The sequence below is a fragment of the Bos taurus genome, chromosome 6, assembly GCF_002263795.3.
Source record: "Bos taurus isolate L1 Dominette 01449 registration number 42190680 breed Hereford chromosome 6, ARS-UCD2.0, whole genome shotgun sequence".
Classification (NCBI taxonomy): domain Eukaryota; kingdom Metazoa; phylum Chordata; class Mammalia; order Artiodactyla; family Bovidae; genus Bos; species Bos taurus.
This window is the reverse complement of record NC_037333.1, coordinates 93,743,202-93,887,380: the sequence shown is the minus strand read 5'-3', so window position 1 is coordinate 93,887,380 and position 144,179 is coordinate 93,743,202. Positions and strand designations below refer to the sequence as shown.

At 38.3% G+C, this 144,179-nt stretch overlaps 1 long non-coding RNA gene across 1 annotated transcript; it reads right to left on the bottom strand.

Moving 5' to 3' along the window:
• Nucleotides 1-67,227: 67,227 nt before the first annotated feature.
• On the bottom strand, nt 67,228-143,619 carry LOC132345535 (uncharacterized). Its single transcript, XR_009494935.1, has 3 exons — nt 143,473-143,619; nt 80,311-80,378; nt 67,228-69,155 (listed from the first exon to the last, which is right to left on the bottom strand). It is a non-coding gene; the product is annotated as an uncharacterized lncRNA (long non-coding RNA).
• Nucleotides 143,620-144,179: the final 560 nt, after the last annotated feature.

The following is a 144,179-nucleotide window of genomic DNA, read 5'->3' as shown; positions in this document are numbered from 1 at the left end:
AAAAGATTGGACAGAAAGGAGATCAAACTTATTAATCCTAAAGGAAATCAACCCTGAACATTCATTGGAAGGACTGATGCTGAAGTTGAAGCTCCAATACTTTGGCCACCTGAGGCAAAGAACCAACTCATTGGAAAAGACCCTGATGCTGGGAAAGATTGAAGATAAAAGGGGAAGAGGTCGACAGAGGATGAGATGGTTGGATGGCATCACTGACTCAATGGATATGAGTTTGAGCAAGCTCTAGGAAAGAGGAAACCTGGCATACTGTAGTTCCTGGAGTCACAGAGTTGGATACAACTTAGCGACTGAACAACAAAAAGAGATAAAATGCGGGTGATTCTCAAAGTATTATGAGCTGAGGAAAAAGTTTATTCCAATTATAGACACTCAATGAAATGACTTGGTAAAAAAATGAAAATTCATGCACATACACACACATACCATGTTCATATTTTGTAATTCAAAAATTTAAAATAAACTCTCTCTTTGATACAACAGCTTAATTTATTACTCAAAGATAGAGATTGAAATTACTATTCACTGGACTATATAATGGGCCTTACAGATTCCATTAATAGAGGAAGACTCCCTCCAAAGTACAATAGAATACTAGGTACCACAACCTAGGGTAACTCAGCAGAGAACTTCCTGACTGTACAAACTTCCTGATCTTATAGGTATAGTAACAGTCTATAACCAAAATAAAAATGTAAACTCTTGACCTTGGGATATTTATGGGAAATAAAATAACTGTCTGGTTCAGATGACTTTCTGAGCTTTTGTAAATGTTCCAAGTGATATCTAATTAAAAATGATGTTTATATAATATTAATACAAGTGCTACGATGCTATGTATCAACTACAACAACTCCAGTGTTATGGATCAACTTCTCTGGGCCATAGTACCCAGATATCCAGTCAAACATTATTCAGATATTTCTGTGAAGTTGCTTTTGGATGAGATGAACATTTAAAATGGTGATTTTGGGGTCAAGTAGATTACTCCTTGTTATGCATGTGGGCTTCATCCAAGCAGTTGAAGGCCTGAATAGAAGAAAGATGGACCTTTTCATAGAAAGAAGGAATTCTGCAATCAGACTGCCTTTGGACTCAAACTACAGCTCTTTCCTGAATCTCCAGCCTTCCAGCCTCCCTCATCAGATCTGGGATTCTACAGTCACATGTGCTGGGGCTTCCCAGGTGGCACAGTGGTAGAGAATCTGTCTGCCAATGCAGGAGACTCAGGAGATGCAGGTTTGATCCCTGAGTCAGGAAGATACCCTGGAGTAGGAAATAGCAGCCCATTCTAGTATTCTTGCCTGGAATAATCCATGGACAGAGGAGCCTGGTGGGATGCAGTCCATGAGGGTCACAAAAGAATCGGACATGACTGAGCACACATGCATAATCTCATGTGCCAATTACTTAAACTAAATCTCTCTATATGCACACATATTACTGGTTCTGTTTCTCCAGAGAATCCTGCATAATACACACACCAACACAAAAAGTGATCTATTAACTTTAGAATTACTTTTATGACTTAGTTTTAGACATTCCCACCATATTACCATTTAATATCACTTCAGCTTCACAAAGATTTGAAGTCAAAACCAGAAGGCTCTGGAGAACTACTTGGGCTTGTTTATTTACGAAACCAGTTGGGGGAGGCAAGACTTTTTCATCTAATTCCTTTTCATTTCCGTTAAAATCATTTTATTTGTGAAAATTTGTTCAAAAGGCAGGGTTTCCCTGGTGGCTCAGGGGTAAAGAATCCACCTGCCAATGCACAAGACCTAGGTTCAATCTCTGAGTTGGGAAGATCCCCTGGAGAAGGAAATGGCAACCCATTCCAGCATTCTTGCCTAGGAAATCCCATGGACAGAAGAGCCTGACAGGCTACAGTCCATAGGGTCGCAAAGAGCTGGACGCAACTTAGTGACTAAAAAACAACAATGACAACAATCCAAAAGGCAGAGGGCTCCTGCACCTTAAAGGATGGACAAAGCAGTTCTATAGTGAGAACATTTTCCTTCCAGCTCCTTAATTAAATATAATAGCAAAAGCAGCTGGAATTATGTGAAAGGATAACTCTGGCACCCAGTAAAGAGCCTTAGATGTGGTTTCTGTTGTCAGGCAAAATGCCCTTGGCTGAATTCTTGTGGACTCGCATTACATTTGAAGTATAAAAAGGAACAAGAAAAAAATCCTAACAGAGAGGAATAACAGCAGAGCTGATTTTCTACAGCAGTTACCTCTGAAAAAGCTGCAGGCACAGTCTATTGAGCATTGTGGCCACAACTCCCAGCTCCAAGGTCTCCATGTCACAGATGGTTTATCAGGAGAAAAATGATAATGGCTGAAAACTGCATGGGTATTTTATTGTTAATGGGGACAAGGAAAGGAACAGACTGATATATCACGAATAATGAAAACATCATTCTCATTGTTATACAGCACAAATTACAGACAAAACAAACTGCTAACTTCAGGTACGTTGGCCATTGAAATAAGAAGTTTTACGATTGTAAGGACAAACGAAGGAAAAGACCTGCCTCTTATCCCGACAGCTCCACAGCCATGCTTTCTAAGTCTCCTTGATTAATGTCAGGTGTCATTACCAAGGGAAAAGGAAAGAGCAGGATAACTTGAGAATTTCTCCTAATGCCTCTTGATGTGCACAGTCAACCATCTTTGGTTCTTTTTTCTTCCTATAGAAATGCATCAGTTGAGAACACTATGTAATTGGCTGGGTAAGTTATTTGATGCCAAAAGTTATTGATGATGACCATAAGAATGAGATAAGTATGTGCATGTATTTTTGTTATGGGGTATTCAGGACTCACCTTTCTTCAAAACTGATTATAGCTAATAATTTTAAAGGCAGAATCTGTGTCCAGAATTAAGCAGCAGACTGTCCCAGCAAACTCTAACAAGCAGTGCATAAGTTCTTAATACCAGGAAGATTGTTTGCCAGCAATTGTATGCTTCAATAAGAAATTATTTTCCCTTTCTTTCAAGAAGAATCTATTTGTCTTAATTTAAAGAAACTGAGTCATTCTATCTGTTTAAATGGGCTTTCCTAGTGACTCAGATGGTAAAGAATCTGCCTGCAGTGGAGGGGACCTGGGTTCAATCCCTGGGTCAGGAAGATCCCCTAGAGCAGAGAATGGTTATCCATTCCAGCAAATACTCCTTACATCCTGGGGCAAAGCAGGGGGGAGACAACATCAAGTTCCTTTGCTATACTGTTTGCATTGGGATAAGAGGTTTATTTCAGCTCTTTTGTCTGTTGAGTTCCTGGATACCTTCTGTTTTTATAGAAATTATAACACACATTGTTAGCATGGTGACTAATGTAATTTTCCCTTTTATAGAATCCACAGATTTTTTATACCATCTTTGTTAATGTACATTTTGATTTATGTCATACTTGATGTTTCAAAGCTAAGGAGGCAACAGCTAAATGAGCTGATGTATCAGTTGTAACTCAGTCATGGCAATTTTGCTCCTAAAGGAGTCTGGACTCTTAAAATACAAACATTTCCATAGCTTCCTCTGGTCTTTATGTAGCATTGGCTGACATATTGCAAGGAAAGGAATCACAGCAGCGACCAACCTTCAGACTCTCTACCTAAAACTTCTGTTCCCAGTAATCTACACATAGGATCCTTATATAGGTCCTCAAAGATGTAGAGACCCAGGGAGTGTATTAATAACATTGTTGTTGCTGTCATTGTTCAGTCGCTAAATTGTGTCTGACTCTTTGTGACCCCATAGGCTATAGGACGCCAGACTTCCCTGTCCACTATCCCTGAGAGTTTGCTCAAAGTCATGTCCACTGAGTAGATGATGCCATCCAACCATCTCATCTTCTGTTGTCCCCTTCTCCTGTTCTCAGTCTTTCCCATTATCAGTGTCTTTTCCAATGATTCAGCTCTTTGCATTAAGTGGCCAAAGTATTACTAGCACTAGAAAACTCTTTTCCATCCTTGAAACAAACACTTAGCATCAGGAACATGTTGCATTTAAGGAATGTGTAAGTAGATAGCAATAGATAGTTTCAGAATGTCTCATTCTCAGAGAAATAGTCCCAATTCATTTTCTTTGGAAAAATTTCAACTTTTTAAAACACCTGATGATTTTATTTCAAAATCATACCTATCTAATTGATAGTAACCATCAGAGATTCTCTCAATTTGTAAAGAATCTGTTCTTCACACAGTGCCCAGGAGTTAGTAAGAAAGATCAGGGGGTGGGGAGCTTTCTCCTCCTGCATATCCTGGGTCTGCCTACCCTTCTATTTCCTGTAAGTGCTGTGACCCTAGGAGACCAGCTCCAGCGTAGCTCAAGGGCATTATTGTCGTTTCCAACTTCCTAAACTTCAAGAACTCTTTCTAGCTTCAGGGCCAGCCTAGACATCAATCACAGAAACCACACTTGATCATATAAATAACACAGTTCTTTGTATTCCAAGTAACATAAAGAAACTTAAGCTTATCTTCTCATTGTCCTCAAAGCAGTCTTACTAATGCCCACCTCTTGCCTTTTTCCCTGCTCGCTTCCCTCCTCCACTTGGATTCCTTTTCCTTTTTCCTACATATTCTCAGTTGTCTCCTTCCCCTTGATGATTTCAAGTTCTCATTTTCTGTGATGTTTTCCTGAATGATTGCAGCCAACTGTGATTCTTCCCTTTCCAAACTCCTAGACACTTTATTTTCAGTTCTACTCATCTGTGTTCTTAATCATATATGCAGTAATTTGTTAGATAAATATTTCCTGAATATCTACTATAGAGTAGTGGGGTTTCCAGTCGGCTCAGTGATAAAGAATCTGCATGCCAATGCAGGAAACATAGGAGATATGGGCTTGATCCCTGGTCAGGAAGATCCCCTGGAGAAGGAAATGGCAACCCACTCCAGTACGTTTACCTGGAGAATCCAATGGACAGAGGAGCCTGTCAGGCTACAGTCCATAGGGTCACAAAGAGTCAGACACAACTGAGTGACTATGCACAAACACGCAGACACACGTTTTAGGTCTTAGAGATGAAATTGTGAACAAAACAGACAAACTTACCTAGTTCCAATAAACCTCACATGCATTTATAATTCTCCCAGTGATATTATAAAATGTAAGACTGGCCAAGGAGTATCACGTGACCCTTGTATTAGCCCAGATGGAGTGCAGTTAAATTCATGGTTGACTGAAGTGTGGGAGACGGGCACTGCAGCAGACCAATTATGTCTGTACTCCTCACACTTCTTGTCCTATTCTTCTTAGAACTCTTTGACTTTGCCTTCTCATCTACCCCTTAGGCTCACTTAATTACACCAACCAAAAATACAATACCTTGTTCTACCTCTTACTGGGGAAAAAAAAGCCAACTGTCTTCAAAATGGAGAATGGATAGCCATTCTCTTGTTTTCACCCACGAAAGTATATCCACCTAAAGTCTCCATACTGGTGTAGCTTGCACATCTAATGGGAACTAAGAGAGCAAGAAGTTTGGTCCTGTGGATGAAGAAGAATGGAATGTGGAATCAGGAATATCTGAGAAGTAGCCACATAGAGACATTTCTAGTCTTTCATCCTGAGGTTAAATAAACAGTCTTTGGGTGGAGGCCAGAAGGGCCAGGGGTCATTGTTCACTAGTGCTTCTAAGTTTAGGGTAGGGCAAAGGACTTGCATGCCACAGGTAACTGGACAAGCTTTGTCCCCCATCAGAGCTGAGATTCTCTTGTATAGATGAGCGAGAATTTGTCAAGGGAACATTCTGGAAATAAGCTTTGGATGTTGTTGGTTTTAGTCATATGTTAAAATCATCTGCCATCTGTGTGGACAACTAACACTTGGGGAAAAAAATCCACAAAATAAGTAGCTCCTTGGCCTGTGTTGTTGTTGTCCAATTGTTAAGTCATGTCTGACTCTCTTACAACCCCATGGACTGTAGCTCACCAGGCTCTTCTGTCCATGGGACTTCCCAGGCAAGCATACTTGAGTGGGTTGCCATTTCCTTCTCCAGGGGATCTTCTTGACTCAGGGATCAAACCCACATCTCCTGAATTGGTAGGAAGATTCTTTACCATTTAGCCACCTGAGAAACCCTTGGCCTCTGTAGGAAAGTGTTTAAACATTTAATTAAACTCCAAATGTATTCGAAGATAAAACTACTTTTTTCCCTAAAATAGTTTAATATATAGCTTTACAACATAACAAGGGGTCTTATTAATTTATATATATATATATATATATGTAGTTTCAAGAGTGATTCAATGAGTCTACAAGAAACCCACTTCAGACCTAAAGACACATATAGAATGAAAATGAGAGGATGGAAAAAAATACATCCCATGCAAATGGAAGCAAAAGAAAGCTGGAGTAGCAATCCTCATATCAGACAAAATAGATCTTAAAGAATATTACAAGAGATAAGAAAGGACACTACATAATGATCAAGGGATCAATCCAAGAGGAAAACATAACAATTGTAAATAGCTATGCACCCAACACAGGAGCACCTCAATACATAAGACAAACACTAACAGACATAAAAGGAGAAACTGACAATAATGCAATAATAGTAGGAGACTTTAATGCCAGAGTCCAGCTCCAGCAGCAAGGGATTCAACCTGAAGGGGTGAGTGGTGTCGGCAAGAAACTGAGGCAGCCTTCTCATTTTTCTTGCCTGTTTATTTCAAGCTTATGATTCTCTTTTATACTTCTACAAAAGTATTAGGTCAGAGGTTTGATATTTTTAGTTCCCATTGACCCAGATTTATTTTTCTCCAAAACTCATTGTTGCCCCTCAAAAGGAGTTCCTTCCTCAGTGATTCTCTTATCTACTTTTACTTATGTGTCCTTGTAAATACACTGTAACTCATGCTAATGTCTGGGCTGCATACCACATTCCTCAGTTTAATTCTTATCTGTCTAAGTCCTGTTTGCCCCTAGTATCCTAAACTCATTATTTCTTAGAAAGGGCTTCTAGCTAATAATATTTATAAAGTCCCTAATTTCTATAAGCTATAGTAGAATATGCTAACATTACAGCAATCCTTAAATCTTTAGCTTCTAACTATTTTAATTATTCCTAAGCCCTAAATTCAGCAAACTCCTTTGCCATAAACACTTTTCTCACAAATGGGCTTCAGATAGCAATCCATCCTATGGCCTCAAGCTGTGGCCTGTGTGCTCACCCTGGAACACTTTTTTGTAAAAGTCCTTGAACAAATGTCAGTGATTAACTTTATGAATTATTCTTTGAGTACAGCTGCAGAAGGCTTTATGCCTTCTCATGCTCCTCTCAAAAAAAATAAGCACCTCAATATTCTCTTCAGTCAACTCAGCCAAGGAAAGGAAAAACAAGTCAGAATAACAAAGCCTAACTCCCTCATTCCGGGTCTGTGCCTATGGAACAAAGGGACGGGGTTTAGGGCCGTGCCTCCATTTTGTCAGTAATGCCTAACGCAGCTCCCAACACTTTAACACCACCCTTAAACCAATGGACAGATCATCAAAACAGAAAATTAATAAGGAAACCCAAGTCTTAAATGATACATTAGATGAAATGGATCTCATTGATATCTTCAGAACATTCCATCCACTTGCAGAATACAACTTATTCTCAAGTGCACATGGAACATTCTCCAGGATAGACCACATCTTGGGTCACAAATCAAGCCTCAGTAAATTTAAGAAAATTGAAATCATATCAAACATCTTTTCCAACCACAGTGCTATGAGACTAGATATCAATTACCAGAAAAAAAAAAAAAAACTGTAAGAAACACAAACACATGGAGATGAAAAACATGTTTCTAAATAACCAACAAGTTACTGAAGAAATAAAAAAATTTCTAGAAACAAATGGCAATGAAAACAACTCAAAACCTATGGGATGCAGCAAAAGCAGTTATGAGGGAAGTTTATAGCAATACAGTCCTACCTCAAGAAACAAGAAAAACATCAAATAGACAACCTAATTTTACACCTAAAACAATTGGAAAAAGAAGAACAACAAAAAAAAAACCCATAATTAGTAGAGGGAAATAAATTGTAAAGATCCGAGCAGAATAAATGAAAAAGAAATGAAAGAAACAATAATAAAGATTAATAAAACTAAAAGCTGGCTCTTTAAGAAGATAAACAAAATTGACAAATCTTTAGACAGATTCATCAAGAAAAAAAGAGCGAAGAATCAAATCCACAAAATTAGAAATGAAAAAGGAACGGTTACAACAGACAATGTGGAAATACAAAGGATTATAAGAGACTATTATGAACAACTATATGGCAATAAAATGAATAACCTGGAAGAAATGGACTGATTCTTAGAAAAGTTCAATCTTCCAAGACTCAACCATGAAGAAATAGAAATTATGACCAACCCAATTACAAGCACTGAAATTGAAGCTGTGATCAAAAACCTCCCAAAAAACAAAAGCCCAGGACCAGACTGCTTCACAGGAGAATTCTATCAAACACTTAGAGAAGAGCTAATGCCTATCCTTCTAAAACTCTTTCAAAAAATTTCAAAGGAAGGAACACTTCCAAATTCATTCTACGAGGCCACCATCACCCTGATACCAAAACCAGACAAAGACAACACACAAAAAAGAAAACTATAGGCCAATATCACTGATGAACAGTGATGAACACAGATGCAAAAATCCTCAAAAATATTTTAGCAAACAGAATGCAGCAACACATCAAAAAGCTCATACACCATGATCAAGTTGGGTTTATTCCAGGAATGCAAGGATTCTTCAATATATGTAAATCAATCAATGTGATATACCAACAAATTGAAAGATAAAAATCATATGATAATCTCAATAGATGCAGAAAAAGCCTTTGACAAAGTTCAGCACCCATTTATGATCAAAATTCTTCAAAAAATGGGCATAGAAGGAACTTACCTCAACATAGTAAAGGCCATATATGATAAGCCTACAGCAAACATTATTCTCAATGGTGAAAAGCTGAAAGCATTCCCCCTAAGATAAGGAACATGACAGGGTGTTCACTTTCACCACTATTATTCAACATAGTTTTGGAAGTCCTAGCTACAGCAATCAGAGAAGAAAAAGAAATAAAAGGAATCCAGATCAGAAAAGAAGAAGCAGAGCTCTCACGGTTTGCAGATGACATGATACTGTATATAGAAAACCCTAAAGATAGTATCAGAAAATTACTAGAGCTAATCAGTGAATTTAGCAAAGTTGCAGGATACAAAATAAATACACAGAAATCACTTGCATTTCTATATACTAACAATGAAAAATCAGAAAGAGAAATTAAGGAATCAGTCACATTCACCATTGCAACAAAAATAATTAAATATCCAGGAATAAATTTACCTAAGGAGACAAAAGAACTGTACACAGAAAATTATAAGACACTGATGAAAGAAATCAAAGATGGCATAAACAGATGGAGAAATATTCTATGTTCCTGGGTAGGAAGAATCAATATTGTGAAAATGACTATACTACCAAATGCAGTCTACAGATTTCATATGATCCCTATCAAATTACCAATGGCATTTTTCAAAGAACTAGAACAAAAAAATTCACAATTCATATGGAAACACAAAAGACCCCGAATAGCCAAAGCAGTCTTGAGAAAGAAGAATGGAGCTAGACTTCATCTCCTGACTTCACCTTCCTGACTTCAAATTATACTACAAATCTACAGTCATCAAGACAGTATGGCACTGGCACAAAAACAGAAATATAGCCAATGGAACAAGATAGAAAGCCCAGAAATAAACCCATGCACCTATGGGTACCTTATTTTTGACAAAGGAGGCAAGAATATACAATGTGGCAAAGACAGCCTCTTCAATAAATGGTGCTGGGAAAATTGGACAGCCGTATGTAAAAGAATGAAATTACAACACTTCCTAACATCACACACAAAGACAAACTCAAAATGGATTAAAGACCTAAGTGTAAGACCAGAAACTATAAAACTCTTAGAGGAAAACATAGGCTGAACACTTGATGACATAAATCAAAGCAAGAGCCTCTATGACCGACCTCCTAGATTAAAGGAAATAAAACAAAAGTAAACAAGTGGGACCTGATTAAACTTAAAAGCTTTTGCACAGCAAAGGACACTATAAGCAAGGTGAAAAGACAACCTTCAGAATGGGAGAAAATAATAATAGCAAATGAAACAACAGACAAAGGATTAATTTCCAAAATATATAAGCAGCTCATTCAACTCAATATCAGAAAAGCAAAGAACCCAGTCAAAAAGTGGGAAAAAACCTAAACAGACATTTCTCCAAAGAAGACATACAGATGGCTAACAAACACATGAAAAGATGCTCAACATCACTCATTATTAGAGAAATGCAAGTCAAAACTACAATGAGATATCACCTCACATGGGTCAGAATGGGCATCATCAAAAAGTCTAAAACAATAAATGCTGGAGAGGATGTGGAGAAAAGGGAACGCTCTTGCCCTGTTGGTGGGAATGTACACTGATACAGCCACCATGGAAGATGGTATGGAGATTCCTTTAAAAGCTAGGAATAAAACCACCATATGACCCAGCAATCCCACTCACAGGCATATACCCTGAGGAAACCAAAATTGAAAAAGACACATGTATTCCAATGTTCACTGCAGCACTATTTACAATAGCTAGAACATGGAAGCAACCTAGGTGTCCATCAACAGATGAATGGTTAAAGAAGTCGTGGTACAGATACACAATGAAATATTACTCAGCCATAAAAAGGAATGCATTTGAGTCAGTTCTGATGAGGTGGATGAATCTAGAACCTATTACACAGGGTGAAGTGAGTCAGAAAGAGAAAGATAAATATTGTATTCTAACATATATATACAGAATCTAGAAGAATGGTACTGAAGAACTTATTTACAGGGCAGCACTGGAGAAACAGACATAGAGAATAGACTTATGGACATGGGGAAAGGGCAGGAGAGGGCGAGATGTATGGAAAGAATAACATGGAAACTTATATTACCATATGTAAAATAGATGGCCACTAGGAACCTGCTGTATGGCTCAGGAAACTCAAACAGGAGCTCTGTATCAACCTAGAGGTTGGGATGGGGAGGGACATGGGAGGGAGGTTCAAAAGAGAGGGGATATATGTATACCTATGGCTGATTCATACTGAGGTTTGAGAGAAAACAACAAAATTCTGTAAAGCAATTACCATTCAATAAAAAAACAAATTAAAAAAAAAGAGTGATTCAGTGAAATTGTTCCAATGTTAGACAATGGTATCCTGTGAAAAAAAAAATTGTATTATTAAGAAATAGCATTGTCCCACTAATTTACTTCATTTTATATTCTACAGGACAGTTATGAAATCATTAAAAACACTACTTTCCAAATGTTCAAATAAAACCATAGACTATGACTCTCAGAATGAAGGAATTAAAAACTCAAGACAAAACTCCCAAGGTGCTGATTTCATATCTTTTCCTGCCAATTATTGCTTTACAAGTTTTGTAGCATTCACATTTTTCTCAGTATCCTAAGTTTCTGAACCTAATCAACTTTCTACATCCATAAATGAAAAACAGAAAATAGAAACAAATAATTAACGTATACTTAAGACACTCTTGCTAGCCTGACACAGAATCTCCAAGCAGCAGATCAACCAAAAGTTATATATATTCAATTCAGTTCAGTTCAGTCGCTCAGTCCTGTCCGACTCTTTGCGACCCCATGAATCGCAGCACGCCAGGCCTCCCTGTCCATCACCAACTCCCGGAGTTCACTCAGACTCACGTCCATCGAGTCAGTGATGCCATCCAGCCATCTCATCCTCTGTCGTCCCCTTCTCCTCCTGCTCCCAATCCCTCCCAGCAGCAGGGTCTTTTCCGATGAGTCAACTCTTTGCATGAGGTGGTCGAAGTATTGGAATTTCAGCCTCAGCATCAGTCAGTCCAATGAACACACAGGACTGGTCTCCTTTAGGATGGACTTGTTGGATCTGCTTGCAGTCCAAGGGATTCACAAGAGTCTTCTCCAGCACCACAGTTCAAAAGCATCAATTCTTCAGCACTCAGCTTTCTTTATAGTCCAACTCTCACATCCATACATGACTACTGGAAAAACCATAGCCTTGACTAGATGGAACTTTGTTGGCAAAGTAATGTCTCTGCTTTTGAATATGCTATCTAGGTTGGTCATAACTTTCCTGCCAAGGAGTAAGTGTCTTTTAATTTGATGGCTGCAGTCACCATCTGCAGTGATTTTGGAGCCCAGAAAAATAAAGTCTGACACTGTTTCCACTGTTTCCCTATCTATTTCCCATGAAGTGATGGGACCGGATGCCATGATCTTCGTTTTCTGAATGTTGAGCTTTAAGCCAACTTTTTCACTCTCCATTTTCACTTTCATCAAGAGGCTTTTTAGTTCCTCTTCACTTTCTGCCATAAGGGTGGTGTCATCTGCATATCTGAGGTTATTGATACTTCTCCCGGAAATCTTGATTCCAGCTTGTGCTTCTTCCAGCCCTGTGTTTCTCATGATGTACTCTGCATAGAAGTTAAATAAGCAGGGTGACAATATACAGTCTTGATGTACTCCTTTTCCTATGTGGAACCAGTCTGTTGTTCCATGTCCAGTTCTAACTGTTGCTTCCTGATCTGCATATAGGTTTCTCAAGATGCAGGTCAGGTGGTCTGGTATTTCCATCTCTTGAAGAATTTTCCACAGTTTATTGTGATCCACACAGTCAAAGGCTTTGGCATAGTCAATAAAGCAGAAATAGATGCTTTTCTGGAGCTCTCTTGCTTTTTCCATGATCCAGCAGATGTTGGCAATTTGATCTCTGGTTCCTCTGCCTTTTCTAAAATCAGCTTGAACACCTGGAAGTTCATGGTTCACAGCCATTTTGCTTTTTTGCATTTCTTTTCCATGGGGATGATCTTGATCCCTGTCTCCCGTACAATGTCACGAACCTCCGTCCAAAGTTCATCAGGCACTTTGTCTATCAGATCTAGTCCCTTAAATCTATTTCTCACTTCCACTGTATAATCATAAGGGATTTGATTTAGGTCATACCTGAATGGTCTAGTGGTTTTCCCTACTTTCTTCAATTTAAGTCTGAATTTGGCAATAAGGAGTTCATGATCTGAGCCACAGTCAGCTCCAAGTTTTGTTTTTGCTGACTGTATAGAGCTTCTCCATCTTTGGCTGCAAAGAATATAATCAATCTGATTTCGGTGTTGACCATCTGGTAATGTCCATGTGTAGAGTCTTCTCTTGTGTTGTTGGAAGAGGGTGTTTGTTATGACCAGTGCATTTTCTTGGCAAAACTCTATTAGCCTTTGCCCTGTTTCATTCCGTATTCCAAGGCCAAATTTGCCTATTACTCCAGGTGTTTCCTGACTTTCTACTTTTGCATTCCAGTCCCCTATAGTGAAAAGGACATCCTTTTGGGGTGTTAGTTCTAAAAGGTCTTGTAGGTCTTCATAGAACCGTTCAACTTCAGCTTCTTCAGCATTACTGGTTGGGGCATAGACTTGGATTACTGTGATATTGAATGGTTTGCCTTGGAAATGAACAGAGATCATTCTGTCATTTTTGAGATTGCATCCAAGTACTGTATTCCAGACTCTCTTGTTGACCATGATGGCTACTCCATTTCTTCTAAGGGATTCCTGCCCACAGTAGTAGATATAATGGCCATCTGAGTTAAATTCACCCATTCCAGTCCATTTTAGTTCGCTGATTCCTAGAATGTAGACGTTCACTCTTGCCATCTCCTGTTTGACCACTTCCAATTTGCCTTGATTCATGGACCTGACATTCCAGGTTCCATTTGCTAAGTATTCCTAAATACACATCCCAGAACCAGAAGAGAAGCAGTCTAAGATTAATCACTGATCATGGATAAACCACAAAGTAAATAATCCATGACTGGATAGTAATATTTTCACTAAAAGTGTAAGATCTATGTTACCTCATCTAATAATGATGCTAAATGTTTGCATTAAAATAATCCTTGTTTTATCCCAAATTCATATTAGATGTCTCAGCATCTCCTCCTTTATAGACTATACTACATGATGACTATAATTACTGCTTGTCTACTTGCTCACATTTTATCTACAACCTTGATTCTAGATTGTCAATATCTAGATATTTAGATATCAAGATGTAGAGACTATTTCCAGTGCCAAGTATTACACCAGCCACATACTAAGAACACTGTAGCTATTTACTAACTGAATAAATCAATCAACTCCAGAAGAATGCTTCATAGCTTGGATTTCATTGGATGTTGTACTGTTTAAATATTACTTTATAGAACAAACTGGAATCAAGATTTCCAGGAGAAATATTAACAACCTCAGATATGCAGATAATACCACTCTAATAGCATAAAGTGAAGAGGAACCTAAAGAGCCTCTTGATAAGGGTGAAAGAGTAGATGGCTTGCAACTCAACATTAAGAAAAACTTCATGGCAAATAGAAGGGAGAAAATGGAAGCAGAGACAGATTTTCTTTTCTTGGGCTCCAAAATCACTTTAGATAGTGACTGCAGGCATGAAATTAAAAGATGCTTGCTCCTTGCAAGAAAAACTATGACAAACCTAAACAGCATATTAAAAAGCAGAGACATCACTTTGCCAACAAAGGGGCATATAATCAAAGCTAAGGCTTTTCCTGTAGTCATGTGAGAGTTGGACTATAAAGAAGGCTGAGTGCTGAAGAATGGGTGCTTTTGAACTGTGTGTGTGTCAATGGTACATGAACCGTGAACTTCCAGATATTCAAGCTGGATTTAGAAAAGGCAAGGGAACCAGAGATCAAACTGCCAACATCTACTGGATTATCGAAAAAACAAGAGAGTTCCAGAAAAACATCTACTTTTGCTTTATTGACTATGCCAAAGCTTTTGACTATGTGGATCACAACAAACTGTGGAAAATTCTTCAAGAGATTGCAATACCAGATTACCTGACCTGCCTCCTGAGGAATCTGTATGCAGGTCAAGAAACAACAGTTAGAACTAGACATGGAGCAACAGACTGGTTCAAAACCGGGAAAGGAGTACATTGAGGCTGTATATTGCCACCCTGTTTATTTAACTTATATGTCAAGTACATTTTGAGACATACTGGACTGGATGAAGTGCAAGCTGGAATCAAGATTTCTGGGAGAAATATCAATAACCTCAGATATGCAGATGACACCACCCTTGTGGCAGAAAATGAAAAAGAACTAAAGAGCCTCTTGATGAAAGTAAAAGAGAAGAGTGAAGAAGTTGGCTTAAAACTCAACATTCAGAAAACTAAGACCATGGTATCTGGTCCCATCACTTCATGGCAAATAGATGGGGAAACAGTGACAGACTATTTTGGGGGGCTCCAAAATCACTGCAGATTGTGACTGCAGCCATGAAATTAAAAGATGCTTGCTCCTTGGAAGAAGAGTTATTACCAACCTAGACAGCATATTAAAAAGCAGAGACGTTACTTTGCCAACAAAAGTCCATCTAGTCAAAGTTATGGTTTTTTCAGCAGTTGTGTACGGATGTGAAAGAAAGCTGAGCACTGAAGAATTGATGCTTTTGAGCTGTGGTGTTGGAGAAGACTCTCAAGAGTCCCTTGGACTGCAATGAGATCAAACCAGTCCATCCTAAAGGAAATCAGTATTGAATATTCAATGGAAGGACTGATGCTGAAGATGAAACTCCAATACCTTGGCCACCTGATGCGAAAAACTGACTCATTTGAAAAGACCTTGATGCTGGGAAAGATTGAAGGTGAAAGGAGAAAGGGACAACTGCGGATGAGATCGTTGCATGGCATCACCGACTCAATGGACATGAGTTTGAGTAAACTCCAGGAGTTGGTGATGGACAGGGAGGCCTGGCGTGCTGCAGTCCATGGGGTCGCAAAGAGTCAGACACGACTGAGCGATTGAGTTGAACTGAACTGAAGAAGACTCTTGAGAGTCCCTTGGACTACAAGAAGATCAGGCCAGTCAATCCTAAGAAAAGCAATCCTGAATATTCATTGGAAGGGCTGGTGCTAAAGCTGAAGCTCCAGTACTTTGGCCACCTGATTCGAAAAACCAACTCACTGGAAAAGACCCTGATGCTGGAAAAGATTGAGGGCAGGAGGAAAAGCAGGTGGCAGAGGATGAGATGTCTTGATAGACATGAATTTGAGCAAATTCCAGGAGACAGTGGAGGACAGAGGAGTTTGGCGTGCTGCAGTCCATGGGGTTGCCAAGAGTTGGACACTTAACAACTCAACAACAGCAACAAGAGAACAATCTCAATTCATCCGTGATATGCTTTTCTTGTATTTACCCAAAGCAGCAGTGAGTTTTTTTCACCTCTAGTATTTCGGGTTACTCTTTAAAACTTATAGAATTTTTTTAAAATATAGCCTTCTATTAGAAATCTCATAAATCACAGTTGTAAAATTCTGAGAGAGAACAGGAAAAGGAGAGAATGGTAATCATAAAACAAAAGTTCTCTGCATTGTTTTCTTGAAAACACAAATTGTTTCTCTAGGCCTTCACATCCAAAAGTGAAAAAAAGTGGAAGTTAACCCAGTCGGTTGTGTCCAACTCTTTGCAACCCCATGGACTGTAGGCTACCACGCTCCTCTGTCCATGGGATTTTCCAGGCCAAAGTACTGGAGTGGGTTGCCATTTCCTTTGCCATCACATCCAAACTTACCTCCAATTACAAAATGACTCCCTTCTTACAGTCAGTCCCTGGCACTGAACCAAAATGCAAAGTCCTGCACAATCCCGGGGTCTTGAACCTACTAGTCTCCAAACAGATGCTTCTCCCCCAGCTCTTCTTCATCCTTCATGTCTCAGCTTACGTGTGTCTCCTTAAAGAGGCCATTCTTCTCAGTGAGTCCAAATTGATTTTTCTTTTAATGAAACTGAAAAAGTGAAAGTGAAGATCACATAATTATGTCCAACTCTTCGTGACCCTGTGGACTATACAGTCCATGGAATTCTCCAGGCCAGAATACTAGAGTGGGTAGTCTATCCCTTCTCCAGGGGATCTTCCCAACCCAGGAATTGAATCAGGGTCTCCTGCACTGCAAGCTGATTCTTTACCAACTGAGTTATCAGGGAAGCCCTTTTCTTTGCATAGCACATGGTATTATTTGTGATTCAGTTCAGTTCAGTTGCTCAGTCATATCTGACCCATGGACCACAGCACACAAAGCCTCCCTGTCCATCACCAACTCCTGGAGTTTTCTCAAACTCATGTCCATCGAGTCAGTGATGCCATCCAACCATCTCATCCTCTGTCATCCCCTTCTCCTCCTGCCTTCAATCTTTTCCAGCATCAGGGTCTTTTCAAATGAGTCAGTTCTTCGCATCAGTTGGGGTTTGTATTTGGGATTACAAGTTCTAGTGTGTATTTGTGTTTACTATCTGTTCCTCACCCACACCTTATCTTACCTTCCATGATGATGACAGGGGCCACATTTGCCTCATTCATCTGTGGATCTCCAGCACCCAGTGAAAGACCCAGGACACTGTCAACATTCAAACAGACTGGAATCAAATCAAAAATGATAACTAAACTTAATATTATTTGTGTTACACTTATTTCTCTGGATTCTAAGCATTTTTTATCTCAGTGTTTCATATTCTATATGCCCTTGCTAGATTATACTTCCATATTTGTAGAATATAAACTAATGCCCGTAATGATAATATTGTGAGACAAAATATCCTGAAAACTTTTTAAGATGAAAATGAAAATAATGTTTCATGTTTAAATTAGTATGCAATAATTAGTGCTCTAAACTATAAACACTGAACATTCACATCCATACCACTGTTGTAACTTAAGACACTCTCAGTGTTAGGCTTTGAAAAGGTTTGGTTCCTATTACCTACAGAGAAGGCAATGGCAACCCACTCCAGTATTCTCGCCTGCGAAATCCCATGGACAGAGGAGCCTGGTGGGCTACAGTCCATGGGGTGGCAAAAGAGTCAGACACGACCCAGTAACTAAACAACAACAATCTGTGGCTATATAACAAGCCACTCCAAAGCCTAGCAGCCTAAGACAACAACACTTATTTTGCTCACAAATCTGCAATCCAAGCAGGGTTAGACTGGGACAGCTTGTCTGTGCTCCACTCAGTGTCAGCTGAGTGACTTAAAGGCTGTGTCTAAATTACCTGAGTACTGTTCATTCACTCATTTGCCACCTTGTCTGCTTGAGGCTGGAGGAATGGAGTTCCTCAATCATCTCTCTCCACAAGACCTCTCCAGGATGATATCTTCAATGCAGGTGGTCATCTTACTTGCACTTTGGTTCAGGGATACCCAGGTATGTGTCCCAAGAGACAGAGCCATGTGGAAGGAGGACCAGAAACATAGTTTTTAAGGTCCAGTACAAATGGAAAACGCAGGGCCCCTTGTTAAAAAATCACTAAGAATTTTAAGACATCACAACAGAGCATTAAACCCAGCAACTACATAGGTCACACACCCAAGATGATAGCTGTGAAGGAAGTCATATTGTATTTCATGCTCTAGCATCACTTCTGCTTCATCCTGTTCACAAGGCAGTCACAACGTCTCCACCAATTTCAAAAGGAAGAGAAATAACTCCACATCTTGTTGGGAGGGACCGTGATCTGAAAGAACACATAGGGTTGGAAAAGTCACTACGGTCATTTCTGAAAATACAGCCCACCACATGCTTGCTATAAATGACTGGCACAGCTCTGGAAAATAGAAACCTACCAAACTTGGAATACTCATACTGACACCTATGCATGTATGTGTGTGCTCAGTTGCTCTGCCATGTCTGATTCTTTGAGACGCCCATGGACTGTAGCCCATCAGGCTCCTCTCTCTGTCCATGGAATTTTCCAGGCAAGAGTATTGAAGTGGGTTGCCATTTCCTTCTCTAGGGGATCTTCCCAACCCAGCGATTGAATCTGCATCTCCTGCATTGTCAGGCGGATTTTTTTTTTTTTACCACTGAGCCACCTGGGAAGCCCTACTGACACTTATAATAGCCATATATTTAGGAAACTTTCTGTTTGGGGGGTTACTGACTGAGCACTTCAGAGACATCACTATATTTAACCCTCCTGACTCTGCACTTCGTAGGTACAGCGAGACTAGCATCCTTGTTACAGGGCTGATATCACAGAGAGGTGAAAGCATCACATAGTGAATAAGTAACAGAACAGGCTAACAGTGCTTATCACTGTTCATTGCTATGGGAGTAAATTTCCCAAGAGACAAAGGGCCGCACTCTTCCCCTTTCCTACCACCAGGTGATTTTATAAAGGTCAGCTATAGGGGGCACCTAATAGTTTCCCTTCATAGCTCACAACTTTCCTTCTTTAATGACTCTCCATCCCTCCATCTTCATAGCGCTAGTGTTCATATGACTGATTCTAATGTCCTGGATAAATGGGAAAATATCAGCCAGAGAATAACCCCTGGAAGGGAATGCAGGAAGAGAGAGACAAAGATCGGTTCACTTGGTCTGTCTTCAAAGTCTGCACCTGATATATACAAACTGGGGCACTGTATGCGGTTCTGTTTTCCATCCTGTGTTCTGAGAAAAATAAAGTAGATTTATAGAAAAAGAAAATAATTAAGTGAGTAGAGAGCAGCAAGACCTGCAAGAGAGAGAGTACCAACAACATTCATATTTGTTTTCTCAAACTATTCCTGGAGCCCAAATATATCCCTGATCCTGAGATAACTACATATCATTAGGATATAACTTCATGCCTTGCTATTGTCAGCTTAAGTAGTTCTTCATCATTCACTAGAAAAATAATGCTAACATATACAGGTAAAGTAATAGCTTATCTCAACTAATAGAGGGCAAATTCCAGAAGTAGCTGATGGGCTTCCCAAATAAAAATATACAATTTTAAGTTCATAGTTTCCCAAGGGCTCTATAAACCATGGTGGCAAATCCAAGTTACATTTAGCAAAGCTGAAAGATCCTATGTATGCACAATAAGACAAAATAGAACCCTCATGACCACTACTAGAAAAAACACACACACACACTTAAATCAATTAATCTGAGCTATGCAGGAATCCCTCAGAAGAAATGGAGTAGCCATCATGGTCAACAAAAGAGTCTGAAATGCAGTACTTGGATGCAATCTCAAAAACGACAGAATGATCTCTGTTCATTTCCAAGGCAAACCATTCAATATCACAGTAATCCAAGTCTATGCCCCAACCAGTAATGCTGAAGAAGCTGAAGTTGAACGGTTCTATGAAGACCTACAAGACCTTTTAGAACTAACACCCAAAAAAGATGTCCTTTTCATTATAGGGGACTGGAATGCAAAAGTAGGAAGTCAAGAAACACCTGGAGTAACAGGCAAATTTGGCCTTGGAATACGGAATGAAGCAGGGCAAAGACTAATAGAGTTTTGCCAAGAAAATGCACTGGTCATAACAAACACCCTCTTCCAACAACACAAGAGAAGACTCTATACATGGACATCACCAGATGGTCAACACCAAAATCAGATTGATTATGTTCTTTGCAGCCAAAGATGGAGAAGCTCTATACAGTCAACAAAAACAAGACCAGGAGCTGACTGGCTCAGACCATGAACTCCTTATTGCCAAATTCAGACTTAAATTGAAGAAAGTAGGGAAAACCACTAGACCATTCAGGTATGACCTAAATCAAATCCCTTATGATTATACAGTGGAAGTGAGAAATAGATTTAAGGGCTTGGATCTGATAGAGTGCCTGATGAACTATGGAATGAGGTTCGTGACATTGTACAGGAGACAGGGATCAAGACCATTCCCATAGAAAAGAAATGCAAAAAAGCAAAATGGCTGTCTGGGGAGGCCTTACAAATACCTGTGAAAAGAAGAGAAGCGAAAAGCAAAGGAGAAAAGGAAAGATATAAACATCTGAATGCAGAGTTCCAAAGAATAGCAAGAAGAGATAAGAAAGCCTTCTTCAGCAATCAATGCAAAGAAATAGAGTAAAACAACAGGATGGGAAAGACTAGGGATCTCTTCAAGAAAATTAGAGATACCAAGGGAACATTTCATGCAAAGATGAGCTCGATAAAGGACAGAAATGGTATGGACCTAACAGAAGCAGAAGATATTAAGAAGAGATGGCAAGAATACACAGAAGAAGTGTACAAAAAAGATCTTCACAACCCAGATAATCACGATGGTGTGATCACTGACCTAGAGCTAGACATCCTGGAATGTGAAGTCAAGTGGGTCTTGGAGAGCATCACTAAGAACAAAGCTAGTGGAGGTGATGGAATTCCAGTTGAGCTATTCCAAATCCTGAACGATGATGCTGTGAAAGTGCTGCACTCAATATGCCAGCAAATTTGGAAAACTCAGCAGTGGCCACAGGACTGGCAAAGGTCAGTTTTCATTCCAATCCCTAAGAAAGGCAATGCCAAAGAATGCTCAAACGACCACACAATTGCACTCATCTCACACGCTAGTAAAGTAATGCTCAAAATTCTCCAAGCCAGGCTTCAGCAATATGTGAACCGTGAACTTCCTGACGTTAAAGCTGGTTTTAGAATAGGCAGAGGAACCAGAGATCAAATTGCCAACATCCGCTGGATCATGGAAAAAGCAAGAGAGTTCCAGAAAAACATCTATTTCTGCTTTACTGACTATGCCAAAGCCATTGACTGTGTGGATCACAATAAACTGTGGACAATTCTGAGAGAGATGGGAATACCAGACCACCTGATCTGCCTCTTGAGAAATCTGTATGCAGGTCAGGAAGCAACAGTTAGAACTAGACATGGAACAACAGACTGGTTCCAAATAGGAAAAGGAGTTCATCAAGGCTGTATATTGTCACCCTGTTTATTTAACTTATATGCAGAGAACATCATGAGAAACGCTGGACTGGAAGAAGCACAAGCTGGAATCAAGATTTCCGGGAGAAGTATCAATAACCTCAGATATGCAGATGACACCACTCTTATGGCAGAAAGTGAAGAGGAGCTAAAAAGCCTCTTGATGAAAGTGAAAGTGGAGAGTGAAAAAGTTGGCTTAAAGCTCAACATTTAGAAAACAAAGATCATGGCATCCAGTCCCACAACTTCATGGGAAATAGATGGGGAAACAGTGGAAACAGTGTCAGACTTTATTTTTCTGGGCTCCAAAATCACTGCAGATGGTGACTGCAGCCATGAAATTAAAAGATGCTTACTCCTTGGAAGAAAAGTTATGACCAACCTAGATAGCATATTCAAAAGCAGAGACATTACTTTGCCAACAAAGGTCCATCTAGTCAAGGCTATGGTTTTTCCAGTGGTCATGTATGGATGTGAGAGTTGGACTGTGAAGAAGGCTGAGCGCCGAAGAATTGATGCTTTTGAACTGTGGTGTTGGAGAAGACTCTTGAGAGTCCCTTGGACTGCAAGGAGATCCAAACAGTCCATTCTGAAGGAGATCAGCCCTGGGATTTCTTTGGAAGGAATGATGCTAAAGCTGAAACTCCAGTACTTTGGCCACCTCATGCAAAGAGTTGATTCATTGGAAAAGACTCTGATGCTGGGAGGGATTGGGGGCAGGAGGAGAAGGGGACGACAGAGGATGAGATGGCTGGATGGCATCACTGACTCGATGGACGTGAGTCTGAGTGAACTCTGGGAGTTGGTGATGGACAGGGAGGCCTGGCGTGCTGCAATTCTTGGGATCGCAAAGTGTCAGACACGACTGAGCGACTGATCTGATCTGATCTGATTATAGTCTGCCTCCAGAATTTTAAAGAAGTAAACTTTACCTCTACAAAAGGGATTTTCCTCCAGCACTTCCAATCCATTTAGAGGTGAGATGAGGAGATGGATTACATGTATTTTAAGTTTCTCTCAGTTTTTGAAAAGAACATTTGATGAAATCCACTTCTCTGCTCTCCCCCTGCAGACTCACTTCTATTATTGATTTATTATCCAATTCTACCTATAATTCATATGGCTTTCCCAGGTGATGCCAATGTTAAAGGAATCCACCTGCCAATGTAGGAGATACAGGAGAAAGTGGGTTCCATCCCTGGGTGGGGAAGATCCCTTGGAGGAGGAAATGGCAACCCATTCCAGTATTCTTTCCTGGCAAATTCCTGGGGGCTGCAATCCATGGGGTTGCAAAGAGTGGGACATGGCTAAGCACACACACACAGACATAATTCATAGCAGCTTTGGCATTGCTGGAGAAGCATTCCGGTGTGTATCAACAGTGCTTCCTTCAAGTTTGATGCAAAGAGAGAGTAGCTGGCAAAGCCATTCTTCTGTCTGAAGAGCTTCGCTCCCCTTCTCGCATGCTTCTCCACCCACCCAGGTCTTCCACCTTCTTCACTGGGGGAGCAATTTCCCAAGCTTGCAGTTTAGGGTGGAAGGGATGGGAGGAGGGGATTCTGGTGAACAGCTGGGGCCCATCACTTCGCATTGCAAGTCTTGGGGAGATGTGGTTGACAGAGTGATGCACAGAGCCTGTCCCAGTTAATGACTTCACCATTCTCCATCATTATCCCCATCATTAGAAAATTAGGAGGACAGAAGGTATTTACTGTAAACCTGCCACCTCCCAAGGAGAGATAAATAGAAACTGATAAATGGGCTCTTCTGGTGCTGTTCGTCTATTAACCTTCTGCTTCCCAGCTCTGGCATATGCATGCCATCCTGCCATTAATATCCAGTAATTGGCATGGCAGCGGGCAATACAATCCTACCTTTCCTGTGAGCGATGCTCCGTGCAGTGTGCCTGCACAAGCACACAATTACGTTCATAATGAAGCTTTTGCTAAACAGTCCGGTTAAAAGACATTAGGCAGTTGTTCCCCAGCCATCATACCACCCTTCCACAACCATTCAGAGCTTAACTCTTCACCAGCCTGGTTACCCGCTGCCTGCTTTGCTGGTCTTTGTGCCCTCATTGCATGCATGCCAACCTATTCGTTAAAGATATACTCTGTTTCTGCTTTGTTTTGAACAGCTTCTCTTTCTTAACTCTGTGTTCCTTGGGAGCAAAGGCACAGTAAACCTATGAATGACTTGGAGTCGCCTCATTTGGTTCACTGCCTGGCATGATGGCAGGATGGTGTTTCATCCATGTTGTGGCCACTGGTGACCACCCAGGGGCAATGCCCCTCATTTGTCATCAATTGAAAGCCACACTATTAATATTTAGCACTGTTTCCCAAGGAGATTTTGTGTTTGTTAGTGCATTCCTAGGTGACAAGAGGGAAAAAGCATGTATCTAGTGAATTTTCTTCTCTGTATGATAATAGAGCAGAAAGGAACACGATAACCTTGGTGTCTGATATTAGGAAGACTTCATTCTCAGTGTTCATCTGCTTAGACTCACAGGGTTCTTGAAGGAGCATGCATCCCAGGAGAGCCTGAAAGAGTTTACAGAAAACTGAGGCCCACAAAGAGAGCCAGCTCATCTCTTCTCCATCTGCTCACACAGTGGCTGCAAAATGAACATTTGGTCTCTGCTTCCCTGACCTATTTCTTCCCAAGTTACATTCCAGTGTTTACTCTGAAGACTTTACAACAGTGACTGCAGTGGGCAGACAGTCTCACAGGATGACACATGAAAAGCAATGATGAGCAATCTCTCAGAAACACAGGGCAGATTCTATGAAATGAATCAAGCTGGTCCTAAACATGGCTCTGAGGGGAAAATAGAAAAAGAAAGAAAGAAAAAAAAAATGACAGTTGCAAGGGGGGAGGTGAGGTTGGAGAGAGGTAATATCAGCAAAGAGATAAAAAGCAATAAAAAGACCAACGAGAAGAAAATGACATGACAATCTTATTACTGGTGTTCAGGAACCATAGCCTCTCTGTCAGAAAAATACCAGATCACCCATTTGAGAACTTCATAAAACTAAATGATCAATAGATTATAGCTCTGGCCCTCCTTCCACACAGCATAAAACAAATAATAATATCTCCAATAAATATAACAAATAGGGCCATCTCTCCTGTTTCCTGCAGACCCCTGACAGAACATGCTACAGGATCTTTTCATTTCCTCTTCAGGATACTAAGCAGCTTGCCAGACTCCCAGTCAAGCACAGCCTCTCCAGCTGTCTTCTAAGCATCCACCTTTAAATACAGAATCTGGATATAGCTGGGCAGCTTTGCACTCATGGAGGCTTTCATTCCACAGAAATACCTGGGGGCAAAGCCTCTGTCAGTCAGCCTTCTATTAACTAAGCCTCTCCAGGTGCTGGCGCCAGAACACAATTCCATTATAATGATGAATAATGTTCGTCAAGATGAGCTGTAGACCGATGAAGAGACGGATGTGAATTCTGCTTCGGCTTCACCATTCCTTATTTCTATCCACCTTTATATTTTCACTAAGCCCCTTTACATTATCTTTTATGAATCACAACAAAGTCCAAGGCAGTCATCAAGAAATGAGGTCAGCTTGTAAATCAATGATGTTCAAACACTTTACATACTCCTTACAAAAATAAACTCAAAATGGCTTAGAGACTTAAAAATGTAAGACGTGACACCATAAAACTCTTAGAACAGAATATAGGCAAAACATTCTCTGACATCAATGGTAGCAATGTTTTCTTAGATAAGTCTCCCAAGTCAATAGAGATAAAAGCAAACATAAGCAAATGTGACCTACTCAAACTTACAAGCTTTTGCACAGCAAAGGAAACCATTAACAAATAGACAACCTATGGACTGGGAAAAAATATTTGCAAATGATGTGATCAACAAAGGCCAAGTGCCAAAACATATACAACAGCTCATACAACTCAATAATAACAAAAACTCAATAAAAAAAAATGGGCAGAGACCTAAATATACATATCTCCAAAGAAGACATACAGATGGGCAATAGGCACATGATAAGATGGTCAACTTTGCTAATTATTAGAGAAATGCAAATCAAAACTACAGTAAGGTATCAGCTCACACCAGTCAGAATGGCCATCATCAAAAAATCTACAAATAATATTTCCTGGAGAGGATATGGAGAAAAGGGAACCCACCTACAGTGCTGGTAGGAATATAAATTGATGCAGCCATTATGGAAAACAGTATGGAAGTTTCGCAAAACTAAAAATAGAATTGCCATATGATCCAGCAATCGCACTCCTGGGCATATATCCAGAGGAAACTTTAATTTGAAAATATACATGTAAACCCCACTGTTCATAGTAACAGTAGTCAAGACATGGAAGCAACTGAAATGTCCATGAACAGAAGAATGGATAAAGAAGATGGGGTGCATATATAAAATGGAATATTACTCAGCCATAAAAAAAAATAATGGCATTTGCCACAACATGGATGGACCTAGAGATTGTCACACTGACTGAAGTAAGCCAGACACAGAAAGAAACATATCATATGGTATCATTTATATGTGGAATGTTAAAAAAAAAGGTACAAATGAACTTATGTACAAAAATTAAGTACAGTCACAAACCACAAACTTACGGTTACCAGTGGATAAGAGTGAGGAGAGGGAAATTGGGAGATTGGTATTGGCATATACACATTCTACATATAAAATAGATAACTAATAAGAACCTAGCAGGGAACTCTACTCAATACTCAATAATGGCCTATATGGGAAAAGAATCTAAAAAAAGAGTGAATACATGTATATGCATAACTTGCTTCACTTTGCCATACACCTAAAACTAAGACAACACTGTAAATCAGCTATTGTTGCTTAGTCACTCAGTCACGTCCATTTTTTTGTGACTCCATGGACTGCAGCATGCCAGGCTTCCCTGTCCTTCGCTTCAAGAGTTCACATTCTATTTTACCAGTATAAAATCAATTCACTGGCTATGCTTCATTATAAAACATGTGCCCCCAAAAGTTTCATTTCTTTTGAAGCATGGTGAAGTACATATTATTTTAATTGATCGGATATGTTCAATAATTTTAAGAGCGCCAAGATAAAATCAAAGAGTCTTTTATGGGACAAATAATACTTCTTTTGAGTATTTATCATTTTAGCTATTTTTCTTTGTGTTTTTCTTAAAAGGCTATTAGTTGAGGGTACAGTAGAAATTGAATACAGTACAGATGGAAATTTAAAAGTTAATTGACCTTCCTATATCTAGGTTTATAATATTCTATACCCAAGGTATATTTGTTCCCCAAAATCATATTATAGCTTTATTATAGAGGCAATAAAAATACACTCCTTTTTAGATGTAACTGAAAATGTGATTATGACATTTAACAATGGCAACTTGAATAATAATTTCCATCCATTTCAGCAACTGACAGTGTCCATCAATTATAGCATTAACTGCCCAGCAATTGCAGCTGCACAAAAAAAACCAAAAAAACAAAACAGAATTAGCGTATAAGTTACTGTCACTCACCTGAAATTTTACAGTTCTAATTAGTGATCCAGTAAGTCTGTCAACAGTTAAATGCCCAATGATTGGCCTGCAAAGGCAGCATTTACCAACCCTTCCCTAGACTCATCCAGCACTGTAATATCATTTCTTCCTAGTTTAAAATTCTGTCTGAAAGAAAACTCTTTATTTTGGCTTTTGGCAACATTCCTCAACAAGAAAGGAGAACACAGGACAGATGGATCCTCTGAGCCCACCTGAAGTCTGTAGAAAAATTGTTTTATACTCCTTTTTAACTTCATTTCTATACTACTGGCTTTTGGAAATTCTGATAGTGTAGTTTTCGTTTTTTTTTTTTTTTTTCCTCGCTCATTTACTATAACATTTTTGAGTGCTTTACACGTGCCAGAGACTTGGCTAAGTATTGAGGATATACAATAGAAAAAGATTCCTGTTCTAAGAGAGCAATTCACAACACTCAAAATGGGGAGATAGACAGATTAGCAGGCAATTAATAAATCAAAGAAAACTATCATAGTGATAGATTTTAGGAAATGAATTAAAATAGAGCTATGGGGCTGAGAGTGAGTGGTAACTACTTTGGATTTGCTAGCTAGGAAAGACCACTATGATGCTATTTGACCTGAATCAACCGTGATGAGATGGAGTCAACATTCAAAGGCTACAACAAAGAGCATGTTAATAAGAGGGTACAAAAGCCCCAGGGTGAGAATGAATGCAAAAATTTGCAAGTTTGAGGAAAAGAAAAAGGCCATTGTGGAACACAATGAGCTAGGGAAAGATTAGTCCAAGAAGAGGTCATAGACATGGACAAAGGCCAAAGCATGCACAGCTTTGCAAACCATGGTAAGGAGTCTGGATTTTATTCAAAGTACAATAAGGTGTCACTGGAGGACTTTAAATTGATTTATGTTTTTAAAAGACAACTTACTCTGGTCTCTGTATAAAGAATGGATTATAATCCTTGAGAAATTCTTACACATCTGCAGCAAGAACATGAACAAGAAGGCTCATAGCAATACTGTTCAGAATAGCAAAAACTGGACATGGCCTAATTTTCTGCATTAGTAGAATAATAAATCAATTTTGTGACAGTTTAACCATAGACTACAACATGCATACTAATGGAGATGACTGGATGACAGACATACCAACACAGGTGAATTAAAAATAATTATGTATGGAAAAGCAAATTGGAGAATATTATATATAGAATGATTCCATTTATATAAAATTCAAAAGCATATACAAATTAAACAATATCTATTTTAATATACATATGCATGCTAAGTCACTTCAGTCGTGTCTGACTCTTTGTAACCCCATGCACTGTAGCCCACCAGGCTCCTCTGTCCATGGGATTCTCCAGGCAAGAATACTGGAGTGGGTAACCATTTCCTTCTCCAGGGGAGCTTCCCAACCCAGGGATCGAACCCAGGTCTCCTGAGTCTCTTGCATTGGCAGGCGGGTTCTTTATCACCAGCACCACCTTTGGGGAAGCCCAGTATACATATGATTAAAAAAAAAAATAGTCAATTGTAAACTGCAGACATACCCAAAGGGGACTCCTAATGAGTCTCACCATTGTATAATCGTCCCCTTGTAGTATGAACAAAATCTATGAGTATGGGCAAAGGTGATAAAACCTCACTCCCATGATCACACTGCATTATGTAAGACTCCATATTAACCAACTAAAGTAAGATATTCTCCTACTGGCCCTGAGGTAGGCTGGCATGCTGCTGGAGGGCCTATGACAAAGCTTGCATGGTAGGCAAGATTCAGGAGCTGAGAGAGACTCCAGTCCCACAGTCAGCAAGAAAACAAGAGCCTCAGTCCTATCACCATTAGAAGGTGAATTCTGCCAACAACCTGAGGCAGCTAGAGGTACACCTTTTCCCAGGGGAGCCTCTGATGAGAATACAGTCTGACTGACACTTTAATTCCAGCCTTGGGAGACTGAACAGAGGATACAACTAAGCCATGCCTGCACCTCTGCACCAAACAAACTGTAAGATGACAAATATGTGTTGTTTTAAGCCACTGAGCTTGATACTTTGTTGTGGAGTAATATAAAACATAGAAATAATAAACCCCAAATCTGGAGTAGTGGTTACCTGTGGGGGGAAGTAGGTAGGGGATGTAACCAATGAAGGTCACAGGGTGGACTTCAAAGATACTGTTAATACAATATGTTCTTTCCTCTTTTTATATCCACATACCCTCTGGGCTTTGCAGATAGGCCATTATTCCTTTCTTAAGTATACATTTCTTAGTCAACTATATTTTAGCCTTAAATTCTATTTGGTCGAACTTAAATTTGTTACCCAATGTTTTTCTTGGTTCATACTAACTACACATCCTTTCCCATGCTTTTATTTTCAGCATTCCCTTGACATTGTTTAAAATCAACACTCTTATAGAAAATATGTTGTTAAATATTTTATACCAAATCTTAGAGCATCCATCTTTAGTTGATCAAGTTAATCCATTTGTAGTTATTGTAATTTTTATTTTAGAATATAATACTGCTATAACTTAAAAACATTTTCTATTTTCTGTACTTTCTTTGATTTTCTTTTCTCCACTTTTGCTTTCCATCAAATGGATTCAGTGTTCTTATTCTGTTTATATTTTCTATATGTGCTGTTATGATGGATAGATTTAACATAGGACCAATCTAATTTTCTTCCTAATAAGAGCTACAGCATACTGGCATGTTCCTTTAGTCTCCTCCAGCCCATTATGTTAATTTTTCTATAATTTTAGTTCTGAGTTCTAAAATTCCCTCAGAGCTAAGGGAGGAACACAGCAGCCCATGATGGTTTGCCATTTTGTTAGGAAAATAAATGTTTCATTATAACGTTTAGACATGTCCCATTTCTTAAACTATATGGCAGGCATGTGAGTTTTGTTTTATTACCAGTCTTTAAGCTTTATCTATATGTTATATATTACTTTGTATGAATCATCTATTTCATTCTCTTTTTGATAAAGAAGAGTACCTGGCTCAAGTAGATATTTAGTATAAGTGGAATATAAAGAACTAATTGATTATTCTTTTGATCCTTGTTTCATAAATGCTCTGGTGATACTAACCACTAAGAAATTATTCCAACAGATAAGAAGGATCTTGTCTAACTTTTCCTTTTTACCTACAACCAGTGTACCTTCTATCACATCATTCATTTCATGCCGTTGTTAATTCATAAAATGTGCATGTTTATCCCAGGCACCCTTAGCTATTAATACTTCAAGCATGTTGTTTTTAATGAAGCACCTGGTATATACAAATCATTGTGGTTATTAATATGAAGGATGTGAAAAATAATTTAGCAGGCTTCCCTGGTGGCTCAGACGGTAAAGAATCTGCCTGCAATGCAGGAGACCCAGGTTCCATCCCTGGGTTGGGAAGATCCTCTGGAGAATGGAATGACTACCCACTCCAGTATTCTTGCCTGGAGAAATTTATGGCCAGAGGAGCCTGGTGGGCTACAGTCTATGGGGTCACAAAAAGTCAGACACAATTGATCAACTAACACTACAACAATGCGTTATCTGCTAGCAATGGGTGATAGATATGCTTACTAATAATTAAAATAGAAGATTGGCAGTGATCAATACAAAAAGAGGGTACTTAGTCGCTTCGGTCATGTCCGACTCTGTGCGACCCCATGGACTATAGCCTGCTAGGCTCCTCTGTACATGGGGATTCTCTAAGTAAGAATACTAGAGTGGGTTGCCATGCCCTCCTCCAGGGAACCTTCCCAACCCAGAGATTAAACCCAGGTCTTCCACATTGCAGGAAGATTCTTTACTGTCTGAGCCACCACAAAAAAGAGGGTACAAACAGATGAATAGGAAGTGAGAGGAGAAAGCTTAATAAAGATTTCCAGCTGGTCCTCTGGAGAAGGGAAGAACTGGGACTTTTAAAATAAATGTCTTCTTCTCTCTCTCTCCTCTGGGCTTTCATAAACACTATTTTAACTGCATATATACTCTCATGCATCCTCTTAGTCTAATTCTGACTCATCCTTAGATCCTCAGCTTTGTCGTCAAATCTTTCAGGGAGACTTCCGGCCCCACACCCTTACTTTCCTGAGCCTGAGTTCAGCCCCTTTCCTATGTGTGCCCCCCAAAATCTGTAAATGAACTGTTAAAATTTACCATAGTCTATTTTATAATTCGGAGAAGGCAATGGCAATCAACTCCAGTACTCTTGCCTGGCAAATCCCATGGACAGAGGAGCCTGGTAGGCTGCAGTCCATGGGGTCGCTAAAAGTCGGACACGACTGAGCGACTTCACTTTCACTTTTCTCTTTCATGCATTGGAGAAGGAAATGGGAACCCACTCCAGTGTTCTTGCCTGGAGAATCCCAGGGACGGGGGAGCCTGGTGGACTGCCGTCTATGGGGTCTCACAGAGTCGGACACGACTGAAGCAACATAGCAGCAGCAGCAGCATTTTATAATTAACTACTTATTTACAAAATAGAATACTTCTGTATACACCAAATTGTTAGCTAGAGATCTGCAGGGTCTATTCATATGAATTACTTGTACTGGGGACACAAGACCTGTGAGAATAAATTTTTTTAGCAGAAACGGGAAAGCAGGAAATGAAGAACAGAACGTGGATTTCTTTTTCAGCCTATTCCCAGGGACTGAATCCGAGAGAACTTATTGAGCCTTGGGGTATAAGCAGCATCTGGGGTATAAGCAGCATCTGGGGTTTAGGCGACGAAGTACAATGCACAGGTAGGGCTCGGGGCATGTTTCACATTCTGTTGAAGAACAGTGTGTCATGCCAGCATGATGACAACATGGTAGTAGCTAAAGGATTTTGCAGGACTGAGAATATGAGAAATTGAACAAGGAGTGAGTGCCATTTATGTGGAGGTACCTCTAACAGTGATTGCATAGGCACCAGCTGGAAGTACCTTTGCAGGGAAAACCAAAGAAGAACACAATGGGATTCTGAGAAACATATGAGGCACCCTTGGGAATTCTCAGGTAACTTAGGAGGCTTAGAAGGAGAACTGAGGTTCCCCAAGCTACTTAGGTTTTAAGCAACAAGTCTCATGCCAAATTCAGGCACTAACATTAAAGCAACTTCATTTGCTTCTAAAAAATAAGTCTGGAGATTTTTGTAGGTTTCTTTTCTTTATCCTCTACTATAACGTGATTTCTTAGGAGCAGGTACCGTGTCTTGTTCACTATGGGGTTCATAGCATTTGGCACAATATCTGACATATGCTACATGTTCATCACAAAATTATTGACTAAATGAATCACGAGTGGTATTAGAACTAAAAGTATCTCCTCTAACTGTTCCAATTGTTTTTTTCTTTACCACTGTATTGAACTGACTGTTGTATTGACTCCTAAGATTTTTCAAATGAGCCTTTGAAGAAATGTGGAATTTGTACTTCTTAAATACACAAGTTTTCCTTTTCATATTCAGGCCTTAATAAATGTTATTTTAGTTGCATATACACTCTTCTACGTCCCCCTAGCCTAGCTAATTCCCAGTTATGCTAACGGTTCACTGATATCTATTTGAATGAATTATTTGTGATGATGAAAAGAGAGAGACCTGTTTTATGTGGGTGACTAATTTCACATGGGTGAAGTTACAAGGGAATAAAAGATAGTAAGTGAAACTTTTCAAACAGCCATTAAAACAGTGTTATCTGGTAAGAACAGATAGGTTTTCAAATGAATAAGTACCCAATATTATATTAAATCTCCAATATAATCTGGTCAATTTGAAATTGTCAACAGAGTTTTCTCTGTAATATCCTCTATTTGGGAATCAGTTTCTGCTCAATGAATATTAGCTCCTTACATCTAGACTACAGGATTACCTAAAAATGTCTCTACATCTCATATACCACATTAGATGTTTTATAAATGACAAGATAAATTCAAAGTACAATATGGAAGTGAAGGCTGGTATGCATTTAGCTGCATTTTCACTTAGAAGGCAGAGTCTGTGTGTTGTAGTAAGAAGTCAGATCTAATGTCAAAACCCCCTTGTAAGAGAACACGATTTTTCATAGCAATGAGAGACAGCAACCAAACTTAGTTTTAAATTAATTTACTGGTCTCACGTGTCATTAAATAGTATGTGTAGATTGTGGAATACATGAAGGTTATACTCTTGCCCCAAAGAGGTAAATCAAACAAATGGAGAGAATTATACAGCTTTCGCAAGCTTATATGTCCCTGGAACATCAGCACTCCTGGATGGTTTAAATATATGTCTTCCCTAAGGGGTAAATTTAAAAATTTATGTAAAAAGCTGTATGGCACCAATAACAAGCTAGACTCTTGAAGCTCCACTGTCAAAAACAGCAATACACTGTGAATATAACAACAGATATTTGGCAGTGTAGTGGGAAATAAATGCCCCCAAATAAACTTTTTTTTAAGTTATCTTGGACTAAAATGAACTGAAACTTTTGCTATTAAAAAGTTTACACAATTGGGAATTCTCTGGTGATCCACAGGTTAAGACTCTGTGCTTCCAATTCAGGGGCCAAAGATTTGATCCCTGGAACCCCATATACACATGGCAAGGTCAAAAAATAAATAAAATAAAAAGGAAGAACTAATGAAAAAAGTTTTTAATTCACATAAGAACTAAAAATAGATGATGGGAATAATGGAATTCCTGACACTTTCAGCTAGAGTTGGGTGCCTGACTGTCGTATAGAAAAGATATCCTACGTGTCCTACTTGTACCTCGTCCATCCTCTCACAATCCATGAGACACGCCTCATTTTGGCAGGCTCCCAACCAGAAAGTCAAAATATTAATAAATTAGCTATAAAGGGAGGTGACTCATCTGAAAATATTTGCATTACACTTCGCACTGAGCAAGAAGCTTAAGGAAGGAATCCAGTAACTTAGAAACATACTCTTTGGAGAAAGTCAAATGAGAGTTCAAGTAGAACTCAACTTACCTGTTTGGGCAACTCCTACACAATTTGATTCTTATGGCCTGTTTAAAAAATGTATGTCCTTAATTTTACCTACAACAAGATATAATGCTTGGGTGAAAGAAACTCGCCACTTCTCTTTGTTTTCCAAATCTATATTTCCCCCCTCTCAAGTCTAATTAATCAACTGGGTGGGGGGGTACCTTTCATGTTTCTGAGATAAGAGTCATAAAAACTTTACATGTATCAAAGGAAAAGTCTCTCAGATTAACCGGTTTCATCTTTTTTTTCATATGATGATTCAATACTTGTTCAGACATTGATTTTCCAACATCCACTCACTTTGTAGTTCTGTCTGCAATGTTTCTCACATGTTTAGCTTGTTTGCTAGGACAAGAATAACTTTCAGCCTTATGTTGGCTGAAAGTTATTGATGGTAGCATCATTCTTTCCCAAAGCCCAGTGTTTGGTGATTCACTCTTCCCTGTCATCCCACAGTCATTCCCTGGCGTGGATGTCTAAGCACTTCTGAGATACTGTGTTCCAAGGGACTTGATCCACGTGCTTATCCAACAAGAAATCCACAATCGATTCTCTCATCCCTCAGGGGGAGCCAACACCTAAGCTATGTAGTATGTGAACTGCATAATAGAACCTGATTAGGTGGTATGTGGGAGAGCTGGAATCCAGCCCCGCTCCCCTGGCTAAGCACTGTGTCTTGTCTCTGGGTTGTATCTACCTAGAAAGTGAGTCTTTTTCTAATTTACAGAGAAAATTTCCATAGACCACTCACTAATGGCCCAGGTCTAAAATCATTCTGGGTTTAGGACCTCTCTCTACAACCTCCTCTAGAGTATATTCCACTCTTGAATAATGCCTTTAATTCCCTTAATGAATATGACAGAAAAAGCTATTAAAGCCTTTCCTGCCACTACTCTTCCCCTATCCCCATAAGGAGAAGCTAAACTTTACAAATAAAGATCTGGTTGCTGGAGATGGAACATGAAATGGAGCAGAGACATCCCTTCAAACAAATTAAAAGCAAAGCACTGAGAGAAAAAGAGACAAAAACAACAATTAACAACTTATGTTATCTAATTTAATCCTTAAAATATTCTCAATTTATAGGGAAGGAAACTGAGGCACAGAGAGATTATCCAATATTCTGAAAGTTACATAATTAATAAATAGTAGAATCAAGACTTGAATCCAAGCACTCTTGTTCCAAAGCCTGTGCAACTAATCACCACACTATAGTAATAATGTGGGTAAACTGTGGAAAGGATTTGTTCTCTAAAAACTGTTAAGTAGATACAGCCACTTTATAAGACATTTGGCAGCTTCTTACAAAGCTAAATAGTCTTACTACACAATCCAACAATCACTCCTAGATACTTACTCAACTGATTTCAAATTTTATGCCCACACAAAAACCTCCAGATGAATGTTTATAGCTTTAACTATAATTGCCAAAAATTAGAAATGTCCAAGACATCCTCCAATAGGCGAATAAACTGTGGCACATCCTTACAAGTGACTATTACTTTGCAGTAAAAAGAAATGAGCTATTAAGTAACAAAAAGATATGAATAAATTTTAAATGTGTATAGCTAAGTAAAAGGAGTCAGTCTGAAAAGGCCATATACTATATGATTCCAATAATAATTATATGACATTCTGGAAAAGGAAAAACTAGAGAGACAATAAAGAGGTCAGTGGTTATAGGGAGTTTTAGGGAGTATAGGCTGAAGACATAAAGTACAGGGGACTTTTTAGGGCAATGAAACTGTTGTGTATGATACTATAATGGTAGATGTATGACCATATATCAAAATCCATAAGGCAGCACAAGGAGTGACCCTTACAGAATTCAAAATTTTTTAAATAATTTTGGAGGTCAGGGGATTCCAAGAAGGAATGACAAGAGAATCTAACTATATGGCAAATGTATGAAACAGCCTCACTAAAGGGGATGGGGGAAAAGAAACTAACCTAAATGGCTTTGGAAATTAATGGAATCTGTAAAACTAAAGACAAAAAACAAACTGCACATAATCACTTTTCTCTAGTTGATAAAGTTGTTTCACACAAGTATGGGGTTAACAGTTTTAAAGTTGCTATACATATATACTAGAATTTAGTGATTAGTTAAATGAATGGCAGTTTTTCACTGTTGGAATGAGAATTTACAGATATGCAAGTGGTGGAGCCTAGAATCACCCATGTAGTAATAGATTACTGTTGGAAACAAAACTATGATCTCATGTTTACCTTAATACAGATGCATATGGTTACATATATAAATATTTATAGGTGTACATTCCTTTACTTCTTCAGCTAAGAAAGCCTAAAAGAAATGATATTAAGTAGCAACAAGCACACCTTGCACCCAGACCTTGGCTTCTAATACCATTTCATAATAAAAGAAGTCACAGCTCCTTAGAGAAATAGATAATTCTAGGACTGGGAAAGGAAATATACAAAAGGAGATGGAGCATCTTTTAGTTCCGAAAAGGAAATACAGACACACACACACACACACACACAAGTTGATGGGAATATGTCAAAGAGGAACATGAAATTCCAAAGGCCAAACTGTAACAATTTGAGCAACAAAACAGCTTTTTAAAGTGTAACCCAAAGTATAAATCCAAAGAAGAGTATGAGAAGATGGTTTTCAAGCTACCAATAGCAGCCAGTTTTTATTGCATCTTACTAAGAACTAGACAAAGAAGACTGGAAACCTTAGCTTATTCAGGAGCTGGTGAATAGACCTGAAACAGTGACTTTGTATAGAAGATTGATATTATAAAGGAAACCAAGGCCAAATTACCTTGAATCTTTATCTTACAGGCAATGAAGAGGCAGATGAATATGGTCTTCAGTGTAAATCATGAAATTAGGCACACCGAAGAGTGTATAGAAAGCTATTACAGAAGTCCAGGTGCAAGATAATAAATGCTGCTCAAGGACTGTGGCACTAGGATTGGAGAGGGTAAAATGATATTTGAAAGGAATAATTAATATATTCAGTGGTAAAGGAGATTAAAAATGAATCAGATAATTTAAGTTTTTTAATCTAAGTGATGTGGCTTTTTTAATCTGAGAAGCAAAAGGCAAAGGAAAAAAGGAAAGATATACCCATTTGAATGCAGAGTTCCAAAGAATAGCAAAAAGAGATAAGAAAGCCTTCCTCAGTTATCAATGCAAAGAAATAGAGGAATGGGAAAGACTAGAGATCTCTTCAAGAAAATTAGAGATACCAAGGGAACATTTCATGCAAAGATGGGCTCAATAAAGGACAGAAATGGTATGGACTTAACAGAAGCAGAAGATATTAAGAAGTAGTAGCAAAAATACACAGAAGAACTGTACAAAAAAAGATCTTCATGACCCAGATAATCACGATGGTGTGATCACTCACCTAGAGCCAGACATCCTGGAATGTGAAGTCAAGTGGGCCTTAGAAAGCATCACTATGAACAAAGCTAGTGGAGGTGATGGAATTCCAGTTGAGCTATTTCAAATCCTGGAAGATGCTGTGGAAGTGCTACACTCAATATGCCAGCAAATTTAGAAAACTCAACAGTGGCCACAGGACTGGAAAAGATCAGTTTTCATTCCAATCCCAAAGAAAGGCAATGCCAACGAATATTCAAACTACCACACAATTGAATTCGTCTCATACACTAGCAAAATAATGCTCAAAATTCTCCAAGCCAGGCTTCAACAGTACATGAACTGAGAACTTCCAGATGTTCAAGCTGGATTTAGAAAAGGCAGAGGAACCAGGGATCAAATTGCCAACATCTGTTGGATCATCAAAAATGCAAGAGAGTTCCAGAAAAACATCTACTTCTGTTTTATTGACTATGCCAAAGCCTTTGACTGCATGGATCACAACAAACTGTGGAAAATTCTTAAAGAGATGGGAATACTACTAGACTACCTGACATGCTTTCTGAGAAATCTGTATGCAGGTCAAGAAGCAACAGTTAAAACTGGACATGGAACAACAAACTGGTTCCAAATCGGGAAAGGAGTCTGTCAAGGCTGTATATTGTCACTATACTTATTTAACTTTTGTGCAGAGTACATCATGAGAAATGCTGGACTGGATAAGGCACCAAGTTGGAATCAAGATTGCCAGGAGAAATATCAACAATCTCAGATATGCAGATGACACCACCCCTTATGGCAGAAAGTAAAGAAGAACTAAAGAGCCTCTTGATGAAAGTGAAAGAGGAGAGTGAAAAGGTTGGCTTAAAACTCAACTTTCAGAAAACTAAGATCATGGCACCTGTCCCATCACTTCATGGCAAAGATGAGGAAACAATGGAAACAGGGACAGACTTTATTTTGGGGGGCTCCAGGAGTTGGTGATGGACAGGGAAGCCTGGCATGGTGCAGTCCATGGGGTTGCAAAGAGTGGGACACAACTGAGCGACTGAACTGAACTGAACTGATGTGGTGATGGTTTACTCTCTAAAGCCACATCTGACTCTTGTGACTCCATGGACTGTAACCCACCAGGCTCCTGTGTCCATAGGATTATCCAGGCAGGAATACTGGAATGGGTTGCCATTTCCTTCTCCAGGGGATCTTCCCAACCCCAGGATCCAACCTGGGTCTCCTGTATTGCAGGTGGTCTCCTGCATGGCAGGCAGATTCTTTACCAACTGAGCCACCAGTCAAGACCTAGGTGATATGGTAGTATCATTAACTCAAAAAAATTAATTTAGGGGAAAAATCCAATTAGAATAGAAATGTCTAACTGAAGATGCAAGTTGATACTTCAGCTGGTAGTAAAATGACCCTAGTAATCACTTACTAAATGACTGTCAACAAATGAGCAAATAAACAAAATCAGGAGATACACTTTAGAGATAAGATTATAGAATTATCTAAATACAATAAAACCTGAAGTAAGAGAATAATAGGATTTCTAAGAAATGTCAGGGAAAAAAGGGGAAAAAAAGACAATGGTAGGTTACATGCCACTAATATGGATATAACATAGGTGATATATTCTGAAAACAATGTGTACAAAATCAGATGTCAACAACAAAACCTGAGACCACTTATTTCTATATTATCAAGTCTGAGAACACTGTTCACATGACATGACTCTACTATCTGTTCTGAAAAATTGTTGACCAGGGAAATAAAGATATAAACCAAAAAACAACTCTATGGTTAACTTAAGGAAATTCCTACAAATTAAGTTATCCTGGCAAATAGCTGATCTGGGCAAATATCTTTTGTATCATTTTAGCAGAATATTTATGCAAGCAAACATTTTATCCATCAAACAATAATTTATTTATCAAGACTCTCTTCATGACTCTCACCCCATTGTATCCCCAATATTAAACCATTATGTTGTGAAGTTTGCCCAGCTCCAACAAATTTCCTACCTTAAACCACTTAAAACCAGAATTAAAAGCCCTATACAAATCTTCCACTGATTTTCCCCTTCTTTATTCAGTACAAAGGTTATCACAATGTGGTGTTCTTCTTTATTGCAGTAGGTCATATAAATTTCACTTTGCTTTATCATTAGGTTTTCTGGTAGACTTCTGGGGAGTTGACAACTGACAAATATAAAACCAGAAGTCCCACTTCTGGATCTTCAGGAAGAAGTTCTGGAAATTTTAGGAAGAAAGTTAAAAGTTTATACAAATCATGATGCAAAGAGGAAATTCACGCCTAAACTGCTAAATATATATGGACAAACAATATACAGAATACAGCTAAACCACTGAGCTGAGGAAAACACATCACCTAAAATAGTTATGTTAAAAAGTAAAAAGAACTACAAATAATCCTAGAAAAGCAAAGGGATTAATGACAATTTAAGCATAAATTAATGAATTATAAACAAAAACAGAATGAATACTATATCCCAAAGCTAATCCTTAGGGGGAAAAGTAAAATGAATATCCAGTAAGAATCACAAAAATTTACAAGGATTGTCCTAGAATAAACACCACCAAATTAAATTAAAATGATGTGGAGAAAAGGGAACCCTCTTACACTGTTGGTGGGAATGCAAACTAGTACAGCCACTATGGAGAACAGTGTGGAGATTCTTAAAAAACTGGAAATAGAACTGCCTTATGATCCAGCAATTCCACTGCTGGGCATACACACTGAGGAAACCAGAAGGGAAAGAGACACGTGTACCCCAGTGTTCATCGCAGCACTGTTTATAATAGCCAGGACATGGAAGCAACCTAGATGTCCATCAGCAGATGAATGGATAAGAAAGCTGTGGTACATATACACAATGGAGTATTACTCAGCCATTAAAAAGAATACATTTGAATCAGTTCTAATGAGGTGGATGAAACTGGAGCCTATTATACAGAGTGAAGTAAGCCAGAAGGAAAAACATAAATACAGTATACTAATGCATATATATGGAATTTAGAAAGATGGTAACAATAACCCGGTGTACGAGACAGCAAAAGAGACACTGATGTATAGAACAGTCTTATGGACTCTGTGGGAGAGGGAGAGGGTGGGAAGATTTGGGAGAATGGCATTGAAACATGTAAAATATCATGTAAGAAACGAGTTGCCAGTCCAGGTTCGATGCACGATACTGGATGCTTGGGGCTAGTGCACTGGGACGACCCAGAGGGATGGTATGGGGAGGGAGGAGGGAGGAGGGTTCAGGATGGGGAACACATGTATACCTGTGATGGATTCATTTTGATATTTGGCAAAACTAATACAATTATGTAAAGTTTAAAAATAAAATAAAATTAGGAAAAAAAAATGAACAGAAACAGTAAAAAAAAAAAAAAGCAAAGATTATGAACTTACAAACTTTTTTCTGCATAAAGCAAGCTAAGATGGATATTCAAGTTACAATCATTGGCCATTTATTATGTGAAAAGAAGAGCGACTTAGAGGGTTAAACCAACAGCTACAGAAGAAAACTCAGAGGAAGCAGGACTGGGCCCTAATCAAGGAATGGAAAAATGTGCTCACTCACAGTGGACCGAGATTTCTATGTGTATAATACCTGCCATATTTTTTTGAACGGGAGTGTCTATTACAGTCATCATATACCTATGTCACCACTGTATGTGAGATGTATGGATGGCAGATAACCTTATCTGTTTAGTTCACAAGTCTTTAGATCAAGAGGAACTTTAGTAAAGGCATTGTATCAAATGAACAATATCTGAAAAACCTGAGTTGCTTAGTCATGTCCAACTCTTTGCAACTCCATGGACTGTAGCCTCCCAGCCTCCTCTGTCCATGGGCATTCTCCAGGCAAGAATACTGGAGTGGGTTGCTATACCCTCCTCCAGGAGATCTTCCCAAACCAGGGATCGAACCCAGGTCTCCCACATTGTAGGCAGATTCTTTACCAGCTGAGCCACCAGGGAAATCCCTGCAAAACCTTATCTACACCTGAACTAGGTATAAAGCCTCCATAATTAAAACAATAGAACTGCATTTTAACACTACTAAAACTAAATAGTATCATGTATGTAACTTTTCAAAATAGCCAAAGCAAATTGTTTGGGAATACATGTATATGTAGTAAAAATATAAAACTTGGTGGCAACGATTTACACCAACATCATGCCAGTGATGTTATGTCTGAAGAGGAGAGAAAGAAATGAATGAGGGAGGGATCTTAACTATCTGGAATATTTTATGCCTTTAAAACATAGAAATCTGTGGCAATTATAGCAAAATGTTGACATCTATTTCATCAAGGTTGTGGACTTATAGACCTCTCTTACATTATTTGGAGAACTTCAAGTATTTTATAGTTTAAAGGTAACATTTTGAAAAGGAGAAAGAAGAAAAGATGAAGGAGGAGCGAAACGAAATAAATAAATGCAATCATCATCAAGAACACAAACTACTAAAGTTTTGTTTTTTAACAACTTGAGAACTACAAGTTCATTAGGTACATTTTCTTGTTTTCACATCTTCATAAACAACTTTAAATTTGCCACCACATAACACAGACTGCCATCCCTCCAGCATCTAAAAATAATTTTCTCAAGGGAAAGCTATACCAATGTCATATATTTCATACTTATGACAGTATCTCCCTTGGGTAATTCTTGTATCTGTCAGAAAAGGCTAGAATACACTGCAGTAACAAACAAAATGTATATGTCTTATCACATAGAAGTCTATTTCATGTTCAAGGAGGTGCAGCAATAGCTCTGTTCATCACAGACTCTCAAGGACCCAGAATGACAGAGATTTAAGTTTGACAGACACATTTTAGATTAAGTAACATGGCAAACCATGCACAGGTTCTTGAGATTTTCACCAGGAAATGACACATATCACTAGCCTAGAGCAAGTTATTGGTAAGCCTGTTATCAAAGGGACATTATCTTTCTATGCATGGAGAAAGAAGAGAGTTAGAAATATTTGGTGACTGGAAAAAATAATTTCCACATTATCTGAAGAGAAGGACAAAATTAAATGTTTACTTTTTTTATTATTATTGCAATTTTGTGAATGTAATACTTACAAATTATGTAAAAAGATGTGAAATGGCAAAAACAATACTGAATTTCTCCATTATAAGACACTCATTATTAACTTGAATTGTCAAATCAAATCACAAGTTCAGGGCTTCCCTGGTGGTCTAATGGTTAAGAGTCCACCTTGCAATTCAGGAGACACTGGTCTGATCCCTGGTCCGGGAAGATCCCACGTGCCGCAGAGCAACTAAGCCCATGTTCCTTAACTACTGAGACCCTACTCTAGAGCCCGAGAGCCACAATAATGAGCCCACACACTGCTACTACTGTGGACTGTGCACAACACAGGCCACAGTAGTGGACTAGAGTCTGTGCCCCACAACACAGAAGCCACTGAAACGAGAAGCCTGCACACTGAAACTAGAGAGGAGCCCCCACTCGTTGAGACTAGAGAAAGCCTGTGGACAGCAACAAAGACCCAGCATAGCCAAAAAAGACTAAATAAATAAAAATTTTTTTTAAGTTAAAGTTACAACATATTTATAAAAATTTAAAAATCACAAGTTTAGAACAATTAAAAAAAACATAATCTCAAGGGTTTTTTTTTGAATTATTAATATAGCCCCACATCTCTGCCTAAAACATAATGATAGTCAATGATGTAGAAGAATAAAATATATCAAATCATTTACTGAACAAAGATGAGGTATATTGTTTCTATATAATTCTTTCAAATACTTATTATTTAGAATACCTTCAGATAATACAATATGATTTACAAAGCATTCAATCAGTACTTGATTATAAGTATATAGGCATATTCTTTAGTGTTTACATAAATAATAAACTGTACAGGGTAGTAATTGCTTATATATCTCTTTTATCTATTTCTGTAACGGTTATAACTCACAGACAAAGTTATATGCAACTAACTAATCTCAAATTTTTGAAGGCTCCTCATTGTGTCATTTTTAATAGATATTAGTGGCAATAAATTCTTACTTGAGTTATTGGACTTTAAAACAATAGGCATACTACAGCTGCATACAGTAAACAAATACTTATTTTAAAATCTTACGTTACTATATTTTATTAACTCTTATTTGAAAAATATATATATTTTTTTGAAAAATACCTTAAAATTCTAACAAATCGAGATTAAAAAGATCAAGACATCTGTATCTTAAATTTGAAAAGATTTTATAAGAAAACATGTTTAAGCCAGGAAATATTTCAAGCAATAGTGCTTACATTTCTTCAAAAACAACAATGATAAAATATGAATATTGGTGGTAAAGAACCCACCTGTCAATGCAGGAGACATAAGAGACACAGGTTCAATCCCTGTAGAAGGGCATGGCAACCCACTCCAGTATTCTTGCCTGGAGGATCCCATGGACAGAGGAGCCTGGTGGGCTATAGTCCAGAAGGTCGCAAAGAGTCAGACATAACTGAAGAGACTTAGCATGCATGCACACATTATATATCTAACCAGCAGGTGGAGAAGAAAGAAAATATCTATACCTTTTTAAACAGTCTCTTTATAAAATTTACATCAAATGAAGTACACAGGTTTAGAAATCTTAAGTGAACTGGCCTCTTTTCATCTGTTGTAATTAAGAATAAAGTGCAGAAAGATAAACATGGACTTTTTAGTCATTATCCCCAAGGCCTTGAAGTTAGTTCTCAGGACAAGCAAATTAAAGGCCCTGCCCACAAGAACTTTATATGTAGAAGAGTAAATGAGGCTTGAAAATGCAACCAAGTATAAAAGTAAGAATAACATGCTGCTTAGAAATATATTTGATAAAAAATAGAAAAAACAAGACGATTAAAGATATTGGACTGTGTGAACCTGAGAAAACAAAGTGGGGGAAATTGGCAATTAATTTGAACTCTAAACTCTATTCTGAGTAACTAAACTCAAATAATCTTTTATTTCAATTTCTAGATTTTTACTCTAACCTCTTTTTGGAAAGAATTATAATTTAAATTTTACTGATTGCATATAATTAACTGAGTTATAAATATGAAATTTAAAAGGACACATTATATTTAAGTAATCAATTTTGAGAAGACTGGATGAATACATTGTATTTATATCTATCTCTACTGCATTACAAAGTTTATGAAATGGCAGGGAAAATAATAAATAAAAAATTTCTGGAAAACAATAAAAGATGCCAAAACAGAAATACTGAATATTTTGAAGATGGAAAAGAGACATTCCTGAATTTACAGAGAAATAGCACCATAGAACACCATCATTTATGACAATGCTGTACAAGGTAAGTGGTTATGGAGTGATACGGTCAGAAAACACTCTACATATAATATTTTAAAACTGGATAGAGAACATTTAAATATACCATACAGAATTCAAAGGCAGACAGAGAAGAAAGAGGGTTGAGCCTTTAAAAAATTTTAACTTAAAGGAAAATGAGTTTTACTTTATGACTTATTGACCCAAAAGTATCATCTACCCCAACAGCTACAGAACATGACGTAGGGAAAAACTATAGGCGCACAGATTAAAAGTGCCAGATACCAGAGTTCAGTGCAGGCAAAGCAGCTGAAAATGTAAAGGGAAAATCCAGACTCTAAGAGAATCAAAGAAATAGATCAAAATTAAGAGCAAAAGCTGTCCAAATACCTGGCTGACAGTATGGTGAAAAATACAGAAAGAAACCAAAGAAAAATAACCTCTTGAAAGGTAAAACTATACAGAATCCATGTCTAATGCTTTTCCCAGCTAAGCACATTTCCCAATTATGCATAATTTGGCCACAGAAAGCTTTAAGTGTCAGAGTACAAAGCTCAAAGATGGCAAAGCATCTTAAAAAGGAATCCATAAAATTAGCTAGATGAGTTCAATAGGAGACATTTACATGACTTAAAAAGAGAACCAGTGAACTTGAAATAGATCAATAAAAATTCTCTAAGCCAAAGAACAGAGGAAAAAAGAACAAGACCTCTGAAATAGTCTAACATGTGCATATTTGGAATTCCAGAAAGAAAGGAGAGAGACAAAGAGGCAGAAAAAATTTGAAAAAAAAAAATCAACTAGAAATTTACAAATTTTGTAGAAAATATTAATTTATAGATTCAGAAAGGTCAACAAATATTAATCAAGATAAATAAAAAGAAACATATACCTAGACACAGAGACAAACTGCTATGAGCAAAAGATAAAGAGACAGTCTGGAAAAAAAAAGTCAGAGCAAAACACTTTAGGACGTATGGATAAAGTGGGCATACCACAAAATTTGATGACTGACTTCTCATGAGAAACTATGAAAATCAGAAGACACTGGAATAGCATGTTCAAAGCACTAAAGGATAAAAAGTTATTTACAGCAAAGCTATACTTCAAAAATGAAAGCAAATTAAGAACATTTTTAAGATTAAAAATTAGAGAAGCTGTCAGGAATAGATATGTAGTATTGCTGTTGATGTTCAGTGGCTAAGTCCTGTCTGACTCTTTGTGACCCCATGGAGTGCAGCGTGCCAGTCTTCCTGTCCTTCACTATCTCCTGGAGTTTGCTCAAACCAAGTCATTGAGTCAGTGATGCCATCCAACCATCTCATTCTCTGTCACCCCCTTCTCCTCCTGCCATCAATCTTTCCTGGCATCAGGGTCTTTTCGAATGAGTCAGCACTCTGCCTCAGGTGGTCAAAGTATTGAAGCTTCAGCATTAGTCCTTCCAATGAATATTCAAGATTGATTCCCTTTTGGATTGACTGGTTTGATCTCCTTGATGTCCAAGGGATTCTCAAAAGTCTTTTCTAGCACCACAGTTTGAAAACATCAATTCCTTGGCACTCAGTCTTCTCTAAGGTCCAACTCGCACACATCCGTACATGACTGCTGGAAAAATCATAGCTTTGACAATATGGACCTTTGTTGGCAAAGCGATGCCTCTGCTTTTTTATTCACTGTCTAGGTTTGCCATAGCCTTTCTTCCAAAAAGCAAGCGGCTTTTAATTTCACGGCTGCAGTTACCATCCACAGTGATTTTGGAGCTCAAGAAAATAAAATCTGTCATTGTTTCCATTGTTTCTCCATCTATTTGCCATGAAGTGATGGAACTGGATGCCATGACCTTAATCTTTTGAATGTTGAGTTTCACTCTCCTCTTTTACCTTCATCAAGAGACTCTTTAGTTCCTCTCCATTTTCTGTCATTAAAGTGGTATCATGTGCATATCTGAGGTTGTTGATATTTCTCCAAGCAATCTTGATTCTAGCTTGTGATTCATCCAACCTAGCATTTTGAAGTAGATGTGTTCTGCATAGTAGTAAAATAAGCAGGGTGAAAATATACAGCCTTGACATACTCCTTTCCCAGTTTGGAAACACTCCATTGTTCCCTGTCCAGTTCTAACTATTGCTTCTTAACCTGCACACAGGTTTCAGAGGAGGCAGGTAAGGTGGTCTGGTATTCCCACCTCTTGAAGAATTTTTCACAGTTTGTTGCGATCCACACAGTCAAAAGCTTTAGCATGGTCAATGAATCAAAAGTAGATGTTTTTCTGGAGTTCTCTTGCTTATTCTATGATCCAGTGGATGCTGAAAATTTGATCTCTGGTTCCCAAGAAAGTGTTTTAGCTGAGGAAAACAGTAGATCCCCACTGTTTCTGCCCTGTTTGGAACTGGGGACCTTTCACATGTTAGATGAACGTGATAACCACTATAGTATGGAAACACACATGTAGTTTAGGAAATGCTAAGGAGAGTTCTTCAATCTGAAACTAAATGACACTGGATGACAACTCAGATATACAGGGAAGAATGAAGACTATTACAAATAGTAAAAGTATGGGTAAATATAAAACTATTATTTTCTCTTTAATTTTTGTAAGCTATATGAGTATATAAGGTGAAAAAGTACTACATGTTATTTGTTGCTTTATGGACTAAATAGACACATGCATGACAAGTCTTAAGAAAAGGGAGAAAATGGAAATACATACTGTTATAAGGTTCCTGTATTTTATAAGAAGTAATTTAAAATTATTTCTAAGCAGACTGACTAGGTATAAGCTATATTTTTAACATTTTAGCAACCACCAAAAAATGAAGATATGAATAACAAAGGTATGAAATAGCATTTTGAAATTGATTGATTTTAAAAGGTAAAAAAATGAAAGAAACAAAACTTCAATAAGAAAAATTTTAAATAGTAAAAAGCAGATCTAAGTGCAATTGTATCAATAATTACATTAACTATAAAAGACTTGAATCAATAGTTAAAGACTGCCACTTGGATATAAATGAACTGTCTTTTGCATATAAAATCTTAAAAAGAAAAAACAGATACTGAAAGTGAGAGCTGTCAAAATGCTTATCTGTAAACAACAAAAACAACTGAATATTGATATAATAAGAAATAAGTTTAAAGACAAGTGGTAGTTTTAGAGATAGAGAAGGATATTTCACCATTATAAAAGTCAGTGTTTATTATGCATGAAGTTATAGGATGGCTTATAGAGAGAAAATGAGGAAGTTGTTTTCCCTTTATAATGATTGGTTATTACAATGTGGGATTCCATACAAGGGACCAGTTAAAATGATTGTCTTATACCATTTTTAGGAAGATGAAGAAGATAAAATAATTATAAATATACTTGACTCAATAAAAGGGTTTCAAAATATATGAAGCAAAAACTGGAAGAAAAAATAAAAAAGACAAATCTACAATCTCAGCTAGGGACTTTAACACACATTTCCCAGAAAACAGAATAACCAGCAAAACCATCTATAATAATGTAGATCTGAACAACACTGTCAATTATCTTAACCTACATGACATTAAAGAAAACTATAATGCTACAACTTCAGAATACATAGTCTTCTCAAAGCACATGGAAAAATAACCAAAATGGAGCATATACTCAGCCATAAAACTAGTCTCAATACAGCTTAAAAGATGGAAATATTTTTTCTTTGGCTAAAGTTTAAATTTAAAAAATCAGCAAAAATAAGACATCTAGAAGTCCCAAGTATTTTCAAGTTAAATATCTTCCAAGTAATCTTCAAGGAAGAAATTACAATGGACATTAGAAAATATTTTGTAGTGGATAACACTGAATGCAACAGATCAGTATTTGAGAAATTCAGTGTAAACAGTGCTCAGAGAGAAATTTATAGTATAACATGCTGAAGTATTAGAAAAGACAAAAGGTTTAGATCAAATTTTTTATCAAACCAAAGATGCAAGTCATTGCACTAACAGTAGGGAAAAAATGAATTTAACCCAAAGTAATGAATTTGGGGAATAATTAAGAATAGAAGTGAATTATATATAAAACAAAATTAGAGAAATATCAATGAAGCTGATCCTTGAAAAGATCAATAAATTGAATAGTTGTTCACTTTTACCAAATGGATGAAAATCTGAATAAGCTTTCCACAACAAAAGCAACAGGCCCATATACCTTCTTGGCTGAATTTCACCTAACACTTAAGTAAAACAAACAAATATGTACAAACTCTTCCAGAAAATAGAAGGGAGGTAGGGAGGTACATTTTCCAATTCATTAAAAGACATTATTAAAAAGAAAAATATAAATATTCTTCATGAAAACAGACGTAGGAATTCTTTTAAAATTTTATCAAATCAAGTCTGAAATCTGAAATATATAAAATGAATAATATATCGTGACTAAGTGGGATTTATCCCAAGAAAACAGATTGGTTTAGCATTTTATGGTAACAATAACCCTGTATATGAGACAGCAAAAGAGACGCTGATGTATAGAACAGTCTTTTGGACTCTGTGGGAGAGGGAGAGGGTGGGATGATTTGGGAGTATGGCATTGAAATATGTATAATATCACATATGAAATGAGTCGCCAGTCTAGGTTCGATGCACGATACTGGATGCTTGGGGCTGGTGCACTGGGACGACCCAGAGGGATGGTATGGGGAGGGAGGAGGGAGGAGGGTTCAGGATGGGGAACACATGTATACCTGCGGCAGATTCATTTCGATATATGGCAAAACCAATACAATATTGTAAAGTTAAATACAATTAAATTAAAAAAAATAAAATCTATTAGTGTAATTTAATATATTACCAGGTTTAAAATAGGATGAATAAAAAGCATTTGGTAAAAGTGAACAACTATTCATGATTGAAAACTCTTATCCAACTACAAAAAGAAGGTATAAGGGGCATCTCCAAAAACCCACAGCCAATGCCAAAGTTATCTCTCCCAAGAATCAGGATCAAGGAAAAAATATTTGCTCTTATAAATTCTATTCAACATTGTTTTAGAGGTGCTAATTATTTCAATAAGAAAGGCATAAAATAAATACAAACTGGAAAAAAGAAAATAAAATTTTTCCCTGTTTCATCATCAACATAGAAACATGATCATCAATATAGAGAAAATCTTAAGGAGTGTACAAAAAGCTAATTACTGGTGCTAAAATTAAAAATAAAATGGATTTCAAACTTGAGAATGCCCTGAGCAGACAAAACCATTTAAGCCATGTAAGGAAAACTAAATCTTGCTTATTTCATGAATGTGGGTAAAATTAATTTAGGGTTGTTTCTTGTAAATGCCTCTGATAGTCACAAAGAAACTTAAGCCATCTTCCTAAAAATGGTATAAGACAATCATTTTAACTGGTCCCTTGTATGGAATCCCACATTGTAATAACCAATCATTATAAAGGGAAAACAACTTCCTCATTTTCTCTCTATAAGCCATCCTATAACTTCATGCCTTTGAGCTATGTGTCAATTTATACTCCCATTTCTAGAACTATGATATGCATAATAAACACTTACTAAATACTATTTGATTTGGTGGTTTTTAATTTTGCTATTTCTGGATTTTTGTCACAAATAATGTTGTAAGATACAAATTCATCATGTAAAAATCATTGTATTTACATACAGTAGCAATGAATTATTACAAGATAAAATTTTTTTCAAGTATCCATTAAGAAATATGAAATACCTTGGGATAAATTTAACAAAATATGTGCAAGACCAAGCCCCTGAAAACTCTAAGACATTGCTAAGAGAAATTTTAACAGGCCTAAATACTCTAGTTTTCAATCCAGTTTCCCAGAAGCTTGGAAGTCACTGCTTACCAAAAGGTAACATGCTAAACAACCAATCAACAGCTCTGCTTAGATCTATAAAAGAAGTGAGGTCACAGGGTAAACAACTGCCACCCACCCTGTAAAGACCAACAAGCAGATGTAGACAATCACAACTTACAGGGACAGAACCCCAAGAGCTGAAACGTCCACAGGCGCCGAGGCCAGAGCAGGAAAAGCTCAAGTATCACTGACAGATTACTGGAGGCTCAGTTTGAGAGTTAAGAACTCCAGAGGACCCAGCCATTGGGAGTGGGGCACACTTTTGTGCATTTTACCTCCAGGAGTCCTACCAAGTCCTCAAAGAAAATACTGAAGAAAAACCCCTCTTGAGCTTCCAGCAGGGAGAGAGGAAATGGGAACCATTTTGAAGTCACAGCTCTCTGCTCTTAACAAGACTTGTCTCAGGAGAAATGAGTTAACCAGAGTGTAATCAGCTGGGGCTTTAACAGAGCCTAATTAATTTGGGGGAAATGAAATACTCAACCCCAGCCCACTCTAGCCTTCCTGTCTCACTGAGGTTTGGGGTTTCTTCTGAAGTAAGCATCAGAACAAATCTTGTATATGGCAGTGGTGTTGGAGTAATCAGACTGAGATTTTTAAAAACAACTATGATTAATACTCTATGGGTTCTAATGGATAAAGTAAGCAGCATACAAGAAGAGATGGGCAATGTAAGCAGAGAGATAGAAATTCAAAATAGGAGCCAAAAGAAATGCTAGAGATCAAAAACACTCTAAGAAAATGAAAAAAGTATTTGATGGGTTCTTTTAGCAAACTAAACATGTCTAAGGAAAGAATCTCTTATCGAGAATATTTCAATAAAAACTCCAAAACTGAAAGTACAGTGAACAAAAAAGGATAGAATATCCAGGAATAGAGAACTGCAAAATGTACAACCTACACATAATGGGAATATAAGAAGGAAAAGAGGGAAAGCAATAGAAAAAAATATTTGAAGCAATAATGACTATTTCCACAAATTAATATCAGATGCCAAACCACAGATCCAGAACACCCCACAAACAAACAAAAAAGCCTACACATAGACATGTTGTTTTCAAATAAGAGAAAAATGAAAGAAAGCAGAGGAGGGAAAATATCTTTGGAGAATCAAAAGTAAGAAGCAAGAAGAGAGCTGAAATACACGCAAAAAGAGAGTTGAAATAGTTACAAGTATTGAGAGGAAAAAAAGCAACAAACTACAATTCTGTACCCTGCAAAATTATCTTTTAAAAATGGAGGGAAAAAAAGATTTTCTCAGACAAACAAAAATTGAGGAAATCTGTTGCCAGTAGAGTTACTTTGCAAAAAACTGTTATTAATAAAAGTTCTTTAGGTAAAAGAAAAATAATATAAATCAGAAACCTGGAACTACATGAAGAAAGAGCATCAGGGAAGGAATAGTGAAGGTAAAACAAAACATTTATTTTCTTATTCTTAATTTAGCTAACAGACAACAGTTCATTCAAAACAAAAATAGTAGCAATGTATTCTATTATGTACGTCTATGTAAATAGATATATGTATGTAAATGAAGTGAATGAATGGTATAAAGGATGAAAAGGAGAAAGTAAGATTATTTTATTATAAGGTATTCATAGTACCTGTGAGGTGGTAGAGTTTTATTTGAAAGTAGACTTGGATTCGGAGAAGGCAATGGCACCCCACTCCAGTACTCCTGCCTGGAAAATCCCATAGACGGAGGAGCCTGGAAGGCTGCGGTCCATGGGGTCGCTGAGGGTCGGACAAGACTGAGCGACTTCACTTTCACTTTTCACTTTCATGCATTGGAGAAGGAAATGGCAACCCACTCCAGTGTTCTTACCTGGAGAATCCCAGGGACGGGGGAGCCTGGTGGGCTTCTGTCTATGGGGTCCCACAGAGTCGGACACGACTGAAGCGACTTAGCAGCAGCAGCAGCAGCAGCAGACTTGGATTAATTATAAAAGTATATTGCCAGCATGAGTTTGCTGGATGAGAAGTCACCTGGTATATACGCTGCATTGAGACAAAGTCAGGACCAGAGAGGATTTGGCTATGGACTCCACCAGAATTTTGCAAAGGCTGATGGGGGATGGGGGTAGGGCAAGATGTACAAAGACTTGATTAGTATATTCTCTGGGGCCAGGGCTGAGAAAAAAAATCTCATTTGATTGGGGTCCATGATGTCAGGGCCAAGGAGAAATCTTATGTGTCTCTGAGACTGGTATTTAAGCAAACAAATAAGTATATTGTGGTTGATGAAAGTCAGATTTTCTTAATGTCCAAAAAAAAAATTTATATATATGAAAAAGGAAAAGCTTAGAATAATCCTGTTATTTTAGATTGGAATTGAGGGTACCAGTGTAAATTCAAGTTTCTTTTTTAAGACAAATAGAGATGAGAGATACAAAGATACAGAAATAGAGATGGATATTTATATAAATATATGTGTGCATATAAACATACAGATCTATGTATATATATGTATGCATTTAAAAATATAAATATATTTCCTATGTATATTTCCTGAGAGGACCTAAAACCAAAAATGGCCTATAGCAATGAAGGTAGTTAGCACAGATTTTGGTTTCTAAATGCCACTCTTCACTAAAAAAAAAACAGAATTCCTTAAGGAGTTGGCTGATTTTAGGACTTGGAGCAGAAAAAGACTATGATAATCCTGGAATATCTTGCCTTGCCAGAAAGCAATGATTTTTCAAAAAAAAAATAAAGAGTGCATGTCGAGAAGACATTGGATCTGCCTGAAGGAACTCCCATGGACCAGATATGGAACAGAATAACAAATAATGAACACAAAAATTATAACCCTGTGAATAAAATGTATATCCTTGAGTTCATACTGATGTAACTACATGGTGATTAAATAAATGGGGAAGATCGAAAGATCTTGCTTAAAGTCAAATGTCCACCAACAATGTAGAAGGAAACCTGGAATTACAAAGTAATTGTTTAGCAACTATGAAAAAATAATTATTTCAGATAAGCATCATCAATAGATGCTAATATTAATTTGGTGAGGAATGGGATACTCCTATGGTCTCAAACATCTCTCCACAAATACTCATTAATTACTTGTTTTTTAAAAAGTACAAAATGCTTTTACAAAGGAAAAGCTTGGCAGAAAATACTTTAGTCAAGTAAAGTGTGTACCACCAGTAATGGGAAATCTTAGCTGAGTCCCTTGGTATTATAAACTGAAAATAATATAACATCATTCCTGTTGTATTCCTGCTTATTATTCATAACTTAAATTTAATCATGAAAGAAATATCACACTAACCTAAATGAGGGAGATTCTACAAAGCAAGTGACCCATGCTTTTCCACACACGTCAAGGTCATAAAACACCAGAGAAGACTAAGGAACTGTTTCCGATTGAAGGAGACTTAAGAAACATGAAAACTAACTGCAATGCAAGATTCTCAGTTGGATCTTGGACCTCTAAAGAATATAATCGAAACAAAAGGTGAAATTTGAATCTGATCAGTGGATTAGATGGTGGAATTATATTAATGCTAATTTCCTGATTTTTGATGGTATAGTTATACTGTGGTCATGTGGGAAGAGGGCCTTATTTTAAGGAAATATACACTGATATACTAAGAGACTATATCAGCAACAATTCCAAATGATCCAGAAATAAGTAATAATAAGTATTATAGAAAATGAGAGAGATATGATAAAATGTTAATATTTGTGGAAGTTGAGCTTGTGCTTTTCTTGCAACTTTTGTATAAGTTCAAAAATATTTCCAAATATGAAATTTTTAAAAGGACACAGTATGTACTGAATACATTGAAAAAATGTAAAAACATAACAATCCAAATAAATGACCAGTCATAGAAAATAGAATAGGGGTCCCATATACAATTACCATGGTAACCAGAATGGTTGTATTCTCCAAGGGTTTTTTTTGGGGGGGGAGGGGGGACCAGAAATGAATATGCATGTGTGAAAAACTAAAGAATACAAATTATTACAAAGTGCAAGTAAGGAACACTGAGGTGTAAGCTTCTGACAATCTCTAGCCTAGTGCCTCAGAAGAAGTCATTTACTTTCCTGAGCCTCAAGCTTAGTTACAAAGCAAAGGATTAAGCCATAAAGTCCTTATATTTCTAAAATCTATGATTCAACTGCCCCGGTTAATCATTTAAATCAAATTACTGTGACCTAAATATCAACTACGTATTTGACTAAGCAAAAATCAATGATAAAGCTTGTTGGACTACCATTTTCAGATGATCTTGAGTTTGATAACAGGGAAAAAAATTCTAAAAACACTTTCATCTGTAAATATATATGTTTGGCTGTTTTAGATGTAAAAATTCATCATTTTTTAACATATCACTGAAGAATCATGTCCTATTGAAGTCTAATAATTGCCTGAATCAAATATCTGGAAAAGTGATTATCAAATTGGTCACACTTAAATTCTTAACCCTTTAGTGCACTCTGTGTTCAATTAGGATAGCCAATTAGGAAATTACACTAGCAAACTCATGAGTTCATCATTCAGTAAACCTCTCACCCTTGCTGGTCATCTTACCTGTGACTGTCCTCGGTCACAAGATAACTGAGTGATCATGAATGGATTTATCACTGCAAATTCATCACCAATAGAAAAATATTCACAAAGCACACTCCATGCTCAGCAGCCTAGTGATATCATTTTTCTGTATGAATACAGAACATCAAATTAAGTTTCTGGTACTTTTATATATGCTATTAATCTCAAACTACTCTTCTTTGACTTCGTAATCAGCTCAAATTTTAAATCTCTGCCAATACTGTTGTCCCTTTTCATGATAAATACCTCCTTAGCTTTGTTACTTTTTTGAGCAGAATTGGGAGGCAGAAGATATTCTGCCTGTGTTTCTAGTGCTCCCAAATTTGTAACCTAGGAGAAGGCACTCACCTTTTCAATCATCCATGTGTTGCTGTGTCAGAAATCCAGGACACAAAGACCATTGTGAGATCAATACCTTGGACTCATCATGAGAGTAATATGTTCATCATATTTTCACAAGAGCAGTAACTTCCATAAAGCTGAATTTTTAAGTAGGATGTTCATGGGTTCAAAAGTATATTTTGAAAGCTGACTAGACAAAGAAATGAAGAAACAAACGTGTGGTTTGAAATTCACTCTAAATCTTCAGAAGTGATCTTTTTTGAAATGCTCCCTCCTGAATGTAGCTGCTAATGTGAGTAAATATTGGGAATCAGAAGGCCATGTATTTACAAGAAGCAGCTCTATAATATTCCAAAGCAGCTTTGGAAGATCTAAAGCACAAATCTTTACATTGAAGGAATGCACCTCTAAAAGAAACCAGGCTCTGGAAACTTGTGGAGCCCTAAGATGAACTGGGGATGGCATGGTGATTGGTTATATGGGATACAGTTCAGATCGTGTGGGTTCTCATTCCCACTCTGTCAGAAGAACCCTAAGAGACAAGCATATAAAAAAGGAAAGACCTCAGTCTGCTTGAATATTACATTAACCTGTGAGCACAGTGCTCCCTTGGTCAGCTTTTTCAGGGCTTGCTGGCGCCTCAGCACTGCTGACCTGGTAGGTCTGATTATGAATGATCAATGTGCCTATTTGCAATAAAACTCTTTGCACAGATCTGGACCCTCAGCCCTTATTCAGTCATGCAGATAATAACGGCAGTTCAAGGCACTTGCCCATAACTCCAAGCTTCATTAAACAAAGGGAATGTCACCAAAAGTCCCTTTAACTGTCTTTTTGCTGCTGGGCAGGAAAAATTGGCCATTCTGAGAAAATGGAATTTACAGTGTTAATAAAATAAAGATTTGTATATCCTTGTGCTCTGTTTTGCACATCTTTCTTGAGCTTCTGGTGTTAAAATCCACCATTTTAGTGGGGAGCAGAGTGAGAAATACGAACACAGGATGCTGTGTGCCTGAGGTCAGATTCTGCTTCAGAGGAAATATTTCAACGGAATTTTCAGGTCTGTGACAGGGAGTGGGGTGTTGCCACTCCTCCTCATTCATTACAGACACAACTAGTGTTAGGCTGCTGTCTCGAAGGCTTGGAGGTGGGGGAGGTCCCAGAGAAGGGCAGTGTGGCGTTTTGAAAAGAGGGTCCCTCTGTGGTGCACTGAGGCATGCTGAAGTGTGTCCACTTGCTAGACTCTGGAAGGGTGTGAAGTTTGGGTTTTCCATTTTCTCAGGCAAAATATATTAACAGGTCACTGTTGTCTGTGGGAAGTGTCAGCAACAGAAGTTCTAATAAGAGACGGTCATCTGAGACACAGGCCCCTGTCACCTTCTTACTCATGCCCCTCCCGTGAATTCACATTCCACTATACACCTTTGCCATCATTCCATCATCCCAATACCTACAGTAGTTTCCCTAAGTGTTTAGAATGCCCACTCACCTTTTTATATAGTCCTCTCCTTAACTTAAACCTAGGCTTTCAGGATATCCTTAAATATTTGTTTTCCTGAATAACTTGCTATGATTTGAAACTCAGAGGAAAATGTAGTTTTCAATGTCAAAATAATCATAGTCGAAGTTTGGGTTTCTTCAAAATCAACTAAATGTCTGTTTCTGGATAATTGATATCTGCACTTCAACTCTTAGGCAATACCAGTTCAGGAAAAGTGCGAACAAGGGAATCCTCATGCACTATTGATGGGAATGTAAATTGGTACAGCCACTACGGAAGAGAATATGGTGGTTCCTTTAAAAATTGAAGAAAAAAAAAATAGAACTACTATATGATACAGCAATTCTACATCTGGGTATTTTTCCAAAGAAAACAAAATATTAACTCGAAAATTTATATGCACCCCCATGTTCACTGCAACATTATTTACAATAGCAAGATATGGAAACAACTGAGGTGTCCACCAAAGGATAAATGAATAAGAAAAGGTTGTGTGTGTGTGTGTGTGTGTATTATTCAGCCATTAAAAAAATGAAACCTTGCCATATATGACAACATGGATGAACCTTAAAGACATTATGCTAAATGAAATAAGTCAGACACAGAAAAACAAATATCATATGATCTCACTTATATGTAAAATCTTACACACACACACAAATACACACAGAACACAATGGTGGTTGCCAGAGATGGGGGTTAGGGAGTGAGCAGAATGTGTATAGGCAGTCAAAAGGTATAAACATCCAATTATAAAACAAATAAGTCATGGGGATATAATGTACAGCATGGTAACTGTAGTTAATAATATTGTATTGCATATTTGAAAGTTGCTAAGAGAGTAGATCCTAAGAGTTCTCAAACTTTTGTTACCAGGAATAGTGACAAAAAGTTAACTAGACTTATCATGGTGATTATTTTGCAGTATACACATATATCGAAACATTATGTGGCACATCTGAAACTAATGTGATGCCAATTGTGTCTCAATTTAAAAAAAGAGAAAAACACTGGAAAAATGAGAAATTATTCTGTGCAATGAATAAACACAGTCAAAAAACTTAGAGAAATTAGGCTCCAAATAAAACACCTTTCCACAGAAAGATTTTTGTCCTCAATCATTTGGAAATATTTTTTAGTGCTATGACCTATAATAAGTAGACTTAAGGTCGGAGGTATATGTACTTGACCATGTAGAATATAATAAGACCAGTTGTTTTGTGTTAATTCACTACTAAATGCTAAGAAAATAGATTCTCAAGTTTTCATGCTGATTAAAAATTGAGTGGTGAGCGCCTTACACAGAGCAGTGGTCTGCAGAGCAGCCCTCTTTGCAAGTAAACAGCATTCCCTTTTGAATCCCTCTCAAACTGTTAGAACTGTCTGTCTGCTCATGCAAGCTCAGTGCTTATTTATGCCTCCAAGTCACCTTGCAACAATTTTGTATGGGAAGGGAGATGTGGCAAAGGTCCAAAAAGAGTAGAGAGGAAGAGAGTGTGCCTAATTTCAGTGCCTATGAAATTAATTTAGAATTGTGGTGCTGGAGAAGGCTCATGAGAGTCTCTTGGACAGTAAAGGAGATCAAACCAGTCAGTCCTAAAGGAAACAGTCCTGAATATTCATTGGAAGGGCTGTTGCTAAAGCTGAAGCTCCAATGCTTTGGCCACCTGATGCGAAGAGCTAACTCATTGGGAAAGACCCTGATGCTGGGAGAGATTGAGGGTAGGAGGGAAAGGGGGGAGCAGAGGATGAGATGACTGGATGGCATCACCGACTCAATGGTCATGAATTTGAGCAAATTCAGGGACATAGTGGATGACAGAGGAGCCTGACATGCTGCAATCCATGGGTTCCAAAAAGTCAGACGTGATTTAGCAAGTGAACAATAACAATGAAACTCAAAGTACAGAGAAATATTATTCCCAAGATACTCTCCTGAAAAAGATGCCACACAAAGAATAACTGAAGGAACTGAATACGATTGGCTCAAAGGAAAAATTAAGGAAAGCCATTACAGTTACATGCAAACATTTGAAGGTCATCTTCAGATGGGGATATAGATTTTTTTCTATGTTTATCTGAAGGTCAGAAATGGGATTAATGGGTGAAGGTTGTCAAGTAAGAGATTTTGTTTCAACCTAAAATTTAAAAACTTTGAATCACTAAAACTACCAAACTATGGCTTGCTCAGGAGGTATGTACTTGCTATACACATCTATGAGAGACATTTTAAGAGACATTGAAATGGGTGAGAAGTTATTCTTAGATGACCTTTAAAAATACTTCAAACTTTAAGAATTCTGTACTTCTATGATGAGGTGGAAACTAAGAAAGTTTGTGAAGTAAGCTAACAAATAAAAACCTTAACAAGCAATTATTTACTCCTTTAGTGCCATGACCAACCTAGACAGCATATTAAAAAGCAGAGACATTATTTTGCCAACAAAGGTCTGTCTAGTCAAGGCTATGGTTTTTCCAATAGTCATGTATGAATGTGAGAGCTGGACTATAAAGAAAGCTGAGCTCCAGAGAATTGATGCTTTTGAACTGTGGTGTTGGAGAAGACTCTTAAGAAGACGCTTGAGTCCCTTGGACTGCAAGGAGATCCAACCAATCCATCCTAAAGGAAATCAGTCTTGAATATTCATTGGGAGGACTGATGTTGAAGCTGAAACTCCAATACATTGGCCACCTGATGTGAAGAACTGACTCATTGGAAAAGACCCTGATGCTGGGAAAGATTGAAGGCAGGAGGAGAATGGGACAACAGAGGATGAGATGGTTAGATGGCATCATCAACTCAATGGACAGGAGTCTGGATGGACTCCAGGAGTTGGTGATGGACAGGGAGGCCTAGTGTGCTGCTGTTCATGGGGTCACAAAGAGTCGGACAGGACTGAGTGACTGAACTGAACTGAACTTAGTGTCATCTTTAAGGCAGACTTCAGTCTTATTTGTTCTTTTCAGTAGGGTATTCATCTCTCATAATCAGTAAGATGATATGAATCTTAATTTATGAACATTAACTAATTTTGCTTAAAGAAACTTGAAGAAATGTCAAGACATGAGAGTACTCTTCTATAAAGTGATTCTATGGAAACTCCTCATGCCATTAAGGTGTCTGGGTTTAAATTACAGTTTCTTGGCTGTTTAAAATAGTTTGATAATCTCAACGCATTTTGGATGAGAGAAGTCCGCTGTTCTCATCTTAAAGCTCAGGGGTAAGATTTTAATATTATATTCTCCTCTTTCCTCCACACTCTTCCAAAGCCTGAGAAGCTTCTGCCCAAACCATCTATTCAAACGAAAGACTCACTGAGCTATTCAAAGCTCCGTCTCAGGCACTTAGAGTTTTGTGCTATTGTACAACTGTATGATTACAATACTCTTTTGGATTCTGTGGGTCCCGTCTGTTCAAATATACCTCTCACTAAAATACATGCCTTTAGTATTACGGTCTCTTTTTCATTGATTTTTTAATGAAAATTATAAAATCTTCATTATATAAAAAAACCCAGAGGCAGCTCTGGGTTTGTTCTATTTTACTTCAGACCATATTATAATGTCCTTGGCCTGCACTATTGGGATTTTTTCAGTATATTTTTACTAGGATATAAATGCTTGTAGGTGAAATTGCTTTTATATATAGATAGGAATCATATTTTATAATTTTTATATCTTGTTTTTGTATTTTCCATAGCATTTGGCACTACGCCTTGCACACAATAGATGGTCAACAAAGATATGTGAAATTCAATTGACTTTTTCCCACGCCCAAGAAAGTGTTGCCTGAAAAAGTAAAACAGTGAAATAATGACATTTATAAAATATAATGCGCTGAAATTATCTTTTGATAGTTTTCATTCAACATTAATTGACTGATTTGCTATTGACTTCTATTAAAAGATTTGAAGTATCTGATCATCTACCATTTAAAATCAACAACCTTAGTTCTTCAGAATGAAAGAAGAAGAAAGCCTGACTGAAAAGTGTAAAATCAGTTTTTGAGCAATTTCATGATTTCCCTGAATGAATGTTGTATCATTGAGTCTCTAAATATTTTCAATAAAAAGAAGCCTTAGCAACTAACAAGTCCAACTTTCTGAAGTGAAAGATAGACTAGTTTACATTAGGGAAAATTTTTTCTTTTATTTTTAAACAAGAGGACTAAACTCTTGGCTAGATTTTTTAAAAGTAAAGGTATGGCAGGGACGGGCTACAGTCCATGCGGTTGCAAAGAGTCAGACACGACTGAGCGAGTTCACTTTCACTTTCACAAAAAAGCAAGGGTCTTCCCAGATGGCTCAGTGGTAAAGAATCCTCCTGCCAGTGCAGGAGACTTGGGTTCGATCCCTGGGTCAGGAAGGTCCCCTGGAGAAGGAAAGGCAACCCACTCCAGTATTCTTGCCTGGGAAATTCCATAGACAGAGGAGCCTTGTGGGCTACACCATGAGGTCTCAAAAGAGTCAGACACACTTACAGACTGAACAACAACAACAACAAAAGGGCAAGGCCTTTATTTTTCTCAGAGTCCAGGAGATGTTGACAGTCCCCTTGGCATGGCCTGAGTTCTGCTATGAAGCTGGAGTTTGCTCAGAGGGTAACAGACAATAATGATTTATGGAGGACACTTACTACTGTTTCTCTTGTTTCCATCTGAAAAAAGAAATTTTCACTTTATTCCCCAGGGCAAACCATGGAAGAGATACTCAGGCTCTCCCTCAACTCACTCTTCCAATGGAAGAATGACTGATCTAATTGATAAATTGGAGAGAAGTAATGAAGTCCATTCAACTCAGCATCTTCTGGGTCCCTCTTTCAGATCCTGCTTGACTACAGGGTGCAAGCTTTTGAACCTCTTCTCCCACATGAGAGTTTAGCAGTTCAAGACCTATCTCTGCAAGGAGGAGCCTATAGTTCGGAGGAGAGAAGAAAGGTTATAATCAAATGATATATTAGCAAGCCCTCTCCAGCCATAAATCTAAAGTAATATTCACTAATTCAGCTGTTAGAAGTAATAAGTATTTCTATTTGTCTGGCTCCTATGTCCTATCTTATAGTTGTTTCAATATGTGCAAGAAGAAAGAGATAGCAGAAGAGGAAAAGTCTCCATTTTTAAGCTCATGTATTTAAAGCTCATGCATTTTTTAATTTATATATAAATTATACAACTATAATTATAAGCTATCCTTTGAAATTAAAATGATTTTAAAGCCAATATGGAAAATTATTAGATAACTCACCCTCTAAGTTTTCAAAGTTAAAATAATGTGTATTCAGTTTTTATATTGTTCCTTTTAGTGTAAAAGAAAAATTTGAACTGCGATAGCTAAACTTGGTATCCATTTCTTACGAAGGAAATTTGTATTGACCAGTATATTAAATGTGTATATATAAATTTATAATTTGGGGGTTTGGACAGTAGAATAGTTTTATCGGTTTATTTATGCTAGCCTCATAATGAACACTATTTCTCTTGCTATGGGAGATATTATTCCCAGGCATACCACATCTAAAACATAATCGTATACTTAATCATCATATTAAATAGTATTTTTGGATAGCTTTAAAATATCTTCACTTATATTCTATTCTGCCCTTTCAGTAGCACCATAAGTTGAGTAGGGCAAACAGTTTTATATACATATTAAAGATAAAAAAATTCACAGAGAGATTATGTGACTTCTTGAAGTTACTCAACCAGTAGTAAAAAAGCTAATACTAGTATCCAATTGTCCTGCCTCATACTGCTAAACGATTTTTGTGTATTTATTATATCCTTACTTACAATGGCAGTATTAATTGCAGGTGACTAAAACACTATGATTTGATCTTTGTTTGGCTTCTGAAAACATACTCATTCAAAGTAATTAAAAATATTTATTGAGTATCTAGCACATGGTTTAGCAAAGAACACCACCAACAATTAGTAATAATGGAAGGCTCTGAATGTGTTAGGATAGATGAATGAATGGATAGATGGATGGGTGGGTTAAAGGATGGATAGATATGCAATTAGCACAAAAATAAAAGAACAAGTTGTAACTCCTAAGGAGGACAGATGTAGTAATACACAAATAGTTAGAATTCATGTTGATATGTGCTTAGCAGAGACAAGTACATTGTGCTAGGAGAACAGACGACAGAACAAATCATTGTGCCACATTTCGAGATTATTCTACAACTGTTGTATCATGGACCCATTGAAATGTTCTCTATGCTGTAAAGAAAAGAATTGGAAGTAATGAAGCATGAAAAGCCCATTGTCAGAATTTTTCTAAGAAAGATACCTTAGAATCCATAAAAATCAACAAAGAATCTAGGAATTTGAAATCCCAAAGAACTTAAATGAAAAACCCAGCCCTACATGTTTTTTATTAAAGCAGTGACATCCAGAAGGGGTGGAGGGCAGAAGGGAGATGTGTAAAGTCATATACATGTATTTTTAGTAGTAAAAGAAAGCACTGAATCAAGGCATTAACCAGACACATTGCTAACCTTGACATGAGTTGCTGATGAAATGGCCCTTAGGATAAACAGCACAATTGGCCTTATTTTGACCTGAGTCAGCAGGAGCTTTTAGCAGCAGTTCTGTCATGTAAATGCCCTCTTGAACAAGAACAGAACACATTGTTCAAGTTGCTCAAACAGAGCTGGCAGGTCACTAACTGACACAAGAGAACTTGGGTAGAGGCAGAATGGGGAGAGGATCTCTTTCAGGAGTGCTGATTGTTAAGGGGATTTAACAGAGTGAAAGGAAACTGTTCTGGGAAATACAATGTTTGAATCCAAAATACTTTGGCACTTTAATCGAATATGCTGCTTAGGAAAAAGCAGTCTGCACCCCAACACCTGCTGGACCTAATGGACTCTGAAATGTTGTTTCAGAATTAATCAAGTCATTTAAAATCATAGCTGCAGTCTCCATTCACTACTCCTGTGCATAAATGTGCTGATCCCGATACTAATCCATGTCGGGTGACTTGAGCAATATATCACCATAATTGCCATTTTAGGGCTGCAAATTGGAGCTAAAATAACCAGATGCAAAAGAGATGGCCGTATCATACTCTCAAGATGGATCTTCAAAGTTCAAGGAGAGTTCAAGCATGGAAGAGGCAATAGAAAGGGGTCAAGTGTAAGGGGATTGTTCATGTTCGAGAAGAATTAACTTTACAAATATATTGTTTCTGAGGTGGTAATTGTCCCGTCTTACAGTTATTCATACCTCATTTACTCGTTGCATTCTTCTCAAGCATTTAATGAAATGAATTTGATTTTGACAAAATATTCTATTTCAAAATTGCCATTAATTTTCAAGATTTTTTTATTCTCCTGTAAATTATCTGTTTTAAAGGGATAGAGACTAAATTTTGGAAATCTAACATTTCCCTAGCTAATCTTCTGGCAAAGGTCCATGTCAGTTTCAGATATTTCCTTCCTAGCTTAGTCAGTTCAATCACTGAACTAAAAGAAGTCACCAACATTGCAAACATCCCAAATTTAAAAGATCAGGAAAGGGTTCTGTCTCATGTGAGTGAAAGGAAGGCAGTTTTCTAGCTTATCTGTCACAGTTTCTAACAGGGGACAGTAAAAGTAATGCAAATAAAAGCCTACTATATAGTTCTTTGTTTGTATAATACTGAGACAGATTTGGAAAACTGGGAGCAAAAAAGAACTGTGACTACTTCAGTAGCAAAGTTACTTAAAAGAAGTTCATTCTTACTTTCTGTTTTGGTTAAATCACCACACCCTTGACATCATTATAAAACAAATCACCATAAAAAGGGAACACAATATACTACCTTTATTTAAAAACCCAAGTTTGCTAATATAGCACTCAGGAATCAACCTGTTTGTTTAATACCTCTTTTCTCACAAACTCTTGTGCTCCAGCTTCTGTCATAACAAATGGCTCATCACAATTCAAAGAACAAGGTTTGTTTAAGTCTCCAAGCCTTTTCAAGTATTCTTTCCTCAATAGAACATATTTCTCTTCCATTTTTCTCCAACTAGTACACTTACAGTCATTCTTTAATACCCAGCTGAAATGTCACCATTTTTGTCTCCTAGCCATCCCAACGCAGGGTAGTAAGATTTCTTTTTTTTTTTGGCTTTCCCATAGTGAAGGATGCAAGCCTCCAATACAATCACTTATTACAACATATTATACATATGTTCTTTATATTTTCTTTGTTTCCATCACCTTCAATAACACAATGAGATAATAGAATAAGTAAACTAATTTTCATAATTGTTTGAATGATACATTAAATGTAGATAAAAGCAACTTGCAAAATTATAAAGCATATTAAAATTGGAGTTGTTTTCCTATTTATCATTTCTCAAAGTAAATAATGTATCACAATATATCTTTGATATTCCTTTGGATCTAATCTAGCAACCATCAGGAAGGGTGGATAAATATTTGAAGAAATAATGTCAGAATTTTTAAAAATTTGATTAAAATTATAAACCTTTCACTCTAACAGTCAATTAAACACAAGCATAGTAAACAAATTAAACAATACCAAGGCATATCGTAATTAAAATGTTGAAAACTAATATTAAAGAGAAAATTGTAAATGCAGCCCCCCAAAAAAAGACATGGTACATAAAACAGGGGAACAAAGATAAGAATAACTTCAAATATAAAGAACAATGCAGTTCAAAATACAATGCAATGACATTTTTAAAGTGCTAAAAGAAAAAAAAATGGTAAAGCTAGAATTCTATATCTGAAAACATCATTAAAAAAGTCAGCTACAAGGACACATTGTACAATAGAGGGAATACAGCCAATATTTTATAATAGCTATAAATGTAATAAAACCTTTAAAAACTATGAATTTCTATATAGTACACTTGTAACATATAATATTGTACATCAACCATACCTCAGTAAAAATAAATAAATAAAACACAACAAAGAAAGAAAAATAAATATATTTTGGGAAAAGCCAAACCTCAGAGAATTTTGTTGGATCAGGCGTCCATTAAAGAAATGTCAAAGTAATTCTTCAGCTAGAGGAAAATAAAAGCACATAGAAAATTCAACGTACCCAAAGACATTTATGCATGCCAATATGGAAAATACATGTTAAGTCTAAAAAAATATTTTATCCATTTTTAAACTCTAAGAAATAAGTAAATATTTTGATAATAGTATTTTTAGATTTGCAATATGGAAGAAAATAGCACAATAATATAAAAAGGAGGAGGGAAATGGAAGTATATAGCTCTAAGATTATTATAATGTGCATAAAGTGGTATACTATTATTTGAAGGTAGGTTATAATAAGGTTAACAATGTACACCTAAGTGAAATAAAATAAAGATTGCTAATAATACAAAAATATATATAAGAACAAACATTACAAAATAGTCAAACTAATTCAAATGGAAACAGGAAAATAGCAAAGAGGAAAAGAGAATAGGACAAAAAGAAAACAAATAAGATAATGGAAAAGCTAACCTCCAATGATGTTAATAATTATACTACACACAAACTGCCTAAAATTTCCAAATTTTTTTCTCAAACTGAACAAAAAATCATGACTAAACCATACACTATTCATCAATAAATGAATTTACAAAGACATGGAGTAAAAGAACAAGGACAAAAAAAAAAAAAGGACAAGGACAGAAAAACAAAAAACATGCATGCACACATTAATTAAGAGAAAACTGAAGCAGCTATATCAGTATCAGGAAAAGTACATTCCAGGAAAAGGATATGACAGAATCAACATTTCAGAATGACAGAAGTTCAATTAGCCAAGAAGAAGGAGCAATACTAAATGTGAATATTCTAAACAACAGTTTTTCAAAATATTTAAAACAAAAGCTAAAAGAACTTGAAACAAATCCACAATAACAATTGAAGATTTCAACACTTCAGTAAATTGGTGGAAAACATAGACACAAAAAGTGAGAGTAAATATGACTTGAATAACACAATCAACCAACTTGACATATCTGATATTACAGAATACTCATTCCAACAAAGTGTACCTGAATAATTAAAAGGACTGAAGTCATACAGAGTTTGTAGTCTGATCATAATGGCACTTTTTTGGATTGAAGTATAGTTGACTTACAAAACTCTCAGTTTCAGGTGTACAACAAAGTAATTCAGTTGTACATATACATATATCTATTCTGTTTCAGATATTTTTCCTTTATAGGTTATTATAAAATATTGAGTATAGTCCCTTTTACTATATAGTACCTTGGTCCAGGACTTCCCTGGTGGCTCAGATAGTAAAGCATCTGCCTACAACGTGGGAGACCTGGGTTCAATCCCTGGGTTGGGAAGATCTCCTGGAGAAGGAAATGGCAACCCACTCCAGTATTCTTGCCTGGAAAATCCCATGGACAGAGGAGCCTGTTAGGCTACAGTCCATGGGGTTGCAAAGAGTTGGACACAACTGAGCGATTTCACTTTCACCTTGGTCCATGTTGGTTATTTTATATATAGTAATGTGTAATCCCAAATTCACAATTTATCCCTACCCCCTCTCTTTCCTTTTGCTAACCATAAGTCTGTTTTGTGTCTGTGGGTCAATCTCTGTTTTGTATATAAGTTCATTTTATCACTCTTTTTAGATTCCATATAAAAGCAATAGCATATGATTTTGTCTTTCTCTCTCTGGCTTACTTCACTTAGTAAGTGATGTTCTCTAGGTCTCTGAATGTTGCTGCAAATGGCATTACTTCATTCTTTTTTATGGCTAGATAATATCCCATGGTATATATATTCTACTTCTTTATCCATTCATCTGTCAATGAGCATTTAGGTTACTTCCATGTCTTGGCCACTGTAAATAGTGCTGCAGTGAACACTGGGGTGCATGGATTTTTTGAATTATATTTTCCCCCAGATATATGCCCAAGAATGGGATTTTAGATCATGTGGTAGCTCTAATTTTAGTTTTTTAAGGAAACTCCATACTGTTTTTCATAGTGGCTGTACCAATTTATGTTCCCACCAACAATGTAGGAGGATGTTCTTTTTTCTCCACACCCTTTCCAACTTATTTGGAAACACAAAAGACCCCAAATAGCCAAAGCAATCTTTTTTTTTTTAATTAATTTTATTTTATTTTTAAACTTTACATAATTGTATTAGTTTTGCCAAATATCAAAATGAATCCACCACAGGTATACATGTGTTCCCCATAAAGCTGGAGCAAACAGGTTTCTTGACTTTAGCCTATAACACAAAGCTACAGTAATTAAAACACTATGGTACTGGCACAAAAATAGAGATATAAACAAGTGAAAAGGATAAAAAGGCCAGAAATAAACCCACAGGGTTATGGTCTATTAATGTATGACAAAAGAGGCAAGAATATACAATGGGAAAAAGACAGTCTTTTCAATATGTAGTGCTGGGAAAGCTGGACAGCTACATGTAAAAAATGAAATTATAACATTCCCTGACACAACACACAAAAATAAATTCAAAATTGATTAAAAACCTAAATGTAAGACTGGGGATACTATCAAATTCCTAGGGGAAAACATAGGCAGTACACTCTTTGACATAAAGCACAGCAATATCTTTTTGGATCCATCCCCTGCTGCTGCTGCTGCTGCTGCTAAGTCGCTTCAGTAGTGTCCAACTCTGTGCGACCCCATAGATGGCAGCCCATCAGGCTTCCCCATCCCTGGGATTCTCCAGGCAAGAACACTAGAGTGGGTTGCCATTTCCTTCTCCAATGCATCAAAGTGAAAAGTGAAAGTGAAGTCGCTCAGTCGTGCCCGACTCTTAGCGACCCCATGGACTGCAGCCCACCAGGTTCCTCCATCCATGGGATTTTCCAGGCAAGAGTATCTCCTAGAGTAATGTAAATAAAAACGAAAATTAACAAATGGGACCTAATAAAGCTTTTGCACTGCAAAGTAAATCATAAACAAAATGAAAAGATAACCTACAGAATGTGAGAAAATATTTGTAAATGATGCAACCAACAAGGGATTAATCTCCAAAATATATAAACAGCTCATTACAAAAAAAAAGTCGTGATATTAAATTAGAAGTCAATTAAAAATACCAGGAAATGCCCAAATATTTGGAAACTTAAAAATACTTTTCTGAAAACCCCATGGACCAAATAAGAAAGCAAAAGGTAAAATTAAAAACTGCTGCTATTGCTGCTAAGTCGCTTCAGTTGTGTCCGACTCTGTGCAACCTCATAGACAGCAGCCCACTAGGCTCCTCTGTCCCTGGGATTCTCCAGGCAAGAACACTGGAGTGGGTTGCCATTTCCTTCTCCAATGCATGAAAGTGAAAAGTGAAAGTGAAGTCACTCAGTCAAGTCCAACTCGTAGCGACCCCATGGACTGCAGCCTACCAGGCTCCTCCATCCATGGGAGTTTCCAGGCAAGAGTACTGGAGTGGGATGCCATTGTCTTCTCCAAAATTAAAAACTATTTGACCTGATAAAACTAATTATAAGACACATCAAACTTTGTGAACTGCAACTAAAACTGTGGTTAAAGGAAATTTGTTGGTTTGACTTAAATGCTTATGTTGAAAACAAAGAGCCTAAATTAAACTATTTGCAGCTCCACCTTAAAAAGAAAACACTCAAACAGAATATTAACTATAAAAATTTAGGGGAAAAAGGAAATAATACTGCTATGTTAAATCAATCAACATATAAGTGAAAAACAATAGACAAAAAATAGAAAACAAAAGCCGGTTCTCAAAAAAAAGTGAAAAACCTCTAATTAGATTAAACAAGGAGAGGGAACAAACAGGTGAATTCAACCATTTATTTGGAAAGAACAAATTACTTGAAAGAGAGAAATTACATTACTAACACAGAACAGCCCTACATCTAGGATGGAACTTAAAATTGTAAATAAAAATTTCCTCACAGAGAAAACTACAAGCCCAAAAGTTTTACTAGTTGAAATCTGGCAAACAATTAAGGAAGAAATAATTCCAATGTCACAGAAAATATTCTGGAAAATAAAGAAGGGGACACTTCCAAACTCATTGTAAATGGCCAGCATTACCTTAATCCCAAACCAGAGAAAGATATTACAAAAACAGGGCACCTCAGAGTAGTAACTCTCATGAACATAGATACAAAAAAAAATAATAATAATATAAAATTAACAAACGAAATCCAGCAACATTGAAAAAGTTAATTTATAATGACCAAATAGGGTTTATCCAAAGAATGTATAGTTGGTTTAACATCTGAAAATTAATCAATTTGCTTAACAAAACTAAGGTAATAGGAGCACAGACTTTATTTTTTATTTTTTTTTAACTTTTCAATATTGTATTGGTTTTGCCATATATCAAAATGAATCCACCATAGGTATACATGTGTTCCCCATCCTGAACCCTCCTCCCTCCTCCCTCCCCATACCATCCCTCTGGGTCATCCCAGTGTACCAGCCCCAAGCATCCAGTATCGTGCATTGAACCTGGACTGGCAACTCGTTTCATACATGATATTATACATATTTCAATGCCATTCTCCCAAATCATCCCCCCCTCTCCCTCTACCACAGAGTCCAAAAGACTGTTCTATACATCAGTGTCTCTTTTGCTGTCTCGTACACAGGGTTATTGTTACCATCTTTCTAAATTCCATATATATGCATTAGTATACTGTATTGGTGTTTTTCTTTCTGGCTTACTTTACTCTGTATAATTGGCTCCAGTTTCATCCACCTCATTAGAACTGATTCAAATGTATTCTTTTTAATGGATGAGTAATACTCCATTGTATATATGTACCACATATCCATTCATCTGATGATGGACATCTAGGTTGCTTCCATGTCCTGGCTATTATAAACAGTGCTGCGATGAACATTGGGGTACATGTGTCTCTTTCAATTCTGGTTTCCTCGGTGTGTATGCCCAGCAGTGGGATTGCTGGATCATAAGGCAGTTCTATTTCCAGTTTTTTAAGGAATCTCCACACTGTTCTCCATAGTGGCTGTACTAGTTTGCATTCCCACCAACAGTGTAAGAGGGTTCCCTTTTCTCCACACCCTCTCCAGCATTTATTGCTTGTAGACTTTTGGATCGCAGCCATTCTGACTGGCATGAAATGGTACCTCATAGTGGTTTTGATTTGCATTTCTCTGATAATGAGTGATGTTGAGCATCTTTTCATGTGTTTGTTAGCCATCTGTATGTCTTCTTTGGAGAAATGTCTATTTAGTTCCTTGGCCCGTTTTTTGATTGGGTCATTTATTTTTCTGGAATTGAGCTGTAGGAGTCGCTTGTATATTTTTGAGATTAGTTGTCAGTTGCTTCATTTGCTATTATTTTCTCCCATTCTGAAGGCTGTCTTTTCACCTTGCTTATAATTTCCTTTGTTGTGCAGAAGATTTTAAGTTTGATTAGGTCCCATTTGTTTATTTTTGCTTTTATTTCCAATATTCTGGGAGGTGGGTCATAGAGGATCCTGCTGTGATGTATGTCGGAGAGTGTTTTGCCTTTGTTCTCCTCTAGGAGTTTTATAGTTTCTGGTCTTACGTTGAGATCTTTAATCCATTTTGAGTTTATTTTTGTGTATGGTGTTAAAAAGTATTCTAGTTTCATTCTTTTACAAGTGGTTGACCAGATTTCCCAGCACCACTTGTTAAAGAGATTGTCTTTAATCCATTGTATATTCTTGCCTCCTTTGTCAAAGATAAGGTGTCCATATGTGTATGGATTTATCTCTGGGCTTTCTATTTTGTTCCATTGATCTATATTTCTGTCTTTGTGCCAGTACCATACTGTCTTGATGACTGTGGCTTTGTAGTAGAGCCTGAAGTCAGGCAGGTTGATTCCTCCAGTTCCATTCTTCTTTCTCAAGATCGCTTTGGCTATTCGAGATTTTTTGTATTTCCATACAAATTGTGAAATTATTTGTTCTAGCTCTGTGAAGAATACTGTTGGTAGCTTGATAGGGATTGCATTGAATCTATAAATTGCTTTGGGTAGTATACTCATTTTCACTATACTGATTCTTCCAATCCATGAACATGGTATATTTCTCCATCTATTAGTGTCCTCTTTGATTTCTTTCACCAGTGTTTTATAGTTTTCTATATATAGGTCTTTAGTTTATTTAGGTAGATATATTCCTAAGTATTTTATTCTTTTCATTGCAGTGGTGAATGGAATTGTTTCCTTAATTTCTCTTTCTATTTTCTCATTATTAGTGTATAGGAATGCAAGGGATTTCTGTGTGTTGATTTTATATCCTGCAACTTTACTATATTCATTGATTAGTTCTAGTAATTTTCTGGTGGAGTCTTTAGGGTTTTCTATGTAGAGGATCATGTCATCTGCAAACAGTGAGAGTTTTACTTCTTCTTTTCCAATTTGGATTCCTTTTATTTCTTTTTCTGCTCTGATTGCTGTGGCCAAAACTTCCAAAACTATGTTGAATAGTAATGGTGAAAGTGGGCACCCTTGTCTTGTTCCTGACTTTAGAGGAAATGCTTTCAATTTTTCACCATTGAGGATAATGTTTGCTGTGGGTTTGTCATATATAGCTTTTATTATGTTGAGGTATGTTCCTTCTATTCCTGCTTTCTGGAGAGTTTTTATCATAAATGGATGTTGAATTTTGTCAAAGGCTTTCTCTGCATCTATTGAGATAATCATATGGTTTTTATTTTTCAATCTGTTAATGTGGTGTATTACATTGATTGATTTGCAGATATTAAAGAATCCTTGCATCCCTGGGAGAAAGCCCACTTGATCATGGTGTATGATCTTTTTAATGTGTAGTTGGATTCTGATTGCTAGAATTTTGTTAAGGATTTTTGCATCTATGTTCATCAGTGATATTGGCCTGTAGTTTTCTTTTTTTGTGGGATCTTTGTCAGTTTTTGGTATTAGGGTGATGGTGGCCTCATAGAATGAGTTTGGAAGTTTACCTTCCTCTGCAATTTTCTGGAAGAGTTTGAGTAGGATAGGTGTTAGCTCTTCTCTAAATTTTTGGCAGAATTCAGCTGTGAAGCCGTCTGGACCTGGGCTTTTGTTTGCTGGAAGATTTCTGATTACAGTTTCAATTTCCGAGCACAAACTTTAGACAAGAGGGCTCAGTAGCTCTGGCTTAGTTGCTCTGAGGCATACGGAACCTTCCCAGACCAGGTATCAAACCCATGTCTCCTGCCTCAGCAGGCAGGTGCTTAAATGGGCTTCCTTGGTAAAGAATTTGCCTTCTGTACAATGCAGGAAACCCAAGTGTGATCCCTGGTTCGGGAAAGTCCCTTGGAGAAGGAAATGGCAACCCACTCCAGTATTCTTGCCTGGAGAATTCCATGGACAGAGGAGCCTAGTGGGCTACAGTTCATGGGGTTGCAAAGAATCAGACACGACTAAGCAACTAACACACACAGGGCATCAAAGAGAAAAATAATACAATCATCTTAAGCAACTTAGCAACAGCAACAAATAGATGAGAAAATCCATCTAGCAAAATTCTATACACAATCATGATAAAAACCACCAACATATTAGAAATAGAAGAAACTTCCTCAACCTGAAAAAGGAAACCCATTAAAAATATTGTAAGTAACATTATAGTAGAGAAAAATTGAGCACTTTCTCCCTAAAATAGGAAGCAAGGTGAAGATATTCTCTCTCACTAGTCCCGTTTAATACTTTCCCTACCCTACTCACTGCAAAGATGTAAGAAAACAAAGTAAAATAATACAAAAAGGATGCAGAATGGAAAGGAAGAAGTAAAATTGTCTCTACCTGTGGCTGTGAACCTAGACAACCCTACAGAATCTAAAAAAAATATTAGTAGAACTAAAAAGTGATTTTAATGATTGCAAAATAGAAGGGCTGCATACAAAAATCATGTGTATATCTAAATACTTTCAGCAAACAATTAGAAAATATTATTTAAATTTTTTAATTTATAATAGCATTAAGCTATTAATCAATGATATATTTAAGAAAATATATGAACTATTTTTGTACAGTGACAACAGCAAAAAACACTGCTGAAAGAAATTAATGAAAATGTAAAGAAAAATTTTAAAGTGGAAAATATACTATGATTATGGATTAAAGATTCAGTATTTTAAGATGCAAATCTTCCCCAAATTGATCTATACATTTGATGGAATCCCAAAAAAGATTCCATCAGGCCTACTTTGTGGAAATTTACAAATGTATTCTAAAAATTATAAAAATACAGAGAAACAAAACACAAACACAGTTTTGAAAAAGAATAAAGATGAAAGACATATATCATCTCATTTCAAGATTAACTGGTAAAGCTATCAAGAATCAATACAGTGATATTGATAAACAGACTAGTTAGCCTAGAAAAAGAATCATAACCAAATTAATTTTTAACCCCAGTGTCTAAGTAATTTGACAGAAAGGAACAGTCCTTTTAACAAATACTGCTGAAACAGCCTAATATCAAAAGGTAGAAAAGTGAATCTTATCTATTATGTCATACAAATTTTAACCTAACATGTATTTTAAACTTAAAAATAAAACTTAGAGTTATAAAACCTCTAACAGAAAATATAGAGGAAAATCTTCATGACCTTTTCAGTCAGGTTTTCTCAGGTAGGACACAAAGTATTATTAAAGAAAAACTTGATAAACTAGACTTCATTAATATTAGAACTTTTTGCACTAGAAGTTTTCCATAATATAAAAAGAATTAGTACAGCTAAATTCTAAAAAAAAAAAAAAAAGAATAACCCTATTTTTTAAATGGCCAAAAAAATGATGACATTTTGTAAAGTAGCTATGAAGTGAAAGTGTTAGTAGCTCAGTCCAACTCTTTGTGACTCCATGAACTGTAGCCCTCCAGGCTCCTCTGTCCATGGAATTCTCCCAGCAAGAATACTGGAGTGGGTTTCCATTCCCTTCTTTATGGGAACAGCTAATAAGAACATGAAAATCGCTCAACAGAATTTATACTTCAGGTCAGAAAGGAGTTTCAGAGAAAAGATTTTTCTTCGTGCATGAAAACTATAAAGCGAGGCATATAAGTAAAACAGTGGTTCTCAAGACACTGGAAATCAAGCAATAAGAGATCAGCTAAGCTAACAAGAGGACTTTCCAGATGGCACTTGTGGTAAAGAACCTGCCTGCCAATGCAGGAGACATAAGAGACACGGCTTTGATCCCTGGGTCAGGAAGATCCCCTGCAGAAGGGCATGGCAACCCACTTCAGTATTCTTGCCTGGAGAATCCCATGGACAGAGGAGCCTGGTGGGCTACAGTCCATGGGGTTGCATAGAGTTGGTAAGTGAAGTGACTTACCACACAGTCTAACAAGATTAGCCCTATGATGGCTCCAACATAGCTCTTGGTGAAAATGTCCAAGTTGTAAGTTTGCAAAGGTCAAGAGAGCCAGATATTGTAGGGAAGAGTGCCAGAGAGAAGAGAATTGTGAAGACAGAGAAATTTAGAGATCTGAAGGAGGCATCGAAAGTGCTCAGGATTTATAAGAAATCTCTAAATACCAGAGAGAAAACATTGAGAAACATTAAAAAAGAACAATCCCTGGGATACACACAGAGCCAGAATTAATGTTTGCTCTCATCTGATACAGTGTAAAGCTTCATATTTCATGGGCATTTGGTAGAATATTCAGAAGTGTTTTCCCTCAGAAGTTGGGTAAATTAGCAACTGACTGAATTGTATTAGTCAGAGTTGGACACGACCAAGAAACTGAACAGCAACAAATTGTATTATGATCATGTTTAACAAAGCCTAAGAGCAAGAACTGAAAGAATCAAGCTGTTTCCAAGTACCATAACATGAATGCACAAATATTTAGAAATATTTATAGGATTACAAAACTATTTATAGGATTACAAAACAGTTAAAATTCATAACTCTGGCCTCAAAATAGAAATGAAAAGTCATGCAAAGAAACGATCATAATGAGAAAAGTCAATAAGCTGAATCCAAAACAAATATGACACAGAAGATAGCTTATACAAGATATTAAAGTTATTATAACTATATTCAGTATGGTCAAGAAGCTAGAGAAAAAAAAAAGACGTGTTAAGTAGAGATATGAAAGATATATTCTTTAAAAGGAACAAACTGCATTTCTAAAGATGAAAACAATGTCTGAAATGAAAATACAATTGTTAGGATTAACAGAGTAGACATTGGCAAAGAAAAAATTAATGAGGTTGAAGACATAGCCAAGAAAAAGAAGCTATCCAAAAGTACTAGTACTAGAACTAAACATTACTTGCACTAAACATGAAGTATATCATACCACTTGAAAATAGATTGGGATAAACACAAATGCCACTACTAAAATAATACAAAAAGGGTTATAAATAACAATAAAACAAAGGCAATAAAATTGGACTATTAAATAATTTTTATTAATGCAAAAGCAGAGGAGAAGAACAAAGGGAAAAAATAACCGAGAAAAAAAAATCAACATAGCAGAATCAACCCTAATGTAAATAACCTAGAACCTAAATGTTGCAAAAGCAAAGATTAGCAGATTGGATAGAAAAAGATCTAACTACATACTTCCCATATGAAATACCTTTTATATATCAAGATATACTAGATTTAAAAGATGAGAAAACATATACCAGGATAACACCAATCAATCAGAGGCATGCTGAAGTGGTTGTATTAATATCAAAGGAAATTTCAGAGCAAACAATATCACCAGAGATATACAAGATCATTCTACAATGAGGAGAAAGTCAATATATTCAAAGGACAAACCAATCCTAAACATTTATTAAGCTAATAACAGTTTCAAACACAAAAACTAAGAAGAACTGCTGGGAAAAATAGGTAAATGTACAATTACAGGAGATTTCAATTATCTTCTCAATAATTGATAGGCCAAAATTAAGGGTATAGAAGACAAGCCACACTATTAACCAGATTGGTATACTTGGCATTAATAGAGTGCTCCAGCCAACAACAGCAGAATATGCATTCTTTCAAGTGCACATGGATCGTTTACCAAGACAGAAGTGAATTCTGGGTCATAAAAAATGTCTAATAAATTTAGAAGATTTCAAGTCATATAAGATATACTGTCTAACCACAAACAGATTAAATTATAAGTGTTTAAAGTATCTGAAAAACTCACAAATAAAAAACTTCATGGGTCAAAGAGGAAACCAAAAGAGAAATTAGAAAGTATTTTGAATTGAGTGAGAATGAAAAATACAGTGTCAAAATCTGTGGGATGTTTCTAAGGCAATACTTGGAGGGAAATATATAGTACTAAATGTCAATTAAAACAGAAGATCTCAAATCAATGATCTCAAGTTCCTCAGAAGAGGAAGAGCAAGTTAAAACCAAAGTAATTTAAAATTTAAAATTAATAAAATAATAAAAATCAGAGGAGATATCAGTTGAAAATAGAAAAACAATAGAAAAAATCATTACTTTTCAAGTGCTTCTTTAAGAAAACCAATAAAATTAATAAACTAACAAGACTAACGGGAAACAAAAAAAGATACCACAATTGCTAATATCAGGAATGACAGAGGCAATTTTGCTGTAGATTCTGTACATATTAAAAGGATAATAGGAGGAAAACAACAACAACAAAAAAAGTATAACAGGGAATATGATAATAACTTTATTCTAGTGGATTTGACATCTTAAATGGATAAACTCCTTGAAAGGCACAACCTACTAAAATTCCCTCAAGGAAAAACAGATAATCCTAGTATTACAATATCAGCCAAGAATTAAACTTTTAGTTAAAATCCTTGACACTAAAATATCCCCCATTCAGATAGCTTCACTGAGGAATTTTAACAAATATTTAAAGAGGAAATAATACCAGTTCTATACAAACTCTTCCAGAAAACTGAAGAGGAATACATATTTCTCAGCATACTGTATAAGGCCAGCATTTCTTTAATAACAAAACCAAAATGAATGTACTTCAAGTAAAGAATAATACAGACAAATATCCTTCATAAAATATTTCATAAAGATTGTGTTGCCCAGGACATGTAGCAGATATACTTTTTGGTTAATATCTATCACAGACATGGCATCAGAATCAGTGAGTACTTCGTCAGACATGTGTATAGTTGACTAATCTGTATTGAGAAAGTATCCATAATCATTCACTGAAAAAAATCTTTAAGAAATTAATTAATCCAAGTAGATTTCCAAGGCTTTCAGTTTTCACATAAGCATTAAAACATAAACCTCATTCTTGCTGAAACTTGCTTTAAACAGTAAATCTGAACAACATAGAAAACTATAAAAGAGATGTTATTCCAATGAAAAACTTTTATAGTTAACATCTAATCATTCCTCATCAAGTAAACTTCATCAAATTAGAACTTTTCTGTTCTTTTTAGTTTCATAGTTTCAACAAATGATAGTTTAAGACTGTAGACATAAACAGTTAAGGGCTTTTTTTTCTAGTTCCTTTCTTCTATCATATATTTACAAACTTATTTTAAAATTAATTCAGCTACAAAGATCAAGGAGGGGGTAACAGATTTTCATGTCTGATGCTTGCACTTGCTCTCACTCTTGCTCTGGGTTTGAATGTGTGTGTGTGTGACAGAGAGACAGAGAGACCATTGGCTCCTGTATGTCAACAGAGAAATAATGCTTAGAGGAAAACTTGATTTTGGAAACTGGGTCAGAGGCACAAAATAACATGTTTATAACAAGGCACAAACTGTGAACTACAGTAGAACTTCCCTCATCTATAAGATTTTGTCTTTTTCAGCATCAGTGTAGTCTACACACTAAGTCCCCTACGTATGAACCTTCAGGTTGTAAAACTTCAAAGATGCAAACATGCGTGTGTATGTTCAGTCACGTAAGTAGTTCATGTCTCTGGCGTACATTGTCACATACGTGCATCCTCTTTTGTGTACTTCACTGTATTATTGCTGTGCAACATGAGGAGCTTACAAATGAAGACCGGATGGAACTGGAGGCCCAGAGAAAGGATGAAGAGAGACAAGAAGAAGAAGAAACTGAAGAACCAAAGAGCTACATGTTGCAGGAAATGGCAAGGGGATTTTATTTGTTTGAGGAGGCACTGTTAGTTTCTGAGACATGTACGCGCGTGTGCTGTCAATTCAACAGTGTCCAACTCTTTGTGCCCCTATAGACTATAGCCCACCAGGCTCTTCTGTCCATGGGATTCTCCAGGCAAGAATACTGGAGTGGGCTGCCATACCCTCCTCCAGGGGATCTTCCCGACCCAGGGATCAAACCTGTGTCTCTTATGTCTACCTGCAATGGCAGGCAGGCTCTTCACCACTGGTGCCAACAGGACCCCAGTGCAGAACAGTACATGATGGTTGCAGCAGTCATTCAGAATGTAATCCAGTGCTACCAAGTCATCTGTGAAGAGAAAGAGTTACTACCCAGATATCACTGAATCGCTTTTTCAAGAGGGTAGATAGAATTGAATCCAGCAAGAAACTAAAACCTATGCCATCAATGGCAGGCTTGAGTGAGATTGCAGCTTGCCCTCTATTTCCTACTGTTAATGGTTCAGTGGCAAAGAATCTGCCTGCAGTGCAGGAGACCCGGATTCAATCCCTGGGATGGGAAGATCCCCCGGAGAAGGAAATGGCAACCCACTCCAGTGTTCTTGCCTGGAGAATCCCAGGGACAGAGGAGCCTAGTGGGCTGCCGTCTATGGGGTCGCACAGAGTCGGACACGACTGAAGCGACTTAGCAGCAGCAGCAGCAGCAGCAGCAGTACTGTATTACTGTACTGTTCAAGGTACTGCACTAGAAGATTAAAAATGTTTCGTTTATTTTTGTCCTTGTTCGTTTTTTATGTATTATTTGTATGAAAAGTATTATAAACCTATTACAGTACACCACTATATAGCCAGTTGTGTTAGTTGGGTACCTAAGCTATGTTAGACTTACAAGCAAATTGGACATATGAACCTGCTTCTGGAAAGGAACTGGTTCATATGTAAGGGACTGACTGTATTCAATATTAAATGTCAAACAAGCCCCCTATGACATTGTGGAAAACTCATCCTACCTTAATAATGGCAGAGTCAGTGGCTCAGAGAAGTCCAAATGAGCCGGGGGAATGCATGACAGTTGCAGCTGTGAAAGACAGAGAAAAAGAGAATACAAAGATCATCTCTCTAAGTGCAAAGAGCCAATGATGGCTCCTAAACACAACCAGCCCTTTTGGCAGCACTTCTCTATGTCAGGTGTGCAAAAAAGTTGCCTGTAGTCTGTTTAAAAGAAAACTGAACGAAAAAATAAGTGAGCCTCTGAGTGAAAGGGAAAAAAAGACATTTAATTAAGTCATGGAAGTGTTAGTTACCAGTCATATCTGACTCTGTGACCCCATGGACTGTAGCCCACCAGGCTCCTCTATCCATGGGATTCTCCAGGCAAGCATACTGGATTGGGTAGCCATTCCCTTTTCCAGGGGATCTTCCCAACCTAGGAATCGAACTGGGGTCTCCTGCATTGCAGGCAGATTCTTTACTGTCTGAGCCACAAGACTTAAAGCCCAGTTAAGTCATAGAGTCAAGGAAGAAGAGGTTTCCAGTTCCACCTCTAATAGTGATTTCTCTGAAATTTCCTAGTTACACTTGAGACCATCTTATTGTGTCGTATGTGTTAGTCGCTAAGTTGTGTCTGACTCTTTGCGACCCCATGGACTGTAGCCCACCAGACTCCCCAGTCCATGGAGTCCTCCGGGCAAGAATACTGGAGTGGGTTGCCATTTCCTTCTCCAGACCATGTTATTAAAAGAGTGTTAAATAATTGCAATATTTTTATAATCTCTGAGAAGAAATTAAGTCAACATAATTAATACAAGTATTCATATCCACCTGTGCCTATTCTTTGCTTTTTTAAGACATGGTGAGTTTAGGGAGAATTTCCCTGAAATTACCCATGCCACTTTCGGGCACATTTGGTCTCCTAGAAAGGAATCTATATTTTACCTCCATGAGGTATGTCTGTGGGGGTGGAAGAGAGGGCAAGAGGGTGACTTGAGATAATCATTACTAAAATGTTTTATTTGCACATGATAATTTCTCCTTTCATAAATATCAGCAAATATGCTTCTCTCCCCTCTCCCTCTCCCTCTCTCTCAGGATATCAGGCAGATAAGAGTTATCAGTAAAGGTCATCCTCAATTTCTGTACAGAAATGATCTGTCTCCGGTATGTAATAAACATTTATCCATGCCTTTATTAGCTATATTGAAGCTGACAGTTCTGTTAAACCATTTTCTTTCATTTTGCTAGGTCATGACGGTTAATGCTGCTAAAAAATCTCATCACTGCTTTTGATCACTGTATTGTCTTCCCTGTATTATCAGAATTTTGTGAAGGTAAGCACTGGCTGGAATGACCTATTAAAGTTACAGCCCGTTGAGTCTCTGGGTTTTTTTTTTTTCTTCTTCTTCTTCTTCTTTTCATCACAATAAAAAAGCAAAGGAGTACAAAGAATAAATTTTCCTCAGGAGGTTATATTTAGTTGGGTAGTTAGCATATTCAGTCAACTCTCAATTATCCATAGCAAAAGGGAACTAAAGTATCAAATATAAATGAAAATCACATATAATCCAAAATTTTCCTTTTAGCTGAATCTTTCACCAGGGTATTCCTAGGATCTAAAAGGACAACGTCACATTTTACTCAAATCTCTTTCTCATCTCCAGGTGTCAGTTTTCAGGAAGTTAGATGAATAAAAAGCAAAAGCCAGAAGAACACACTCATTGAAAAAAACTTCTCCAGACAGTTGAGATGTGCAATGGAAAAAACATGATGGAGGGGGCAGTTTGCATCTGTGCCTTTCCATCTTCTATCCCACACAACCTCTTCTCTTATTCGAAGCAATTTTTAAGAAATCTTTGTTTTTGAGAACTGAAAAATGACAAAATAGCCATAAATACCTGCCTTTGTTAATGGATCAAAGACCTTATAGATCTCCCCAAAGGTCTGTTGTCAGTTTCAAGAAATATGGTTCAGACAAAAATGTAGTTCAAACAAGTTAAAAATTCAAATGTTTCCTTTCAGTTAAATAAATATTTATGGAGTTCTTACTGAATGCCAGGCAGTATGGAAAACTCTAGGAATACAAAAATACAAATGACTCATTTGAGCTCTTATGTAGCTAGAAACGAAGAAGTCACAAAAACAGATATATGAAATTGAAAGAGTGATATCAGAGCACAGAGAAGAAGCATCTTCCCCAGCTCAGGAGATCTTAGAGGATGATTAATTCCATACTGGATCCTGAAGGGCCAGCACAGTTATCCAGGTGAAGAAGAAAAAGACAGGGGAAAGGCACTGTGAGCAAAAGGAACATTGTGAGCAAAGGCACAGATGCCTGACACAGTTCTGTGTATTCATGGAATAGCTGGGATCTCCGAGTTGTCACAGCGCAGCAATCATAACCGTAGGGGAAGAGAAAGCGAAGGAAAAGGCAACTGATAAAACTGGAAAGTGGAGGAAAGTCCAAATCTTTGGCAGCTATGTAAGAAACTTTAATAGTCCTTCCAAGATAAAGTAACAACCAACATGACCCTAAGTTCCATTATCTGTTTGTTCTTTCTTTCAGTCAACAACAAACCACTTTGCCTAGAGAATCCCAGGGACAGGGGAGCCTGGTGGGCTGCCATCTATGGGGTTGCACAGAGTCAGACAGGACTGAAGCAATTCAGCAGCAGCAGCAGCAGCAGCAGCAGCAACTACTTTCAGTGTTCACTACATGCCAGGCACTGTCCTAGGTGCTGGCGATACAGTGGGGGGAACAAAACCAAGAACTGGACTCATGCTGTGCTCATTCTGATGGGGAAGGAAAGACAAAAGATGACCACAAAACAACAAGTTATATCAGGCGGTGGTAACATGTCAAAGCCTATTTAATCTCTCATCGCTAAAAAGAAAGGTTGAACAAAGAGGACAGGGATGTGAGCCGAGGAGCATGGTGAGCTGTTTCATAAAGAATGGTCGAGGCAAAGACTCCCTGAGAAGGAGATAGTTGATCAAATGCATTAAGGAAATGCATTGGAGGGAACTACTTTTACAGCAGAGCTGATCACACAAGCAAAGATCCTGCAAGGAGAGTGCAGATGGCAAGCTGAAAGGAAAGTGAAGGGGACAGTTTGGAGCAGAGGAGGTCAGGGGATGGGTACAGAGAGATGCAGACTGTGACTACACGTGGGGCTGTTCAAACTTTTATAAAAAAAAATATATTGATTTATTTGGCTGCACTAGGTTTAGTTACACCACGTGAACTCTAGGTTTTAGTTACAGCATGTGGGATCTGGTTCCCTGCCCAGGGATCGAACCCCAGCCCACAACATTGGGAGGGTGAAATCTTAGCCACGTGGCCACCAGGGAAGTCCCTGCTCAAACTTTTTGAATCATGATCTAAAATACTACCCTTTACATTGTCACAAATCTATGTGTTTTAAAGACAGATTGAAAGCGAGATTTTTTTTTTTAAGTTTCAGGAAACCATTTTATATGCAGTATGCTCCGTTCTTGTCAATTCAACTTCATCTTTTAAGAAATTCTGGTTACAATCCATTACATTTATTTTACAACCTATTAATAGATCATAACCCACAGCAGGGAAAACACTGGAGCAGGGTCATATAGACTATAAAAATGTGTTCTTTATAAGGTAACCAACACCTAGCCCAGAATGCCCTGGTGGCTCAAACAGTAGAGAATCTGCCTACAACGCAGGAGACCCAGGTTTGATCCCTGAGTTTGGAAGATCCCCTGGAGAAGGGAATAGCAACCCACTCCAGTATTCTTGCCTGGAGAATCCCATGGACAGAAGAGGCTGGCAGATTACAGTTCATGGGATGGCAAAGAGAAGTGACTTAGCAGAGCACAGCACAGTGTGTATTGTTTCTACAAGAACTGAATTGGAGTTCAGAAAATCTAATCTTTATTCTGTAGAATAATGATAATTGCTAAAATTAACATAGTTCCAGGCTCTGTTCTAAGCATTTTGCATCAGTTCAGTTCAGTTGCTCAGTCGTGTCCGACTCTTTGCAACCCCATGAACCGCAGCACGCCAGGCCTCCCTGTCCATCACCATCTCCTGGAGTTCATTCAGACTCACATCCATCGAGTCAGTAATGCCATCCAGCCATCTCATCCTCTGTCATCCCCTTCTCCTCCTGCCCCCAATCCCTCCCAGCATCAGTCTTTTTCAATGAGTCAACTCTTTGCATGAGGTGGCCAAAGTACTGGAGTTTCAGCGTTAGCATCATTCCTTCCAAAGAACCCCCAGTGCTGATCTCCTTCAGAATGGACTGGTTGGATCTCCTTGCAGTCCAAGGGACTCTCAAGAGTCTTCTCCAACACCACAGTTCAAAAGCATCAATTCTTCTGCACTCAGCTTTCTTCACAGTCCAACTCTCACATCCATACATGACCACCGGAAAAACCATAACCTTGACTAGACGGACCTTTGTTGGCAAAGCAATGTCTCTGCTTTTGAATATGCTATCTAGGTTGGTCATAACTTTCCTTCCAAGGAGTAAGTGTCTTTTAATTTCATGGCTGCAATCACCATCTGCGGTGATTTTGGAGCCCCAAAAAATAAAGTCTGACACTTTTTCCCCATCTATTTCCCATGAAGTGATGGGACCAGCATCTTGCATACACAATATTAATTCATTAAATCCTAACAACAGCCCTAGGGGAGAAGTACAAGTACTACCCCTAAAACCGGAAACTGAGGCACAGAGAGAAAACAACTCACCATAAGCCCTGCACTGCAAAGCCCTGCATATATTAACTGACTTAATCTTTACAACAGCCTTATTTTAAAATTAAGGTAACAGAGGCATGGGGAGGTATAAGTTACTTTCTGTCACAACCAATAATTGGTGGGGCTGGGACTGAGCCCAGAGCAGTCAGCTTCAAAGTCCACGGTCCTGGAGACCATGCCATTCTGCCTCCTTTAGCTGCAATACCTGAGCCAATATGAAATACGAAGATGCCAAGTGAGGCTTTAAGGAAAACGTGATCTCGGGAGAAAACAGAGGCCCCGCTATACACATTCAGCATCAATCATTAGATGACAATTTTAATATCCTTACCACCAAGGACTTAGCAAAGATAACTCATGGAAATTTTCTCTTATACTTTCCCCAATCAAACTCTCTACTAGTATTTTTAAATTATCTTGAGGCTGAATTATTTCAGTTATTAATGTCTCTTTGAATCTGCTTTTCTACTTCCCTGAGACCCAAGTTTGGAACACTGTGCCTTTAAAAATTAAAAATGCAATTATCACATGGGATAATCTATGTGTCTATTTCACACCTCATTTTTAAAACTGATAATGATATCTTTTGGTGCTCATAGAGAAAGACACACATCTAGACACATGTATATCTCAGCGTTTATACCTCTTATTAAACAGAAGAATTTCCCTTAAGCTCTTCTTCAGCTGTTGTTTGCTTATCCAGCACTTTACACAAATATGCATATACATATACAAGGAAAGAGTAGGGTGTTACCTTTGATGGTCTGCTCCTTAACCTAAACTATTTTTTGTCATCATGATTACAGATCATTGGTCAGGACCCATTTCCTAAAGAGTCTTTGTTCTCCATGGGGACTCAGCATAAATATACCAATAATAATAATTCATGTTCAAATGCTCTATCAAATCGACTTGGAAATGAAAGTTGGTCATGATAACTCTTCACCATCTTGAGTACAAATGCAGACAACCCAAGTGCACAGATACAACAATGGTCTCTGATCTTCATGTGTGAAGTCACAGGACTCCAAAACAAGAGATGAGGCCTTTGTGGTCATGGGAATCTTAAAGAGACATTTCAAACCACAACCTGGCATTTTTTAATGAGCTCACATTGGTTAAAATTTACTCTAGAGTATGGGCAATAGAAAACCACCCCTTTATCAATAGATAAAGCCTTCAAACCAATCCTAAAGGAAATCAACCCCAAATATTCATTGGAAGGACTGATGCTGAAGCTGAAGCTCCAATACTTTGGCCACCTGATGCGAACAGTCAGCTCACTGAAAAATACCCTGATGCTGGGAAGGATTGAAGGCCGGAGAAGGGGGCATCAGAGGATGAGATGGTTAGATAGCGTCACTGACTCAATGGACATGAATTTGAGCAAACTCCGGGAGATAGCGGAGGACAGAGTAGCCTGGCATGCTACAGTCCCTGGGGTCTCTGAGAGTCGGACATAACTTAGTGACTGAACAACAACAACAACAAAACCTTTAAGTTTCTAAAATTAATTCATCAGTTGGAAAAAAAAAAAAACTAAAGTATCCACTTTCCCATGGTGATGTGGTATTTTAAGCCAGGCATTTTTCTGTGAGAGCTTCCCACTGTTTGGATCTTAATGAATAAAAACAAAGGACCAAATGCTTAACAGCTCTACTAATATTTCTTGTTCTTTTCAAAAGTAGGTCTTGGAGACAACCCATGATAATCAAAACCCACATGGTGGTCAGGTCGTCCTAATTTAACACTACACTCTGCTTCATCCATAACCTTGGATAAGCCCCATTTCACAGTCTAAATCAGTTCCACAAAGAAGAAAGCATATTAATCTTTTTTTTTTTTCCTTTTCTCTCTCAAAAACACCCTGGAGCTCACCATAACAACTATCCTCCAAATGTTTGTTATAGGACAGTGTTACAGTATAAAAATATAACAAACCCTTTCATGTGATACAGACTAAGACAAATCCTCCTTATAGTACATTCTGTACCACACTACGGCAAGATACAGCTGAGCTCATGAGTCTATTTTCAAATGATAAAGTCTTAAAGACTTCAGGAAGGTTATCCCCAGCACTGATACCAGAACAAAAACAAGAGTAGAAATTACATGAACGATAATCAGTCTCTTCTACTTAGAATCTTTAACATGACAGCTTCAAATCCTACCTGATATTGAGCAGAAATGTGGGAAAAAGTTAAATCCACTGCAAAAAAAAAAAAGTATCCAGTCACAAAGTACAAGACAAACAGAACGGGGTATCAGCACGTGGCAACTCCAATATATCTCGTCATTATCATTTAGTGGATGTGTCTTCCCTATTTTTCAGCGAGACACCTAGTCAATAAGAAGAAAAACTATTGATCTACCAACAAGTTTAGTGCAATCTTGAAATAAATTCTGTTCAAACCCAGAAGCCTCCCTCCATGTAATAGTTAAATTACTCACTCCCATGCAAAGCACAAATCCTACCCTTAGGCTATGATCAGCATGATCTTTTATTTGAAGTCTTACAGGCTGTTCAAGGGACAACCCTGATGGGTTTGGCCAAAGAGAAACAACACATCGAGTAGCTCAATGCGGGCCAAGCGAAATGGAGCCTCCCAGTGTGAGGATATTAAATTATGATGGCTGCCACAGGGGGCACAATTGTTAGCGGCCCCCTCCCACTTATGGCCTTGCTCCTCTCTTCCCTGCAGCGAGTGTTCATTGTCATACCTAATATTCAAATGCTTTGATAATGATAAGATTGTCAAGATAATAGCAGGAAACTTTCAGTAGAAACTCAATTTTCCAAAGCCAGCTGTGTTCTCTGGATGGTTCTTCCTTAAGAAGACGCCTTCAAAGAGAAAATCTTTTCCCATGTAAAAAATCAGAACAAAGCTTCTATTATATGGAAATACACATGCACAGGGTCTAAGTTTAGGAGAACAAACGTACATCAGCAAGTCAATACTACACATGGTCAAGAGACAGAACGCTACAGGAGAGAGCAAGCCCAACAAAGCAGACAAGATGAGAAATAGGGCAGCAGAATGGGACGAATCTTTCTTAATCTAACATTCTGTTTGGGGCAGGAGGGTGTTTTCCCCTATCCAGAGAGTTTTAAGTGGGTGCACGCAGGCGACAAGCTCTTATATCAAGGAAGGATCGCCCATGTGGACATTATTGATGGCACCTTGTTAGAAGAAGCACTTTGGGTTTCTTTCATTCCTTTCATTTGCACGACATTCCAATCAATAGACCCAGTGAGGTGGGGTGTAATGTGGTTTTTTTGGAAGAACGCTGGTATTGTTAACATGTTCAAAATCTGTATTTCTTAAGGTTGATTCAGGAAACCCTGCCCTTTTGTCCCAATCAAATAATGGTTTTAAGGAAGCGCTACCCTTTGGCTTTCTTTCCTCTGTCAATGCTATTTGGTCTACAGCCATTTTAAATAAGAAGTTTCAATGGATTGAAAAAAAAAAAAGCAGCAGCTGGAGACTAAAGCCCTGCAGGTGGCTGCTGATAAATACAGTATTGTAACTTGCTGGCGTGAGCCCTCTCAAAGTGTTTTGAATACAGGTCAAAAGGCTTGACAAATTCAGGAGTCAATTTTAAATTATAATCTACATGCAAGTAAATCGTTACCCATGCCACCCAAAAGGATTTCTCTTTTCTTTGCTGGTTACATAGGAACAGACAGAATTTCATTCACCTTTTACGCATAGACTTATTTCAGTGTATTCATTTCATTATAACCAGAAATGCATGGTTATTCCAGTCACTTTATATCTTAAAACAATAGTGGCCAATTCTTTAAGGAGGGATAACCTATATTTTAACTATATATATATGAGAAAGAATATCCTTTAAGTACATTTTTTCTCTTTGTGGTATTTTTTAAACCATGAGAAGAAAAGCACTATAGAAAGACACAGAATTGCTTATTTCCATTTTGACATCATTTGGGACCAACAGATACTCTACCTGGATTCACCTCATTTGGCCACCTTTACCCTATGGTTCTTTGTCCTCTAGCACTTATGCTTCTCATTTTCACAGAATTAGTCAGCATATTTCTTCAGAAGTATTGTCTTTTTATATTTGCCCTCTCTCCATATTTAAGGTTTAGATTTCCCAACACCAAGGATCAGGTCTTTTATTGACTTTTGGCATATCCCAAAGCAAGCCTTTCTCTGTTTAATGTGAATGTTTAATAAAAAATAATAAAGAATAAATAAGATTTAAGAAGGCTATAGAACAACTTTCTAACAGTGCTCTTATTTTTCAGATATGTTGCCAGAGAAGGAGAACTATGTTATATAATTTTGAAGTGTTTGATTTTCCAAGGATGATTATGTGAGTAATCAGTCACTTCAGTCATGTCCAGCCACAGTCTGACTCTTTGTGACCCTGCCAGGCTCCTCTGTCCATGGGATTCTTCAGGCAAGAATACCGGAGTGGGTTGCCATTTCCTCCTCCAGGGGATCTTCCCAACTCAGGGATCAAACCCAGGTCTCCTACACTGCAGGCAGATTCTTTACCATCTGAGCCACCAGGGAAGCGGTGATTATATATTCTTTTATAGTAAAATCACAATAAAAGAAAAATAAAATAATTCTTAAAAGAAGGAAGATCTGAAGAGGCACATTAGTCCTCACCTTGACTGACCCAATTCAAATACACTATCACTTTATTAATCAATAGCACAATTGAGGGGCAGAGGTGGAGATGAAAAATTTTTATAGATCTTGCTGCATGTGGGAAGTGAGGAATGTATATCTTCTAATCTGGACCTTGACTGAACCTATGCAAATGGAGAAAAGAAATGGTATTTTCTAAAAAGGAAGTGGAATACCATCTCACCATCCTCCATCTACTAATAATAGCATTCATTCATTCAACAGAATTTTTGTAAACATCTACTCTATGCCAGGCATTTTTCTGGGCACTGAATACCACAGGTGAATACCACAGTCATCACTGAATCACATTCTAGTCGAGGTAAACAGACAGTAAACAAGAAATTTTTAAATAGGTCATAGGATGATAAGCATCTTTGGAAAAAATAGAGAAGGGTATGTCAGTGGATGGTTAGGATGGTTGCAGTTTCATAGACAAGGCAGACAGTGAGGGAGATGACATGAGGGAGGTAGGAAGGACTGGAACACACAGGGACTAGTGTGCCCTATGTGTCAATAAGCCAGGATTCTTTTTTAAGTAATAAAAGAATTCATTAGGGCCTTTAGGCAGCAAATGATGTGATCTTATATCCACTTGAGGAATCATTCTTTTGCATGAGAGAAATGGTACAAGAATAGAGACAGGAAGCAATATAAATTTGAGAGACAAAAACACTTAAAAATGTATTTAAAGTCATGGGACTGCCTGAGACTACCTCAAGAAAAAAATACACTGAGTGGAAAGGAGGTCTGAGGACAGAATCTGTGAATGTTTAGTCTGGAAGAGGAAGCGGTTGGGATCTGTCTGACACTCTGGCTCTCAAGTCATTGATTATAATGCCTCAGGTAGCAGAAGTTTCCATACCTGGACACTGTCTGTAAAGTAGACAATTCCTCACCCTTCTCCCTGGAGCTGAAGAAGGAATGAAATGGGTAATGATTTTCCAGTGCTAATATTTGCACTGAAGAGACACCATGGACAGGGAATACATGCTTGAGTTTCTTGACCTAAGAGAGTCTGGTGATTCTTAGATGAAAGGCTAGATTTGATATTCCATTTGAAGAAGATAGATTTAAAGACCTTTCAGAGAATCTAATAAGAGGCAGGAGTCAGAGTGAGTGAGTGAGCAACTGTTTCAGGCTAAATTGTGTCTGACTCTGTTGTGACCCCATGGACTGTAGCCCACCAGGTTTCCTCTGTCCATTGGAATTTCCCAGGCAAGAATACTGGAGTGGGTTGATATTTCCTTCTCCAAGGGATCTTCATGACTCAGGGATCGAACCCACATCTCCTGCATTGCAGGTAGATTCTTTACTGATGAGTCACTTGGACACCCAAGAGTAGGAAGAGAAGTATAATTAAGAAGGGAAGAAAAGAGGCCAGATAGAAGAGAAGGAAGAACAGAAAAGAAAACTAGCATTAATTTAAGAAAAGAGTATGGCTTATGGGCAATGTTGTTGTCACAAGATGTACAGTAGGTGATTTTGGGTAGTATGTAGATTCTGAAAATATTTATGTATTGTGTATTTATCATACAGTTATCTTTGGGCAATTAAATTGTTTACTTTTGTACTTTCAGGAGTGAGAGAACATTTCCTATTTTTAAATTTTTCCTATTTTACTCGACAAAAAAATAGAATGTCAGTTTAAAGGGAAAAATACTAAATTCTTAATCTCCAGAATCCTCAGATTTCTTATCAATACAATGGGATACAATCTGTATTTCAGGGTTGCTATGGTAACTAACAATAAGGGTACATCTAGTATAATGCCTAGCAGGCTCTCAATAATAATGAAAAAATATTGTTACTATTAATATTTTTAAGTACCTAGTATGTGCTAAGTGTAAAAAAGATTATGACATTAGTGGGAACATAGGTTAAAATCTAAAGGCAAAACAAATCAGGAGAAACAATCCTATTACAAAATCAGCAGAAAGAAAAGAGTGAGGTGGTCACGAATGACAGTAAAGTAAAGCAAAAACTAAAGTTAGAAAATAAAGTTTTTGACCTCTCTGATGTTCCAATGGTGAAGAATCCACCTAGGTTCGATCCTTGATCTGGGACAATCCCACATGCTGCAGAGCAACTAAGCCCATATGCCACAAATACTGAGCCCACGTGCCCTAGAGCCCATGCTCCGCAACACGAGAAGCCATCCCAGGGAGAAGTCCGTGCACCACAGCTCAAAAGTAGCCCCTGCTCACTGCATCTAGAGAAAGCTTGCACAGCAACAAAGACCCAGCACAGCCACAAATAAAAATTTTTAATTAGTGGGAAAGTAATAAAATTGGGAGTCGGGGACTGAAGAGAACAAGACGGTGGCATGATTTTGACATGGCGCTAAAGAAACCAGGATGAGACTTGACTCATCAAGTTGCTAAGCAAAGAACAGAAGCAGAGACTCTTGACCTGGAGACCACGGTGGGTTCTGGGAGATGTCTGAAACCACTAAAACCGGGTGGTGAAATGTTACATATGCAAATATCAGAGCAAGCATTTTTCTAAATAGATGGTCCATGTCTCCCATCAGAGTTTCAGAGACTGGTGGCCTCAAATTTTTCAGTATTTCTGACTCAGCCAGATCAATTAGTCAACTGAAAACATCTGGAAGATATTTCTCTACATTAATATATGTGCTATTCCAAGTTTGCCAAGCATTGGAATGGCGTTGTACTTAAAAAGTCTTGGGGAAAGGGGTCACGGTGCCATCAGCATTATTTTTCCGGCTGGGTTTATGTTAAGCTATGGCCAGACCTGCTATAGGCCCGATGGACAGAGACACAATTAGTATGTGAAAGCATGTAACTGAAGCATGATAAGAGTGTCCTTAGATGACAATGACATTGATCCTTGAATGGTGGCATTCTAAGCATTAGAGATGGCAGTGAGCATGCCGCCTTCTGTGTTCCCACCTCCACCAGATGACCCTGACCACCAAACTCTGGGCATATTGGGGAAGACCATGGGGAGCCAGATTCAGACACTCTTCCATCTAATCTCATGGTTTCCTTTGCACTGCTTCTTCCTGGTTCAATAATTAGTGAATTTACCAACAACCTTGGGCTTTCCAGGAGGCACTAGTGATAAGAACTCACCTGCCAATGCAGGAGACATAAGAGACGCAGGTTCAATCCCTGAGTTGGGAAGATCCCATGATGGAGGGCAAGGCAATCCACTCCAGTATTCTTGCCTGGAGAATCTCACGGACAAAGGAGTCTGGTGGACTACTGTCCATAAAGTCGAAAAGAGTTAGACAGGACTGAAGCAACTTAGCACACACACCAGCAACCTTAAATCAAAGCTAAGTCACCTTTACACCAGCCCCCTCCTTAGGGAGCAAAGTCAGCCAGCCTCAAACAGCTAGTTGGAGATAACACTCCACCTATTTTATCACAACCCAATACTTTCATTAACATTTCATGAATATCTGTGGTTCCATAAGCAAACTCAGAGTTTAGCACTGCAGATAAAAAATGGATAGCATTTACTTCACTAGTTCCAGCTCATCCTGAAAAAGATCTTTGTTAATTTCTCTAACCAGAGAAAAGGAAAAGAAGATGAACCTCCCAAAAAAGAAGCCAAATTTAAGGGGAAAATGTAAATTCCAGAATATATTTTCAAATATCCGACTTTCTTGACTATTCCTAAGCATTTCTAAGTCCGCCTACTATAGTCCACCAGGCTTCTTTGTCCATGGGATTTTTCAGGCAAGAATACTACAGTGGGTAGCCATTCCCTTCTCCAGGGATCTCCCCAACCCAGGTATCGAACCCAAGTCTCCCCCATTGCAGGCAGTTTTTTTACCATCTGAGCCACCAGGGAAGCCCCACTATAACTACTACATGTTTTAAAGGTGAGAAAAAATGGTAAGAATGTGTTTTCCATGGTTGAAAGGATGCCACAATGCAAGTTCTAATAGGAACTTACCAGAAACTGCTCAGTAACAAAGATTTTGAACACCAAAAAAAAAAAAAGAGAAAATAAAACAAGTACAAAGTAGCCATAAAATAAATTGATAAATAAATAATTAAACCAAGAATGACTTCAAATGTTAATTTCTTTCAAACAGAGGCTCAGTTTCCATATCTAGTGAAAAATAAAGCTTTCTTGGTTAAGGCAAACAACTGTCATCAACACCCCTAAAATCCATATTTGATTAAGGTCAGGATGACTAGCTCTTGAAATTCGGATCTCTTGAAGATGAAGATCCTTATCTCAAGAACTAAGAGAAAGGAACCCAACAGGTATTATTAGCATATTTTTAAAGAACAACTTTAGCTTTGTATAGTGACTTTCTCATCTTGGAACATCAATTTTTCTCTCAATTTGTTCAGTTTACAGCTAGGAACAAAACAGGAGGTCAAGTACAGTAATGGGTAAGAAAAGCATAAAGGAATATATTTTGCAGTGACGATTCCAACAGACACTTAGAGTCACATACGGATCATGTCTTCTTAGAAAAAATAAAAAGTGTTAGTCGCTCAGTCGTGTCCAACTCTTTGTGACCCCCTGGACTGTAGCCCGCCAGGCTCCTCTGTCCATGGAATTCTCCAGGCAAGAATACTGGAGTGGGTTGCCATGCCCTTCTCCAGGGGATCTTCCCAACCTAGAGATCAAACTCAGATCTCCTATATTGCAGGCAGATTCTTCACTGTCCAAGCCACCTGAGAGTCTTGGGGGAATACAGAACAGTGACATTTTCCGTGAGCATTTCTTTCCTCCCAGGTGGAGCCTTTAGGAACCACAGCACTTGGTAACCTACAGTGAAATCCACATTGGAGGTGCGTCCTGCCCTGAAACGCGTCTCCTTTCTTTAAGTTCCTTTTGCACAGAGCTGAAGGGAGGTTCGGAGAGGTGCAGTGTGGGACAGAGAAAGGGAAAAAACCCTTTCTTCACACTCGTGCTGCTATGAATGCGGACCATCTGTGCCCCAGCTGGAGTGCCGGCAATGGTCTGGCACTTGAACCACACCATATTTACAGATCTAAACACAAATGGCTACTGCCTGATTGTTTCATGATTCATTAGTCAGACAAGCTCTCCTCTCCCGCCAGCACAGCTGTTACAGAGTAAACCTTTGTCACTTAATAGGCCTGATTATTACTTTCCATCAAAGGTATTGATCTGTGTCACCTCTACTTAAGGGAATGGGGGAGAAGAAAATGGGGGAATAAAACGTACCAGGAAAACAGGAACATGAAAAAGAAGAAAATGGGGACAAGAGAGGGACGGTAGGCGGGGTCGGGGACAATGGCTTTCTCCCTTGCTCTCGCTTGCATGACCTGAATATCTGGACCCCGTGTCTTTGGCCGCAGTGACTGACTTTCTCAGAAAGAGGAGCCATGCCTCACACGGTGGGCAGCCCTGAGCCCCCAGACCATGGCAGTCACAGACCCTGACCACACGGATCTCCTTGCTCCACGAGAGGTACACGGTGAACTGAACCAGAAATCTGTATCAATTAATAAACCAAGCCAGTGTGCAGATCAAATACAGGCTCTGGAGGGAATTTTTATAGCTCCTTTAATTATCTCCTTTTATTTAACAAATAAAGTGCAGCTATAACCCTGGGCTGTTCCCTGTGAGGCACAGCATTCGCCCAGGTTGGGGGTGGGGTGGGCTAATGTCCTGTCTGCCTGCCAGGCAGGCACCTGGGGCAGAGCACTGGCTGGGGAAACGATGCACCAGCTCAGAACCCTGACCAGGGCTCCGCCTCGCTCTCACCTCTTCTGACCACTTTCCTCACTTTGTCTTTTTTTCCAAGAACTCAGAGGAACAAAAAGGGAGAGGACTCCCTGGGAGGGGATAGACAAAGACTATCAGAAATTACACCAACTCAGTTAAAAATAAAGGTGGAGTCCCACCAACACTACCACCACGACTATTATTTGGGAAGCAAGACTTTTAGAAAAGGAGATCAGAGGTCATCTATCTAATCTGATTTGCCTATAAGCAAAGGAAGTCCAGAGAGGTTTAGAAGCTTCCTCCTACTACGCAGTGTTTTGTGTGGGACAGCTGAGTCTAAAAGAAAAGTCCTCTGCTAACCTGTCCATTTTAACTGCCAGCCCTCCAAATACCAAAATCTCAATTCAGACGGGGACTGTTTTAAATAATATTGTACCTCTTAGAGCCTGATAGAAAGTGAAAAGTGAAAGTGTTAGTCACTCAGTCGCATCTGACTCTTTGCGACCCCACAGACTGTAGCCCATTGGGCTTCTCTGTCCATGGAATTCTCCAGGCAAGAATACTGGAGTGGGTTGCCATTCTCTTCTCCAGGGGATCTTCACAACCCAGGGATTGAACCCTGGTCTCTGGCATTGCAGGTGGATTCTTTACCATCTGAGCCATCAAGGAAGCCCCTGTTTTAACTGATATTATACCTCCTGCAGCCTGAAAGAAGATAAGATCATAAAAGAATGAGACCTTTGATCAGAGCTGGTGGAATCACCCTTAGTATAGTCACATTTGTAACTATAGAAGAATAGCATTTTATTTTATATAGTATACATACACATATGCATTGGGAAGCCTCTAAAGCAGTTATATAGTATACATACATGTATGCATAAATATCACACACAAGTAACCCCCTACATGCAACCACTTAACAACTCAGTCTTCTGAGACTCCAACACTGGCTGATTCCCTTCTCCTTATCTCCGTAACACTCACTGCAATTATTACCCAAATCTAGCATATTAAAGGGACCTTTATTACTCCTTTTCCCTAGACCTCACTCTTCAATTGTATGCATTGTCATTCCAGTTCACAAGAGGTCAACAGCCTTGCTAAGCCCCTACTGTTTGTTTTATGGTGCTCACCACAGTTGATGGATTGACAAGACTAGACACTGGGACTCTCCACTGAGTGACCAACAATAGAATCAAGAGACAAGTTCACCACCCCTCAACTCAGTCTGTTCAGAATTAAAGGAGATGGTCAGAACTTGATTTGCTTAAGTTCCTGTCTCCAAAGACATTGCTAATGAGTCTAACACTGAAAGATATCTGAAGGGATTGTGGCCCTGGGGAGCTGAACAAGCCCATTTCATACTTATTTTATTCTCAGTAGGCCCTTGGCCAAGGGTAGGATGCTAATGGCTTGAGATCACTTCTGACTCAGCCCAGATTTTAATCAGCAAACTGGCAATGAAAGACCCCTTGTCCCATTTCCATGTGTATATTTCTCCAGGTGGTTTAATTGTTCCACTTGATATCCATATCCAGGGCCATCTAGTCATCTCCCTTTCCATTCCCAGTCACCAAATGGCATTGGAAATTTTACTCTTTGAAAGCACGCAGTCTATGTTTTGGCACCCATAAAACATTTTTTAACAGAAATCATAACCCTAATTCTTCTATATAAAACAGAAATCAGACTTGGATGCAAATGAAATCTTAATGATAGACAACTTTCAGCTTTCCAAACCAGAGTTTCTTTTTGTAATTTACATCTATCAATTGACAGAACCAATATGATTTTATGTGGGCACAGTTTGGCAACTGGGAACTCCATATAATATACTATACTTGAAATTCATATAAAAAGAAAGCTGTCAGCAGTAGAATCTGATTAAAGGGCATTTGTTCTTAACAGGGTGGGGGGTGAGCTGCTGGGGGTGGCAGAGGGAAGGTACCAGCTTATAGTCATAAAAAAAGAAACTGATTGGCAAGAACTCATGTGAAAATGCCAAAGTATTAAAAATACACTTCAATGTTTTCTCTGTTTATATTCCACTTGATAATTTGATTTTGAATCTCAACATGCGTTTCTCCCAACAAATTAACAGTGGACCTTAAAATTAAAAATGGACCTTACCTAGAAATCTAGGTATGATGACAAATAGCATTTGAAAGTATCTTCTAAAAAAAAAATCCTGAAAATTGTCTCCAACATATGACAGATAGTTTGATATGCCTTAACAAATTTTAGTGAGGCAAGAAGGATACGTATATTACTTTAATTTTATAGGCAGGACAATGATGGGTTAAAAGATCAAGAATAGAGAAATATCACCAAACAATGTTTATAAAGCTCCTACTTGTCTGAAATGCAAAAGAGCTGCTGGTTATTTCCCCAGAAAGACCTATGTATAAGGCTTCCCCCATGGCTCAGCAGTAAAGAACCTGCCTGAGATGCAGGAGCTGCAGGAAACATGGGTTCAATCCCTGGGTTGGGAAGGTCCCCTGGAGGAGGGCATGGCGACCCACACCAGTATTCTTGCCTAGAGAATCCTATGGACAGAGGAGCCTGGTGGGCTACAGTCCATGGGGTCACAAAGAGTTAGACATGACTGAAGCATTAAAAAAGCTTCTCTGTTGTCTCAGATGGTAAAGAATCTGCCTGCAATGCAGGAGACCAGCATTTGATCCCTGGGTGGGGAAGATCCCCTGGAGAAGGAAACAGCTCCTACTCCAATATTCTTGCCTGGAGAATTCCATGGAAGCATTAGAAAAATGACCCGAGTTCAATGTCTTATCAACAGCTTTGTTTTGGGGGAAAGCATAAGAGAAAATCCACTCTCTGGCGTCCAGTAGTGCTCACGTGTTCTGGAGGCAGCCATGCACAGGAAGCCCTGAGTCTGAGTACTTTCTACTCAGAATAAAACAAAACATATACGTGCAGCTAATTAAAAAACAATGTGCCTTTAAAAATAGCATAACACTTGTTCTTATAGAGCTACATTATTTAACTAAATATACATGGAACAGCTGGGACTAAAACCCCTAAAATACATTCAGCAGATTGCAATGAAAACCTACGTTTGTATTTAGTTACCTACATGTTTTAATATGGTACACGCAACCAAAGCTAACAGTACTCAAGGTTGAATAATTGTGTTTCTCACTCCTAAAAATGGCAACACCAAAGTATGTTCTAGAAAATGCTTTTTTTGTTAAATATGTTTTCTTTTTTTTTCTTTAAGGGTGAATGCTCACAGAAATTTTAAAACTGGATTGTATTTATATCTGTCTTTTCTAAGTTTAAAACTCATCATAGCACATCCTAAAATGTCTCTAGTCAATGTGCTACAAATGTGGGTTGTAAAATAATAAATAAATAAATGAACAATAGCCAACACGTATGACTCACTATGTGATGGTCATGCATATATCAACTCCATCATCAGCATACCCTATAAGTTAAGTTCTCTTAGTATCCAGATTTTACAGATGAGTGAACTGAGTCACAGAGAGGTACCACAGACAGCTGATACGTGTCAGAGCTGGAATTCAAAATCAGGCTGTCTAGCTCCAGAGTTCTTGATCTTAAAGTTTACAAATAAAGATAACTCTACAGAGGAGGGGGAGAGAGTAAGAAAGAAGGAGGGAAGGGGAAGGTAGGAAGGAAAAGAAAGAGAGAGAAGGGAAGCAAGCAGTGAAGGAAGGGAGGGAGAATAAGAAATACTTTTTAAAAATTGAGTCAAAAAACAGGGGAGGTCGGGAGGGTGGGATAATTTGCCTTTATAATGCAATAGGAAAATCTGAAAAATTCTCTTGAGGAATTACAGGAAGTCTCTTTGACAACTGGAACAGGTTTTTTGGAAGGAAGGAGGGAAGTGGGGGGTGGCTGATGCCAACTGAACCCTGCTATGACCTTGGTGGAGGAGAAATGACTACAGATTCAGTCCTCCTGCGCCAGCTCTCAGGGCCTCCCTTCCAGGAATGCGTCCATCTGCCCCAGCCTCCCGAACATTGCAAACACTGCTCCTCCCCACCTGGACTTAAGAAGATGTCAAGGGATAAGACACCCGGAAACCTAAAATACAAGCGTAGTGATGCATGGTCACTTGGCAACAGTGGGGTGTGCTTTGCTTCATGCCAACAAATGGAGCCTGCCTTCTTGCCAGCAGCCCAGACTTTCAGCAAACAGACGACATGGCAGAAGCAGGGGCACAGAAGCAGAAGGGATCTGTCCAGCAGAGGAGAAATCTTCCACACATTCATGGGGAAAAAAATGCAGGAGAAAAGAATAGATTATCACTGACAGTAACAGCAGGATGTTTGTGATAAAAGAAAGTACTTGTAACTCAGCGATACTGTGGAGCATATTAACTGGGAACAGAAATATTATGTAATGATATGTCACTGAGCGAAAGCTTGGAGGACTAGTCCACAAAAATAAGCAGAGATGCCAGTCTGTATTTTGGACTTAGAGCTGGAAATGAAGGTCATCAAGAACCTTAGCAGAAATACCTTAGAGTTTTGTGGTTTGAACAAGATGAGGGTTTGTTCTATTTTATTTTTTTTTTCCTTTGGTACATTAGCCCTTTTTGGGTGCCTCCCCTGGTATTTAAAGAATAGAAACAAAGATTTGGTAAGCCATGTCAGGAAGGTCCCTGGGAGGAGGGCATGGCAACCTAATCCAGTATTCTTCCCTGGAGAATCCCATGGACAGAGGAGCCAGGCATGCTATGGTCCATAGGGTTGCAGAGTCAGACACAACTGAAGTGACTTAGCATGCATGCACGTGGCCCTATTTGGAAATTTGGAACATTTTACGTATATCTTGGGGCTTCCCTGGTGGTTCCGATGGTAAAGAATCTGCCTGCAATGCAGGAGACATGGGTTCGATCCCTGGATCAGGAACATTCTCTGAACAAGGGATTGGCTACCCACTTCAGTATTCTTGCTTGGAGATTTCATTTGCAAATAGAGCTTGTCAAATAATTTATGACCTTGAACTTCTAGACAGCCATTGTTTTCTAGTAAATGAATTAGAATGTTGAGCATATTATTAATAATATAGTTAATTTAATGAATGCTTACTGTGTGCCTTTGGGGCATGGACTACATGCTCTATGTAGTTAATCTTCACAACAATCTTGAGGGAACTGCTGCTGCCCCTATTTCACAGAAGACGAAACTGAGACTGACAGTGGTTACAGAACCAGTAAAAAAGCAGAGCCAGAATTCGACCCCAGGTTTGTGTTTCTCTGAAGCCTTTGCTCATAAAACGTGTTGCCTTAAGAAATGTCACCCAGAATATCAAAATAACTACACTCCAACCAGCAGACTGAGGTTCACCTTTAGCACACCGTTGGCTCACCAGAACATGTGACTGCTTGAACCCTCAACACTTGAAACAAACAGGAAATGATGACAACGTGACAATAGGAGTAGTGAGAAGTTCAGTTGCTCAGTTGTGTCCGACTCTTTGCAACCCCATGGACTGGAGCACACTAGGCTTCGCTGTCTATCACCAACTCCGGGAGCTTGCGCGAACTCATTGAGTTCAGTGATGCCATCCAACCATCTCATCCTCTGTCTTCCCCTTCTCCTCCTGCCTGCAAACTTTTCCAGTATCAGGGTCTTTTCCAATGAGTCAGTTCTTCTCATTAGGTGGCCAAATTATTGGAGTTTCAGCTTCAGCATCAGTCCTTCCAATGCATATTCAGGACCGATTTTCTTTAGGATTGACTGTTTGTATCCCCTTGCAGTCCAAGGAACTCTCAAGAGTCTTCTCCAACAGTTCAAAAGCATCAACTCTTTAGCCCAGTAGTGAGAAGAGCATTAGACAAATTTGAGAAGAGTTGGGTTTTGCACCTGACACTTCTTCATATTCTAAGCTTCCTTGGGCATGTCCTTCAGCTGTCTGAATCCCTACAAATTAACGAGAGAGAGAACTGCCCTGTAAGCCTCACCATTGGCTAAATTAAATTAAAATATGAAGCAGGAATGCATTTTTAAAACCTCTATACATGTAACACTCAGGTTTATGTAGCCTCAACCACGGGAATGGGGATCAGTGTTTTCCCTTTATCATTACTTGCCCTCAAACAGCAGCCTCAGAGATTAGATGCTGCCATGAGAAACATTCTCCAAATGCTAGAAATGGTGCAGAATGAGCCTAAGCAATATGACCAAAAATTGGGTGTAAGCCCAGCCCCGGTGCAAAGACAGAAGAGAATTCAGTGATTCTTCAAGTGCTCTGTGCCACTAACAAAGGACAGAAAGGGATGACTATTTCCCTATTTTCTAAATGACTGTTATTGACATTGGTATGGGATGAATGCAGGAAAATCAAATCCTATTGCCTTCTGACTTCATCATTTTACACAATGTGAATATTCCATAAATCTATGAGGTATTTAAAAATAGGTAGACTTATCAAAGGGAGAAGGCAATGGCACCCCACTCCAGTACTCTTGCCTGGAAAATCCCATGGATGGAGGAGCCTGGTGGGCTGCAGTCTATGGGGTCTCGAAGAGTCGGACACGACTGAGCGACTTCACTTTCACTTTTCACTTTCATGCATTGGAGAAGGAAATGGCAACCCACTCCAGTGTTCTTGCCTGGAGAATCCCAGGGACGGGGGAGCCTGGTGGGCTGCCGTCTGTGGGGTTGCACAGAGTCGGACACGACTGAAGCGACTTAGCAGCAGTAGCAGCAGCAGCAGACCTATCAAAATTCTATTTTTGTTCTAGTTGCAAAATTATTCGGTCTTTCTTCCTGCGTGCCTGCAAGCTATGTCACTTCAGTCATGTCTGACTCTTTGCAACCCTATGGACTGTAGCCCACCAGGCTCCTCTGTCCTAGGGATTTTCCAGGCAAGATTATTGGAGTGGGTTGCCATTTCCTTCTCCATCTTTCTTCCTAGAAAGTCAGGACTCTTACTAGATCTTGTGGCTCCATATCCTTTGAAATTGCATTTAAAAGTAGTTCCAAAATCCTCAGATTTCTACCAATGTAGTTAGAATTTTGAAGGATTTAACTTTTTGAAATAGAAACTCTTAAAAATCTGATAAAAGCCACGAGTCTGCCCCTTAGATAAAGTACATACATACACACACACATGTGACTACACAGTAAGAAGCTATCCATAGGCCTCTCAAGGTTTATGGAGCCCCAAGGTGAGAACTTCCAGAGCTCACAGCTGGTTGTGCAGATTAACACACTCCATAGACTGCACTGCTATGCTCAGCCAAGGGGTGAACTGGGGACCGAACTCCAATGCCCATACCACGGACTAAGCCATGTTGTACCTGCCTGGAGTGGGTGCTGTGGTCTAATTTGTGCAAAGATACCAAGGAGTCACAGCACTGTCCTGGGACCAGCTCACACCAGATACTAAGCTGAGTCCTTTGGGTGTATCTCATCCCAACTCCACGTTCAATGACAGACATGTTGATAGCGTGAAATCAGCCATAATGTGAATATTTACACCAAGGAAATTAGCAAACTCTACAAGGAAGGGCTGTCCTTAACAAGAGAGCCAGTTGTTAAAGAGTTACTGGCATACCACTGAATACGGTCTAATAGAGACCCCAAGAACCTCTATTCTGTATTATGATATACTTGAAATGAAAAGCAGAAAGCACTATTTAGTTGGAATGTAAATAGGTACAGAATTTTGGAGAACAGTATGGAGGTGCCTTATAAAACTAAAAATAGAGCTACCATATAATCCTGCAGTCTCACTCCTGGACATATACCAGGAGAAAAACATGGTACAAAAGGCTACATGCACCCAGTGTTCATGCAGCGCTGTTTACAAAAGCCAAGACACAGAAGCAACCAAATATACATCAACAAAGGAATGGATAGAGAAGAGGTGGTACATATATACAGTGGAATACTACTCAGCCATTAAAAAGAATGAAATAATGCCATTTGCAGCTACATGGATGGACCTAGAGATTGTTATACCCAGTGAAGTCAGACAGAAACAGAAAATAGTATGATACCACCTACATGCAAAATATTAAAAAATGATGCACATGAACTTATTTACAGAACAGAAAGAGACTCACAGACTTAGAGAAAGAACTTATGGTTACTACAGGGGAAGAGTGGGGGAGAGGGCTAGACTGAGAGTTTGGGACTGACATGTAACAAGACTATATTTAAAATGTATAACCAACAAAAACTTACTGTATAGCATAGGGAACTCTGTTCAATATTATATAACAACCTAAATGGAAAAATTTGAAAAGGAATAGATATATGTATATATATAACTGATCACTCTGCTATACACCTGAAAGTAACACAACATTGTTAATCAACTCTGTGTATGTATGTATATTAGTTGCTCAGTTGCGCCCAACTCTTTGTAACCCCATGGACTGTAGCCCACCAGGCTCCTCTGTCCATGGGATTTTTCCAGGCAAGAATACTGGAATAGGTTGCCATGCCCTACTCCAGGAGATCTTCCCAACCCGGGGATCAAATCCAGGTCTCTTGCATTGTAGGTAGATTCTTTACTGTCTGAGCCACCAAGGAAGCCCCATTAATCAACTATACTCCAATATAAAATGAAACGTTTTTCAAAAAGCAGAAAACACAATTTAAAACCTATATCCTAATTTCCTTTCAGCCTGTACTGATTGATTGCTTTTAGGATGAGGGCATGTGGGCTCTGCCTTGTTTTGAGCACAGACATAACAGTTCACAGATGCTGGAGAAGGTATTCATCTTGGAAAAATTGGTTCCTTTTGGATCGCAGGTGGGTCTAAAGACAGCACCCTGAGCTATAAACCTGTGTTTTAAATGTAGGCAGCACTGAGAGCAGTAACTGCTATAGAACCATTAAGAAAACAAAACTAATGATGGCTGCATATAATTTTTAAGATACGAATTAAAGGGGAGAACTGATGGGGAAAGTAAATCTAAAGTCTCAAGTCTCTTCGCATCGCCAAAGAAGAAAAGCCTTGCCCATAACAGGCACAAATTGCTGTGGGACTGCCGTCAGGTTTCTTCTGTAGGCTTTTTGAAGAACTGCTCCTTACAAATGAACTCTGTCTTGAGCTGATTCTTCTAGGAGGGAAAAAAAAAAGTCAGGTCAAACGATTGATTCCAGTTTTGAATTACAGAGGGCTATTGATTTTTCATTAAGGTTCCTGTGCTGCTCTCAAGAGGAGGGAGAGAGAGAGGAAAGTAATTCATTGATCAGAGCGGAGGGCCATGTTCATTTATTGGCTTCCTGCCACGTCCCATTATTCCCGATTCTAAATGTATATTGAAGTCCGTTTATTTTCATCATTGCCTCCTGTCACCAGAAATGTCTCCCAGTAACTATTAGTTTAATCATCCTTCTCTCACAATGGTAATGAGTGATAATATCCAACATGATCCTGTATTCGTGGATGTTATTCATTGGATTATAGCATTGCTCCTCCCAAGGCTCTAGTTAAGAGTCTGTCAACACTTTAATAGTCTAAAAAAAAGAACATGAACAGTTTGAAGAGTTTTTTTAATGTTTTTGAATTTTTAAAAAACCCTGCAGCCATTTTTACAGTTGTTATTTACAGTAAAAAAAAAAAAAAAGCTTTCTTTCTTTCCTGGAAGATTCATAGATTCATGGATTTTAACCTATCCGTGATGATGATAATTTTACACACTGCATGAAACCCACTCAAATCAGCTATCACATATCTGCCCAAGTCACTGGAACCCACTCTAGAGAACCATCAAGCACACGCAGAATAAACCAGGCATTCCACTTAGTACCTTCATTCCATTTGCAGAAAGAATCTTCAATCCATCTGTACTGTCTTGACTCATACCTGATCCTCTGCTTTACATATTAGCAAACTGAGGTCCTGAAAGACTGAACCACTCAGATCACCCACAAAGTGGCACAGTGGGGAACAGGACCCACGTTCCCCGGCTTCCACATCACTGTTAGTTTCACGACACCATGCTGCCATTTTAATAATCTATCCCCTCAACTCACACGATGTTTATAATGCAAAAAAATCAGAAGCTAACATTAATATCAAGTCCTATAAATGCTGTTAATGATATTTTTCTTTTCCTCATCTTGAGATAGGCTATTTCTCATTAAGTGATGCCTCACATCTAGGGAGCACTTAACACACATCAGGCGCCCACAGTATATAATTTGAATGCCTGTTCGCCCTCTAAGGGTTCCCAATCTCAATCCCGTCAGATCATCTGCCAAGGGGCTTATGGACCTTAATGTTTCTCAGTGAGTTTTCCCAACACCCTGTGAGAGGTGGGAGGGATTTTCCCATTTCATAGATGATTTGATCAAGGCTGCAGGGGAAATTATTTACAGAGCCAAGACTCAGGCCTTAACACTGACAAGATCTCTTTCTACTACACCACAGCTCCCTCTGGTGCCAAAATTGATGGTGTCAACTACTAAAAGCAACTGGAAAAGCTATTTAAAAGATGTACGCCTGTAAATCAAGCTAGAAAATATAACATTCAGAGTAGCAATCAAGAGTACAAAATGATGACAATAACTATGACAAAAAATGTGTGAAACTTGTATGACTAAAACTAGACAACTATTGAAAATGTAAAATAAGATCTAACTAAATGAAGAGACACAAAATAGTTTAAATGCATGAGTTCTTTTCAGTGGGAAAAACATGATAAATTATTCTAAAGCTCCTCTGGATGAGCAGACTATATAAACACAAAGGTTTTTTGAAAAATCAAAACAGTGAACGGGCATTTCCTCCATCAAATATCAAGATGTAATTTAAAACTCATTTCAAACAAATTGAAAGTGAAAATCACTCAGTCCTGTCTGACTCTTTGCATGGACTATACCGTCCATGGAATTCTCCAGGCCAGAATACTGGCATGGGTAGCCTTTCCCTTCTCCAGGAGATCTTCCCAACTCAGGGATCGAACCCAGGTCTCCCACATTGTAGGTGGATTCTTTACCAGCTGAGCCACAAGGGAAGCCCAAGAAAACTGAAGTGGGTAGCCTATTCCTTCTCCAGGGGATCTTCCCAACCCAGGAATCAAACCGGGGTCTCCTGAATTGCAGGAGGATTCTTTACCAACTGAGCTGTCAGGAAAGCCCAAACAAATTGAGAACCTGTGCAAAAATCAACAGACAGATCAATGGAACTGTTAATAATTAACTGGCCATGAAACAGATTAGAACATATACATATGTAAAGAAAACATTAAATAATCAGAGGGAAGATTATTATATATTTGAAAAATTGAATTTGATATTCATTATACAAAGTACACCAAAATATATTTCAGATTAATTAAACAGTTAAATGATTTTTAAAATTCTGTAAAGCAGGAACATCCCCAGTGGTTCAGCAGGTAAAAAGAATCTCCTTGAAATGCAGCAGACACAGGAGACATGGGTTCAATCTCTGAGTCAGGAAGATCCCCTGGAGGAAGAAACGGCAACCTACTCAGGCATTCTTGCTTGAAAAATCCCGTGGACAGAGGAGCCTGGCAGGCTACAGTCCAAAGGGTTGCAAAGAGTTGGACATGACTGAGTGACCAAGCATGCACAAAGCAAGAATAAAATAAAGTAAATATTTAACTTATAAAAGTATTTTATCAGTATAAAACCAACAAAAATCATGATGGAAAAATAGATTTTACTACATTAAAATGTAAAATGTCTATTCAAACATCACAAACTACAAAAATTAGACTCAAATCACACACAAAGTAAAAATATTCTACCTCACTAGTGTACAAAATCACCAATTATATCATGATAACATTTTTATTAAATTGACAAAACTGTTGTAGATAAGAATAATCAAGGTCCTAGTGAGACAGATCCTATCACAGTACTGATGGGAGAGTAAATTGGTAACCTTTCTGAAAAGAAGGATACTGCTATGTTTCTAGAGTCTTGAAAATATTTTGAGAACTTGTAGCCCAGAAACTGTATTTCTAGAAATCTTGCCCAAGGAAATGACCAGATAGGTTTCTAAATAAGAATTTGTATAAAAAACCATTGATAATAACCAAAAATAGGAAATAATCTAAACAAAGACAAAGGAAAATTATACTTGGGTAGAATCATATAATAAAGTAGCACAGAGACACAAGCATCATGTTTTGAAAGATATTTAATAATATAAATAAATGTTCATTCACAAAAAGAGAAAAACCATGAGGTTCCAAATGTGTAAAAATTCAAACAGCAATGGGAGTGAGGAAAAAGGAATTAATAGGAGAATGATTTAAGACTTAGAGCAAAAGGATAGGAAAGTGAAAGTGTTAGTCAGTCAATCGTGTCCGACTCTTTGTGACCCCATGGACTGTAGCCCACCAGGCTCCTCTGTCCATGGAATTCTCCAGGGAAGAATACTGGAGTGGGTTGCCCTTTCCTTCCCCAGGGGATCTTCCTAAAAGGGTGTGTGGAAATACAGATATCTTCCTAAAAGGGTGTGTGGAAATACAGATGATCATGGATCATCTCAGGACACTAGTTCAGATGTTGGGGTGAGTGAGAGACTATGGCCAAACTAAGCAATATACACAAGGTCAAAAGCTGACCTGGCTGTCTTAGACATAAACACAAGCATCTGCCGTATACCCAATTCTTTTCATCTCATTGAGTTTTCGCCCCTATTACCACTACAGGGGTATAGTAGGTAAAAAAATAATAATTTTAGAAAAACATTCAGAAAATAACTAACCCCCTACAACACACATTGCACTCAATCAGATGGAAGGAGGGTTACAAATCTATAAGGAATGGTGTTTACATGTCATTCATTGGCTTTTCCCACCAAGGATCTTCAGAGTATGAGGAATAGCTTACAAAAGAGAGAAAAATAAGTCAGACAGAGAAAGACAAACACCTTATGTTGTCACTTGTATGTACAATCCAAAAAATAAAATAAATAGTGAATGTAGCAACAACAACAAAAATCCAGGTTCACAAATATAGAGAACAAACTAGTGGTTACCAATGGGGAGAGGGCAAAGGAAAGAGGCAAGACACAGGTGGAGGATAACAAGGTGCAAACCACTAAGTACAAAATAAACAAACTACAGGGATATATTGTACAGTACAGGGAATACAGCCAATATTTTGCAGTAACTTTAAATGGAATATAATCTACAAAAAAAAATTTTTTGAAGCACTAATATTGTATACTTTAAACTAGTGTAATATTGTAAATCAACTATACCTCAATTTTTAAAAAGACAATGTAGCAGCTTAGAAAATGTTTTTCATACATCATAAAAAAAATAGGGGACAAAAATTGTATCCATTACAATTACAATTTTAACTGCATTAAAGTAGATTATTTGAGTAGTAATGCTCAAAATTCTCCAAGCCAGGCTTCAGCAATACGTGAACCATGAATTTCCAGGTGTTCAAGCTGGTTTTAGAAAAGCCAGAGGAACCAGAGATCAAATTGCCAACATCCGCTGGATCATCGAAAAAGCAAGAGAGTTCCAGAAAAACATCTATTTCTGCTTTATTGACTATGCCAAAGCCTTTGACTGTGTGGATCACAATAAACTGTGGAAAATTTTGAAAGAGATGGGAATACCAGATCACCTGATCTGCCTCTTGAGAAATTTGTATGCAGGTCAGGAAGCAACAGTTAGAACTGGACGTGGAACAACAGACTGGTTCCAAACAGGAAAAGGAGTACGTCAAGGCTGTATATTGTCACCCTGCTTATTTAACTTATATGCAGAGTACATCATGAGAAACGCTGGGCTGGTGGAAGCACAAGATGGAATCAAGATTGGTGGGAGAAATATCAATAACCTCAGATATGCAGATGACACCACCCTTATGGCAGAAAGTGAAGAGGAACTCAAAAGCCTCTTGATGAAAGTGAAAGTAGAGAGTGAAAAAGTTGGCTTAAAGCTCAACATTCAGAAAACGAAGATCATGGCATCCGGTCCCATCACTTCATGGGAAATAGATGGGGAAACAGTGGAAACAGTGTCAGACTTTATTTTTCTGGGCTCCAAAATCACTGCAGATGGTGACTGCAGCCATGAAATTAAAAGACGCTTACTCCTTGGAAGGAAAATTATGACCAACCTAGATAGCATATTGAAAAGCAGAGACATTACTTCGCCAACAAAGGTCCATCTAGTCAAGGCTATGGTTTTTCCAGTGGTCATGTATGGATGTGAGAGTTGGACTGTGAAGAAAGCTGAGCACCAAAGAATTGATGCTTTTGAACTGTGGTGTTGGAGAAGACTCTTGAGAGTCCCTTGGACTGCAAGGAGATCCAACCAGTCCATTCTGAAGGAGATCAGTCCTGGGTGTTCTTTGGAAGGAATGATGCTAAAGCTGAAACTCCAGTACTTTGGCCACCTCATGCGAAGAGTTGACTCATTGGAAAAGACTCTGATGCTGGGAGGGATTGGGGGCAGGAGGAGAAAGGGACGACAGAGGATGAGATGGCTGGATGGCATCACTGACTTAATGGACGTGAGTCTGAGTGAACTCCGGGAGTTGGTGATGGACAGGGAGGCCTGGCATGCTGCGATTCATGGGGTCGCAAAGATTCGGACACGACTGAGCGACTGAACTGAACGGAACTGAAAGTAGATCTGCATAAGAAAGATGATAAAAATATGTAAAAGACAATTGTATTTAATATCTGTTATGGTCACTAGCATATAACTGATTTCTTCCTCTGTCTTCCAAATATTCTATAATATTACTATAAGGTAAATTTTTATAATAATATTTTTAACAATAGTTAAAACAACAGTTTTAAAACAATAGTTTTAAAAATAGTTTTAAAGAGAAATTTTTTCATACTCTCCATAAATTTTTGATTTAATTTTTTTAAATTGAAGTATAGTTGATTTACAATATTGTGTTAATTTCTGCTCTATAGCCAAGTGATTCAGTTAAACATATATACGTATGTCTGTGTGCTTCTTAGTCATGTCCAACTCTTTGCAACCCTATGGACTGTGACCCACCAGGCTCCTCTGTCCATGGGATTTCCCAGGCAAGAATACTGGAGTGGGTCGCCATTTCCTCCTCCAGGGGATCTTCCTGACCGAGGGATAGAACGCGAATCTTCCGCATTGTAGGCAATTTTTTTTACTACTTGAGCCACTGGGGAAAGGCCCATACACGTGTGTGTGTGTGTGTGTGTGTGTGAAGTTTGAAGTGAAATTCACTCAGTTGTGTCTGACTCCTTGCAATCCCATGGACTATAGAGTACAGAATGTTTTCTAATATATTAATTGATGTGTTAATAATGCCTGTTTGTTATATTCTACTTATGCATCTGATATTTTATCGCATTTTATGCAGTTTTGAAATGAAGTGAAAGCTACTCAGTCGTGTTGGACTCTTTGTGACCCCATGGATAGTTCATGGAATTCTCCAGGCCAGAACACTGGAGTGGGAAGCTCTTCCTTCCTCCAGTGGATCTTCCCAAACCACTGACTGAACCCAGGTGGATTCTTTCCCAGATGAGCCACCAGGGAAGCCTGTGTGTGTGTGTGTGTGTGTGTGTGTGTGTGTATTCTCCTTTATATTAAAAAGCAGAGACATTACTTTGCCAACAAAGGTCTGTCTAGTCAAGGCTATGGTTTTCCAGTAGTCATGTATGGATGTGAGAGTTGGACTATAAAGAAAGCTGAGCACCGAAAAATTGATGCTCTTGAACTATGGTGTTGGAGAAGGCTTTTGGGAGTCCCTTGGACTGCAAGGAGAGCCAACCAGTCCATCTAAAGATCAGTCCTGAGTGTTCATTGGAAGGACTGATGTTGAAGCAGAAGCTCCAATACTTTGGCCACCTGATTCAAAGAACTGACTCATTGGAAAAGACCCTGATGCTGGGAAAGATTGAAGGCAGGAGGAGAAGGGGACAACAGAGGATGAAATAGTTGGATGGCAACACCGACTCAATGGACGTGAGTTTGGGTAAACTCCGGGAGTTGGTGATGGACAGGGAGGCCTGGCGTGCTGCAGCCCATGGGGTCGCAAAGAGTTGGATGACTGAACAACTGATCTGAACTGATATTCTTTTCCATCATGGTTTGTCTCAGGATAATGAATATATTGAATATATTTCCCTGTGTTATACAAAAGAAGTTTGTTGTTTATCCATCCATAAATTATTTAATTAACCAAACTTGGTATTTACAGGAACTTAAAGTAAGATTTACTGAGGTAATACATTGGATAATCAACGTGCATGTAATTAAAATTGGCTGTAGAGAGTGTGTGTTTTTGTGCAGCATCCACGCTCAAATAATTCCTCCAAATTTCTCTAAATTATAAATTCCAACTTACCCCTCTGCATAAATTGTACACTTATGACTTAGTAATAATATTAATCCTTCCTCCCCCGAAACACTTATTTGTAGCCTGGATAATGAGTTCTTTCTGCATACTATATGATATTTGGTTCCATTAGAATTAAAAAATATTCCATGACAAATTAGGACTTAGATATTTCTATAATGTTCCCTTTTTACACTTTCTGCTAAAAAAAGGAAGAATAATAGCTTGAATCCTGAGGCAACAAAATTTATTGAAATTAATTACAGAATGGAAGTCATACACTTAGTGTTTCAATTCCCAATCTGTGCTCATGGCAAATCATTTAACTTCTCTGAGTCTCAGTTCTGCATGTATAATTTGGAGTAATTTGAAGGAGAAATTAACTTGTCAGAGTTGTTGTAAGAACTGGAGATTTTGTAAAGCATCATCATTGAAGTAATAGTTTACTATTCAATGTATTTCTGTATATTATCCCATGTAATCCTTAAAAGTTCTGCAGTCAATATGTCAGAAAGTCAGTATGTCTATGATAAACCTAGACAGTGTATTAAAAAAATTTGAGACATCCCTTTGCCAACAAAGGTCCATATAGTCAAAGCTACTTTTTCCAGTAGTCATGCATGGATCTGAGAGTTGGACAATAAAGAAGGCTGGGTGCCAAAGAATTTATGCTTTTCAACTGTGGTGTTAGAGGAGACTCTTGAGAATCTCTTGGACTGGAAGGAGATCAAACCAGTCAACCTTAAAGGAAATCAGTCCTGAATACGTATTGGAAGCTGAAGCTGAAACTCCAATACTTTGGCCATCTGATGCAAAGAACCGACTCATTTGAAAAGACCCTGATGCTGGGAATGACTGAAGGACAGCGGAGAAGGGGACGACAGAGGATGAGATGGTTGGATGGCATCACCAACTCAATGGACATGAGTCTGAGCAAGCTCTGGGAGTTGGTGATGGACAGGGTAGCCTGGCATGCTGCATGCAGTCCATGGGGTCACAAAGAGTCAAGCATGACTTAGTGACTGAACAATAACAAAAACCCTATTCTTTTTTCCATTAAAAAAAAAAAAAGAAAACCAAGGTAGAAAGAGATTAAACAACTTAGCCAAGGTCACATGCCAAGCAGAGGATTTGAGATCCAAACCTGACTCCAGAGGCTCAGTGCTAAATTATTATACCAACCTATTTCAAAAGGGCACCCTACATGCTGAAGCTGTTAAAAATAATAATTGTTTTTGTTACATCTTGCATCAACAATGCTGCTTGTCAAAAAGGTCCTTACCCATTCACTGTTATCACAAGCTATGCCATTTTATATTTATTTTCTACTCAGAACTAGAATATCATACATATGTGTGAATTGGTTAAAAAATAACTCCTTAAATGGTTAAAAGTCTTACAAATATAAATCCAGCAGTGAATGCACCTTAGAGTTCAAGGTAAGAAAGAATGGCTGATGTAAATTGTGCCGGTACACCATCAACATAAACCATCAGGGCACTATATATTACGGAGCAACCTCCAGTCTGTACATATATCTTGATACAAGCAATGCTTTTGACACCAATCACTTCCTGAGAAAAAATACAGTTTGTAGGGGAGTAATTTCCACACCACATAAAACAGCACCCTCCCACAAAGGAAATATTTATTTTCATACCAAAAAATATGCTCCCAGTGCTGAGTAATACAGTCACCCAACACAAAATAAATGCAGTTCTGTACTTCCCCCCAAATTGCTATATTTAGTCTCATTTTCCAACCTAAATATTAATTTCTTACCCACAACAGAAAGTGAATATTAAGAATCAGTTCTCAAAACTTGAAATAACTATATTTTCTCTATGCTCTTTTTCTCCTTGAGAGTCATCGGAATTTCTTGGCCAAAATAGATTATGATTCTAAACAATAGATATGAGGCTGCTTACTGGCAACAAATAAATTATTTCAATATGTGGTATCTCTTTCCCATGTCCCTAACAAGCCCTAAATGGATAATAGGTACCTAATGTTTATTGCATAATCTAAAAAAGCTTTTCATAATCACTGCATTTAACACACCTCGACTGACATCAAGATTAATGTATTTTCATCTAGTATAACACTCAGCATGTGGCATATTTCAAACTTCTAAGAACTCCACAAATGATAAAGGCATACATTATTGCCATCCAGCCACTACCAAGAGGAAACGTGGTCAGGAAATTATTTTCAAAAATAGAAAATGATTTTTGCATATTTAAAATTTTTAATTTAGTTCCATTAAGGTTAAAAAATTCCATAAGAAATTAGGACTTTTATGTATTTTTATGTTGTTCCGTCTTTCAAGTTTCTCTGAAAAAAGGAACAATGATAACTCTAATCCTGAGTGAAAAAAAGATCAGGAATTTAGTGAAATGAATCAGATCATGGAAGCCAATCAGACCTAATTTAGTAGTCGATCCAATTTGTCAGTAAGGTTTTTTAAATGTTATTCCATACCATAGGCTGTATTGGTGAAGCTGAGCTCAAACTACAAATTATCACTGGATTTTATCGGAGTGTTCCTCTGATGTACTTTAAAAACGAAAGTGATAGATCTATTATTCCCATACCTCTCTCATCCTAAGAACACACACATAGGTAAAGCCAAATCAGATCAACTCTGACCACTGACCATTTGCTATGATTTATAGTAGCAATCGCAACAGCTATGCATTTGAAGCAAGAAGAGATATATTTTTAATATTTATTAAAATCAGAAGGTATTCTCAGTTTCAACCCTTTATTTTTTTTAATTTTATTTTATTTTTAAACTTTACATAATTGTATTAGTTTTGCCAAATATCAAAATGAATCCGCCACAGGTATACATGTGTTCCCCATCCTGAACCCTCCTCCCTCCTCCCTCCCCATACCATCCCTCTGGGTCGTCCCAGTGCCTACAAATGAGAATCCATATCGATTCTCACAGTTTTGCCAGAAAAGACCAGCATGAGAACATTATTTCATAAGCTACCAGACCAGGAAAGGAAAAGAACAGATTAGAAGACAGTGGGGTTAAAAACAGTCAGGTCTGACTTTATTACTAATTTATAGTATATATATGTGTGTGTATATATATATATATATATATGAAAAAACTACAAACTTTTTAAAGGTAGGGCTCTGGAGCATACCACATGCATAACCAAGAATCTAACTAGCCTTTGTCCTTATTCCTAGGAGGGTGACTCTAAATCCTTGGAATTTCCTGAGAAAAAGGAATGTCTTTGTTATTTATGCAATCATTGACTCATACTTGTTGTGTGACTCTTTGCGGCTCCATGGACTGTAACCTGCCAGGCTTCCTCTGTCCATGGAATTTTCCAGGCAAGAATACTGGAGTGGGTTGCCATTCCTTCCTCCAGGGGATCTTCCTGACCCAGGGGTCTAACTCAATGTCTCTTGTTTCCTACATTGGCAGGCAGATTCTTTACCACTAGCGCTTACCTGAGAAGCCCTTGACTCATTTTGAGTTTATGCTAATTAAATGTTAGGGCACTTGATAGTTGGAGGATGAAGGCTGATTCTCTTATTAGAGGACTGAGACTTCAATCTGTAATATCTGCCTGACCTCCCAACCTCTGGTTTCTGGAGATTCAGTTCAGTTATGTGGGCAATCATTCAATCAGCCATGCTTACATAATGAAACCTCAATGAAAACTATCAGCACCAAAGCTTGAGGCACCTTCCTGGTTGGTAAGTGAGTTGATGTGGCAGGAGTTTGATGTGCCCTGAACCCATGGGAAGACAGCATGGAAACTCTGCATTCAGGACCTTCCCAGAGCCAGCCCTATATGTCTCTACATTTGGCGGTTCCTGATGTACATCCTTGATAATAATCTTAATCATAAGTATAGCTCTTTCCTAAGTTCTTGAAGTTGTTCTAGCAAATTATTGAATCTGAGGGAGAGTTGTGAGAATGCCTTAGATTTGTAGCCAGTTGTTCAGATGTGCAGGTGGCCTGGGACCCCTAAATTTACAGCTGGCATCTGAAGGGAGGGCAGTCTTACAGGGGACCATGCCCTTAAACCTATGGTATCTAATGTTATCTCTGTGTGGTTAGCATCATGACCTAGATGGGAGGGATGGTGGGTGGGTGGGAGAAAGGTCCAAGAAGGAAGGGATCTATGTATACATATAGCTGGTTCACTTCATGGTACAACAGAAACTAACACGATATTGTAAAGCAATTATACTCCAGCAAAAAGCAATAATAAATAATTTTTTAAAAACCATATTGCAGTATATCACTGAATGTCCCCAGCAGGTATCTAAATGCCTACATGTCTTTTGCTTTAAACTGGTTAAGGAAAAATCAAGGACAGCGCACCATCATAGTTATACAACTGGAGCATGACAGAAGGGAGAATAAAACCCAACTCTCCAAGGCTATTCTTCCACCCATAAAGATAGAATGTCTTGCCACACATCATGCAATCACTCATGTTGCTATCACCCTGCTTTTAATACCCCAAAAAATACACTGGCAATGTTCTATTACAACCCTGAAAGATATCAAGTTTGATACTTGCCTCCAAAGAAGATTGTTAACACTGTCCCTGAAGAAATCTGAGAGTAAGTAATACAGTTCCCATCTTCACATTTCAGTAAAATACTGATGGGGATGTCTGCTTGCTAGATAAAACATATCTATCTTTTTCATTACCTGGAATTCTTTGGACATATCCACTTGACCTTAGATTCATAAAAATTTTCTGCCTCTTGATTTCATTTTCTAACACTAGCAATATAAAACAAACTGAAACTTTATATTTGTATCACAGATAAATTCTAAATATAAGTCGAATTTATAATCTACAGTCCCTTAGAATATAATGGCTTTGCAAAGAGAGGGACAATATAAACAATACAGGCAGAATGAATTACATCATAATGCCATTTCTTCTGTATTCTTTGGATTTACCTCTTGAAAATTTTTTCTTTTTTTTTCCTTTTCTTTTGAAAGGTTAAGTATATTAAAAGCTAAGCTTATAGTTTAATGGTTCTGAGTGTTACACTGGATCATAATATAAAGCTATCTATACAAAAATATAGTCAATACTAAACTCTTCTTCCTATTAGAAACTACTCATTTATTTTTCCCATGTGATTCCTTTAAGGTAAAAAATTTCTGAATTTTGCATTGTTATTTATAAAATAATTTCTTCCTAAAAGAAAATCCATGTTTAAATGTTCTTTATTTGGTAAGAAAATAATAGAATTGCAAAAAATCTCTGAAATGAACAAAAGGAAATTAAATGATTTACTCTAAATCATGCTAATAATGAGGCTAGTTAAGTGCCAGAATCTGAGTGTTTTCACAAGATTTGGGGCTATTTCTATTACATTACTTCTGCTTCCATCATTGGTATTGTAACCAGTGATTTCAAGGACTATTTAGAAGGAAGCAATTATAGAATACAATCATTAAAAGTAGTGCAAAGAAATAGAGGAAAACAAAAAATGGGAAAGACTAGAGATCTCTTCAAGAAAATTAGAGATACCAAGGGAACATTTCGTGCAAAGATGGGCTCAATAAAGGACAGAAATGGTACGGACCTAACAGAAGCAGAAGATATTAAGAAGAGGTGGCAAGAATACACAGAGGAACTGTACAAAAAAGATCTTCAGGACCCAGATAATCATGATGACATGATCACTCACCTAGAGCCAGACATCCTGGAATGTGAAGTCAAGTGATGCTTAGGAAGCATCACTACGAACAAAGCTAGTGGAGGTGATGGAATTCCTGTTCAGCTATTTCAAATCCTGAAAGATGATGCTGTCAAAGTGCTGCACTCAATATGCCAGCAAATTTGGAAAACTCAGCAGTGGCTAACAGGATAGGAAAAGCTGCAGTTTTCACTCCAATCCCAAAGAAAGGCAATGCCAAAGAATGTTCAAACTACCCCACAATTGCACTCATCCCACAGGCTAGTAAAGTGATGCTCAAAATTCGCTAAGCCAGGCTTCAGCAATACATGAACCATGAACTTCCAGATGTTCAAGCTTGTTTTAGAAAAGCCAGAGGAACCACAGATCAAATTGCCAACATCCGCTGGATCATCAAAAAAGCAAGAGAGTTCCATAAAAACATCTATTTCTGCTTTATTGACTATGCCAAAGCCTTTGACTGTGTGGATCACAATAAACTGTGGAAAATTTCTGAGATGGGAATACCAGACCACCTGACCTGCCTCCTGAGAAATCTGTATGCAGGTCAGGAAGCAACAGTTAGAACTGGACATGGAACAACAGACTGGTTCCAAATAGGAAAAGGAGTCTGTCAAGGCTCTATATTGTCACCCTGTTTATTTAATTTCTATGCAGAGTACATCATGAGAAACGCTGGGCTGGAGGAAGCGCAAGCTGGAATCCAGATTGCCAGGAGAAATATCAATAACCTCGGATATGCAGATGACACCACCCTTATGGCAGAAAGCGAAGACAAACTAAAGAGCCTCTTGATGAAAGTGAAAGAGGAGAGTAAAAAGTTGGCTTAAAGCTCAACATTCACAAAACAAAGATCATGGCATCTGGTCCCATCACTTCATGGGAAATAGATGGGGAAATGGAAACAGTGGCAGACTTTATTTTTTGGGGCTCCAAAATCACTGCAGATGGTGACTACAGCCGTGAAAATAAAAGATGCTTACTCCTTGGAAGGAAAGTTATGACCAACCTAGATAGCATATTCAAAAGCAGAGACATTACCAACAAAGGTTCTTTCAGTCAAGGCTCTGGTTTTTCCAGTAGTCATGTATGGATGTGAGAGTTGGACTATAAAGAAAGCTGAGCACCAAAGAATTGATGCTTTTGAACTGTGGTGTTGGAGAAGACTCTTGAGAATCCCTTGGACAGCAAGGAGATCCAACCAGTCCATCCCAAAGACAATCAGTCCTGAGTGTTCATTGGAAGGATGCTGAAGCTGAAAGTCCAATACTGATGCAAAGAGCAGACTCATTTGAAAAGATCCTGATGCTGGGAAAGACTGAAGGCAGGAGAAGGGGATGACAGAGGATGAGATGGTTGGATGGCATCACCGACTCAATGGACATGAGTTTGGGTAAAGAGAGTTGGTGATGGAGAGGGAGGCCTTGTATGCTGCAGTTCATGGGGTCGCAAAGAGTCGGACACAACTGAGCGACTGAACTGAACTGAACTGAAAGTAATGAAATCTTGCCTTACACAACATACCATTTGACCATTTTCAAATAAGTATAACTGAAAGACAAATCCTGTCAAGTCTTTATATGACATAGAAAAAAATGTAGCAAGATATCCACCAAGTTATCGATGATGAAAAGTCATACTGGGGAATGGAAAACAACTTGAATGTTTTACCTTGCATATTTTTGTAATACCTATGTCTTACTTTTGTAATTATGTCAACTTTGAAATTCAAACATCAGACTTCCGAGATTTTTACTCTTTTTAAACTTTTTAAATTTTCTTGATAATTTCCCAAACCAGGTTGATTTACTTTCACACAATGAAAAAGGATAATTAACAAAAGACACTCTCCTCTGCCATCATGGCGTGCTAATTTCTAGGGCAATGTGTGTGGATGTGGATCAAAAAATGTGGATGTGGATCAAAGTAAACCTAATGACACTTTTAAAGTTTCAGGAATGGATACCTCAAGGGCCAGAGGCACTGGCATATTCCATTCTGTAACTAACAAGCACAGAGGACATAATCACTTAAATCTATAAAATCACAAGACGTATAAATAAGTAGGTGACCACTGATTCATTCCCATACCCTGAAAAACCAGGACTGAATCTCACCAAAGGCAAAAGGAAGACACCTTTATTATAAATAAGATACATTTCAACATAGCTAGTAGCACTGTAACCTCTGTTATTGAGAATATGCTTGGCAGAACATATGAGAATTCAATCTAAACACAAAAAACAGTTCAGATCAACTTACATCAAAAATCTCCAAAAAAGAGGGGATATATGTATACATTTAGCTGATTCACTTTGCTGTACAGCAGAGACTAACATGAACATCATAAAGCAACCACAAATGTGTGTTACTCGCTCAGTGTCCAATTCTTTGAGACCCCATAGACTGTAACTAGCCAGGCTCCTCTGTCCATAGAATTCTCCAGGCAAGAATATGGAAGTGGATAGCCATTCCCTTCTCCAGGGGATCTTCCAATCCAGGGATCAAACTCAGGTCTCTTGCATTGTGGGTGGATTCTTTTCTGTCTGAGCCACCAGGGAAACCCAACTATACTCCAGTAAAAGTTTTTAAAAATAAAATAAAATTTGTAACATGATGTAAGAGAAGTTAAATACAAAATAAATGGATTCTGAAAGTTTAAAACAATCTCTGCCATGTCTTATTGAGGATCTAAGAGCTTTGAAAAATCTTTTTAAAAAGCTAAAACAGGATTGTCATATACATATACAATGCACACATTTGACAAATTTGCACATTTAGCAGAAAAGCATACAGTGTAGACTAGGCTGGCTACAAGAGAATCAAATGATTTAATGGGATGGGGAGGGAGGTGGGAGAGGGGTTCAGGACGAGGGGGGGACATATGTACACCTATGGATGATTCATATCGTTGTATGGCAAAAATCACCACAATATTGTAAAGTAATTAGCCTCCAATTAAAATAAATAAATAATTATTTTTAAAGTACATAGGGCTTTATAGGTACTGAGGTCAGGTCAAGAGACAAAAGGCTATGGTTTGTGATGAACAGCCTTAAATCCTGTCAGCACATCTCTGAGACTCTATACAACTAATCTTGAAAACTAAATTGGGGCCTTTCATGCATGTGATGAAGAAGGCAATGGCACCCCACTCCAGTACTCTTGCCTGGAAAATCCCATGGATGGAGGAGCCTGGTAGGCTCCAGTCCATGGGGTCGCTGGGAGTCGGACACTACTGAGCGACTTCACTTTCACTTTTCACTTTCATGCATTGGAGAAGGAAATGGCAACCCACTCCAGTATTCTTGCCTGGAGAATCCCAGGGATGGGGGAGCCTGGTGGGCTTCTGTCTATGGGGTCGCACAGTCGGACACGACTGAAGCGACTTAGCAGCAGCATGCATGTGAGATCTGAGCCCAGAGTGCCCTCTTCCCACCCCTGAGATAGAGTTTGGTCTACATTTACCTTTTAAAGGTTACCGTGAGACTCTACCAGTATCCTTGACAGAGAACACCACATTAGAGTAACCATGGATCAGAGATATTTCCGTGTCTACACTCTTAGGTAGATGTTGTTAATATGCTCTTTAAGCAACAAACCTTGTTGGGGAACTCAGTGAAGTGTTACAAATTCTATCTCTATTTCATAAGCCTACTTTCTCATTTCGTAAAAAGAGCTACTTTCTAGCTCCAGAAATGGACTCACTTTAATATTCAAATATCCAGGGACAGGCATTTTCATACCATGTCTGATACTATGGTATCAGGATCCAATCATTTCAGCCACCATGTACACTGGCAAGCACAGGTGAAACAGATCCAATAGACTGTCTAATGTAGATGAATGACTTTGTATCTGAATAAATAGAAGAGAAAGAACAAGAGGTGGAGGGAAATAGACGGCACAGGATAGAGGCAGCAAGCAGTGAACGGTGCATTTGGACCAGAGAGTCAAACTGGGGATAATTCACCCCTGAACCCATCAGTCTTCTGGAGCACAAGGCTCAAAAAACCCATAGTGGACATGAGCAGTGTGATTTGGTAGAAAACGTGATTGATTTAACATCAGAAGATTTGGTTCTAACTAGCAGTGTGACCTAAGATGAGTCACTTAACCTTGACCTGAGCTTCATTTTTAAAATAAAGGCATTAGATTAGATTATCTTTATACTTCCTTCAAGATCTAATATACTGGGATTCCATCTCTCTTTTTCCTGTGTAGCAATTGTAATCAAATCAATGGACAGAAAAGAATCTCAGCAGATTATCAAATTAATGAGGATAAAATGAAATCTGAGATTTAAAAGCTCCTCAAAAAGTATTACATGTTTTATGAGAGGTAGGTATTATTACCTCCATTATTGATACAAAGTATCTGATGTAAGAATTCTAAAATAAAAAGCAGTCTAAAGTTTCTGAATATTTAACAGAGAGGCCATGTATTTCTATTTAAGCAAGTGTCAACTTCGATATGTCCTTATACTTTATTATCTTTTTCAAATGTCTACTCAGAGTTATTTTGAAGCTCCATAATGGAGTAGTAAGTCCTTTATGGTCCTGTTTACCATTTCAATTTGATTGGAAGCATCTCCAGAGTAGGAATCATGTCATCCATCTATGTATGCATGCTGCATGCTAAGTCACTTCAGTCGTGTTCGACTCTTTGTGACCCTGTGGACTGTAGCCATGAGGCTCCTCTGTCAATGGGGAGTCTCCAGAATACTGGAGTGGGTTGCCATGCCGTTCTCCAGGGACTCTTCCTGACCCAGGGATCGAATCTGTGTCTCTTACATCTCCTGTACAGGCAAGCGGGTTCTTTACCACTGGTGCCCCCCAAATGCAAAGCCAATTTCATGGGAGAAAAGATGGACCAAAATTCTTTGGAAACTGTAAAAAGTTATACAGACTCCATATCCTGGTAAACTGTAAAGGGCTCTGTATACTGCCTTGTAAACTAAAGAACAGAAAGAGAAGGAGTAAGTGCTCAATGGACGTTAGTTAAATTCAACTTATTTGAACCAAAGGATTTGGGTTCAAAAGCTATGCAGAACAAGGGTATTACAGATGTAACAGTGAGTCTACGATGAACCCCTCTCAGGTTTACTGCCAAGAGTTTGCTGAACAAATTTTAAACCGAAAAACAAAAGGAAGAATTTAACCCCATTTCTACAGTTGGGATCCAAGGAATATTACCTTGCCAAAGATGTCTGGAGTAGATAATAATCTGGTATCCCTGACCCTAATAAGAAGTGTAAAGAGAACTCAGAAAAAAAAATTGTTAATGAAATATTTTTGAAGTAAGAGAAAAACTACATTGCACAATAGATGTTTAAGCAATAGTCATTCTCTAGTTTATCAACTGCTTCATCTGTGTCTCTGAAAATGTCTTGAAATAAAACAACCAGAATATAGTTCATTTATGAGCTCCACATTCTGTAATCTCACATTTTACCATTATATCAGTATTGCAATGATATAAATCTGAATCGTTTGGCTTACCATCAATGTAAAATTTTAAAGGAAAAAAAAAACTGCAATAGAAGGGAGAGTTTGAAAAAGTAAAATAAAACTTTTTTTCTTATTTACACAGACTTGGTCTCCGATCCACTCTTTACAACAATCTCTGATTATAACATTCGGCTAAATTTATGTGAGTTTTTTTTTATATTATCAGTCCCCTCCTACAATATTTTAAACACTACAAACTTGAATTCCCTCCTACAATATTCTTGTAGTCCTTTAATTGACAATCCTTAAGTCCTTTAATTGACAATAGTCTTTTTTTCCCCTTCCTATTGTTTTTAATTCATAGTCTTGCTATTAATGTTCAAATTACAACATCCTCTAAAAATAAAAGCAAAGAAAAAAGTACATGACCCTCAAATATCACTATAGACTATTCAGCAGTAAAATTCAACTCATTGAACACTTTCACTAGTAACTGTAATATTTTCCTATTTGCTTTATTGGGCATACTTGGGTTTTCAAAGCACTTTGCTAACAAAATGTCTGTTACAGTTAGACACAGTAAGTTAGCCTGTAATTAGGAGGTATAGGACCTCACCAGGCTTAATTGGGAATGCCTGCCTTTGATCTGTTTCTTAGATGAGAGACAGCAACCTGCATTAGGGAAGAAGTTCAAAATGTCAACTGGTAGAATGCACACAGTACCTGCGTGATGGCAATCAGTTCATCGTCAACCCCTTCATCATGATGACTTTGTCAACTGTTCATTAGTTTCTCACACACAAACACTGCAGACAGATATCGAGTCATAATAAATGCCAGTTATTTCAGAATAGGAGGGACAATGTAAATAAGACTTCCAAATCAAAAAAGGAATGTAAAAACTAGAAAATTTTAAATTTTTTTATCTTTTCCTTTTGGATTCTACAACCATTCTACAACTATCTAAAGCCTTTTGGATTCTACAACCCCAAAATCTCACTTCAAAAACCTATAACAAAATTGCTTCAGTAATTTATTATTACTAATACTATCCTGCTGATGAACCTTGTATTAATACTGTTAATCTTTATCTTCTTTACCGCCATGACTACAACCACCACTACCACCAACACCATCATTATCATCAATATCATCATCTTTACAGGATACTCCACTGAAACAAAATCTAAATAAATGGAAATGGTACTTCTAAAACAAATAGATTTAGAGATTATATCCTTTAAAATTATGATATTTACATACTGGTTTGCGGGAGGGGGGGCCTGCTTTTAATAGAAAAATCACCCCAATGGATTTAGTATAGGGTTTAATTTTTAAACACTTTTAAAATATAACTTTTTAGGAAACATTTATTATTAAAACCTACAATACTAAAATTCCCAGTTTAGTCCAATTATCTACAGGTTTACTTAGCTCTGACCTAGGTCCTGTCTACCACCTCATCACTTCATCATAGCAATCTTGCCTACTTGATCAAGGAAAGACAGACAAGCTCTGGACATTTAATGAGCTCTGTCTTGTAAAGTGAGTCTGAAGGACAAAGGGCTGTTGTTATTGGGTGTGTGTGCACACATACATACACTTACAAGTGTTGACTGACAAACATCTAGTGCTTATTTTCAAACTTACAAAGTATTCTCAACTATGCTTACAGAGAAGAAAAAAAACACGGAATATTTTAATACATAATTTACTTCTAAATTCTATTTTAACCATGGAACGTGACCTTTGTCATCTGCTATTAATTTCTGCTAACTAGCAAAGCCAAATGTTACTCCTTATTCCGCGGTGACTAATCAGAAACAAAAGCAACACACCCTAAATGCCGGTGCAGGAGTGAAAAGAAGCCCAAGGAGCACGGATAATCCAAAACTTCTAAATAACCTAATGGTGGCCACATGTTAGTAGGCTCTCCGGAACACAGCTCTATTGAATTCTCAGCCTTCAATTAGGGGCTTTAGAAAAAGAGTGTGCATTTCCTCAAAAAGAAGGAGAACAGAAGTCCCTTATTACCTAAAACTAAAGGAAAAAGTCTTTACCTCCATCATGACAGTATGCCTTCATACGGTTTGAAATCATGACAGTCAGCATATGCACTAACTTTTCTGCCAAATTCTCACAACACCATACATTCTACTTTTTCTGAAAAACCCAAACCAAAAAACACCTGTCTCTCCTTCCAGTGATGGGGCCTAAAACAGGTATTTCCCAAAGTCATTCTGACACGCCTATTCCATCCGTGCTGTGTGTTGCTGGCCACACACACCACATAGCCTAAAACAAAATCTGCATCTCTACACATTGAGTTCAACTGAACAAGCACTTCCTAAATGCAGTGGTTAAAAGCAGGGGTTTTAAACCAGAGAGACTCGGGTTCCAAGTGTGACACGACCTTTTATTATAGTGTGAGCTTGGAAAATTGATTTAACTTCATTGAGCCTCACTTTTCTCATTTATAATATGTGAATAATAATCATTGTAAGATTAGATGGAATGATGTCCATAAAGTGCTAACCCTTTAGCTCCTTGATTTCTAGTACAGAGTAATCCTATTCTCTATAGAAGCCTTTGCACCGGTTGGTTTGTTGTTGGGTTTTTTTATCATATATTTATGCTTAATTACACTTTTTCTTCTTTCACTAGTCTGCCTTTTTCTTTTCTTCTTTTCCTTATTTTTTTCACCCACTCCCAAATCTTGCTCTCCCAGGTGAAAGTGGGAGGAATATGGCAACAACGAGGAAGGTTGGTGGAAATGTTCAAAACTTGAAGAAACAGCCAATTAATTTTCCATTCCTCTTCTCTCCATCCACCACACACACACACACACACACACACGCTCATGCACACTGGATACTTCAATTCATTCAAATAAGTGACCAGCATAAGTCTGTTTTAGCTACAACACTGGCCTAGATACCAAAGCAACCAAATCTGAGTCACAAATTTTGCATGTACACCTGTCAGCAGCCTTAAACCTTTGGCTCTACCACCTTTCACCTTTAGCAACAAAACCTCAAAATAAGAAAACCAAGTGGGAAAAATCGCTTTTCAGCTACCAAGTGAGACAAAACCATGTTGTGGTTACACAGAGTATTAAAAGCCAAACATAAATATTTAAGAAATTAAATCCCTGGACCTCTATAGATTTCATTTCAGGGCACAGTAATACACAGAAAGACAGCAATATTTTTAATGTAATTTCTTAGAATGAGAGATAACAACCAGAGAAAACAATCTGCTAGTCACAAAAACAGCAGCATCTGATTCTAAAACAATTTCTACTTTCATATACAAAATATATGAATCAATGCAAATACATCTTCTGAAATATTAGTACAATACAAGATAAACATTTGTAAGACAAATATTGCTAGTAAAAATTTTCATCATGGAAATATTCTGTCCAATAACAAGGAAACAATCTAATCCCTAAAATTAGTATATTTTTTAACTTAATTGAACTATTGTACATTTTAAAAACACCAACTCTAAAAATTGTTTAGTCTGCAAAACTATGAAAGTATAGAATCAGACTTATCTAGTTTCCCTCAAAAGTAAAAATGAAAGTGACCTGATCAATTTAATCTGTTTATACCAAAGATTCTGCACAAAAGAAATTTTCTTTGATTTCAGATCACTGAAATAGGGATCATGGGAGTAATTGTTTAAATTATCTCTTTGCTTAGCTTGCCATGAGCAGACCTAGTATATTAAAATAACCTGACTCAGAAAACTTTGTCCCCTGTGGTTCCCAGAAGTATTGGACCATAAGAAGTTGTTTTTCTGATAGAAGCATACAAAAGTATCTATAATAAAACCCATAATAAAAGAATTATTTATAAATTTCATTTTGCATTTCTGTCCATGAGGGTCTTTTACTGAGGATGACGATAATATTGTACTGTGTGGATAAATTAAAGACTTTAACACTTAGGCTGCCCTCCTTATCCCCTTACTTGTTTAGTGATAAAGACTTGGGATCTATTTTGGCTTTATCTGAGATATTGAGCAAGTCTCTTTATCCCTTTGCTTCTCTCATCTGTACAACTGATAAAATACCTTCTCAACATATATCACAAAGTTGGGAATCTCACAACTCACTTTGAAAAATGTCTACCAGCTAAAGGGGTAGGAGAGCTTTAATAGTCTTGCATGTTCAACAAGAATATATCCTGGGGGTATTTGCCTAGCAAGAACCAACATAAAATCACTGTGCTTGAATTTCTATAGATCAAGGAGTACATTTTCTTTCCTATAGGAATTCTTCAAGAGCCTTCGTTGTACCATGGTATTTCCTTCTTTAATTCATTCCACATTTTGGTAAAAACAGAAGCAACAACAGATTATCTCATAGAAGACATGTGTGCATGGCACATGCTTCTTTTTTCAACTTCTTATATGTAGATCTTTTTTCTGCAATGAAATAACAACCTCCGTCTTCTATATACCATACATTTTAGTCCCTCATGTAGTTCCTGACATAAGAAGTGCTCAAAAAAATTTCTTCACCTGTCAAATATTTATTGAGCACCTACTGCATGGAATACCTTGAGCTCTGCTCAGGAATACAGTGGCCTAAGACAGTCCATAGGCTTTGCTCCGATGGACTTTACAGTCTATAAGAGGCGTGTGTCTGTGCTCAGTTACTCAGTTGTGTCCAACTCTTGTGACCCCATGGACTGCAGCCCACCAGGCTGCTCTGTCCATGGGATTCTCTAGACAGGAAAACTGGAGTGGGTTGCCATTTCCTCCTCCAGGGGAATATTCTCCACATAGGGACTGAATCTGTGTCTCCTGCAAGGGGAGACAAAGCATATATGTGTTTAGCCTTCATTCATCATTGAGAACTCATTGTAGGTCAAGAACAAACAAATACAAATATCTTTATATTTACAATGGTGATCATTCCTCTGAATACGAGAGGCACCAGGAGCTCCTCTATGAGATGCGTTTAGTTATCTCAGCAGGCGTTTATTCAGTTTATTCAGTCAAGAAGTATTTATTGAGCTCTTGTAAGAGTGAGAGCTTTCACAGAAATCTCAGATCCCACATCCCCTGAGTCTGTCCAGTATCTCCCTTCCACTATCCATGCACCCATGTTTCACCATCCTCCACGTCTCCATGACTGTTGCTTCCATGACCCATTTGTCTGCAATGAAACTATTTCCAGAACTATAAAAACAAAATTCACGTATCCGAGTCACGGAACAAAATCTTGCTTTTTAAAAAATGCTATGGGATTTTTGGTTAATTATGAAGTATGTGTGACTTAGAAATTGGTTTAGTGGCTGATATATATATGGCTGTTGAAAGCCCTTCCGAGGTCTGTTATCAAAAGAAAGTGAAAGTGTTAGCCGTTCAGTCATGTCTGACTATAACCCATGGACTGTAGCCCGCCAGGCTCCTCTGTTCATGGGATTTACCAGGCAAGAATACTGAAGTGGGTAGCTATTCCCTTCTCTAGGGGATCTTCCCAACCCAGGGATCAAACCCAGGTCTCCTGCAGTGCAGGCAGATTCTTTACCATCTGAGCCACAAGGGAAGCCCTCTGTTATCAAAGGGGGCAGTGGAAGAAATAACATCCTCTCCAGTTTCTAATGTAAGAGACTGCTTGGGAACCTGATCCACCCAGCTTTCAGATACATCTAGTTCAATGAGGGAGAGGGTGGGCCGAGGGCAGATCCCTACAGATATAAAATATGATTCTAAAGTGAGCTAAACTGCTTCTAATAAGGGCCTTCTATTAATAATCCTTCTGGATTTGATGGATCACATCAGTGGGACAAATAAAAAAGATGTTCTTGTGAATTGAGGGTGGGAGTTCTTCCTTCCCTAGAATCAAAAAAGGAGGGACCTAGTCCCACTTTACCTCCCTCTCTGGCTTATTTACTCGTGTTGGAAAGGAGCCTCCAGGGCGTCCAAAACAATTAAAGCGGAGTCTGCTCTCTCAGGAGGGGAGGTCTGTGTGTGAGAGCCGGCGGGCACGGCGAAGCCCTTCCACCAGCCAAGTGCTGGCATGAGGGCTAAGCTGTGACATTACGTGCTAGAGGACAAAATTCACAAACGCAAAGCGGGGAAAAATTTGAATCCTGGCCTCCTTCTTCCTAGTGCAGCCTCGAATCTCTACTTCAAACACCCCCAACAAATCAAACAAGAAAAGGCAAGCAATAAGCGAAACCCACCACCCAGCAGGCACAGGAAGATGGGCTGGAAGGGTAAGTCGTTTCTTTGAGCTCATCTCAAATGCAGCCAGCTGAATATAAATTTCCCTCTATCTCATCAAGCTCTCACTGTTTGGCCTCCTCTGACTGATATTGGCTCATCATACTTAATCTAGGGTGAAATTTCCTCGTCTGAGCTAAATTACTCGCAGCCATCAAGGGAAGCGATATTTATTTTTCGTGGGGCTAATGACCTGTCCCCCAGACCCACCCACTGATGGTTATTTACTGGGGCCCAGATGCTTGAGCTCAAAATGAGTGCTAATGTCAGCAGGTGCCATCCCTCATTCAGCTCAGTGATTGAATTGGAGCGATCCCATTGACATTGACTCTGTGACTTTTAAGGCCATTACCCTCAGCCAGAGATGAACCTCTCATCATGGCTATGACAGTGACAGCTGATTAGCGACAAATTACAAGCAGGAAGGTGCAGAGGCTTTAGTGGGCAGGGCAGGACCAGTGGTAAGGGTGAGAGGTGTGGGGAGAAAGAATAGTAGGGAGAGAGAGAGATGGAGGGGGAGAGCAGAGAGGAGGCAGAGGGAAAACCTCATACACTCCTCTCCAGTATGTTGTTTAATCAATTTTTAACTATGGCCCCTGAGCATACTTATGTTTTGCATCTATCCGAGTATTACTTTAAACATACAGAAATTCACATGTGTTTAACGGACACTTATGACTCAATGCACAAACCTTGAACAGGCAAGAACGCTTACCTAGGAAACTTAGGTTGTAAAAGAGAATATAATATTTTAAGAAACAATAATATATAGACTATCCAGGCATGAAGAATCTTTCACTAAACAAAGCAAATAACCATTTCTCTCTTATCTTTCTGTGTATTTGAGATTGCACTGACCAAAAAAAAAAAGTTTCCTTTGGAATTTGTTTGTTTAAAAAATGTTTTTATCATCTGTAGCCAGATGGTCTTAATAGAGCCTCATGTGGATTGCTGCTTGAAGAATATGAATGTAAAGTTCTCAATATTATCTTAAATCAAAGCTAGTTCTAGGAAGCCACTCAATTCCTCTGACTTTATTTGGTAGACTTTAAATCAAAGCTTTGGGAGGATTTTTAACTTAAGTATAAGAATTAAAAGTTAATTCCTGAACATCCTTTAAATTGAAATAGTTTTTGCTTTGTTTTCTGTTAGGGGGCATGTGGATTGGCTTGAAGTGTTTTGCAGTTAATCACATGATTCCAAAGGCTCCCTGTAACTCAGATGGTAAAGAATCCACCTGCAATGTGGGAGACCTGAGTTCGATCCCTGGGTCGAGAAGATCCCTGGAGAAGAGAATGGCAACCCACTCCAGTATTCTTGCCTGGAGAATTTCATGGACAGAGGAGCCTAGTGGGCTACAGTCCACGGGGTTGCAGAGAGTCAGACACGACTGAGCGAATAACACACACACACAAATAATTCCAAATTTCAATATCCAGGAAGGGAAAGTTTGATTGAGAATTCTAGTTAACTCAAGATTTTGAAAGTCAAAACCTGAAGACTTAAAGAACACCAACAGTTGTCATTTATACTGCAATTAAAAAAATAATAATAAAACATCAACAGAAACGCTGACACTGATGGTTGAGGCCTTGATACTTTTTAGTTAAGTAGCAGTTTAGGCAAACACCTTGCATTCTGGACACTACAGGTAATAACACACTGAGAATGGGATTCTAGCAGCCGCACCAGTGTTCCTGCAGCCTCCACAGCTTCACCGAAGTTAACCCACCAGTAAGAGGGGCAAGACCCAGCACACATCCACTCGCCCCCTGGTGCAATGCAAGGCACTGTGAACAAAACCAAGGGAAAAACTGCAGCATGCTCCTGCCTTTTTTTGTTTTTTTTTTTTAATCAAAGTATAGTTTGATTACAATATTGTATTACTTATTACTATACAGCAAATTGACTCAGTTATACATATATATATATATTCTTTTTCATATTCCTTTCCATTATGGTCCTTCTACCTCTTGATCTTTATTATTAATCTCTCCTCTTTCAACCTGCTTCCTTCCACAACTCCTGTTCTCCTTGATTTCACATACGTTCCCTTGGAAGTATTGAGCTGGCCAGAAAGTTTGTTTGCGGTTTTTTCTGTAACATCTTACAAAAAAACTTTTTGGCCAATCTAAGACCTTTCACCTGGCTGGGAACTACACCCAACATATTTGGGAGCAAACAAGATAAAATATGCTTTTTGTCAAAATTATAACAAAATATAACACCTCTTACAAAGTATCCTATGCCAGGCTGAAGTTGACTAAAATGTCTGCAGAAATGTGAAGAGAGTGTGTAGCCGGCCCCCACCAGCTGGCAGGTGCTAATTTTACATGTCTCTTCCCAGCTCTGTGGTGAGAGAGGTCAGGCTGAAATCCTGAAATCAACCAACATAGGAATATTGATAACACAGAAATCAACAAGGCTATAAACCAAGATTTGTGTATGTGTTTTGTTGTTGTTGTTGCTGGGTTGTTTTTTACTTTAATCCCACCCCTCTAGGTCATTACAGAGCACTGAACTGAGCTCCCTGTGCTATACCATGGGTTCCCACTAGCTATCTATTTTACACATGACAGTGTATGTGTGTGCTAAGTCGCTTCAGTCGAGTCCAACTCTTTGTGACCCTATGGACTGTACCCCACCAGGCTCCTCTGTCCATGTGATTCTCTAGGCAACAATACTGGGGTGTATTTCCTCCTCCAGGAGATCTTCCTGACCCAGGGATCGAACCCACATCTCTTATGTCTCCTGCACTGGCAGGCAGGTTCTTTACCACTCAGGCCACCTGGGAAGCCAGATAGTGTATACATGCCAACCTTAATCTGCCAATTCATCCCACCCTCCCCTTTGCCAATAAATCTGTACTCTACATTTGCATCTCTATTCCCACCCTGGAACTATGTTTATCTGTAGCATTTTTCTAGATTCCACATACATGCATTAATATATGATACTTGTTTTTATCTTTTTTTCTTTTCCCAGAGAGTCGGTTGTTTAACTTTTACCAGCATACACCACTGCATGTTGTCTGTTGTTCAGAAACACATTTGATTGCTGGGGTAAGGCCAGCTTCTGGGATGTCCGAGAGGGTAGACAGGGAGAAATATGGCCCTGCCACATGCTTTTCTATCTTCTTGCTGATAAATCTGCATTGTGAGTTTCCACAACAGATATACTTTTGAAGACTGATTGCTAAAGAGCAAGAAGCATACTTCCTGCTAAGTGCTCTTACATCAGCACCCATGGTGGAGCCAATAAATACTTAATCATCATTGTCTTATGATAAAACATAAAGTTTATTCACAGCAGCTTTTAGTTTATCTCACGATTGAAAGGGGCCCTTCTTACTGTAATTCATATGTGCATGCTCAGTCACTCAGTCATGTCTGACTCTTTGCGACTCCATGGACTGTAGTCTGTCAGCTCCTCTATCCGTGGGATTCTCCAGGCCAGCTTACTAGAGTGGGTAGCTGTTCCCTTCTCCAGGGGATCTTACCGACTCAGGGCTCAAACCTGGGTCTCCTGCATTGCACGAAGATTCTTTACCATCTGAACCACCAGGGAAGCCCTTTTATTGGAACAGGCATGTTCAAAGTATTCAAATGATAAACAATACCTCAGTCATCCACAGGCAATGAAAGAAATTGACCAATAGACTCATCTTTTTGAAGCTGCATAAATCAATGAGTTTAGAGATCTTCTGTTCATAGTAAAGCACAGAAAACTTTGAAGCTTTATTCAAACAGTGACTATCACTTTTCATTACTAAAGGCACTAAAAATTATCTTACCCCTACCAGAAACCTACTAGCTCTCCATCTTATCCACTCCTGTGACCTCAGCTGAAAGCGGCATACTCTGGATGGCACAACCCTTTCTCCAGCCAGGCCCACCTTTCAGACTCCACATCCACCTGCTTACTGCACAGGTCCATTTGCTAATCTCACAGGCACCTCACACTCAGCATGGCCCAGGCAGTACCTACAGTCATCAAAGGCCCCTCCTCCCATGCTCTCTGTCACTGGAACCACCCAGGCACCACCCTAGAAATCATCCCTAATGCCTTCCTAGCCCTTACCCTCAATTCCTGCACCAATGAACAACTGAATCCTATAGATCTTACCTTCTAAATTTTCCTGTAGTCCATCCACTGCTGTAGCCTTGCAGCTATTAATACTATGACAATTCAAAGCACTTTGTCACACCTCACTTTGACTTTGCCACAGCCTGTACCCTGATTTTGCCAGTGTCTGAACTTATATTTCTCCACTTTGCTCTCAGAGCAGCCACAGCAATCTCTCTAAAATAAACTCTGGACCAGATCTCTCTCCTGCTCAAAATCCTTCAGTGGCTTCCAGAACCCCAGACATGAGCTTCTTGCTGTCCTTCTCTCAGGGTCACTTCCCAATATCCACCACACCACACTCTATAACATCCTCAGGGAAGGACAGTGTCCTGTGCTCTCTCTTACCCTTTGGGTTCTCATGCATGTTGCCTCCAATACTCTTACTCCTCTCCCCAAACTTAGCTGACTCCTACTTATCCTGCAAATCCAAGACTGGACAACACTACCTCAAGACAGGAAGCTCTCCTTGACCTCTCAAGGACAGCTGGTTGGGTGTCCCTCCCTCCTTGGTGTCCCAGCAGGGCTCTACACTTCCAGCCCTTCCCACAACCTCTGCTGCTGCTGCTGCTGCTGCTGCTGCTGCTGCTGCTAAGTCGCTTCAGTCATGTCCGACTCTGTGCGACCCCATATATGGCAGCCCACGAGGCCCCCCTGTCCCTGGGATTCTCCAGGCAAGAACACTGGAGTGGGTTGCCATTTCCTTCTCCAATGCATGAAACTGAAAAGTGAAAGTGAAGTCGCTGAGTCTTGTACGACTCTTAGCGATCCCATGGACTGTGGCCCACCAGGCTCCTCCTTCCATGGGATTTTCCAGGCAAGAGTGCTGGAGTGGGGTGCCATTGCCTTCTCCAACAACAACCTCTAATCTCCCTAATTCCCTCACTGCTATATAAGTCTGTTCACTAGTGTATTGTCTACTCCCTGCAAGTGCTGTGCACCTGATGAAGACTTGACAGATTTTCATTGCTTGCCCAGATGAGCAAAATGGATTAAAATTCACAGTGAATCCTAGTCCTAGTACCTAAGTTGTCAAGATTGGGTAGAGAGAGGGCCATGACTTCAAGACAAAGTGGACCTCAGATCTCAAGAGTCTTTGGGCCTCCCCAGCTCCCCAGATCTTCTCCTCTTCATGTACCTCTGCAGACTTTGATTTTACATTTTCCAAAGCTTTGTCCTCATATTTATCAATACCACGTGAAGCAGGTTTCTCTAGGGGATCCACCAACACAGTGTCTAAACTGCTTACACCTTGATGTGGGTGTTTGGTGTCCTCTGTGTTCTCAGAACCTGACTCTGTGCTCAGATATCTCAGCCTCACCTAGATGACTTTTCCATGTGTGTTGACAGCAACTTGTGATCATCTAGGCACTTCTCTCCAAAAGTCAAAAAGGCATCCCTGAGTAGTAAAGCAAAAACTGAAAGGCTATTTCAGAGGATCACAGGATCACATAGCTGTTTTGAACACTGAATACGTAAGATTTACTGTCTAAGTCTCCTCCTTCAATGTCTGTGAATCTTATTCTTCTGGTGAGAAGAGAGAAAGAGACTAAGTTCTAAAGAACTAAAATTGCACCTGATATTTATAACCAAGATAACTGGGACCACAGAGCCAAGGATATGAGCAAAGTAAAATACTGCATGGGAAAGCCAAGGTATTAAAATGTGATAAGGAGAATTCGGAGGATCACCAAAATAGAATGGGATCAGAGGCATCTATCCAAGTCAGGATATGAAACCAGAGAAAAATAAAAGACAAAGAAAGTGTTAGGAAGTCAGAAGGAAGGTAAAGGCACTTTCAAGTTCATACCCTAGAGTGGCCTTGTGTATAAATCACCAGGGAACACTGAGCATGTGAGCTGAACCAACATAAGGAGACAGAAGCAGCATTCAGACATATGAGAAACTGTGTGGCATTAATGACCACCCATAGCAGCAAGACCCTGAGTAAGCTACCCAACCTCTCTAAACCTCAGCTTCCTTACCTGAAAAAAAAAAAAAAAAAACAATTGGGATCAATCATCATGTATACATAATACATTTGTTGTAAGAACTGATGTAACATACAAAAAGTGATTAGGCCATTGTTTGGCACATGTTAAGTGTTTAATGAATAAGACTGAATATCATTATTAATATTGTTATTATTCAGTTGAAATTAATTCAGAAAGTAGCCCAGATAACAACCATATATTTTCTCCATGTACTAACAGTATTATTTGGGCCTCCTTGGTGGCTCAGAGAGTAAAGAATGTGCCTGCAATGTGGTTAGGAAGATCCCCTGGAGAAGAGCATGGCAACACACTCAGTACTCTTGCCTGGAGAATCCTCATGGACAGAGGAGCCTGGGGTCACAAAGAGTCGGACATGACTGGTGACTAAGCACAGCACAACAGTATTATTTAAAATTTATCCGAAGAATATAAAATTAACACACAGAAATCCCTTGCATTCCTATACACTAACAATGAGAAAACAGAAAGAGAAGGAAACAATTTCATTCACCATTGCAACAAAAAGAATAAAATACTTAGGAATAAATCTACCTAAAGAAACAAAAGACCTATATATAGAAAACTATAAAACACTGATGAAAGAAATCAAAGATGACACAAATAGATGGAGATATATACCATGTTCATGGATGGGAAGAATCAATATAGTGAAAATGAGTACACTACCCAAAGCAATCTAGAGATTCAACATAATCCCTATCAAGCTACCAACAGTATTTTTCACCGAACCAGAACAAATAATTTCATAATTTGTATGGAAATACATAAAACCTCGAATAGCCAAAGCAATCTTGAGACCGAAGAATGGAACTGGAGGAATCAACCTGCCTGACTTCAGACTATACTACAAAGCTACAGTCATCAAGACAGTATGGTACTGGCACAAAAACAGAAATATAGATCAATGGAACAAAATAGAAAGCCCAGAGATAAATTCATGCACCTATGGACATCTTACCTTTGACAAAGGAGGCAAGAATATACAATGGAGAAAAGACAATCTCTTTAACAAGTGGTGCTGGGGAAACTGGTCAACCACTTGTAAAAGAATGAAACTACAACACTTTATAACACCATACACAAACTCAAAATGAATTAAAGATCTAAACGTAAGATCAGAAACTATAAAACTCCTAGAGGAAAACATAGGCAAAACACTCTGACATAAATCACAGCAGGATCCTCTATCACTTACCTCCCAGAGTAATGGAAATAAAAGCAAAAATAAACAAATGGGACCCAATTAAACTTAAACGCTTTTGCACAATAAAGGAAACTATAAGCAAGGTGAAAGAAAAGCCTTCAGAATGGGAGAAAATAATAGCAAATGAAGCAACTTCAGTTCAGTTGTCGCTCAGTCATGTCCAACTCTTTGCAACCCCATGAAGTGCAGCAGACCAGGCCTCCCTGTCCATCACCAACTCCCAGAGTTCACCCAAACTCATGTCCATCGAGTCAGTGATGCCATCCAGCCATCTCATCCTCTGTCGTCCCCTTCTCCTCCTGCCCCCAATCCCTCCCAATATCAGAGTCTTTTGCAATTAGTCAACTCTTCACATGAGGTGGCCAACGTATTGGAGTTTCAGCTTTAGCATCAGTCTTTCCAATGAACACCTAGGACTGATCTTCTTTAGAATGGACTTGTTGGATCTCCCTGCAGTGCAAGGGACTCTCAAGAGTCTTCTCCAACATTACAGTTCAAAAGCATCAATTCTTCTGCATTCAGCTTTCTTCACAGTCCAACTCTCACATCCATACATGACCACTGGAAAAACTATAGCCTTGACTAGTCGGACCTTTGTTGACAAAGTAATGTCTCTGCTTTTCAATATGCTATCTAGGTTGATTATAACTTTCCTTCCAAGAAGTAAGCGTCTTTTAATTTCATGGCTGCAATCACCATCTGCAGTGATTTTGAAGCCAAGAAAAATAAAGTCAGCCACTGTTTCCCCATCTATTTGCCATGAAGTGATGGAACCAGATGCTATGATTTAGTTTTCTGAATGTTGAGTTTTAAGTCAACTTTTTCACTCTCCTTTTTCACCTTCATCAAGAGGCTCTTTAGTTCTTCACTTTCTGCCATAAGAGTGCTATCATCTGCATATCTGAGGTTATTGATATTTCTCCCGGCAATCTTGATTCCAGCCTATGCTTCCTCCAGCCCAGCGTTTCTCATGATCCTTGGGTCAGGAAGATCCCCTGGAGAAGGAAATGGCAACCCACTCCAGTATTCTTGCCTGGAAAATCCCATGGATGGAGGAGCTTAGTAGGCTATAGTCCATGGGGTTGCAAAGAGTCAGACATGACAGAGTGACTTCACTTTCACTTTACAAATATTATACAGTATGGATATTGATTATTTGTTGATTACAAAGCAACTGCCAAAGAATTAACCTCAAAAATATACAAGCAGCTCCTGTAGCTCAATTCCAGAAAAATAAACGACCCAATCAAAAAATGGGCCAAAGAACTAAAAAGACATTTCTCCAAAGAAGACATACAAATGGCTAACAAACACATGAAAAGATGCTCAACATCACTCATTATCAGAGAAATGCAAATCAAAACCACAATGAGGTACCATCTCACACCAGTCAGGATGGCTGCTATCAAAAAGTCTACAAACAATAAATTCTGGAGAGGGTGTGGAGAAAAAGGAACCCTCTTACACTGTTGGTGGGAATGCAAACTAGTACAGCCACTATGGAGAACAGTGTGGAGATTCCTTAAAAATCTGGAAATAGAACTGCCATATGACCCAGCAATCCCACTGCTGGGCATACACACCAAGGGAACCAGAATTGAAAGAGACATGTACCCCAATGTTCATCGCAGCACTGTTTACAATAGCCAGGACATGGAAGCAACCTAGATGTCCATTGGCAGATGAATGGATAAGAAAGCTGTGGTACATATACACAATGGAATATTACTCAGCCATTAAAAAGAATGCATTTGAATCAGTCCTAATAAGGCAGATGAAACTGGAGCCTATCATGCAGAGTGAAGTAAGTCAGAAAGAAAACACTAATACAGTATACTAATGCATATATGTGGAATTTAGAAAGATGGTAATGATGACACTATAAGAAAGACAGCAAAAGAGACACAGATGTAAAGAACAGTCTTTTGGACTCTGTGGGAGAAGGCGAGGGTGGGATGATTTGAGAGGGTAGTGTTGAAACGTGTATATTATCATATGTGAAAAGGATCTCCGGTCCAGGTTTGATGCATGAGACAGGGTGCTCAGGGCTGGTGCACTGTGATGACCCTGGGGGATGGGATGGGGAGGGAGGTGGGAGGGGGGCTCTGGATGGGAACACATATGTGCCCATGACTGATTCATGTCGATGTATGGCAAAAACCACTACAATATTTTAAAGTAATTAGCCTCCAATTAAAATAAATAAATTAATTTTTTAAATAAAATAAAATTTATCCCAAGAATTCCTAGGTCTGTTGACCTATCTTTGAGAGGTCAATAATAAAACCATCCTGTTCCCCCTTCTGAGTTTGTAACTAAAGGAAAAATACATGTATAATTCAGACAGATGGAGATCAAAACATTTACCGTAAAACATTTACTGGTAAAATTGGGCTGGAGAACACAAGTAAGATTTTCAGCCATAAAGCTGGCTGGTGTGCCCCTGAATCAGGCTCATACCCCTGGGTATGGGCAGCTGGACAAGCACAGTGTAGAGCTGCACTGCCAAGTGCTGTGAGCCAAGCGGATTGCACCCTCTGTGCAGACCTGGGAGGGTCTGGGCCATACTCTTTGCTTCTCCTTCCAAGTCACCTTTCAAGCCAGGCTCTCCTCCTTCTCCAGGGTAGAGAGGAGCCAGTAGGGATCCACAGATCCTGAGCAAGCTTCTGCCTGGAGACAGAAGTTGGGGGTAAGAGTTCCTGCCTAGCATGGCCTCAGCTGCTGCACATCCTACTTAAGAATATGTATTTCCACCAAAAACCATGGAACTACAGTATTCATTAGCCTAACTTTCCTTTCTTGAAAGACAGCACTATTATACTACTGAATTGCATAATTTGTTGTGAGAGATGCTGAAGGACTGCAGATTTTTCATGGCAGTCTTTGCATTCCTCATCTCTGGCAGTCACTCCTCCCCACCCTCTAGTACACGGGCTGAGCCCCTAACTGTGCCACTCCAGCCCTCTCAATAAAATCCAAATTGCTCAGTAATCACTGCTCATCCACAGAATAAATTCTATCTCCTCTGAGAACTGTTCTGAACCAAGCATTCCAGAAACGGGATGAACTTCTGCTAGTCCCCTCCCGCTGAAGCCCTACAAAACATTCTACATCTTTCTCCAAGTTACAATGCCCCATCAGAGTCTCTTCAAGCCGACATCCTCAATAAAGACCCAGGCCAATGATGCTCTAGTTTATTTTCCTCCACATTGGCATTCTCTATTGGATTCCATAGGCTTAAACTGGCTCATGTTCAGTATCGTTACAGTGCATTTGAAATGCAATATATGAATGTATCAAACCTTAGAGAAGTATAAAATTCTAGGGCTGAGAGATAAGGGACTATTGGCTTCACAAATAAACCAAGTTACCTTAAATGGCCCTCAGGGTCTGACACTGCTGCTGCTGCTAAGTCACTTCAGTCGTGTCCCACTATGTGCGAACCCATGGACTGCAGCCTACCAGGCTTCTCTGTCCATGGGATTCTCCAAGCAAGAACACTGGAGTGGGTTGCCATTTCCTTCTCCAGGGGATCTGACACTGACAACTGCCTATTTAACTGTGGCCTTCTCAGCAAACTCAAACAGTTCAATGTATTAACTTTAATGTGATTTTTAAGCTTGATATGGCAAAATGATGTATGTTAGAGACCCCACGCAAGAAAAACTCAAGGATGATAAATTTTTTAAAAAATTACTTCTCCAGCATAATAAAATCAACATAATCCATTGCCCACAGTACTTACTGCTTCAAACAAGTCAAAATATCACTTACTCACAACCTATTTTGTGCAGGAAAAAGATCAAACAGTAGAAAATGCCAATAGCAATGCCTTTTGTGGTGCTTCAGATGGTGGTGCAGTAAAACTGTCCCTGAGTGAGTCCAGACTGCTACAAGTCAAAGCAGTAGTGTTATCAGAGAATGAGGAAAGGGAATGAGCCTGTGACCCCATAAGGGGTCCATTCACCATAGAGTGTTTGTGAGATCGAGTATCCGAACAAGATAATGTTCTCCTCACCATTTTGACTGGTCAATTTGGATGACATATTTTGGGCATCTCTGCTGATTCCATGACTGCAACTTGTACACCGTCCACAAATCCCCATCTGCAGCTACAGATGGTCCACAATTTTTTTCCAGTGTTTATAACAGCTCTTGGAGGTGGGGGTGGGGAGAATGAAGGTTTTGCAGCCAAGCTACCCCCATCAGGTGAGCGCTTAGTCCTACTGAACTACAGTGCACCCAAAAAACAAATTCACAGGACTATACTTACTCAGTGCTGGCAAACCATGTCCCAGGAATTCTGCTGTGGATATGCACAAATGCTACCTCGTAGGAAGTCATCTTGGGTGCAGTGCACATCATTGAACTTTAAAAATTGTTGATTGAAAGGATGCTTTCCTTTCAGAAAGAATAATGCATATTTCCAATTACGACCTGGACACTATAAAGTTGTGCCCTCCAATACAATAGCCATCAGCCAACTTTGGTTATTTAAAGTAACTAGCATTAAATATACTAACAATTCAGTTCCTCCATAACACTAGATACGTAAAGTACTCAATAGCCACATGTGATTCATGGCTGCCATACTGGACCACTCAGAAACAGAATCCTTCTATTATCACAGAACTTTCTATTGGATAGCGCTATCTCTGAGGAAAATGGCTTTGTCAACAGTGAATACTTCTGCTATAATTTCATTGAGTCTTAACACCTCTGAAGTTGCCCAATGCTTTTATTCCTGTCCCACAAACATCCTACAAGATATTTTTACAGCAAGATCAATGGCTTCTGTTTTTTTACGGGAGGTACCAGAATGACTGTCCTAAAATATCTTGCAAACCTCTGGTGACTGTCTCCACATAATTAAAAAACTGAATACTAGATTTTTAGACTCTTGATAGTTCTGTAGAATTTGCTCCAGTAACTGTCTCTACTTTGCCCAGTTCACATTTACAAACACCTGACTGAGAAGGGCTTCCTGTTCTACATTACTTAATGGACAGAATGGCTAGTGGAATGCTAAGCATCCCCTATTCTAATCCTCACAACATGGGTTTATTGCTTTTATCTTGCCCACATCCCAATTTTATTCATGAGAAAATGAACACTGAGAGAAGTTAGCTTATTAACTTATTAAAATAATTCAGCAGAGCCAAGCAAGGAGTCTGGTCTGTCTGACAACACTGCCCCTAACAACTACGGAAGACTGTCCCTTGCTGAGTTAGATGCTTTATGAAAGCTCATGAGAGCATATCCAAACAATGCATCAGTGAGCACACCTGTACTGTAATTTCTTATATTTCCGTGGAGTTTATGATGCAAGAGAGAAACATGCTCTAGAAGCTACACCAATCATTGGCTCTCAAACCTGATACTTTTAACTCTACCCAGAAACATGTGCAAGTGAGGAAGACTTCCCATAAATCCAGGGAAATCCTTAATTGTTCACCTGGCACAGCAAAAAACAATAGTTTACATTCATAAACGCAAAAATGTTTGGCAAACAATGTTTACAGCTTTATTTTTGGTTGGTGGGTGGTTTCCCCTGCTCTCGTTTAAAAAACAACTATCACTGATATTGAAAAATTATCTATAAAAATTATATATACTAAGGACTAACATGTTATGCTAAGAGACGACTGGAAGAGAAGTTTGCTATTTCTCCGTCAAATATTTAGTCATGCAGTTTTTCACAAGAAAACTGACTCACATTGTTGGTGTCATTAACAAAACTTCCTTTCTGCCAAATGTTGTACTTTTTGTTTTGTGCCAGTTGGCTGCTGTCTTCCATAACTAAGGCAGCTGCATTTCAGCAGAGAAAGAAGTACAAAGAGACGAGAAAGGCTACTGGGATTTCTTCAAATGAAAGGAGTTGTGTGTGTGTGTGTGTACACATAGAAAAGGGGTGTAAATCAACCTTCTCTTGCAAAGATAAAGGAATTGTGTCTTAAGAAAGAGTATAGACAAGCTAATGGAAACTCTTACAGAGAAAGTCTCAGAACAGTGTATCTACTTCTAGTGTTTAGGTTTGTTATCTTCAGGTGAAAAGGAGACTTTTATTATTGCTCATGTCATTATTAAATCTGTTCTAAACACTATTACATAGGACAGCCCTGTACGACTATGAGTGTTGAACACAAGACAACATGAAGGGGAACTAGTCACATGAAAGAGATAATATATCTGTGTATTTATTTAAATAACAGAGTAATGTATCCTTTAAAAAAAGTCAGGATATTATGATAATTTTCCATCAAATAGTAGTAAAGTTTTTGAACACAGGGTGCTATTTTTAATATATTCAAAGTTGCTTTAGGAGCTAGTTAGAGATTGTTTTTTAATAATTATACATTAAGACCTTTTTTAGGATAGAAAAACATACTTGTCAACATCGTGACTGAGCCTTTTATCCCAAGAAGGTACTTTTTAACATTTAATTAAAATATAACATATTCAAGGACATGACTATTTGAGTCAAGCTATAAAACCTGTAAATAATAGAAGTGTTCATTTATTCCTTTATTTGTCCATCCAACAGGTATTTGTTAAATATCTGTTATCAGCCTGGCAACATGCTAGGTGATGGTCACTTAACAATAATTAGAATTCAAGATGGCCTTAAATTGATAAACAATACTAAGAAAAATACCAGCAAGACTTTTTATGGAACTAAACAAGTTTATATGAAACTTCACATTTTAAAAATAAGCATGTAAAAATAATCACAAACATATTGGGAAGAAAAGCTATCTGGGGAGAAGATATGAGATATTACACATACTATAAATAAAAGAGAAGACCCTAATACATGAATATTTAGATAAGATGAACAGAATAGAAATTGCAGAAACAGACTGAAATACACATGGATATTTACTATATAATACAGGTAACATCTCAAATCATGAGCACAGATATAGTTTTTAATAAATTGCTTTGGTTAAACAGAATATATGTTTGTCAAAAGATAAAATATGAATATCCAACATCATATACAAAAGTAAATTATAATAAATCAGAGATCTAATATTGAAAAATTTAAGCTATACATACACTGCTGCTGCTGCTGCTAAGTCACTTCAGTCGTGTCTGACTCTGTGAGACCCCATAGGCTCCTGCGGCCTCCTACTAGGCTCCCCCGTCCCTGGGATTCTCCAGGCAAGAACACTGGAGTGGGTTGCCATTTCCTTCTCTAATGCATGAAAGTGAAAAGTGAAAGTGAAGTTACTCAGTCGTGTCCGACTCATGGACTCATGAGTCATGGACTCATGGACTCATGGACTCAGTGACCTCATGGACTGCGGCCTACCAGGCTCCTCCATCCATGGGATTTTCCAGGCAAGAGTACTGGAGTGGGGTGCCATTGCCTTCTAGAAAGTAAATGGGAAAAAGCTTTCTAACTATGGCTTAAAATCAAGATTCACTAAAAGAAAATACTGATAAAATTTATTTCCACATGAGTTTAAGAAAATATCATAACAATATCAAAAATCAAATAAAAATCAGAGGAAAATATTTATAATACCTAAAATGGCAAAAGAGCTAATGTCCCTAATAAACAGAGAACTCAAAATCAAGGAAAAGACCCAGAAACCTGGTAGAAAGAAATAGACAAAACAAATAGGTAAGCAATCATTTGAAAATTATTGAAAGGTGGTTCATAAACATATGAAAATATGTTCAATCTCACATATAAAAAAATAAAAATTAAAACAACATTGAATATTTCTCAAAAGAGAAAAAATTCAAAAGTTTGACAA